Source organism: Rhinopithecus roxellana, chromosome 13 (assembly GCF_007565055.1).
Source record: "Rhinopithecus roxellana isolate Shanxi Qingling chromosome 13, ASM756505v1, whole genome shotgun sequence".
Lineage (NCBI taxonomy): Eukaryota > Metazoa > Chordata > Mammalia > Primates > Cercopithecidae > Rhinopithecus > Rhinopithecus roxellana.
In genome coordinates, this window is record NC_044561.1 from 118,903,227 (window position 1) to 119,047,405 (window position 144,179).

The following is a 144,179-nucleotide window of genomic DNA, read 5'->3' on the forward strand; positions in this document are numbered from 1 at the left end:
ATGATAGACAGTGTATTAAACAAGTACTGAAATGCATGCCCATTTTCTTCAGCATCTGCTGTTGTTATACGGCATCTGAGATATCTTAGGACAGCCCAGGTAGCAGTACTTGTTGATTTTGAAATGTAAAGCTCACTGAATGGGGGGTAGAAACTTCCCTCCAAACACAAAACCCAGGTCTCAATGACAATTAGGTGGTCTCGGTTCTCCCTTCCCCATGTTTCAGCTGTGGAGTGCAGCTGGTCTGACAAGAGGCAGATGCTGGCAAGGAATTGGATCCTGAAAGGGGTGTGGTCTACAGTGTTTTGCTGCATCTTCTGTTCCTCTGGGTAAGACAACTTCCTCCAACCCTCACTGCTACCACCACTGATATCTTTATGAAAGTCCCTGGGGTTGGAGGAATGAGAGCCACGGAAGTGACACAGGCAAGTCTGTGGTGGGGGAAGCAGTTACCCCTCCAGGCTCTGGATGCTTCTGGTTCTTCCAACCAGCTGCACGGTACCTCCTCAGAGATGCAGCTGGCCATGCCTCCCCACCTAGTGGACCACCTAGTGGACCAAGCACTGTTTGATCCCTCAGAGGTCTCAACACTGGCTGCAGAAATTTTAGAAGACAGAGTGCCAGTCACAGCTCCCACCTCTCTGTTCCCCCAGAGGTGTGAGCGCTATGTGTGCCTGGGCCCCTTGTCTTAACCCCTGGGTTGTGGTAATGTCAAATCTTTTATACTCCCAAATCTAGGAGTGAGGGATTCTAATACTCATGTAACCAGTTCTCCATATTAAATCCTCTCTGAGTGAAAGCTTGGCTCTTTCATTTCTTGTACTGGGAGTACTGGTTTTTAACTCCCACCAAGACTCTTCCCTAGTAGGAAGTCCTAGTAGGAATTAGATTTAGATACTGAACATTAAAAATCAAAATCACAAATAGTCACTATATCCATCCTGACTTCCAACTAGTTCATGGGATCTGGCAACACTTTGCCACCCTTCGGACCTGGTTAGCTCCAGTTTTGCTACTTATTTGCTGTGTGATTTTAAACAAGTCCATTTCCCCTGCTAGAAGCTTCCATTTGTGCATGTGTTTTTAAAAGAGAGGGATTGGGGCTACTGGAGTTTTTCTAGGCCCCTTGGCTTAGACATTCCCTGTGTTTCCGAATGATTTAAGCTTCCTCTGGGCATTTCTGGCTCTGGAGACAGCTCCAAAGAGAGAATAAGAAGGAGAGGAAGATGAGAGGTCCTGGATATGCATGGTATCATGGGAAACACCTGAAGATTCCACTTGAGATGTCTTCTGGGATCTAATGGGCAGAGTCATGAGCAAATAGTCAGTGATAAAGAGACCCAACATACCCAGCCCCACTGAGGTCTTGCAAAGCAGGGGTTCTCAGAGCTCAGCCCTGAGGGCTCTGAGTTCATTCTTGAACAGAGCGGCAAGCAGATACTGTCCACCACACGGCACATTCTGAACATTTCCAAGGGCCTCTTTGGTCCATGGGCGTTGGGGACAGAATGATTCTGTTCCATTCATTCATGTATGTCAACCCCAATCAAGGATTGAAGAGTGCCGGTGAGAAGGACAAGCACCAGGTTCTTATCAGATTTGGCAGAGTCCTTGAGCTGCCATATTTTCTCAAATTTAGAACTACACTGTGACATCGTTAGTCCATCGTCTTCATCTTAGAAATGCAAAACTGAGACCCTGAGAGGAGCATCCCTCCACCCTATCCTGTTCCAACCACAGTGTACATTCAACCAGGGGTAAAGTTGGGATTCAGATTTGGATCTCTTTATTCCCAGACACGTGCTTTTCCCATAGGATGCGGACCAAAGATGACTGGTTAGTAATTTGGTCTGGATCTTAAGGATGCACAGGACTGGGATAGGTGTCCCAGGAGAAGAGACCAATTCTCACAGAGGTATGGAGGCAAGAGCAAATGTCAACATGGGGAGATACCACACATGGGGACAATGTGACTGGACAGACACTTTGCAAAACTGCCAAATGAGCAGCGTTTTCAGGGTCTTCATCATGAACCTGACCTGATCCTCCCACTTCCAAGGATTCTAACACCTTCACCTACTCTCCTTCTACACCAGAAGCAGGCACCATAGACTTCTTTTGTTAATGGCAAGACATTTGGCACAATTTTATTGTAATCACTCAGAATATTAATTCCAGAATACTATTGATCTTCTTTCATACTGTGTCAAACACTTTAAAAACATTATGTCTTATCTATTTGGGGAGTTACTTTCTAACAATTGCATTAAACCTCATTTTCAGCCGAGCGCGGTGGCTCACATCTGTAATCCTAACACTTTGGGAGGCTGAGGCGGGCGGATCATGAGGTCAGGAGTTTGAGACCAGCCTGAGCAACATGGTGAAACCGTGTCTCTACTAAAAACACAAAAATTAGCCGGGCATGGTGGCACATGCCTGTTATCCTAGCTACTCAGGAGGCTGAGGCAGGAGAATCGCTTGAACCCAGGAGGCGGAGGTTGCAGTGAGCCAAGATCGCACCACTGCACTCCAGCCTTAGCGACAGAGTGAGACTCCATCTCAAAAAAAAAAAAAAAAGAAAAAAAGAAAAAACCTCATTTTATCAGTAATTATTTGGACCTAGTTGTAAAATGTTTAACATATTTATTAAAATATTGACATATAAAAAATGTATACATTTAAGGTGTACCACTTGGTGTTTTGATATACGTATACATTACAAAATGATCACATTTCAGCGAATTAGCATATCTATAATCTCTACATAGCTAACTATGTATGTATGTGTGGTATGTGTGTGTGTTGAGAAGATTTAAGATCTCTTAGTAAATTTAAGTATACAATACAGTATTGTTAGCAATCCTTACCATGCTACACATTATATCTCTAGAATTTATTCATGTCGTATGACTGAAACTTTATCCCCTTTGACCAACATTACCCCATTTCCCCCTCCCTCCAGCCCCTGGCAACCATCACCCTACTCTCTGCATCTAGGAGCTGTATATTATTAACAAATGTTAAGAGAGTAGATTTTAAATGTTCTCGCCACAGAAATAACTTAGTGAAGTAATGCATATGTTAATTAGCTAGATTTAGCCATTCCACAATGTGTGCGTGTGTGTGTGTGTATCAAAACATGTTATTTCAAAAAGCAGTATGGAGGGGAAAAAATCGTGTTGTACACAATAAATACATGCAATTTTATCTGTCAATTTAATGTAAAAATGTTTAAATTCTACATATAAGTGAGATCATGTAGTATTTCTCCTTCTTTGTCTTGCTTATTTCACATACCATAACATTCTGCAGTTCCATTCATGCTGTCCCAAATGGCAACATTTCCTTTTTAGTTTTTAAGGCTGATAATATCCCACTGAATATGTATATGTGTATTTTATTTTATTTATTTTGAGACAGAATTTTGTTCTGTCACCCAGGCTGGAGTACAGTGGCGCGGTCATGGTTCACTGTGGCCTAGGGGCTCCTGGGCTCAAACAATGGTCCTGCCTCAGCCTATCAAGTAACTGGGACTACAGACACATGCCACTATGCCCGGCTAATTTTTTAAATTTTTTATAGGGATGGGGGTCTTTCTATGTTGCCCAGGCTGGTCTCAAGCTCCTGGGCTCAGGCAATCCTCCCACCTCGGCCTCTCAAGTTGCTGGGATTGCAGGTGAGAGCCACCATGCCCAGCCTTTTTCTTTACCTATTCATCTCTCAACAGACATTCAGGTTGTTTCTGTACTTGCCATGAATAATGGCAAGTCAAGGGAGCACAGCTTTCTCTTCTCAGTCCTGACTTCAGTTCCTTTGGATATATCCCCAGAAGGGGATTGCTGGATCATATGGTAGTTTTAGTTTTAATTTTTTTGGGATCTTCCATATTGTTTTCCATAAATAGCTGTACCAATGTACATTCTCACTACCAACAGTATCCAAGGGTGCCCTTTTTCTATACATTCTTGCCGATATTTATCTTTTGTCTTTTTTACAATAGCCATCTTAACAGGGGTGTGGTGACATTTCACTGTAGTTTTAATTTGCATTTTCCTGATTATTAGAGATCTTGAGCACATTTTTATATACCTATTGGCCATTAAAATTTTTTCTTTTGAGAAATGGCTATTTAGGTTCCTTGCCCTTTTTTTTCAGCTTCCCAAGAATTGTTGGATGCCCATTTGTTAATCAGGTTACTTGTATTCTTGATATGTATTCTTGAATAGTAGTCGTGTGAGTTATTTATATATTTCGGATATAATCCTTTACAGCATATATGGTTGCAAATATTTTTTCCTACTCAGTAGCTTGCCTTTTCATTTTGTTGATTGTTTCCTTTGCTGTGCAGAAGATTTTAGTTTGATATAATCCCACTTGTCTATTTTTGCTTTTGTTGCTTGTAATTTTGATGTCATGTCCAAAAAAAAAAGCCAAAATCAATGTAAAGATGATTTTTGCTTACACTTTTTCTAAGAGTTTTTATTTTTCTCCTCCTATCTTTATTGAGGTATAATTGACAAATAGGAATTATATATATTTAAAGTGTGCAACTTCCTATATTGATATCAAATGATCACCACACTCAAGCAAATTAACATATACTCCATCTTACATAGTTAACCTTTTCTTGTGTGATGAGAACACTTAAGATCCACCCTCTTAGCAAATTTCAGGTATGAAATACAATATTGTTAGTTGCAGTCACCATACTGTACATTAGGTTCCAGAATTAATTTATCTTGCATAACTGAAATGGAAACTTTGTACTCTTTGACCAATATTTTCTCATTCTTCTCCTTCCCCCCCATCACCCCAACCTCCTTGTAATTACCATTCTACTCACTGCTTCTATGAGTTTGACTATTTTATTTATTTATTTATTTACTTACTTACTTACTTGACAGGATCTCATTCTGTCACACAGGGTGCAACCTCAAACTTCTGGCGTCAAGCAATCCTCCTGTCCCAGCCTCCCAAAGTGCTGGGATTACAGGCGTGAGTCATCACTCCTAGCCCAAGTTTGGCTATCTTAGATTCCACATGTAAGTAAGATCAGACAATATTTGTCTTTTTGTGTCCAGCTTAATTCACTTAGCATGATGTCCTTTGGATTCATCTGTGTTGTGGCAAATGACGGGATTTCCTACTTTTTAAAGGATGAATACTATTCTATTGTGTGTGTACACACATAATGTATATGTATATTGTATAATGTATATATACGTTGTATATATGTGTATAACATGTATGTGTGTGTGCATACACACACCACAGTTTTTAATTCATTACCTGCTGATGTACATTTAGGTTTTTTTCATATCTTTGCTATTATGAATAATGCTTCAATGAACTTGGAAATGCAGATGTCTCTTCAAGACTTTTTAAAGAATTTTAGTTTCCGGTCTTATGTTTAAGACTTTGATCTATTTTAAGTTGATTTTTGTATATGGTATTGGATAGGGATCCAATTTCATTCTTTTGCATGTGGATATCTAGTTTTCCCAACACCATTTGTTAAAGAGATCTTCTGTTGCCTATTGTGTGTTTTCGACACCCTCGTCAAAGATCAATTGACCATAAAAGGATGGGCTTAGTTCTGGGTTCTTTATTCTGTTCCATTGGCCTGTATGTCTGCTTTTCTGTTTTTGTGCCAGTACCACACTGTTTTGATTACTCTAGCTTTGTAGTGTAATTTGATATCAGGAAATGTGATGCTTACAGCTCTGTTCTTTTTCAAAATTCCTTTGGCAATTTGGGGTTTTTTGTGGTTCCATATGAATTTTAGCATTGCTTTTTATGTTTTTGTAAAAAATGCCATTGGCATTTTGGCAGAAATTGCGTGTGCTCTGTAGGTTGCTTTGGGTAGTGTGGACATCTTGACAATATTAATTCTTCTAATCTATGAGCCTGAGATTTCTTTCCATTTATTTGTGTCTTTTAAATTTTCTTCATCGATGTTTTATAATTGTCATTGCATAAGTTTTTCACTTCTTTGGTTGAGTTAATTACTAAGTGTTTTGTTGTTGCTGCTGCTAATGGAAATGAGATTGTTCTTGGTGTATAAAATTGCCATTGATTTTCATATATTGATTTTGTATCCTATAACTTTAATAAATTTGTTTAGTAATTCTAACCTTTTTTTTGCAGCGCCCTTAGAGTTTTCTACAATCAGTTCAACCAGCCCTTTCAAAAGAGAGGGAAGTAGAGATGGCAACAGCATCAATGACAAGTGAATTCCAGCCTCTTCAGAGCCCCTTGATCCAAGTTATATTAAACAAGAAACTTATTTGACAAGAGATAGCAAGTCTTGGTGTGCTATGATGACAAGTTGCCTGCTGTGAGATTCCCTTCTTAAGCCTGGCATCCTCTTATCTTGCCCAGTCCTCTGGGCATCTCTTTCTTCTTTCTCTCTCCCTATCCTTCCTTCTACTCCCTTTTCATCTTTTTTTTTTTTTTTTTTTTTTTTTGAGACCAAGTCTCGCTCTGGAGTACAGTGGCACAATCTCAGCTCACTGCAACCTCTGCCTCCTGGGCTGAAGACATTCTCCTGCCCCAGCCTCCCGAGTAGGTGGTATTACAGGTGCCCGCCACTATGCCCGGCTAATTTTTGTATTTTTAGTAGAGATGGAGTTTTGCCATTTTGGCCAGGCTGGTCTTGAACTTCTGACTTCAAGTGATCTGCCTGCCTTGGACTCCCAAAGTGCTTGGAATTACAGCTGTGAGCCACTGCAGCTAGCCCCTTTCCATCTTCGATCACCTATTTTGTGAATACATTTTCTTAAAACTTAGCACTTTAAAGCAACCATTTCATATTGCTTTATGAAATGCAATTGTGGGTCAGCCATCTGGGAAGCAATCTGCTTGGTGATTCTTTTATAGGGTCTCTCCCATGGTTGCAGTCACACGTCTGCTGGAGCTGCAGCCATCTGAAGGCTCTATTGGGTTGAGCAGCTCATTTGCATGGCTGGAATTGATGCTGGCTATAAGTCAGAGCTTATCTGGGCCTGCTGATCACAGCACCCACATAGGTCTCTCTAGCATGGGCTTCTCTCAGAGTAGTTGGACATCTTACATGGCAGTTTCCCACTGCCCCCAAACAAGCTACCTAAGAGGATCAAGTGGGACTTGCACTTTTTCTAGCCTAGCCTTGGAGGTCACATAGCATCATGTTTGCTTTATTCTCTTGGTCAAAGAGTAACAGAGTTTTCTCAGATTCAAAAGGAGGGGACATAGATCCCACTTCTAGGTGGAAGGCGAGTGAAAGAATTTTAGGACCTTGCTTTAAAACAGTCACACCATCACACCATTTTCCTCCTTCACCCCTTTCTTCTCCCTTCTTCTTTAACTCTACTCTGCTTTCCTTCATCTTCCCCTTTCATGCCTCTCTCCAGCTATTTTCAATTTTGGAGAATTTCTGCACCATGCTATGGAACTGTCTCCTTTACTGCAACTCCAGAAAACAAGTCCATGGGCCCTTTCAGAGATGGACTTACCATGAGGCTGATGGAGCCAAGCCTCAGGGTCCTTGCTTGAGCAATTCTGGGAGTGCTTCTAGCTATATGTTACATGGTCAGATGACCTGTAATATCTGCAAAAGTAAGCTATTCTAACCATAATCAGCCAATCCACCTTCCCTTTCCACTCTGACCTTTCCCTCTGTCACACTTCTCCTGGGTTAGGTGGTGTTGGGGCCATTGCCAGCATTTTAGGCATGCAAATTAAAAGGAAGTTGAGTTGGGGATATATTTATTTTGGAGTAAGTAGAATATATTTAGGTTGTTTGCTGTCATTTCTACGTGTAGGAAGTTGCTGCTAACTGTCCTGGTGGAGGAGCAGCTGCAAATAATACTCCCGTTGTCTACTGGGCCGATTCCCTTGACGTTATGACACCAAATTATGGGACTAGAGGTTGCACTGTAAAATGAACCTTCTTAGCCCAAGAAGGTTGTGGCTAGTAGAGGAGAAATAAGTTTTGAAATGTATGGAGCCAGGAAAATAAGCCTGTGGAGCATTCTTTCAAATAACAGATACATAATTTTTTTTTTTTTTTTTTTTTTTTTTTGAGATGGAGCCTCACTCTGCTGCCCAGGATGGAGTGCAATGGCGCCATCTCGGCTTACTGCAATCTCCACCTCCCAGGTTCAAACAATTCTCCTGCCACAGCCTCCTCAGTAACTGGGACTACAAGTGCGCACCACCACACCTGGCTAATTTCTTGTATTTTTAGTAGAGATGGGGTTTCACCACGTTGGCCAGTCTTGTCTTGAACTCCTGACATCAGGTGATCTGCCCACCTTGGCCTCCCAAAGTGCTGGGATTACAGGCATGAACCACTGAGCCCAGCCAGATACATCACATTTTTAGTGGAAAAAAAAATCAGCTCTTATGGAAGCCTGTTCAGAAGTTCTTTTCTAGTAAGCATATACTTGATAATTCAGTATGTGTAATTTTAAATGTACCATGCATTTTTTCTTTTTTTAATGGAATTGTACAAAAGATAATTTATTAAAATTCCTGTGTTTCTAGCACACAAACCTGTAACAGAACTACAGACATCAAGCACAGCTTCAAGCATTCGGGTATATGTTTTATCCAATTCACCTATAATAAAAATTAAAACATCATATTTTGATCACCATGTTAAATAAAAGAGTTAGTTATCTTTCCATTCTCTCCACAGAAACAGTGCTTTACAGAATTGATGTCATAAATGTAAACAATGAATTATTAATTTATATGGGTTTTGTGCAATTTTTAGTGTTTGTCAACCTTTAAAAATTTGCAGTTGGTTGCAGTTTCCCTCCTCATTTGAAATAATATTCTCTTTTGTACTCATTTGCACTTGGTTTCTTTCTTTCTTTTACTTTTTCTTTCTTTTTTTTTTTTTTTTTTTTTTTTTTGAGATGGAGTTTCGTTCTTATTGCCCAGGCTGGAGTGCAATGGTGCAATCTCAGCTCACTGCAACTTTTGCCTCCTGGGTTCAAACGATTCTTCTGCCTCAGCCTCCCGAGTAGCTGAGATTACAGGCATGCACCACCACGCCTGGCTAATTTTGTATTTTTGGTAGAGATGGGGTTTCTCCAGGTTGGTCAGGCTGGTCTTGAACTCCCGACCTCAGGTGATCTGCCCGCCTCGGCCTCCCAAAGTGCTGGGATTACAGGCGTGAGCCACCGTGCCTGGCCTGTGCTCGGTCTCTAAAGGAGCTCCTGATTTATCAGGTTTAGACCATACAAAATCCAGATCTGCACTGGCTCCATTCTTCAGCATCTTAACAATGATTTTACTAAAGTAACAATGTCACTAGTGTTCTCAATTTGCAGGATTTTCATACTCTCTCCCTTTTCTGGTGTCACCAGAAGATGCAATGACTTCTTGTTCTCTGAAAATTACATATAGAGAGATGTGAGTATATGTCAATATCAGCATATTGCAGATGTGAATTATTCAGCCTCAGAGAAATCAGACCCCACAGAGGGCTTTATTAAGGCAACTGAAGCCTTCACACGAATAAATGGGGATTCTGAAAGTTGAAGACATAGAGTTTCATACTGAGAAGTGGTCAAGGGGAAGAGCATTGTGTTTGAAGATATGCTACACTGGAAGAAAGGGTGTAAGCAATTCCTGGAGTTCAGTTTCTGCAACAGCCAAGGTTTGGCCTGTGGAAGCCAATTTGGAGCATCAATCAGGCACACGTGGAGAGAGGCCTGGATTATCATCCAAATCCTGGAGGTTATTCAAGCTCCTCCTTATGCTATAAAGTAAGGCTAACCTGTGAGGTAGAAGAATAAAGGGTGAGATGCTTGGACCCTGACCACATTAGGAACCAAATCTTGCACCTAATGGGAAAAAGGAGGTGGGATCATTTTTACATCTTTGGGCAGGAACGGAATGAAGGTGAGTTTGGGGGATCCTAGAATGATCATGGGTTCTGACTTGTCCAGTAGAGTCCCAGTTTATGCCTGTTGTCCCAGTGTAATAATTAATGGCACCTCACCTTGAGACACTTTCAAAAGTGATTTGGTTTGGCCAATAAAATATGTGGTTGCCGTGGTTAGAAATAACCTTCAAAAGGAAGAGAGGTAACAACAAGGTTTAGTGAGAAGTAAAGGCCTATAATGATTGACTGATGAATGGTGCCCAGGGCTGGGCTGGGTTTACTGGGCTTCCGTCTGACCTGGTCTGGGATACTTCACCACTTCTGTTTTCTCTCTACACCCACTACTCACCTCATACTTGCCAATATCCCTTTGACTAATCCCTCCCTTCCCACCCTCTTTCCCAAAATATCCTTCTACTTACACTTCTGCATTAGAGCTGGTTTTGTCATCCCCAGGCCCACCTAGGTCTTGGAATAGACCAGCCAACACCTAGACCTCCCAGTGTGGCCTTGGTGAGCACAGGAGACTGGGACCTCCGGGACTTATGGTATTTTTTGCAGGTGACCAGGCAGATAGCTTCAGTTTGGAAGTTGTTATTGTTCCCCTGGCAACGGCCATAGATGAATTCGGAGCAGATCTTACGGTTTTTTTTTTTTTTTTTTTTTTTTTTTTGTACCACCAACGTGGTATGGAGGCCAGGCAGGGGCCAGCCTCCTGTGGCATACTGCATATACCTGCGGGGAGATCACAGAACAGAGCTGTTTGGGTACCTGTCTCCCTGGAGAATGTCCATCTCTCCCTTTCTCTGACTACCGCTCTCTTTGTCTCCGCTGAGAAGCAAATTTGGCTCAGGGCTCTGCTCCCAATTCAGTGTGAACCTTGACCACTCATTTTACCTCTCTGGTCCTTGGCTTCCTCATCTGTAAGGTGAGAATGCAAAATCCCAACGTGCTCGCCTAACAGGGCTGTTGGAAGGAACAGCTGTGACATCACATGGCTTCTTTTTCCTTGCCTTCCCAACATCTGAACACTAAATCTGACTGATTTTGCCTCCTAAATAGCTCTCCTTTATTTCCTTTCTGCCGCTTTCTTAATTCGAGCATCATTATCTTTTGCAAGGACTTCCATGAAAGGCCACCAGCTGATCTCCAAGACTTCTGCAGTCTGCTTGACATTGGTTTCCAGAATGGCAGATCTGCTGGGCACAGGATAAAGTTCTACCAAACCCAGAGGGACTTCAGAATCCATTTTCTCCTCCTCCTCTCCAACTTTATTTCTTATGCTGCCCCAACACCCAACTTCCCAAACTTATGCTCTAAAAATAGCATGTTCTTACACACCCTGTGCCTTTGCACATGCCTGACATATCCAAACCTCTCTTGCTAAGTGCACTCTTGTTCATTCTTTAAAACCCTTGTTCATTCTTTTAAAACCCCAGACATCGACTCTTTTATGCCGTCTTTCCTTTATTCATTCTTTACTCCTTGCTTTTCTTTGTTGCCTCTCAATCTTGCATACACATTTATCATTTCCATGTACTTTCTTGTTCGCATTTTCTGATTCCTCCATGAGAATGTGAGGTTTTTGAGAGGGAGTTGCATCTTATGCCATCTTGATACAGCAGTTTCTAGCAGGTAATTTGGCATAGAGAGGATGCTTCAGGAGTAGTCACAGAGAAAAAAAAACCCAAAACTCAAATCTACCCTGATCTTAAGCATTTATTGAGCAATTATTTTGCCCATAGTGCTATGAGGTACAAATAGAGTTCTTTAGAACCTCATAATCTGAAGCATGACAAAACAACAATTATAGCACTGATTAGTGTCAGACACTATTCTTAGTAGTTGACATCTACTAACATTTAATCTTGTAAAGTAGGTCCTCTTATTGTTCTCATTACGCAGATGAGGAAACTAAGGTTTAGAGAGGCTAAATAACTTTCCTATGACCACACAGATGGTAAGGGATTTGAACATAGGTTAATCCATTGCTGTTGGGATCAAGACCAGATCCCTATCAAGCTTTCCTTCCCCCGTCTAGCCCAGCTTCATCTTTCTCTCTTTTTAAAATTTGTTACTTGTTTATTTATCAAGAGAAACTATTTGTCAGTCCACATATTCATGCTTCATGTTTCAGGAACACAAGTCAGTGGCAAACTTTAACCCAAAGAAATCATTGCAATTCCAAAATCACTTTGCACTCTAAAAGATACCAGCCTTCCCCATCTCCTGAAAATCTCTTATAGAATTACAATTTCTGTAGAAATCTGTGTATGCCTTATTTCTTGGTCCAGCAACAGCGAACTTACAGACAGCTGCAATCCATAGGGATGCAACAAATGCTTGAACAATATGAAACCACAGACGCCTGGCTGGAAGGCCACACATTTGAGGTTTTGTCAAAGCACTGAAAACCTAGTTATTGTCTTGAAAGGTATGCCAACCTAAAGTAACAAGATTCAGAAAATATGATTAAGTAGGGCGTTTATTTGAGCCCAAAACTTGAGGACGGCCACTTGGGAGTACAGATTCAAGTTGCCCTGAATATACACTACCAGCTTCCTCTTTCTTGTCTCTTGCTCACTCTCTGCCTTCCAGCCTTTCTAGGCCTGAACATGCTGCCTCCTGCCACAGAGCCTTTGTACATGCTAATACCTGTGCCTGAAAGGCTATTTCTTCCCATTTTTGGTCTAAGTACTCATCTTTCAGATCTTAAGTCATGGATATCTTTCCCAGAAAAACCTTTTCTGACCTTCCTGGTCACAATGAGCAAGTGGAACCCATCATGGCTGTCAGGGGCACCAATCAATATTTGTTGAATGAATAGAATGAATCAATAGTCCTTGATGGTCTTCTTTAGAGCTCAATAATATGAACAGAGAGGAAAGAGTGTAGGTGGTCTAAGGTGGTCAGGGAAGGCATCCTGGATTTACACAGACAGAGAGGCCTGGAGAAAAAAGCCAGGAAATACAGATTATATACCTGTCTCTTATAGCTATCACATAACCTGACACAATGTTGGCATTTGATGAGACTTCGGTGACTACTTGACATCTCAAGAATCACTGAAGAGTAGCCAAGAGACCATGTGGTCGAATATCAACACCTGTCTTATGGAAAGGGAAGCTGAGATCCAGACATTGTTCATATCACATACCAAAATAGAGGAAGAAATGAAATAAAATCCGTGTCTCCCAAGTCCAGGACTGACAGATTTGTGTCAAGTAGAAGATGTACCTAAACTCTAGGTCAGAGAGCAGCCATCAGTGAACCAGGAGACAGAGTTAGTGCAGTGCAGGTGGAGATAGGAGGTGAGGGCACTGGGAAATTTAGGAAGCGTCTGAGTTACCTTGTCTGAGGTCTAAACATTTCTTTCCACAGCTGAACAGGCAACGCTTCATGTTTTCTGGGCAATCTCTGTGTTTGGTACAGTGGTCTATTTCTTCCACTTCACATTCTACTTTGACTTTGGGACACGGCTCTAAGGGAAGGGAAGATATATTCCCTCGAGGCCTTAAAGGAGCCAGTGCTCCCCCTCTCCAAGCCCAGGGCACCCATGCAGAGTTAAAGAACCTTGTTTCCACTTCACCTGTCCCCAAAAGGTAGTAGCCCTCAGGTAGCTCAGGAATTTCCCAACACTGCCCACATCCCCAACCCCGTAACAACTCACCATCGAATCCCTAAACCAGCCCCTACCCTCTATCCGCACCATCTATGAGGTTCCTGGGAGAAAGATGCACTCCTCTAAGACTATTCTGGTCACTCAGCCTTGCTGTGCTTGGTTGCTCCCCCAGGAGGCACTGTGGCTCTCGATGATTGAGATCAACATTTCTGGCATCAGATAGCTTGGCTTTTGAATTCTGTGCCACCCTTGGTGTGCCGAGCACTTCTGAGCCTTGATTTCCTCATTTGCCCATAGGGTTGCTTTGAAGACTAACACAACACAGTTTGACAAGACATTGTCAAACTTCCTGGGGCAACATGATGTAACAATGAGTAATACGGATGAAGCACTGACTGTGAGCTGCCTTTTCTCCTTAATCCTCATTACATATCCATGGGTAAGCACTCTTAATATTCACATTTTATAAACAGAAGAATTGGAAGCATAAGGAGGTTATGTGAATTTGCCCAAGGTCACACAGCTACTCAGGGATGGAGCCAGGATTTGAACCTACAAAGTGTGGTTCCTGAGTGCTCACTTTCAACCACTAATTTTCAGTGCTCAGTACAGTTAGCTGCTAATTGTGAGTCTTCACATTTCAGCATTCCAAGGGACTTCCGGAGACCATTATTTACCCCAAAGGCTAGGGTCCTCAGTGGGTATGGGTGTGGGGGCTGCAGTGAGAACATTTGGAAGCTAACACAGTTGGTGTTGTAGGGAGCAGCCTGTTTTTCTTATGGGAGACTTCCTTGAGCTTACTACTCTTTCTCAGTTCATTTCATGAGCTCTAGGTCCAGGCACCTCCAGGAAGAATCTTTTAGAACGTCAGCAAGGAGTCAGTTGCCACAGATTCGGATGCCTATATTCACCAAGGGAGTCTCCTACCAAGAGACTCCGAATAGCTTCCCTCTTTCCCACCCGGAATTCCAGGCACAGCTGGAGAAAATAATTGCTCAACTGCAAAATAGTTCTTTGTTCCTTCCTCCCCACCGAGTTTCCTTTCTCCATTTCAAGGACTGAGTCCCCAATATTTACTGCCAAAGATCCCTTCAGCGTGCCCACGTTTCTGGACATCCCCCAGAAGGAAGAATGGTACCAGGATTGGCAGAAGTCCTCAGAGTCCCATTTTAGGAAGTACTAGCCTGGTTGATGGCACCAAAAGTAAGAAACGCTGCTCAGCAGCTCCTACCTCTGCACTTTGCCTGCCCTGGTGTGCCCCAGCACTCCAAGAGACAGTTATGGAGACAAGCCAGCCAGACTCCCCTGTCAGAAACACCAGATCCCTGAGGCCATCAGTGGGACTACCTGGTACCTACCCTGGGGGAAGGGGGCCTTGATAGGCGGCTCCTAATCCTCAGCAATCTGAGGCTTTCTGGTCTACCAGGGAAAGAGGGCACATCTTGTCTTGCGCTTTCCAGGCTCCCTTAGCAGAAAGGGAGGTTTAACTCCAGAGTCTTCCATTTCCCAGGGGGAGTTTGGAGGTTAAGAGTATGCTAGTTATCTTCCTTCTTTCTAATTTCACTCTTCTCCTGACATGTCTATTCTTATGCTTTATTTTTCTTACTTTGTTTCTTCTCTTTTCTTTGCCTCTTTATGTCTTTTAGTCTGTGCCTGTCTTTTTCTCCTTTTCAGGGAGTCTCTGTCTATCTGAGTCTCTTTCTTCCCACCCTTCACTTCCCTCTCTCTTCTTTTGTATGTAAAGATCAGTTATATTTATCCTTTAAGTCAATTGATTTTGCAACAATCAATAATTTCTTTTGTTACTTTGGGACTTCTCCAACTCTATTCTCTGTTTGTCCCTGCTGTGACAGCTACAGCATTGGATTAAAAGTCACACTCTGAAGCATTATGACTTGAGCATCTGTACCAACCAAGTTTTATATCCTTGGTAGAAGCCTGAATGAGGTGAGGAGCCAGTTACCTGGGCATCAATCCCATCTGACAAAGGACTGTGGGTGATGGAAGCATTTCTGCAGTGTGGCAGCAGAGAGTGTGTGCAGCAAGGCATGTCATCAGTGGTGAGTGAGAAGTTCATTATTTTTTACGGCTGAATAATAGACAATGCACATTGACAGCCTCCTACCTCCAGCATCAGTCCCTATTTTTCTGCTGTGGGTTTTCTCTGGCCCCCTGGGAGCTTGTATAGCTTGCATGCATTACGATCTGAAACAGCAAGGGGTTTAGAATCCCTGACATCCAGTGGGCATTGGGAATCAGTGGACAAATAGCTTAGCTTCCTCATCACTGGAGACAGATTAAGAACATCTGTGGCCTGATATCCAGAATGTACAAGGAACTTAAACAAATTTACAAGAAAAAACAAACGACCACATTGAAAAGTGGGCAAAGGACAGGAACAGACACTTCTCAAAAGAAGACATATATGGGGCCAACAAACATGAAAAAATGCTCAACATTACTGATCATCAGAGAAATCCAAATCAAAACCACAATGAGATACCATCTCATGCCAGTCAGAATGGTGATTATTAAAAAGTCAAGAAACAACAGATGCTGGTAAAACTGTGGAGAAACACGAATGTTTTTACACTGTTGGTGAGAACAGAAATTCGTTCAACCATTTGGAAGATAGTGTGCCGATTCCTGAAAGATCTAGAACCAGAAATACCATTTGACCCAGCAATCCCATTACTGGGTATACATTCAAAGGAATATAAATCATTCTCTTATAAAGATACATGCATGAGTTTGTTCACTGCAACAGTATTTACAACAGCGAAAACATGGAATCAACCCAAATGTCCATCACCAATAGGCTACATAAAGAAAATGTGGTACATATATACCATGGAATACTATGCAGCCATAAAAAGAAGTGAGATCACATCCTTTGCAGGGCCATGGATGAAGCGGGAAGCCATTATCCTCAGCAAAGTAACGCAGGAACAAAACTAAATACCGTACGTTCTCCCTTGTAAGTGGGAGCTGAACAATGAGAACACATGGACATCGGGAGGGGAACAACACATACTATGGCCTGTGGAGGGGGCAGAGGGAGGGAAAGCATCAGGATAAAGAGCTAATGCATGTGTGGTTAATACCCAGGTGATGGGTTGATAGGTGCAGCAAACCACCGTGGCACAGGCTTACCTATGTAACAAACCTGCAGGTCCTGCACATGTATCCCAGAACTTAAAATAAAATAAAATAAAATATTTTAAAGAAGAAAATTTGTAAGCCTGTTTTATACGATTCTTAAAAAGGTCACCAGTAGGATTCAGTCACAGTGGTGCCCAGCTCCTAATAGATTCTTCTCTCTTCCCTTCTCTTCCCTGAATTACTCATCCCACTCCCCATCTTGTATGTCTTGGGAGGTCTCTCAAACAAACTACCTGCACCCATGCCCTTTTCCCAGGGTTAGTTTCTAGAGGATCCAAACTAAGGCATTGTCCTTGGGTCCTTGCCTAAAAAGGTTTTACAATCTTTTGTGGAAACAGAAGAAGATAACAATAACAATATCCCTGGAACTCTCAACTCTCAAAGTTCGGATTGTCTTCACTCCCTTGAATGATGTCACCAGAAGCCTCAATGATCCCTTACTCTGCAAAGTGTAATGTGCCAAAAAGATGTCAATTACTCAGCCTCAGAGGCACAGGATTACATCAAGTTCTTTATTGGAAACAATTGAGGTGACACAGGTATAAACTGGGAGCTCTAGAAGTTGGAGATAAAGGGGACATAAAGATGAAATCAAAATGGAAGGATATTGTGCATTGAAAGAGCCAAAGATGGAGGAAAAGGAGGGAGATGCAAGGGTTCTGTTTTGCGAAGGGCTAAGATCTTGGAATGCTGCGAGTGAAACTGGAAGTTAATCTGGAGCATCAGTCAGGTGCACAAACGGTCCTCAGAGCATGAGCCACACTCTGGTGGTTCTTCCTGCGCATCCTTATCCAATCAGGGAAAGCCTGTAGAGAACGTAGGACAGAAACAGGTGAGTATCTTGGGTTCAGCTTATCTTTGGAGTTTGAAGTTATGTTTATACATCTTTGCACAGAAAAACACTAAAAAGAAGTGGGTTTGCTTTGGGGAGCTCTCCATCTCCTTCAAGGAAAAACAAATAGGAGTGACTTGCTGGCAAAGAACTGTGTTGAGACATTGATGGCTTGGAAGGGTTGGTTGGTCAACATGTCTAGGTTTAACATCCTGTGCCTCTTCTGCAATTCATCTCTGAGATTTCACCACTTCTACACCCTTCCTCCAGCCCTCCTAACTCCCCTCATACTTGCCAACATTGATTACTTCTACATCCCTTCTCATCCTCAGTTCCCAGAAAGTAGCTTTGTCTACCGCTTTGCCAGGTGCATTCTCACCTCCTGATCAGAGCTGGTTCTGTCAGCAGCAGGTCTGCCAAAGATGTAGCTGTCCTGGAAAGGACCAGCCAACACGCAGACCTCACAGCATGGGACTGGAAAGGATGAAAGACCGGGGCCCCTAGGACTCACGTTTATTCTTGCAGGTGTTCAGGCAGTTGGCTTCGGATTGGAAGTTGTTATTGTTTCCCTGGCAGCCACCATAGACAAATGTGGAGCAACTATTATTTTTCTTGTCATACCACCACCGAATAAAAAAAGCCAGGCAGGGGCCAGTTTCATTTGGCATTTCACATACATCTGCAGAAAGACTCCAGAGTTGAAAACTCAGCATGCCCACTCCAGAAATAAACAGTTGTTATTATTCTCCCTGGCAACCACTATAGATGGAACCGGAATAGGCTCCTTTTCCCTTATCACACAACAAGAGCACAGCTCCACTGACATATTGCACACATGTGCAAGGAGACCCCAGAGTGGGCATCTGCATCCCTGGAGATAGGGTTATTGCAGGTGAAATTAGCTAAAAAGAGGTCAGACCAAAATAGGGTGGGCCCCTATACCAACATGACTGGTGTCCTTATAGAAACAGGTTAATTTAGACAGAGGCAAACACACTGGGAGAACACCGTATGAATGTGAAGGCAGAGATTGGGGTGCTGTGTCTACAAGCCAAAGAACACCAAAGATTGCCAGCAAACCACCAGAAGCTAGGGGAGAGGAATGGAACATGCTTCTTCCCCATAACCCTGTCAAGGATCCAACCGTGCTGACACCATGTTCTCGGACTTCTAGCCTGAGGAATTGTGAGACAATACATTTCTGTTGTTTAAGATTCCCAGTCAGTGGTACTTTGTTATAGCAACTCTACCAAACAAATGCAGGTCCCTAGTAAATTGTGCTTACACAGTTCCATTTGGGTAAATCTCCACTGCTAAACAATTAGGTCCTGTTGATTTTTACCTCCTAATAGCTCACCTCTCTGCCAGTCTCTCTAATATAAGCTTCAGTGACTGTCTCATGCCTGGGCTGTTGAGATAACCTCAGATTGATCCCCTGCCTCCAGTCCTGGCCCCTCCAATCAATCATTCATGCTTCCCACCAGAGGGAAGGATTTGAGAACCAGGCTTATCATGTCATTCCACAGATAAGACCTACCTTCACTTCATGACAATACCCTCCCATGACCCACAGGGCCCTCCATTGTCTAGCTCCTACTGTGACACTGGCCTCCTCCCCTTCCACAGAACCCCTTCCAGCCACATGCTCCAGCAATATTCAACACCCCGTGCCACCCCCATACCTCCATCCCTTTGCACTGCTCACAGTGACACTCCTCTTCTTCCCTCAAAACCTTTCTCACACATCAACTGTTGTGATGTCTCCCTTGACTCCATTCTACATTCCTCACTGCCACACCTTGCTTCAGAATCTGTGCACTCATTTTTCATTTGTTTACATCTTCAGTGTCATCCCTGAGGATGTGAGTTTCTGGCGAGCAAGGAGTGAGTTTCTAGTGTGTCTGCTTCCATCTTGGCATCCCAATTCCTAACAGGTAGTTTGGCATAGTACAGAACCTTATAGAATGTTGAGGGTAAAAGAAATTGTATCCTGATCTGAACCGAATAAATTATTCATTGAGCACCTATTATGTGCCTAATGCTTCAAGGAACAGAGAAAAGGCATGACCTCTGCTATTTAAGAGCCCATAGCCAAATTACAAATAAGTGAATAGATATCAGGTGGCTACTATGTGCCAGGCATTGCTCTAAGCACATCATGCAGATCAATTGGATCCTCAAAATAACCTTCTACACTGATCCTTTTATTATCTGAGGAAACTGAGGCACAGTGAAGGAATGTTTTTAATTTATCCTAGACAAAAAGGCTGCTAAAAACTGGAGGTAAGAATTGAACTCATTATGTCTGAATTCAGAATCCTTATCTGCTGGCATATGAGTGACTTAGCCCCCTAACCTGCCCACTCTACTTGTCCGTCAAGTCCTGTTTACCTTACCTCCTACATACCTTTCGAGCACGTCCTACTCTTCTTCATCCCCTCAGCTACCTCTAGTTCCAGCCACCATTTCTTTTTTTTTTTTTTTTTTTTTTTTTTTTGTGAGACGGAGTCTGGCTCTGTCGCCCAGGCTGGAGTGCGGTGGCCGGATCTCAGCTCACTGCAAGCTCCGCCTCCCAGGTTCAGGCCATTCTCCTGCCTCCGCCTCCCAAGTAGCTGGGACTACAGGCGCCCGCCTCGTCGCCCGGCTAGTTTTTTGTATTCTTTAGTAGAGACGGGGTTTCACCGTATTAGCCAGGATGGTCTCGATCTCCTGACCTTGTGATCCGCCCGTCTCGGCCTCCCAAAGTGCTGGGATTACAGGCTTGAGCCACCGCGCCCGGCCCCAGCCACCATTTCTATCATCTTGAAGTCCTTTAAGATACTCTGTTCCTCCTATTTTAAACTCTATAGATGTAGTGTGAACCCGGTTATGTGATGCCCTGCCTCGGTGGATTGCCATGGCCCTTCGATCCAAGCAAGACTCTTTAACCTGGCCCACCATACCCGAATCGTTTGATCACTGCCCACCCAGAATCTGTTTTCCTTGTCCCATGCTCATGCTCACTCTGCATTCTGTCCTCCCCAGGCCCCACCATTGAGCCTTTGTGCATGCTACTCCCCGTTCCTGGAAAACCCTTCCACCCACTTTTTGCCTAAAACATTACCCATCTTTCTCAACTCAACTCCAGATTTGCTTTCTCAGAGAAGGCAATCCCGACCTCCCTGACCACACTGAGCAGATCAAATCCTATTGTGGGTCTCAGAGGCACTCAATACATATTTGTTGAATGAATTTAAAAAATCTTCGATAGTCTTTTTGCATCCCAGGGAGATGGGCATGAAATTAAGGTGCAGCAGAAAGGAAAAGCCCTCTGTTGTGCAGCAGTCAGGAGAGGTGTTCTGGTGCAAAGTTGGATTTGTGTAGGCAGAGAGGTGGTCACTCCATAGCAAAAAAGTTAGAAAATATAAATTGCTTCATTTATCACTTGCAGCAACAATGTTGTATATGTTAGGGCAACAATGGCCACCTGGGGCTCAAAAAATTGTAAGAGTGACAGGTATCCAAATAGCCAAAAGAATCTGATTCAATGCCACTCCTTCACCAGTCATTTGTTTTGGGAAACAGAGTCTCGGGCATTACCTGATAGGAAAAGGTCGTTACTAATGGCACACACCATATTTGGCACAGTAATGAATCTAAATTGCAGGTCTCCCAAGTCCAGCAGTTTTGCCAGAGACCAGCCCTCAGCGATCAGGGCACAAAGCCAGTCCAGGAAGGCAGAAGGTGAGGACAGGGGGAGGAAGAGTTGGTTATTCTGCGGCTCTGAATATTACCTTGTTTGAGATCTAAACATTTTTTTCCACAGCTGAAGACACAGCACTTCTTGTTGTCCGGGCATTGTCTGTGCCTTGTACACACATCCCTTTCTCTGAATTCACATTCTTCTCTGATGGTGGGACATCTCCCTAGGGAAGGAGCAGTTTCACACCTGTGTGCCTTACAGAGCATAGTGTCTCCCTGCTTTGCCAGACACAAGGCAATTCTAGAGAGTCAGGGAAGTTTGCTTCGACTTTGTTTGCCCCCAGGAGTTCTTTTCCTCAGGGTGGCCTCACTCACTTCCCTACTGCATACACCCTCCCTTCCCCCTGACCACTCCTCCCTCTCTTCCCACCCTCCCAGCTCCATCCCATCTAAGGCAGAATTTCTCAACCACCGGTAATATTTGGGCTGGATAATTCTTTGTTTGGGAGGCTGAACTGGGGATTGTAGGATGTTCAGCAGCATCCCAGGCCTCTTCCCATCAGACACCAGTAGCACCACCTGCTTGTAATAATGGAAAATGTCTCCAGGCACTGCAAAGGTCCCCTGGAAGGCAAAAATCTCCCAATTGTGGGCCACTGAATAAAGCTGATGTGGTATTTTTGGCTTTGTTTAGGAATTGGTGTTTGGAAGTTCCTCTAGGTGGTGGTATTAAACAACAATTAGTATCACTTACCCCGGAGCCAGTTAAGATTTTGAATTCTGACTCTTGGTCTGAATTCGGACCCTCTCTGAACCTTGGTTTCATCATCTGTAAAATCATTTTGACCTTACGGAGTTGTGAGAAAAAAATGAGACAAAGTATATAAAGCCCTCATCAGAGTAACAGATGCGCAGTCATATTATCTAGCATTTGCTAAGTATTTACCATAAGCCGAGCACTCTTCTAAGCATTTTAAGTGTATGATCTCATTTAATATTACATGTTACAGATGTGGAAACTGAGGCCCATGAAATTTAAGTAGCTTGCCCAAGATTACAGGACTACCAAGATTTGAACCCACTAAGTCTGATTCCAGATCCCTCTGTAGTTTTAAAATCCCTTTTCAGAAATCCTTTCTTCCTGAGTGTTCAGCAAATGATAACAATGATCATTGTTACATTATAGTCATGGAATATTAGTGTCTGAAGTTTAAAGGAACTTCTGGATGCTGTCCTTTATCTCAAAGTAGGGCGCCCCTACGGATACAGTGACACTTCATGGGACTACATTTGAAAGAAGCAGGAGTGGATACAAATGACACCTCAAGGAAGGGGCCTGTTTTGCTCGCGAGGTAAGGAGAAGGTCCTTGGTTTCCCGGATTCCTGTAGCGACTCCCCTGAATGCTAGATCCCGTGACTCTCCTCCACCTCCTTGATAAAGGCCCTCCACTTCAAAGGGGCTGAAAGTGGGGATTGCCTAAGTCGGGGTTACTGCATTCCCAGAAGAGCGCTTCCACAGAAGGGATCTCACAAAGATCTCTCTCCTCTCCCAACCCGGGACCTGGGCTAACATGGTGGAAAGCAACCCAGATCTGAAGAGTTGTTCCCTGTTCCTTCCTCCCAGCAGACTCCCCTCTCTCTAGGGCAAGGGCTGAGGCCAGTACTTACTGGGAAATAACCAGTCAGTCAGACCAGGTCCCTGGACATTCGCTAAGAGGATGAATAGCACCAGGAGGCTCAAAAGTCCAGAAGATCCCATGCTGAAGAGAGGCCAGCCTTTCTGGTGGTTCCAGAATTTGGAATGCTCAGCTGCTGCACCTTGGATATAAGAACTGGACACAAACCGGCCACCCCCTTTCTTCTGAGAACACTAAGTTCCCAAGGTCACAAATGGGACTAACTGACACCCACAGCTCACAGCTTGGGAGGAAGGGTCTCTCATCGAATGGATCTTGATCCTTACACCCCTAGGCTGCACTGGGCTGGGGCTCTAGTCAACCCCAGGGAGTGGGCAAAGCTTGTCTCCCACTTTCCAGGCTGCCTTCAGGTGAATGCCATCATCTTGGGTCTTCATCTTGATAACCTGGAGAGCAGTGGAGTCTCCTCATTCTTCATTCATTTTCCATCGTACATGCGCACTTACGGGCGCACTCCTTCTGCTTGTCTCTGACAATGTGTCCCTGTCGGTCTCTTGTTATCTCATTGTTTATCTGTGCCTCTCTGTGCCTAAGTCTGTTTCTCTTTCCCCATGGTCTCTGTGTTCCTTTCTCCCTCTCCCACAGTTTCTTCCCATCCTTCTGTCTTTTATTTTATCTTTGGTTCACTCATATTCTTTGACTAAAGCCAAAGATTTAAGATTTGCCACTGAGCAGGGTGTAGGGGAGGAATCTGGTTGATAGCTGGGTCTTCAAAGCTTTGTTGCTCTAAGAGCAAGAGAGGATATCAGAGCTTAGAGGGAGCCTTTATCATCAATGCAAGCTCCTTGATAGCTGAGGAACTATGTCATGAAGGGACTTGCCTGAGAGACTACAGTGGAATAAAGTTCAGTAACACAGCAGACTTTGGGGGTTCTAACTGGGCTAGCAGAGGAGCTGTGGGAAAGAGGTGCTGGGGAACTTGGACAGCTTTCCATTCCTACAGCCATGGAATCTACACCGGCCACTCAGCCAGTCCTGGGAAGGAGAATGACACTCTTTACAGAGTGAATGTTATCCCTAGGGCTCCCGTTTTCTTCTCTAACTAGGTGTTACCCTTTTGGGCCAAGTTTGTTCTCCAAATATTCCTACATGACAGACAGAGGCCAGAGAAAGACAACCTTATCATCAGAGAGTGACTATAAGGTCACAAAATTTAGTATCAGAGGCAGAGCCCCCATAAGAATCCCAAGCCACCAACTTGACAATCTCACCTAAAGAGACTACTGAATCGAATCGAATTTTTCTTTGCTTTTCTCTTCTCTTTTTTTGTCTTTTTCTTTTCTTTTCTTTTCTTTCTTTTCTTTCCCTTTCCTTTCCTTTTTTTTTTTTTTTTGTATTTTCTTCTTTTCTTTTTTTTAACAAATCTATAGATAAGTACTCTTAATATTCACATTTTATAAACAGAAGAATTGGAAGCATAAGGAGGTTATGTGAATTTGCCCAAGGTCACACAGCTACTCAGGGATGGAGCCAGGATTTGAATCTACAATGTGTGGTTCCTGAGTGCTCACTTTCAACCACTAATTTTCAGTGCTCAGTACAGTTAGCTGCTAATTGTGAGTCTTCACATTTCAGCATTCCAAGGGACTTCTGGAGTCCATTCTTTACCCCAAGGGCTAGGATCCTCTGTAGGTGTGGGTGTGGGGGCGGCAATGAGAACATTTGGAAGCTGACACAGGTAGTGTTGTGGGGAGCAGCCTGTTTTTCTTATGGGAGACTTCCTTGGGCTTACTACTCTTTCTCAGTTCATTTCATGAGCTCTAGGTCCAGGCACCTCCAGGAAGAACTTTTTGGAATGGCAACAAGGAGTCAGTTGCCACAGATTCGGATGCCTATATTCACGAAGGGAGTCTCTTACCAAGAGACTCCAAATAGCTCCCGTCTTTCTCACCCGGAATTCCAGGCACAGGTGGAGAAAATAATTGCTCAACTGCAAAATTGTTGCTTGTTCCTTCTTCCCCACCGAGTTTCCTTCCTCCATTGCAAGGACTGAGTCCCCAGTACTTACTGCCAAAGATCCCTTCAGCGTGCCCAGGTTCCTGGATATCCCCCAACAGGATGAATGGTACCAGGATTGGCAGAAGTTCTGAGAGTCCCATTTTAGGAAGTACTAGCCTGTTTGATGGCACCAAAACTAAGAACTGCTGCTCAGCAGCTCCTATCTCTGCACTTTGCCTGCCCTGGTGTGGCCCAGCACTCCAAGAGACAGTCCTGGAAACAAGCCAGCCAGACTCCCCCGTCAGGAACACCAGATCCCTGAGGCCATCAGTGGGACTACCTGGTACCTACCCTGGGGGAAAGGGGCCTTGATAGGCGGCTTCCAGTGTGCCAATTCCTGAAATATCTAGGACCAGAAATACCATTTGACCCAGCAATCCCATTACTGGGTATACATTCAAAGGAATATAAATCATTCTTTTATAAAGATACGTGCATGAGTTTGTTCACTGCAACAGTATTTACAATAGCGAGAACATGGAATCAACCCAAATGTCCATCACCAATAGGCTGCATAAAGAAAATGTGGTACATATATACCATGGAATACTATGCAGCCATAAAAAGAAGTGAGATCACGTCCTTTGCAGGGGCATGGATGAAGCAGGAAGCCATTATCCTCAGCAAAGTAATGCAGGAACAAAACTAAATACCGTACGTTCTCCCTTGTAAGTGGGAGCTGAACAATGAGAACACATGGACATCGGGAGGGGAACAATACATACTGTGGCCTGTGGAGGGGGCAGAGGGAGGGAAAGCATCAGGATAAAGAGCTAATGCATGTGTGGTTAATACCCAGGTGATGGGTTGATAGGTGCAGCAAACCACCGTGGCACAGGCTTACCTATGTAACAAACCTGCAGGTCCTGCACATGCATCCCAGAACTTAAAATAAAATAAAATAAAATATTTTAAAGAAGAAAATTTGTAAGCCTGTTTTATACGATTCTTAAAAAGGTCACCAGTAGGATTCAGTCACAGTGGTACCCAGCTCCTAATAGATTCTTCTCTCTTCCCTTCTCTTCCCTGAATTACTCATCCCACTCCCCATCTTGTATGTCTTGGGAGGTCTCTCAAACAAACTACCTGCACCCATGCCCTTTTCCCAGGGTTAGTTTCTAGAGGACCCAAACTAAGGCATTGTCCTTGGGTCCTTGCCTAAAAAGGTTTTACAATCTTTTGTGGAAACAGAAGAAGATAACAATAACAATATCCCTGGAGCTCTCAACTCAAAGTTCTGATTGTCTTCACTCCCTTGAATGATGTCACCAGAAACCTCAATGATCCCTTACTCTGCAAAGTGTAATGTGCCAAAAAGATGTCAATTACGCAGCCTCGGAGGCACAGGATTACATCAAGTTCTTTATTGGAAACAATTGAGAATGACACAGGTATAAACTGGGAGCTCTAGAAGTTGGAGATAAAGGGGACATAAAGATGAAATCCCTAGGGGCTCACGTTTATTCTTGCAGGTGTTCAGGCAGTTGGCTTCGGATTGGAAGTTGTTATTGTTTCCCTGGCAGCCACCATAGACAAATGTGGAGCAACTATTATTTTTCTTGTCATACCACCACCGAATAAAAAAAGCCAGGCAGGGGCCAGTTTCATTTGGCATTTCACATACATCTGCAGAAAGACTCCAGAGTTGAAAACTCAGCGTGCCCACTCCAGAAATAAACAGTTGTTATTATTCTCCCTGGCAACCACTATAGATGGAACCGGAATAGGCTCCTTTTCCCTTATCACACAACAAGAGCACAGCTCCACTGACATATTGCACACATGTGCAAGGAGACCCCAGAGTGGGCATCTGCATCCCTGGAGATAGGGTTATTGCAGGTGAAATTAGCTAAAAAGAGGTCAGACCAAAATAGGGTGGGCCCCTATACCAACATGACTGGTGTCCTTATAAAAGCAGGTTAATTTGGACAGAGGCAAACACACTGGGAGAACACCGTATGAATGTGAAGGCAGAGATTGGGGTGATGTGCCTACAAGCCAAAGAACACCAAAGATTGCCAGCAAACCACCAGAAGCTAGGGGAGAGGAATGGAACATGCTTCTTCCCCATAACCGTGTCAAGGAACCAACGGTACTGACACCATGATTTCAGATCTAGCCTGAGGAACTATGAGACAATACATTCTGTTATTTAAGATTCCGAGTCAGTGGTACTTTGTTATAGCAATTCTACCAAACAAATGCAGGTCCCTACTAAATTATGCTTACACAGTTCCATTTGGGTAAATCTCCACTGCTAAACAATTAGGTCCTGTTGATTTTTACCTCCTATAGCTCACCTCTCTGCCAGTCTCTCTAATATAAGCCTCAGTGACTGTCTCATGCATGGGCTGTTGAGATAACCTCAGATTGATCCCCTGCCTCCAGTCCTGGCCCCTCCAACCAATCATTCATGCTTCCCACCAGAGGGAAGGATCTGATGGATCTGAGAACCAGGCTCATCATGTCATTCCACAGATAAGACCTACCTTCACTTCATGACAATATCTTCCCATGACCCACAGGGCCCTTCGCTGTCTGGCTCCTACTGTGATGCTGGCCTCCTCCCCTGCCGCAGAACCCCTTCCAGCCACATGCTCCAGCAATATTCAACAACCCGTGCCACCCCCATACCTCCATCCCTTTGCACTGCTCACAGTGACACTCCTCTTCTATCTTCAAAACCTTTCTCACACATCAACTGTTGTGATGTCTCCCTTGACTCCATTCTACATTCCTCACTGCCACACCTTGCTTCAGAATCTGTGCACTCATTTTCCATTTGTTTACATCTTCAGTGTCATCCCTGAGGCTGTGAGTTTCTGGCGAGCAAGGAGTGAGTTTCTAGTGTGTCTGCTTCCATCTTGGCATCCCAATTCCTAACAGGTAGTTTGGCACAGTACAGAACCTTATAGAATGTTGAGGGTAAAAGAAATTGTATCCTGATCTGAACCGAATAAAGTATTCATTGAGCACCTATTATGTGCCTAATGCTTCAAGGAACAGAGAAAAGGCATGACCTCTGCTATTTAAGAGCCCTTAGCCAAGAATTACAAATAAGCAAATAGGTATCAGGTGGCTACTATGTGCCAGGCATTGCTCTAAGCACATCATGCAGATCAATTGGATCCTCAAAATAACCTTCTACACTGATCCTTTTATTATCTGAGGAAACTGAGGCACAGTGAAGGAATGTTTTTAATTTATCCTAGACAAAAAGGCTGCTAAAAACTGGAGGTAAGAGTTGAACTCACTATGTCTGAATTCAGAATCTTTACCTGCTGGCATATGAGTGACTTAGCCCCCTAACCTCCCCACTCTACTTCTCTGTCAAGTCCTGTTTACTTTACCTCCTACGTCCTACTCTTTTTCATCCCCTCAGCTACCTCTAGTTCCAGCCACCATTTCTATCACCTTGAAGTCCTTTAAGATACTCTGTTCCTCCTATTTTAAACTCTATAGATGTAGTATGAACCCGGTTATGTGATGCCCTGCCTCGGTGGATTGCCATGGTCCTTCGATCCAAGCAAGACTCTTTAACCTGGTCCACCATACCTGAATCATTTGATCTCTGCCCACCCAGAATCTGTTTTCCTTGTCCCATGCTCATGCTCACTCTGCATTCTGTCCTCCCCAGGCCCCACCATTGAGCCTTTGTGCATGCTACTCCCCGTTCCTGGAAAACCCTTCCACCCACTTTTTGCCTAAAACATTACCCATCTTTCTCAACTCAACTCCAGATTTGCTTTCTCAGAGAAGGCAATCCCGACCTCCCTGACCACACTGAGCAGATCAAATCCTATTGTGGGTCTCAGAGGCACTCAATACATATTTGTTGAATGAATTTAAAAAATCTTCGATAGTCTTTTTGCATCCCAGGGAGATGGGCATGAAATTAAGGTGCAGCAGAAAGGAAAAGCCCTCTGTTGTGCAGCAGTCAGGAGAGGTGTTCTGGTGCAAAGTTGGATTTGTGTAGGCAGAGAGGTGGTCACTCCATAGCAAAAAAGTTAGAAAATATAAATTGCTTCATTTATCACTTGCAGCAACAATGTTGTATATGTTAGGGCAACAATGGCCACCTGGGGCTCAAAAAATTGTAAGAGTGACAGGTATCCAAATAGCCAAAAGAATCTGATTCAATGCCACTCCTTCACCAGTCATTTGTTTTGGGAAACTGAGTCTCGGGCATTACCTGATAGGAAAAGGTCATTACTAATGGCACACACCATATTTGGCACAGTAATGAATCTAAATTGCAGGTCTCCCAAGTCCAGCAGTTTTGCCAGAGACCAGCCCTCAGCGATCAGGGCACAAAGCCAGTCCAGGAAGGCAGAAGGCGAGGACGGGGGGAGAAAGAGTTGGTTATTCTGCGGCTCTGAATATTACCTTGTTTGAGATCTAAACATTTTTTTCCGCAGCTGAAGACACAGCACTTCTTGTTGTCCTGGCATTGTCTGTGCCTTGTACACACATCCCTTTCTCTGAATTCACATTCTTCTCTGATGGTGGGACATCTATCTCCCTAGGGAAGGAGCAGTTTCACACCCATGTGCTTTAGAAACTGAGGCCCACAAAATGTAAGTAACTTGCCCAAGATTACAGGGCTACCAAGATTTGAACCCACTAAGTCTGATTCCAGATCCCTCTGTAGTTTTAAAATCCCTTTTCAGAAATCCTTACTTCCTGAGTGTTCAGCAAATGATAACAATGATCATTGTTACATTATAGTCATGGAATATTAGTGTCTGAAGTTTAAAGGAACTTCTGGATGCTGTCCTTTATCTCAAAGCAGTGAGCCCCTAGGGATACAGGGACACTTTATGGGACTACATTTGAAAGAACCAGGAGTGAATAGAGATGATGCCTCAAGAAAGGGGCCTGTTTTGCTCGCGGGATAAGTAGAAGGTCCCTTGGTTTCCCGGATTCCTGTAGCGACTCCCCTGAAAGCTAGATCCGGTGACTCTCCTCCACCTCCTTGATAAAGGCCCTCGACTTCAAAGGGGGTGAAAGTGGGGATTGCCTAAGTCGGGGTTACTGCATTCCCAGAAGGGATCTTCCACAGGAGGGATCTTACAAAGATCTCTCTCCTCTCCCAACCCGGGACCTGGGCTAACATGGTGGAAAGCAACCCAGATCTGAAGAGTTGTTCCCTGTTCCTTCCTCCCAGCAGACTCCCCTCTCTCTAGGGTAAGGGCTGAGGCCAGTACTTACTGGGAAATAACCAATCAGTCAGACCAGGTCCCTGGACATTCGCTAAGAGGATGAATAGCACCAGGAGGCTCAAAAGTCCAGAAGATCCCATGCTGAAGAGAGGCCAGCCTTTCTGGTGGTTCCAGAATTTGGAATGCTCAGCTGCTGCACCTTGGATATAAGAACTGGACACGAACCGGCCACCCCCTTTCTTCTGAGAACACTAAGTCCCCAAGGTCACAAATGGGACTAACTGACACCCACAGCTCACAGCTTGGGAGGAAGGGTCTCTCATTGAATGGATCTTGATCCTTACACCCCTAGGCTGCACTGGGCTGGGGCTCTAGTCAACCCCAGGGAGTGGGCAAAGCTTGTCTCCCACTTTCCAGGCTGCCTTCACGTGAATGCTATCATCTTGGGTCTTCATCTTGATAACCTGGAGAGCGGTGGAGTGTCCTCATTCTTCATTCATTTTCCATCGTACGTGCGCACTTACAAGCGAACTCCTTCTGCTTGTCTCTGACAATGTGTCCCTGTCAGTCTCTTGGTATCTCATTGTTTATCTGTGCCTCTCTGTGCCTAAGTCTGTTTCTCTTTCCCCATGGTCTCTGTGTTCCTTTCTCCCTCTCCCACAGTTTCCTCCCATCCTTCTGTCTTTTATTTTATCTTTGGTTCACTCATATTCATTGACTAAGGCCAAAGAATATAGATTTGCCACAGAACAGGGTGTAGGGGAGGAATCAGGCTGATAGGAGAGTCTTCAGAGACTGTTTCTCAAAGTTTTGTGGCTCTGAGAGCAAGAGAGAATATCAGATCTTAGAGGGAGCCTTTATCATCAATGCAAGCTCCTTGATAGCTGAGGAACTATGTCATGAAGGGATTTGCCTGAGAGACTACAGTGGAATAAAGTTCAGTAACACAGCAGACTTTGGGGGTTCTAACTGGGCTAGCAGAGGAGCTGTGGGAAAGAGGTGCTGGGGAACTTGGACAGCTTTCCATTCCTACAGCCATGGAATCTACACCGACCACTCAGCCAGTCCTGGGAAGGAGAGAGACACTCTTTACAGAGTGAATGTTATCCCTAGGGCTCCCGTTTAATTCTCTAACTAGGTGTTACCCTTTTGGGCCAAGTTTGTTCTCCAAATATTCCTGTATGACAGACAGAGGCCAGAGAAAGACAACCTTATCATCAGAGAGTGACTATATGGTCACAAAATTTAGTATCAGAGACAAAGCCCCCATAAGAGTCCCATGCCACCAACTTGACAATCTCACTTAAAGAGACTACCAAATTTGAATTGTTCTTTGTTTTGCTCTTCTTTTTCCTTTCCTTTCCTTTCCTTTCTTTTCTTTTCTTTTCTTTTTTTTTTTTTTTTTTCTTTTCTTTTCTTTTCTATTCTTTTTTTTAAAGACAGTCTCGTTGTGTCATCCAGGCTGGAGTGCAGTGGCACAATCTCAGCTGACTGCAACCTCCACCTCGCCAGTTCAGGCAATTCGTGCCTCAGCCTCCTGAGTAGCTGGGATTACAGGCATGCACCACCATGCACTGCTAATTTTTGTATTTTTAGTAGAGATGAGGTATCGCCCTTGGCCAGGCTGGTCTCCACTTCCTGGCCTCAAGCAATTTGCCCGCTAAGCCTCCCAAAGAGTTGGGATTACAGGCATGAGCCACCAGGCCTGGCTAGAATTTCTAATGAACAAGTAAGATGTCCTAAGCAGTGCTGTTTCACTCATTTCATTTCCCATATTCTCACAAACTCAGCCCAGGAGAGAGTGAAAACTGGAATATCTAAGTGGAAGCGCTCTGAGGGACCATCAAGCCCTATTTCTCATTTTATAGATGGGAATCATAAGGCCCAGAGAAGTGAGGATGCTGACTAAATGTCACCCAGCATGTGAGTGTGAGAAATAAGATTAAGAGGGAACTGAGCATGCAAGTTCTTGCCAGAGGACACTAGGGCACGTTTTGATGTTGGTGTGGATATAATATTTTCCTGTAGAGTTGAAGGTAGAGAGGAAGGGTGAGTCTAAAGGAATGAAGTAATGTCTTTAGTGGAGACAGAGGCTGAACACCCACAAAGTCAGTAAATTTCTAAATGGTACCCAGGGTCCCCAATTAGGGCTGCATTTTTTCATAAATTTTATTGAAAATAAATTAACTATCTTTCTGGTTGTTTCATTCCATTCTGTCTTGCCTAATTTTCAGGCCCATCCATGCATCTCACTTTCCAAGCAAATGAAATAAAATTTATGTCTTTGGGACTTGGGATGAATCATGGTTTTGGCTCCTTCTCTCCAATAATTTCTTGGAGAAGGCTGGGTAAGGACCCATCTGGGGTTTTGCCTCTCCTTTCTTCATCCTTTCTCATTGAGGGGCATGGTGTCCTACCTCTGCCTCCAGGCCAATTCTCTCCCAGGAACAATCCTGTGCTCAGAACAGGGGACCCCAACGAGAACCAACCAGACCAGCCTGTACCTGGCACCTCCTGCTTTTTCATTAGCCCAAGACCTGTCACATGGACGGATTCTCTGTCACTGCCTTCCTGTGTTGTTCCCTCTGCCTCTAACTGTATTACTAAGTTACATATTTGCTCCCCCAGGTAAGCTCCAAACTGTATTAAACAGGTCTGTGTCTAGAACGCAGTGCTTAAAACATGAATAGACCCCAAATAAACACTCAGTACATCTTGCTGGATGAGCAAGGTAGGTGGGGGGATTGGTAGGTGTTGAATAGGTAGGTAGCTATGTGGATGGATGAGTGGCTGGTAGAGTGATAAGTGGGAAGATGGTTGAGCAGGGAGAAAGATTAGCGAGGAAAGCATGGATATTTGGATACATGAATGCATGGGTTATGGATGGGTGGATGATTGGGTGAATAAGTGGATTGAATTGAATATAAAGATGGATAGGGTAGTGATGGGGTAGGTGGACCTATTGATGGAGGCTGTTTGAATGAAAGGTGGATGAGTGCATTGGTATGTAGATGGAGGGAGTTAGGTATAGAAATGATGAATATGTATTTTGATGGGTATGAAAGAGAGAGAGAGTGTCTGTGTGTGTGTGTGCAGAGAAAGGGAGAGGAGAGAGGTCAGTAATAGGAAGATTAACTAAAGGCTAGATGGACAAGTGGGTCTGTAGAAGAAAGATGAGTAAGAAAGGTAAGTGGATAGACATATGGAGTGGGCAAAGAGCTAAGTTGAAAAGTGTGTCAGTGGAAGAATAGGAGGGATAGGTGAGTGGGGATTGGGTATTTGCATATGTGTTGAGTGAATGGATAGGTAAGTAAAGGGATTGAATAATTAGTGAGTAAATAGGTGGGTGGAAACATGAATGTACAAGTAAAAGCATTAACCAAGATTAAAAAGAATTATATAGAGAACAATGTATACTACTCTAAAGTAATACATGTGAAAATATAGGGAAAATGGATCAATTTTACCAAAATACAAAAGACCAAAATTTGCAGAAGAGAAGGCAGAAAACCTGCAGACTGTAAGACGAAATATTTTAAAATTACTAAAATATACCACTAGAAAGAACCTGATCTAGATGCTTTTGGAGCTGAATTTCGGTAGCCTTCAAAAAACAGTGAATTGCTATATTATGTAAAATATTTCAGAGCATAGAAAAAGTAGATAGGTTGCCCAATTAGTTCCCATACTCATTTTTTGAAAGTGATATGACCCAAATAGAAAAAACAAATTTAAAAAGACCTATTTTTCTTTTGACTATAGATGTGAAAATTCAAACTATACTGTTAGCTAAAAAGAACCAATAATGTATTGATACAACACACTGCAATTAAGTTTATTAAGAATGCAAGGATGACTCAAGAAAATTTAATAATTTATTATGCCAACAAATTAGAAGAGAAAAATAATTATGTGACTGTATGTTTAAAAGGTATTTAGGCCGGGCGCGGTGGCTCAAGCCTGTAATCCCAGCACTTTGGGAGGCCGAGACGGGCGGATCACGAGGTCAGGATATCAAGACCATCCTGGCTAACACAGTGAAACCCCGTCTCTACTAAAAATACAAAAAACTAGCTGGGCGAGGTGGCGGGCGCCTGTAGTCCCAGCTACTCGGGAGGCTGAGGCAGGAGAATGGCGTAAACCCGGGAGGCGGAGCTTGCAGTGAGCTGAGATCCGGCCACTGCACTCCAGCCTGGGAGACATGGCGAGACTCCGTCTCAACAAAAAAAAAAAAAAAGGTATTTGATAAAATCCAGCAGTCATTTTCAGTAGTAGCTATAAATGGACAGGAAATAAGCTTAAAAAGAAAATAACTGGCCAGGCACGGTGGCTCCCACCTGTGATCCCGGCACCTTGGGAGGCCGAGGCGGGTGGATCACCCGAGGTCAGGAGTTAGCGACCAGCCTGGCCAACATGGTGAAACCCCATCTCTACTAAAAATACAAAAAATTAACCAGGCATGGTGGTAGCGCCTGTAATCCCAGCTACTTGGGAGGCCGAGGCAGGAGAATCACTTGAACCCGGGAAGGAGAGGTTGCAGTGAGCCGAGATCACACCTGGGCAACAAGAGCAAAACTCCATCTCAAAAAAAAAAGAAAAGAAAAAAGAAAGTAATTTAAGTGCAATAAAACTTATGCATTCCAAATTCAACAACAAATATCTTTTTATATTGCAGGAGACATTGACTTTAAAATAAGGAACTAGACAAGGATGGATGCCATTGTCTTTATTTTCATTATTATTTTGGAGCTTCTACACAATACAAGAAGACAAGAAAATAAAGTCATGAAGTTGAAAAAAGTCAAATATATCATCACTTTCAGATAATGGGATTATATATAAAATCAAAGTAACATCATTCAATATTGTGATACTTAAGATAATTTGGCAAGTTGGATACAAGACAAAACTGACAGGTCTTTATTATGCTACTCATAATTAATGATTTTGATGATAATATTTTCTACTTACTATTCAAAGCTTGGGATCCGTGCATTTCAGTCCACAACGTGAGCAGCACTTTTCCACCAATGGGCACTCATCATCCTGCAGGCACTTGGGTTTATCGATCTGGGCACATAGCAAGGGCTTGCGTGGGCAGAAACCTTGTTTGACTTTATGGGGTAAAAGAAAACACTTGACCTTGAAATACTTGGTCATAATTTGAGACAAATTTGGGGAATCTTGGGAAACTCAAACAAGGTTTTATTCTGATTAAGATTCTTGCCTTTCCCCCTATAGTAACAATAGACTGGAGAAGGCAGGGTATCAACTTTCTATGACTAATAACTTGAGGAGCATCAAGAAAAGTCTTGCCATCTCTAACTTGTACCATCTGATAGGATTCCTGTCTGCTGCTACAGAATTAATGGATCTGGGTTATATAACCCCAGAAAACCACAGGTAGCAGGAGTATTAGATAGCACACAGAACCTTCTTGTTTTATAAATTGTAGGCATTGAGGAGTATTTAGAGGGAAATGAGTTGCCCAATGCTACATAGAAAGCCAGTAGAAAAGTTGAAGTAGGTTGAAAAGGCTTTGACTCCTGCCACCACACTATCTGAACCTTAGAACCTTAAAGCCATACCTGGACAATCCCTGGGACTACATGGGGGAGTAAACACCTGCCTTATAGGAGGCAGGAAAGTTGGCTACTATCCAACATCATTTGCTACTGATGTTTTCCCCAGCCTGTCTTACACAATATGAATATGATGTGCATGCTCTGAAGTTCTGTGCAGACATGAAGGCTTATTAGGAATACACCTAATGGTTATGAGTCTTTTATGAATTGGTGAATATTGTCACCTTGCAAGTCATTGAGGAATGAGACTCAGAAAAAATAAGTTTTCCTGGGGAAGAATAGAGAGCAATACTATGAATTATTGGCTTTGAAGAACAGCACAATAGTCTTCAGAGGTCGATATAACTTGTTGGGCATTAAAAGGGGTTCCCAAGGATCCTCAAAGATGAGTCCAAGGGGCATCCGAGGTTCAAGACACCCCCCCCCCACTCCATGAGACAGCATGGCATCCTTGGCACATGCCCAATAGATTTGGGAGGTATATCCCCAGTCCTTACCTGTCCAGGCCCTGGCACAAACAAAGCCACACCTGGATTCACAACATTTGTCTGTCGGGGGACAATCGATGTCACTGTGACATGAAGGTGGACACTCCTTACGTCCAGTGACAGGGAAGAGTGGGCATTGTCCATCCTTAACTAAAATAAGAGCAGATGTGAGCTTCTTAAAACCTCACCCTCGTCCCACCACCCTTCAAAGAGCCTTTCCTTCTCTTCAAAGCTAGTATCCCTTTCTGCAACTTGGTTCACCCTACCCTATCCATCTCCAATAGGCTGTGGAAGAATGAAATGTCTCATCACATCATGGGATATGGTAGAGAGCGTGCTGGGCTTGGTGCCTTAAGCCCCATGGTAAAGTCCCAGTCCTGCTACTTTGTTTCCTTCTCTATAAAATGGGGATAATTATGTGAAATCTACACAAATCAGTGTAAGCCATTTTAGGGTATTTGGTTTTATTAGAATGAAATGGGGATCCATCGCAGTGTTCTCAGTAGACAAGTGATATGGCCTGACTCATGTTTTGAAAGGGTCATTGTAACTACTGTTTTGATAATAGATTGTAAGGAGGATAGAAGCAAGGAGACATTTTGGGAGGCTTTTGGGGTAATCCAAGTAAGAAGATGGCTCCTCAGATCAGGGTGGCAGCTGCGGAGATGGTAAGGTTTTAACAGATTTGGGATCTACTTTCAAGGTAGAACTAAAATTATTTCCTAACTTAATGGATGTTAATTGATAAAGAGAGGCATCAAGTGTGATTGTGAAGTTTTTCAACCAAGATGAGAAGCATGGATAGAACAGGTTTGCGTTAGGGGAGTGATGGTAAGAGGTACTGGTTTATGTTTATGTTTAGCTTATTTTTCTTTTTTTGAGACAGGGTTTCCCACTGTCACCCAACTAAGCCTCAACTTCCCCAGCTCAAGTGATCTTCCTACCTTCTCAGGTGATCTTCCCAGCCTCCTGAGTAGCTGGGACCACAGGCGCGTGACACTATGCCTGTTTTTTTGTTGTTGTGTTTTTGGTTGTTTTTTTGTTTTTGTTTTTTTGTTGTTGTTTGTAGAAATTGGGTATCACTATGCTGCCTGGGCTGGTCTCAAACTCCTGAGCTCAAGTGATCCTCTTGCCTCAGCCTCCCAAAGTGCTGGGATTACAAGTGTAAGCTACTGTCCCTGGCCTGAGGTTCTGTTTAAGCAAGTTCAACATGAGATGTTTGCAAGGTCCAGGTGGAGATGTACAGCAGATAGTGGAGTTTGGGAGTCAGATTAGGGCTGGAGACACAACTTTGTGAGTCATTAGGACATAGGTGGTATTTAAATCAGTTCTTTGGGGTTTTGTGCCCGTATGCTCTTTTCCTCATCTGACTGCAAATTCTACAAGGGCTTCCCAGGTCAGGCTCAGGCTATGATGTGTTGAACTCCCAGAGGTATTATCAGGTTGCCTCTGAGTCTTAATCTAAATTTTCCACAAACCGACCTAAGCCCATTTCCCTGGCCTCCTCTTCCTGATGGCTCCTGGGAGAGGAGACAAGGGTCTTGTCTACAGCATCATGATTCCTTAGAGCTTCCCATGAAGGGAAGCTTGTGGTCTTAGTTTCAAGTCAGGTCCCAGGATTGCCTTGGCCGTTCAGGCCCATGGGTCCATGGAATTAAAATTCCACCCCTACTCCTGACCAACTGTGGGTCCTCAGGCAACTAACTTTACCTCTCTGCCTCTGTTCTCTCATCTGTAAAGTGGTAGTGATGGTACATTTTTCAGCTTGCCTCACAATCTGTGGTTGAAATTGCAATGCTGCCTCATAAATCACACAGTGTTGCATTGTGAAGATCACTGGTCATCATCTCAATTGTTACCATTTAGTGAACCCACACCACGGGACCCCCACTACATCAAGTCTTTGTGTTTCAAATCATGTATAATCCTACCAACAACTCAATGAGCTGTTTGCTGTGACTCCAGAATTACAGAAGAGGGAACTGAAACTCAAAGAAGTGAAGAAAGCAGCAAGTGGGAAAAGTCAGATTTGAATTCAGGTCATTTTACTTCTAAGTTTGGTAGGACACTGTCTCCCAACATTGCTGGTGATGACCATTATACTAAGGAATAAATCCACAGCCTTCACCTTCACCCCACCCTACTCTCCACCTCCAGTGTGGACACTTACTCCATGGGATTCCATTCTTACACAAATCCTCAGTATGATGCTCAACAGGTTACTATCATGAGGAAACACCTTCTTCCAAGGGGGCACACTTGGCTTTCGGGTTGCATTGGCCAAGATGTATTAACATTTTCTATACACTATCTCATTTTTGGCAGAGCCACTCCATTAGGTAAATACTGTTATTAACCTCATTCTATAGACAAGGAAACTGAAGCTTATAAAGGCAGGCAACTGGCCCAAGACCTCCCAGCCAGTGAATGACAGAGTTAAGTCTTGAACCAAGGAACTTTAACCTCAAATCCTGAGCCTATAACCTCACTGGTATACTATTTCTAGTTAAACTAGACCCTCAGATTTCCAGGACACGGGTCTCACCAACTAACATGCAGGCCGTTCTGCAGTCATTCTCATTCAAGAAGTTGTTGGCATTCCCTTTGCAGCCCCTGTATGTGAAGGGTGTGCAGTGATAATTTTTAAAGTCAAAATACCAGCGCTGTGCATCATGATTACAGTTTCCTTGTCTCACAGGTAGCATGCAGGGTTCTGAAGTCAGGAAGCAAGGAAGGAAGGACATGAAGAGTAGAGATAAAAGAACAGGGTCAGTTTCCTAGCATTTGTCATAACTCCTGGTGTTATCACCCACATCATAAAAGGAGCCATGGCAGGGGAAAACAAAGGCATAGGTTCTGGTCCCAGTTCTACTACTAATAGTCTATGTTGTATGGCACCTCTGAGCATCACTCCTTCCTTGCAAAGAATATTACAAGGTGCATATGAGAATCTTGTACTTTGGAGCTGATCTTTCTTCTCCATTGTACTGAGCTTTGGTAGGGCAAGACTTGTTCAGCAACTATTAGGTTGGTGCAAAAGTAATTGTGGTTTTTGCATTGTTGAAATTTGCTGTTTGATGTTAGAATACATTCTTAAATAAATGTGGCTATATTATACATCATTTTAATGCACATTTCTTGCTTCATGTACTTTTGCTAATGACTTATTATTTGCTCTTTATATTTATTTTAGACTATGGAAATTATGTTAGACAAAAAACAAATTCGAGTGATTTTCTTATTTGAGTTGAAAATGGGTCGTAAAGCAGCAGAGACAACTTGCAACATCAACAACACATTTAGCCTGGGAACTGCTAAGAAATGTACAGTGCAGTGATGGTTCAAGAAGTTTTGCAAAGGAGACGAGGGCCTTGAAGATGAGGAGCATAGTGGCTGGCCATTGGAAGTTGACAATGACCAGTTGAGAGCAGTCATCAAGGTTGATCCTCTTAAAACTACACAAGAAGTTACCGAAGAACTCAACGTCGACCATTCTATGGTCATTCAGCATTTGAAGTAAATTGGAAAGGTGAAAAAGCTCAATATGTGGATGCCTCATGAGCTCAGCAAAAATTTAAAAAATATATTGGTTTGAAGGGTCATCTCTTATTCTATGCAACAACAACAAAATATTTCTCAATCCAATTGTGACATGCAATGAAAAGTGGATTTTACAGGACAACCAGTGACGACCAGCTCAGTGGTTGGACCGAGAAGAAGCTCTAAAACACTTCCCAAAGTCAAATTTGCACCAAAAAAAGGTCATGGTCATTGTTTGGTGGTCTGCTGCTGGTCTGATCCACTATAGCTTTCTGAATCCTGGCAAAACCACTACATCTGAGAAGTATGCTCAGCAAATCAATGAGATGCACTGAAAACTGCAGTGCCTGCAACCAGCATTGGTCCACATTGGACCAACTGGCAGCCAGAAAGGGCCAACTGGTCCACAGAAAGGGCCAATTCTTCTCCACAACAACACCCAACCACACATCACACAACCAACACAAAAGTTGAATGAATTGGGCTACAAAGTTTTGCTTCATCCACCATATTCATCTGACCTCTCGTCAACCAAATACCACTTCTTCAAGCATCTCAACAACTTTTTGCAGGGAAAACACATCCGCAAACAGCAGGATGCAGAAAATGCTTTCCAAGAGTTCGTCAAATCCTGAAGCACGGATTTTTACGCTACACAAACTTATTTCTCTTTGGCAAAAATGTGTTGATTGTAATCGTTCCTATTTTGATTAATAAAGATGTGTTTTGTTTTGTTTTTTGAGAAGGAGTCTCGCTGTGTCACCCAGGCCGCAGTGCAATGGTGTGATCTCAGCTCACTGCAACCTCTGCCTCCCAAGTTCAAGCAATTCTCCTGCCTCAGCCTCCTGAGTAGCTGGGATTACAGGCACCCCCCACCATGCCCAGCTAATTTTTGTATTTTTAGTAGAGACAGGGTTTCACCATGTTGGTCAGACTGGTCTTGAACTCCTGACATCAGATGATCGCCCGCCTTGGCCTCCCAAAGTGCTGGGATTACAGGTGTAAGCCACCATGCCCCGCCAATAAAGATTTGTTTGAACCTAGTTATAATGATTTAAAATTCATGGTCCAAAACTGCAATTACTTTTGCATCCAAAGTGCCTAACAAAGTGCCTAGTACCAGAAAGAATGAAATACCAAGGAAGAGACAGCCCCTGATGCCTGAAAACTGATCTGACACTCCCAGCTAAGCCACACGGATTCTCTGTTGGAGATCTAAAAAATCTCCTAGAACATCTTTATCAAACAAGGTCACTCTGAGATCATGATGAAGTGAGACAAAAACAAGATCACCATGAAACCTGCAAAATACCAAACACCCATCCCCTTCTAAGCTAACATGAGTGACTTACGCTTCTCTACCATCAATCACAGCTTTATCCTCAGTCTAGTCTGCATTCTGTATAGTCTTATATATATATAAGAATTGGGGGCAATTCTATGACTGGGATAGCCAGTCATAGAATTGCCCCCACTTTCTGACAGCACTCAATCTAGAGCAAACTCTCACTTCTTTAGACCCTCCCCTGAATTACCCAATCAAAGCCCAAATCCTATAATAGATTCTTTCTAACAGCTTCTTACTGAAATGCCTCAAACTTGTCTAGGGTGAATATTTTCCCTCACTTCAATGAGTACTAAACCCAACTTGTTCAACTACAGGTGTATTCTGGTGGTCTTTTCAAAGGGCATTAACAGATATTTGATGAATGGATAAATGTATGAGTGAATGAATAAATGAATCTTTTTAAAAAGTACACAGTTCCCCACACATACTGAATAGATGCCCAATACATTGAGTTACCAGAAAACCTCCTTGAAGATCAAAGAGTCTGAAAAACGATGCCAGCATCTAAGCTGACTGAGGTTTCATTTTGTCACAGTGCCATAATAGTCTCTTGAACAGAGTGAGCATGCAACAAGTATTAGTTATTTGTGAATGATTGAATGTGGGACCCAAGAAGACCAGCATCAATATTATGGTGGTTGATGGTCACCATGCCTAGACTTATGATTTGTACTTGAGGGTTAGGCATTGAATAAGAGAATGAGAAGAGCACAGGCCCTGGGTCCTTGTCCTGCCATCCAAGGGAATCTCTCAGCCAGTTTTGGACAGAGCAAGAAGTGGGGAACCTCTGTCCTCAGCCTGGACACCACTACCTTGAAAGGGATCCATGCACTTCTTCTGACAGGCAAAACGGCAGCACTTTAGGTATTCCTGGCAGTCAAAATCTGTGTTACATGAATTCGGAAGTTCAGCGGTACAGGCAAGCCTCTCTTTGGGACACAACCCTGGTTTCTCTGCAAGAAAGAAATGTCCAAACTCACATTCATTCAGAATTTCAGCTTTTTTTCTCCTATGGCAAAGGTGTGTAGTGAAATTCTCTTGGCCCTATCCTCTACCTTCAATTCTTAGCTCTTGCTCTGCTTCTATTCAGGGGCTAGTTCTGTTTCTCAGCACTCAGATTCATTCAAATGGATCTGAATCAGGAATTTGTGTCCAAGAAGAACTGAAGGAGAAGCATGTTGGATTCCAGGGCAAGGGGTTAGGAAGGGACCAAGGCCCTTTCCCTAAATTCAAAAGATTTTCTCTCTTCTTGAAACCTAATATTTTAATTCTTAATTCCTTTGTCTCTAGTTGATAAAAGAAACTAGTAAAGACTGGTGGAAACATCATGGAAGTAGAGGTCAGGAGGCCTGATTTGACCCTTGACTCCTGGTAAACTCAAGACCGATCTGAATTCAATTGTATGATTTTTAATTTACTTCTAAGGAGTAAGAAATGGTGGAGTGGAAGAAGCATTATAGTCAGGCAGATCTGGCTCGGGAGCCTGGCTCCAACACTAACCAACTAAATAATCTTGGGACAGTATTTCCCTTCATCTGAGTTATATTTTCCGTCTTTAAAATGAGAATGACAATTCTTGCCTTACAGGTTGATTATAAGAGTTCAATGGGGTGGGGGGCGGAGCAAGATGGCCGAATAGGAACAACTCCAGTCTCCAACTCCCAGCGCGAGCGACACAGAAGACCGGTGATTTCTGCATTTTCAACTGAGGTACTGGGGTCATCTCACTAGGGAGTGCCGGACAATCGGTGCTGGTCAGCTGCTGCAGCCTGACCAGCGAGAGCTGAAGCAGGGCGAGGCATCGCCTCACCTGGAAGCGCAAGGGGGAAGGGGATCCGTTTTCCTAGCCAGGGGAACTGAGACACACAACACCTGGAAAATCGGGTAACTCCCACCCCAATACTGCGCTGTAAGCATACAGGCATTCCAGGAGAATATATCCCACACCTGGCCGGGAGGGTCCCACGCCCACGAAGCCTCCCTCACTGCTAACACAGCAGTCTGCCGCGATCTATCCGCAAGGCAGCAGCGAGGCTGGGGGAGGGGCGCCCGCCATTGCTGAGGCTTAAGTAGGTAAACAAAGCCGCTGGGAAGCTCGAACTGGGTGGAGCTCACAGCAGCTCAAGGAAGCCTGCCTGTCTCTGTAGTCTCCACCTCTGGGGACAGCGCACAGCTGAAGACCAACAGGGGAAGTAGCGGGAGCCGGTGCAGACGCGAACGACTCTGTCTGACAGCTTTGGGGAGAGCCGCGGATCTCCCAACGCGGAGGTTGAGATCTGAGAACGGACAGACTGCCTGCTCAGGTGTGTCCCTGACCCCTGAGTAGCCTAGCTGGGAGAAATCCCCCACTAGGGGCAGTCTGACACCCCACACCTCACAGGGTGGAGTACACCCCTGAGAGGACACTTCCAAAGGAAGAATCAGACAGGTACACTCGCTGTTCAGCAATATTCTATCTTCGGCAACCTCTGCTGCTGATACCCAGGCAAACAGGGTCTGGAGTGGACCTCAAGCAATCTCCAACAGACCAACAGAGAGTCCTTCTGACTGTCAGAAGGAAAACTATCAAACAGGAAGGACACCTATACCAAAACCCCATCAGTTCGTCACCACCATCAAAGACCAGAGACAGATAAAACCACAAAGATGGGGAAGAAGCAGGGCAGAAAAGCTGGAAATTCAAAAAATAAGAGCGCATCTCCCCCTGCAAAGGAGCGCAGCCCATCACCAGCAACGGATCAAAGCTGGTCAGAGAATGACTTGGACGAGAGGAGAGAAGAAGGCTTCAGTCCATCAAACTTATCAGAGCTAAAGGAGGAATTACGTACCCAGCGCAAAGAAACTAAAAATCTTGAAAAAAGAGTGGAAGAATTGACAGCTAGACTCATTAATGCAGAGAAGATCATAAACGAAATGACAGAGATGAAAACCATGACACGAGAAATACGTGACAAATGCACAAGCTTCAGTAACCGACTCGATCAACTGGAAGAAAGAGTATCAGCGATTGAAGATCAAATGAATGAAATGAAGCGAGAAGAGAAACCAAAAGAAAAAAGAAGAAAAAGAAATGAGCAAAGCCTGCAAGAAGTATGGGATGACGTAAAAAGACCAAATCTACGTCTGATTGGGGTGCCTGAAAGTGAGGGGGAAAATGGAACCAAGTTGGAAAACACTCTTCAGGATATCATCCAGGAGAACTTCCCCAACCTAGTAGGGCAGGCCAACATTCAAATTCAGGAAATACAGAGAACGCCACAAAGATACTCCTCCAGAAGAGCAACTCCAAGACACATAATTGCCAGATTCACCAAAGTTGAAATGAAGGAAAAAATCTTAAGGGCAGCCAGAGAGAAAGGTCGGGTCACCCACAAAGGGAAGCCCATCAGACTAACAGCAGATCTCTCGGCAGAAACTCTACAAGCCAGAAGAGAGTGGGGGCCAATATTCAACGTTCTTAAAGAAAAGAATTTTAAACCCAGAATTTCATATCCAGCCAAACTAAGTTTCATAAGTGAAGGAGAAATAAAATCCTTTACAGATAAGCAAATGCTTAGAGATTTTGTCACCACCAGGCCTGCCTTACAAGAGACCCTGAAGGAAGCCCTAAACATGGAAAGGAACAACCGGTACCAGCCATCGCAAAAACTTGGCAAAATGTAAAGACCATCGAGGCTAGGAAGAAACTGCATCAACTAACGAGCAAAATAACCAGTTAATATCATAATGGCAGGATCAAGTTCACACATAACAATATTAACCTTAAATGTTAATGGACTAAATGCTCCAATTAAAAGACACAGACTGGCAAACTGGATAAAGAGTCAAGACCCATCAGTCTGCTGTATTCAGGAGACCCATCTCACATGCAGAGACACACATAGGCTCAAAATAAAGGGATGGAGGAAGATCTACCAAGCAAATGGAGAACAAAAAAAAGCAGGGGTTGCAATCCTAGTCTCTGATAAAACAGACTTTAAACCATCAAAGATCAAAAGAGACAAAGAAGGCCATTACATAATGGTAAAGGGATCAATTCAACAGGAAGAGCTAACTCTCCTAAATATATATGCACCCAATACAGGAGCACCCAGATTCATAAAGCAAGTCCTTAGAGACTTACAAAGAGACTTAGACTCCCATACAATAATAATGGGAGACTTCAACACTCCGCTGTCAACATTAGACAGATCAACGAGACAGAAAGTTAACAAGGATATCCAGGAATTGAACTCATCTCTGCACCAAGCGGACCTAATAGACATCTATAGAACTCTCCACCCCAAATCAACAGAATATACATTCTTCTCAGCACCACATCGCACTTATTCCAAAATTGACCACATAATTGGAAGTAAAGTACTCCTCAGCAAATGTAAAAGAACAGAAATTATAACAAACTGTCTCTCAGACCACAGTGCAATCAAACTAGAACTCAGGACTAAGAAACTCAATCAAAACCGCTCGACTACATGGAAACTGAACAACCTGCTCCTGAATGACTACTGGGTACATAACGAAATGAAAGCGGAAATAAAGATGTTCTTTGAAACCAATGAGAACAAAGATACAACATACCAGAATCTCTGGGACACATTTAAAGCAGTGTGTAGAGGGAAATTTATAGCACTAAATGCCCACAAGAGAAAGCAGGAAAGATCTAAAATTGACACTCTAACATCACAATTAAAAGAACTAGAGAGGCAAGAGCAATCACATTCAAAAGCTAGCAGAAGGCAAGAAATAACAAAGATCAGAGCCGAACTGAAGGAGATAGAGACACAAAAAACCCTCCAAAAAATCAATGAATCCAGGAGTTGGTTTTTTGAAAAGATCAACAAAATTGACAGACCGCTAGCAAGGCTAATAAAGAAAAAAAGAGAGAGGAATCAAATAGATGCAATAAAAAATGATAAAGGGGATATCACCACTGACCCCACAGAAATACAAACTACCATCAGAGAATACTATAAACGCCTCTACGCAAATCAACTAGAAAATCTAGAAGAAATGGATAATTTCCTGGACACTTACACTCTCCCAAGGCTAAACCAGGAAGAAGTTGAATCCCTGAATAGACCAATAGCAGGCTCTGAAATTGAGGCAACAATTAATAGCCTACCCACCAAAAAAAGTCCAGGACCAGATGGATTCACAGCTGAATTCTACCAGAGGTACAAGGAGGAGCTGGTACCATTCCTTCTGAAACTATTCCAATCAATAGAAAAAGAGGGAATCCTCCCTAACTCATTTTATGAGGCCAACATCATCCTGATACCAAAGCCTGGCAGAGACACAACAAAAAAAGAGAATTTTAGACCAATATCCCTGATGAACATTGATGCAAAAATCCTCAATAAAATACTGGCAAACCGGATTCAGCAGCACATCAAAAAGCTTATCCACCATGATCAAGTGGGCTTCATCCCTGGGATGCAAGGCTGGTTCAACATTCGCAAATCAATAAACGTAATCCAGCATATAAACAGAACCAAAGACAAGAACCACATGATTGTCTCAATAGATGCAGAAAAGGCTTTTGACAAAATTCAACAGCCCTTCATGCTAAAAACGCTCAATAAATTCGGTATTGATGGAACATACCTCAAAATAATAAGAGCTATTTATGACAAACCCACAGCTAATATCATACTGAATGGGCAAAAACTGGAAAAATTCCCTTTGAAAACTGGCACAAGACAGGGATGCCCTCTCTCACCACTCCTATTCAACATAGTGTTGGAAGTTCTGGCTAGAGCAGTCAGGCAAGAGAAAGAAATCAAGGGTATCCAGTTAGGAAAAGAAGAAGTCAAATTGTCCCTGTTTGCAGATGACATGATTGTATATTTAGAAAACCCCATCGTCTCAGCCCAAAATCTCCTTAAGCTGATAAGCAACTTCAGCAAAGTCTCAGGATACAAAATCAATGTGCAAAAATCACAAGCATTCTTATACACCAGTAACAGACAAGCAGAGAGCCAAATCAGGAATGAACTTCCATTCACAATTGCTTCAAAGAGAATAAAATACCTAGGAATCCAGCTTACAAGGGATGTAAAGGACCTCTTCAAGGAGAACTACAAACCACTGCTCAGTGAAATCAAAGAGGACACAAACAAATGGAAGAACATACCATGCTCATGGATAGGAAGAATCAATATCGTGAAAATGGCCATACTCCCCAAGGTTATTTATAGATTCAATGCCATCCCCATCAAGCTACCAATGACTTTCTTCACAGAATTGGAAAAAACTGCTTTAAAGTTCATATGGAACCAAAAAAGAGCCCGCATTGCCAAGACAATCCTAAGTCAAAAGGACAAAGCTGGAGGCGTCACGCTACCTGACTTCAAACTATACTACAAGGCTACAGTAACCAAAACAGCATGGTACTGGTACCAAAACAGAGATATAGACCAATGGAACAGAACAGAGTCCTCAGAAATAATACCGCACATCTACAGCCATCTGATCTTTGACAAACCTGAGAGAAACAAGAAATGGGGAAAGGATTCCCTATTTAATAAATGGTGCTGGGAAAATTGGCTAGCCATAAGTAGAAAGCTGAAACTGGATCCTTTCCTTACCCCTTATACGAAGATTAATTCAAGATGGATTAGAGACTTAAATGTTAGACCTAATACCATAAAAACCCTAGAAGAAAATCTAGGTAGTACCATTCAGGACATAGGCATGGGCAAGGACTTCATGTCTAAAACACCAAAAGCAACGGCAGCAAAAGCCAAAATTGACAAATGGGATCTAATTAAACTAAAGAGCTTTTGCACAGCAAAAGAAACTACCATCAGAGTGAACAGGCAACCTACAGAATGGGAGAAAATTTTTGCAACCTACTCATCTGACAAAGGGCTAATATCCAGAATCTACAAAGAACTCAAACAAATATACGAGAAAAAAACAAACAACCCCATCAAAAAGTGGGGAAAGGATATGAACAGACATTTCTCAAAAGAAGATATTCATACAGCCAACAGACACATGAAAAAATGCTCATCATCACTGGCCATCAGAGAAATGCAAATCAAAACCACAATGAGATACCATCTCACACCAGTTAGAATGGCAATCATTAAGAAGTCAGGAAACAACAGGTGTTGGAGAGGATGTGGAGAAATAGGAACACTTTTACACTGTTGGTGGGATTGTAAACTAGTTCAACCATTATGGAAAACAGTATGGCAATTCCTCAAGGATCTAGAACTAGATGTACCATATGACCCAGCCATCCCACTACTGGGTATATACCCAAAGGATTATAAATTAGTCTACTACAAAGACACATGTACACGTATGTTTATTGCGGCACTATTCACAATAGCAAAGACTTGGAATCAACCCAAATGTCCATCTGTGACAGACTGGATTAAGAAAATGTGGCACATATACACCATGGAATACTATGCAGCCATAAAAAAGGATGAGTTTGCGTCCTTTGTAGGGACATGGATGCAGCTGGAAACCATCATTCTTAGCAAACTATCACAAGAAGAGAAAACCAAACACCGCATGTTCTCACTCATAGGTGGGAACTGAACAATGAGATCACTTGGACTCGGGAAGGGGAACATCACACACTGGGGTCTATCATGGGGAGGGGGGAGGGGGGGAGGAGGGAGGGATTGCGTTGGGGAGTTATACATGATATAAATGATGAATTGATGGGTGCTGACGAGTTGATGGGTGCAGCACACCAACATGGCATAAGTATACATATGTAACAAACCTGCACGTTATGCACATGTACCCTAGAACTTAAAGTATAATAAAAAAAAAAAAAAAAAAAAAAAAAAAAAAAAAAAAAAAAAAAGAGTTCAATGGGGTGATGTCTATAATGCCTGGGGTAAGACCTTGGCAGATATGGAGTTGCTTTCTACCTTTTATTTTTATTTTTATTTTTTTTTACTAAAAACTAGAAGAGGCAAGGGGAAAAAAATGACAGCACCTAGTGTTTCCAGTCAGCCTCCCATCCAAGTATTAACCAGGTCTGACCCTGCTTACCTTTTCAGATCAGACAAGATCAGGCATTTTCAGGATGGTATGGCCATGCTTCCCTCCTTTTTGAGGCTAGACATGGCTTCCTGATTTCAGTGCTTGTGGCAGGTAGAATCTAAAGTTGCACCCTCAAGATTCCCAACTTCTGATTATTGAATCAAACACTAATCTAGGCAATGCTGTGAAGGGATTTTGCAGAAAAATTAAAGACCCAAGTTAGTTGATCTTAAGATTAGAGATAATCTCTAATCTTAAGGTCTCATCTCTGGCCCAGACCTAGTCAATTAGGTCCTTGATTGGTAGAGAAGAATTGATCAGAGAGATTCAAATGATGAGAAGCATCCAACAAGCTATTCGTAGCTTTGAAGATAGTTGAGGTCGAGTGCCAAGGCATGAGGGTGGCATCTGGAAGTGACAGCCAGTAAAGTAGCCTCAGTCCTACAACTCCGAGGAAATGATTCTGCTACAACCAGGGAGCTTGGGAGAGGACCTTGCATCCCAAATGAGAACTACAGCCCTGGCTGACAATTCAATCTCAGCCTGGAAAGAACCGAAGCAAAGAACCCAGATGCACAATGCCAGACTTCTGACCCACAGATAATTTGTTAGGTAGCAAAGGATGGCTGATATAGCATTTAATGTGTCTCCATGATTCTAAACTGAGTATCCCTCCAATGGAATCTGGCCAGAGAGGCATGATCCTTTCAGATACTACTGAGTTTTGGAACTGTAGAACTTTGGAATGGAAAGAACTCCATTATCATTGGTACCAAACTTCTGATTTCACAGATTAAAAGAAATGAGGTCCGACAGGATAAAACAATGCATTAGGGGCAAGTCTGGGATTTACAGTCCAGGACTCACTTCAGGAGCCCCACATCTTCCCTGAGGACTGGCCACTGAGACTCTGAGTACTTTCCAACAATACTTCTTGTCATTAATGATCCCTCCAGGAATGGGCTGAAGCTAAGAAGAGTATGTGGTTCCTAATTTGGAGTGTACATCGAAATCATCTATGCATGTTTCAGACAATATAAACTCTAGGCTGAATCAGAATCTCTAGAAAGTGCATCTTTGGGACCCCACTTTTTAAAAAGAACCCCAGGTGATCCTAAAGCAGGCAGTGGGCACCAGGAGGTAGGCTGTTACTTGGGAACCATTGTTCTAGGTTTAGCAGACAGAGAGTTTGGCAAATCAAACTGGGTTTGTGTCGTTGAAGCTCCTTTCCCCATTGTCAGCTTGAACTCTCACTTATTAATAAAAACCCGCCTCTGTTTCTTGTCAGCTCTTCTTAACCACTTGCTTGTGTGTATAAGCACACCTCACAGGTTTCTTTGCATCTACTGGGGATGCTTCCCAGAGATCTGGTCTCAACTGTCTTCTGACATTACTTGACACATACTTCCTGGGTGATCCCACTCATTCCCACTATCCCAACTATGATTCTCATCTCTTCCTCCAGACTCATCCTCTATTCCAAACTAAAGACTCTTATTTCGACCTGCCTGGGGAAAACACCATCTAAGCATCTCAGAAGCACTTCTGTTCTAACATATTTAAAACAGAACTATTACCTCCTTACGCCCAAGGACTACCTTACTTTCTATTCCGCATCTTGACATTTGGCATCAACAGGTCCAGTCTGTTATTAGAATCCAGAGATGTACTCCTTCCTCTCTGCCACCCCAGTATCCTGTCAGTCATGGACTTGGGTCAACTCTGTCTCCTAAACCTCTCTCCAAACCCTGTCTCCTGCCTCTCTTTACTACCACTCCCTCAGATCAGCACCTGATCTCATCCCTTATCTCTTCTCAACTACTGCAGCAGCCTCCTCACTGGTCCTCTCCTCTCAGGCTCATGCCTAGTGACTTATTAATTCAAAAAAAATTAAACTTGTGTGTGTGTGTGTTTGTGTATGTGTGTGCAGTGGGAATGAATGTGATCACCCAAGAAGTATGTGTTGAGTGATATCATAAGACAGATGAGACCATATCTCTGGGGGGCATCCCCAGTAGATGCAAACTATATACATAGTCTCCTTCCATGTATACATATGGAAAAGTTAGGGAAATAATTTGGGGGGAACAAGTAAGGAAGGTATGTGGAGGGCCAGGGTGGTGAGCAGGGGTAGTTTTCTGTGGCCCCAAATCCATGGCAGAGGGGGCCTCATCTGACACTGGCGCTGGCCTCATGTCTAACCCTCATCCTCAAGAATGCTTTCTAAGGAAGAATGGCTGCAGCTTTTTTGAACTCACGTTTGTTCTTCTTGTCCAGCAATGCAGAAGTCCACTCCAAAGCAAGGGAGAGAAGCAGCAGGAAAGCTACATTCCTCCAGGAGAAGGTGGGGCTGTGGAGAGGAAGATGCCTGTGTGGATGAGAAGAGAGGTGGGAGTTAAGCACAATCCAGAGAGAGACACAAATTGTGTGCAGAGGAACCTTAGAGATGATCCACCAGGTCCCTTTAGTTCACAGGTAAGAAGACTGACACCAGCGTGGGGAAGGGGTCTGTCTGAGGTCAGATGGTGAGTTAGGGTGCATCTAAGACATTTTGTTTCAGGAGCCTGACCAATCCCCATACCTTGCCATGGTACTGTACTTTGTGCTACACAGACACTTGCCTATTGTTTTGATCCTGGGTAAGAGGCCACACTTAAATGATCACAAGAATTTGTTTGGCACAGTTGCAGAGCTGGTTTGCCCACAGTCACTCCAGGGGCAACCCCAGACACTAGTGAGCATCTTTTCTTTGCTCCACTGATGACAGAAATGGATGGTATGAGATTTTCCAGAGGGCCTGGGCACACTCTACTGGATCTTGGTGCACCAGAAGCAAGAACGATCTCAGATGACCTTGGGTTAACAAAGAAACTCCTTTTATTCCTTCTGTTACTATCCAAGCCTAGGATCTTATGATACTCCCAGACAACCAGATGAACAGATGAGCTTCCCCCACCTACTCAAGCCCCCATTTCCCACATGTGTTTTCGTGATCTTTATGTATTTTTTATTTTAAGGCATGAAAAACTAATAATCCCTTACTGTATTAACTCTTAGAGTGCATTCATTTCAAAAATGTAAGAGGTGGGTAGAGGGAGAAAGAGGAAGCAAGAGACAGAGAAACATCTTTATGCCAAAATATACGTCTGTAATGGTGGAACTTCAGATACTGAGAAAGCTATGACGGTATCTTGGAATAGAGTCTCTTCCAGAGTTCCTGAAGCCATACCATGCAGCTGCCTAAAAGTAAAGACTGTGACAATTTATCTCCCAGATCTTTCTTGTTGGGGGAGTTCTAATCATGTATCCTCTTCAAATTTTACAATAGTGCCTGTACTCTTTGGTCATGGAAATTATGACCCCAAACATAGTGATCTTGATTTTGGGCGTGGCTCAATCCATTATAGCAGCATATCTTGGATCCTCTGTTTCCTCATCTAGAAAATGGGAACAATGCAGTTAACCTGGAAGCTTTGTTGTCATTGTGAGGATTAAGATGAGATAGCACGAAGATTTAATGAAGTGGTATGGAGTGGTAGGAAACGTAGCATTCAGAGTTAGACCTGAGTTCACATCCTTAATCCACCACTTACTGGTTGTGTGGCCTGGGCTCAGTCACTTCACCTCACTGAGCCTCAGTTTGTCATAAAAGAAACAATAATAACACCTACCTCATAGACATGAGAATTACTTGAACTATTTTTGTAAAGCTGGCTTGTAAATCAGTGTTCATTGTATTTTAGTCAATTAACAAATAATGAATGGCAACAGTGAATGCCAACAAATGTTCCTATTACCATTTTAGCTTTTGAGTTCCCTAGTCAGAGACTGTGTAAATCATTCCTTTCGTTCCCCTAAAAGATCAGCCAAAAGGCCCTCTGGTGCTTTACATTTTTATTATCAAGTCACTCTATGGGTTTGAAATTTTACCCTTTAACCTGAAAACGTCTGTTAACCCAGGCTTGAGAATCAGTTGATCAGATTAGCCTGCACTCAGTTAGAAGAAAGCAGATCTCATGGGATGGAGGCGGGAGAGAAACACAAATTAATAGAATTGCCAAACGTAACAGAGGATGTCCATTTATAATTTTAGCATAAGTATATCCCATACAATATAAGGAACATAGTTCTACTAAAAAATTATTTGATGTTTATCTGACATTCAGATTTAACTGGTCATCCTCTATTTTTATTTTCTGAATCTGGCAACTTTGCCACAGAATGAATCCATTTTGGTTGGACTGGGGTTTGTTTAGGCAAGAGACTACAAAACACAAGTCTTACAGGTAACAAATGAGCATGATTTTGAGAGTTGCTAAGTGGGGGCTCTGAAAAACTAGGACAGACCTGGAATACATGGACACAAATGTGCTATATAAATAATGTATCAGGTTCTGGGCACAGTGGCTCATGTTTGTAATCTCAGCACTTTGGGAGGCCAAGACAGGAGGATCACTTGAGCCCAGGAGTTCAAGACCCACCTGGGCAACATAACAAGACCCTGTTATGTTCCTATTACCATTTTAGCTTTTGAGTTCCCTAGGCAGAGACTGTGTAAATCATTCCTTTCGTTCCCCTAAAGATCAGCCAAAAGGCCCTCTGGTGCTTTACATTTTTATTATCAAGTCACTCTATGGGTGACTACAAAAAAAAAAATTAAACGAAAAACCTTAGCCCAGCGTGGGCCGGGCGAGTTGGCTCACGCATGTAAACCCAGCACTTTGGGAGGCCGAGGCGGCCAGATCACAAAGTCAGGAGATCCAGACCATCCTGGCTAACACGGTGAAACCCCGTCTCTACTAAACAAAATACAAAAAATTAGCCGGGTGTGGAGGCAGGCGCCTGTAGTCCCAGCTATTCGAGAGGCTGAGGCAGGAGAATGTCGTGAACCCGGGAGACAGAGCTTGCACTGAGCCGAGATTGCACCACTGCACTCCAGCCTGGGTGATAGAGCGAGACTCTGTCTCAAAAAAAAAAAAAAAAACTTAGCCCAGCATGGTGGCGCACACCTGTGGTTTCAGCTACTCAGGAGACTGAGATGGGAGAATCACTTGAGCCCAGGAGGTCAATGTTGCAATAAGCCATGATCATGCCCCTGCACTTCAGCCTGGGTGACAGAGTGAAACCCTGTGGAAGAAGGGAAGGGGAGGGGAGGGGAGGGGAGGGGAGGGGAGGGGAGGGGAGGGGAGGGGAGGGAGGGGAGCGGGGAAAGAGGAGAGAAAGAGAAGAAAGAAGAGAAAGAAAGAAAAAGAAAGAGAGAGAGAGAGAGAAGAAGAAAGAGAAAAAGAAAGAAGAAAGAAAGAAAGAAAGAAAGAAAGAAAGAAAGAGAGAGAGAGAGAGAGAGAAAGAAAGAAAGAAGAAAGAAAGAAAAGAAAAAAAGAAAGAAAGAAAGAAAGAAGAAAGAAAAGCGAAAAGAAAAGAAAGAAAGAAAGAAAGAAAAGAAAGAAGAAAGAAAAGAAAGAAAGAGAAGGAAGGAAGGAAAGGAGAAAGGAAGAAGAGACAGTGGGAGGGAAGGAGGAAAGGAGGCGAAAGGGAAGGGAAGGAAGGGAAGGAAAGAAGGAAGGAAGGAAGGAACTTCCTTCCTCCTCCTTCCCCTTCCCTTCCTTCCTTCCTTCCTTCCTCCTCCTTCCTTCCGTTCGTCCCCTTCCTTCCCCTTCCCCTTCCTTGAGGGAAGGAAGGACACACACCAGGAATGAAGAGATGTGGACTGAAATCCATGCTTCACCATCTACTCACTGTGTCAACTTGGGCTAGTTTTACTTCCATCTACCCATTTGAAATTTTACCTCTGTCTACCCATTTGAAAAATGAGTAGATTTGACTAGATTAGGCTTGTTCAGGCTGGGGTACCCATATCCCTCAGGATACAGGAAGATTTTCCAGGAGGTACACAGGTACAGAGGGATCTGAGGATGTTACTGATTCTTAAACTACATATTTACTTTATCCTGAAGTTGATCTACTTGAGAATGAGCCACCCTGAAGTCTCCTTTTCTTCCTCTCTTTCATTAAGTCCTTCGTTTTTTAAAAAAAAAAAAAAAAAAAAGAGCATACTTCTTACCTATGTCTCACATGTCTTCAAAGTGTAAAAACTTCTGAATTCCAAACAAAGGAACAATTCAATAATGCATTTTTCTGAGGATGCTTTCCATGGAAGCAAAGCAAAGAAAGTGTAAGAAATACCAAGGGGTCGGCACCGGTTTCATTCAGGTGACAAACTCACACTAAGCCATTGTGCCTTTTGCTGTCTACCCTAGAAATACGATTCAGAAGTGTGATGGTTGCCACAGGGATATATATTAAGACATTGATTTGAATTGAAAAATGAAGTCATTCTTCTGTGGGAGAAATGAGTTTGACTGATTTGGCTAATGGAGGACTGACTTTGCCAATTAGTTAAATCTGTGCCATCAAGTTTTCTTAAAAAAAAAATATTTAAAGTATGCAGTAAGATAAAAGCATTTTATAAAAGTAATCACAAAATTTTTTTTAAATATATTTTTTATAAAATGCTTGCAAACTTTCCTATATTTTGAAACAATAGTATTCAAACTTTCCAACACTTACAGAGCATTTCAGATGAGATAAGGTGACTAAATGAAAGAGTAACATGTATAATTAATCACATTCTTAATCATTTGGTAGATGCTGGTAAAGCCTTTTTGGTAAACTTTCCAGAAACTAAGAAAATCACTTGTGATTTGTGATTAATATTCTACCTGCTAAAAAACAAATCATTTTGCAAGATACCAGGTGTCCAGTTGTATGCCTTTATAAAAATTGAAGGAGAGTTTAATCAAGCTATTGATTAATAATTAAATTAGATCATTAAAATAATTTTTAAATGCTTACAATTATTTTAATATAATCTCTTGAGATCAACAACACATTGCTAGCCAGGAGCAGTGGCTCATGCCTGTAATCCCAGGATTTTGGGAGGCTGAGGCAGGTGGATCACTTGAGGTCAGGAGTTCAAGACCAGCCTGCCCAACGTGGTGAAACCCCATCTCTACTAAAAAATACAAAAATTACCCAGGCATGGTGGTGCATGACTGTAATCTCAGCTACTCAGGAGACTGAGGCAGGAGAATTACTTGAACCTGGGAGGTGGAGGTTGCAGTGAGCCGGGATCGTGCCACTGCACTACAGCCTGGGCAACAGAGCAAGACTCTGTCTCAAAAACAAAAAACGAAAAATAATAAAATAAAGTAAATAACATTGCGAAATATTCTGCAGTAGAAGTGCATTCCTAAATAAGTAAACCCAAGGCAATAGTTGAAAAAAAGGCAAATAAATAAGTAACTTTAGTTTAAAATACAGTCACTCTTTGGTATCTTTGAGGGATTGGTTCCAGGAATCCTCACAGATACCAAAATCCTTAGATGCTCATGTGGTCTTTATAAAATGGCACAGTATTTGCATATAACCTACACTCATTCTTCCAAATACTTTAAAACCACCTCTAGATTGGTAGGTATTTAATACTTACCATTATAAATGCTATGCAAGTAGTTGTTATACTGTATTGGTTTTTATTTGTATTATTTTTATTACCTAGGTTGTCTTTCAGGATTTTTATAGTTTGGGGTTTAAAATTTAAGTCTTTAATCCATCTTGAGTTAATTTTTGTAAATTGTGCAAGGAAGGGTCCAGTTTCAGTCTTCTGCATATGGATAGCCAGTTATCCCAGCACCATTTATTGAATAGGGAGTCCTTTCCCCTTCACAATAGCAAAGACATGGAATTGACCTAAATGTCCATCAATGGGAGACTGGATAAAGAAAATGTGATACAGATACACAGTGGAATACTATGCAGCCATAAAAAAGAATGAGATCATGTCCTTTTGCAGAAACATAGTGGAGCTGGAGGCCATCATCCTTAACAAACTAATGCAGGAACAGAAAACCAAATACCACATGTTCTCACTTAAAAGGGGGAGCTAAATGATGAAAACACATGAAGACATAGAAGGGAACAGCAGACACTGGGGCCTATGGGAGGGTGGAAGGTAGGAGGAAGGGGAGGATCAGGAAAAATAACTAATGAGTACTAGGCTCAATACATGGGTGTCAAAATAATCTGTACGACAAACCCCCATGGCACAAGTTTACATGTACCCATGAACTTAAAAGTTAAATTAAAAAAAGAAAATGAATAAAAGACTTTTGTGCATAAGATTATATTCCATTATACTGAAAGTCTGTGGGGTAAGAGGAACGAACATATGAGTTCAAGGAAAAAAATTAATGTTTTAAATTTTCCAACTGTTAAAGAATTGCTTTCCATATATTTTTAAGTAGATGCTTGCGGGTATCAAATTAGTATGATATTTCTACCCCAGTGATTATATATATTATAAAAAGCTATGTAGCAGTTTAAAAAATTAATATTTACATGTTCACATGATGCATTGAGATTCATTTATGTTGTGTATTGTTTGTTCTTTTTTATTGCTGAGTTTTGTCCATTCTATGGATATACAACGGGTTCATCCTTTCTCTAGTTGATGGAAATTTGGGTTATTTCCAGTTTGGGGCAATTATGAATAAAGCCCATAAAAACATTTGCATAGAGGTTTTTTTATGAACGCAAGTTTTCATTTCTCTTAAATAAATACCAGGAAGTGGTATTCCTGGGTTATGTGAGCAGCGTATGTTTGTAAGAAACTGCCAAACTCTTTTCCCAAGTCACAGCACCATTTTGCATTTTCGTTAGTAGTGCGTGCACTACTGTCCTAAGAGTTTCACTTGCTCCACATACCTGTTAGCATTTGGTATTGTAAATGCTTCTATTTTAGTCATTCTAATAGATGTGCAGTGGTAAGACTGTATGCTATTTGAAGAAATGAAAGTAATTAGCCTACATTTGTGGAACTCTAAGAATCTAAGCCACTTCAAATGTTGGTGGGAAGATTTTTTTTTTATTTTCCAACTTCTCCTAGGACAGCTTTCAAACCCAGTTGGTTCCTTGGTTTCTGAGCCTGCTTGGATAGGAGTTTCTCCAGAGCCCCTTCATTGAACCTACTTTTTAAAAACGTCTTCATAATTTCCATAATTTATTGTCCTTAAATCATTAATTTTAAGCTTAATATTATTCCTTTTTTATTTTCCATGTCTGATTCTCTACCCACAATCTTTGTGTTTTCATTAGATTTTATTTGCCTTTCTTTTTCCAACTTGGATTGGGTTATTGGTCAATTTCATTCATTTCTCATTTCCTATAATTTACTTTCATTTTTTTTTTAATTTGAGAAATACCTATTTCTTTCATCACTGCTTTCATTGCACTTTAAGAAATTTATTTTAATTAACTAATAATAATTATTTATATTTATGTGCTACAATTTAATGTTTTGATGTATGTACACATTGCGGAATGGGTATGTCAGGGTAATTAACACATCCATCACCTGAGATACTTATCATTTTTTAAGTTAGAACATTTCTGTAGCAATTGTGAAATGTGCAATACATTGTTAACTATGGTCACCATGCTATGCAATAGATCTCAGAGACTTCTTTCCCTTGTCTAACTGAAACTTTATTCCCTTAACCAACATCTTCCCTTTCCCCATACACTCCACCCTGCCCCCTGGCAACAACCTCTGATAACCATCATCTACTCTCTACTTCTACAAGTTCAACTTTTTAGATTTCATATATAAGTGAGACATGCAAGATTGGTCTTTCTCTGCCTGGCTTGTTTCACTTAGCATAATGTTCTTCATCTTCATCCATGTTGTTGCAAATGACAGAATTTCCTTCTTTTTAAAGGCTGAATAGTAGTTCATTATGTATATATACCACTTTTTTACCCATTTATCCACACTTAGGTTGATTCCGTATCTTGGCTATTGTGAATAATGCTGCAATGAACATAGCAGTGCCGATAACTCTTCAACATACTGATTTCATTTCTTTTGGATATATACCCAAATATGGGATTGCTGGATTATGCAGTAATTCTACTTTTAGTATTTTTGAGGAAGCTCTACACTATTCTTCATAATGGCTGTACTAATTTATACTCCCACCAACAGTGTGCAAGAATTCTCTTTTCGGCCAGGCGCGGTGGTTCACCCCTGTAATCCTAGCACTTTGGGAGGCCGAGGCAGGTGGATCACGAAGTCAGGAGATTGAGACCATCCTGGCTAACACGGTGAAACACTGTCTCTACTAAAAATACAAAAAATTAGCCAGGCATGGTGGCGGGCACCTGTAGTTCCAGCTACTCAGGAGGCTGAAGCAGGAGAATGGCATGAACCTGGGAGGTGGAGCTTGCAGTGAGCCGAGATTGGGGCACTGCACTCCAGCCTAGGCAACAGAGCAAGACTCCATCTCAAAAAAAAAAAAAAAAAAAAAAAGATTCCCTTCTCTCCACATCCTCATCAACACTTGCTATGTTTAATCTTTTTGATAATAGACATTCTAACAGGCATGAGGTGATATCTCACTGTGATTTTAATTTGCATTTCTTTGTTGATTAATGATGTTGAGCATTTCCTCATAAACCTATTGGCTATTTGAATGCCTTATTTATTTATTTACTTATTTATTTATTTTCAAGACAGAATCATGCTCTGTCACCCAGGCTGGAGTGCAGTGGTGTGATCTTGGCATACTGCAACCTTAGCCTCCCAGATTCAAGTGATTCTCGTGCCCCAGCCTCCTGAGTAGCTGGGACTACAGGCATGCGTCATTATGCCTAGCTAATTTTTGTGCTTTTAGTAGAGACAGGGTTTCGCCATGTTGGCCAGGCTGGTCTTGAACTCCTGACCTCAAGTGATCTTCCCGCCTTGGCCTCCCAAAGTGCTGGGATTGCAGGTGTGAGCCACCATGCCCAGCCTTTGTATGCCTTCTTTTAAGAAATGTCTATTCAAGTCCTTTGCCCATTTTTAAATTGAGTTGTTTTCTTACTATCGAGTTGACGGAGTTCCTTATATGTTTTGAGTATTAACCGCTCATCATAGTATGGTTTGCAAATATTTTCTCTCACTCTATGAATTGTCTCCTGACTGTTGATTATTTTCTTTGCTGTGCAAATGCTTTGTAATTTAATGTAATCTCACTTGTATATTTTTACTTCTGTTCCTTGTGCTTTTAGGGTCATATCTAAGAAATCATTGCCCATAGCAATATAATGGAGCTTCCCCCCTATGTTTTCTTCCAGAGTTTTATAGTTTCAGCCATTGTGGTTAGATCTTTTGTCCATTTTGAGTTGATTTTTTAAAAATATATGCATATTTTGTGTTTCAGTAGCTTTTGGGGCACAAGTGGTTTTTGGTTACATGAATGGATTGTATAGTGGTGAAGTCTGAGATTTTAGTGCACCAGTCCCCAAGTAGTGTACGTTGTACCTAATATGTAGTTCTTTTTTTATCCTTCTCTGCCCTCCTACATTCCTCCCTTCTGAGTCTCCAAAGTCCATCATATCACTCTATATAACTTTGCATACCCATAGGTTAACTCAACTTATAAGTGAAAACATATGGCATTTGGTTTTCCATTCCTGAGTTTCTTCACTTAGAATAATGGCCTCCAACTCCATCCAGGTTGCTGCAAAATACATTATTTCATGATTTTTTGTGGCTGAGTAGTATTCCATGGTGTATATATACCACATTTTCTTTACCCATTGCGTTGATTTTTTTGCATGATGTGCAATAAGGGTTCAATTTTATTTTTCTACATGTGAATTTCCAGTTTTCCCAAGACCATTTATCAGAGACAATCTCCATTGTGTGTTCATGGCACCTTTACCAAAAATCAATTAACCATAAGTGTATAGATTTATTTCTAGGTTTCCTATTCTGTTCCATTGGTTAATGTATTTGTTTCTATGACAGTACCATGCAGTTTTGATTGCTATAACTTTGTAGTATATTTAAAATCAAGTAGTGTGATGCCTCCAGCTCTGTTATTTTTGCTCAAGATTGCTTGAGATTCTTGGGGTCTTTTGTGACTCCATACAAATTTTAGGATTTTAAAAATTTCTGTAAGAGATGCATTTGGAATTTTGGTAGGGATTGTGAAGTTACACACTAGGAAGTTGAATAACCTGGAAGAAATTGAGAAATTCCTAGAAACATATAATCTACCAAAACTGAATCATGAAGAAACAGAAAAACTAAATACATCAACAAGTAAGGAGATTTACTTGGTAATTAAAAATCTCCCATCAAAGAAAAGTCCAAGATCTAATGGCTTCATGACTTCATTCTACCAAACATTTAAAGAACTAATGCTAATCCTCCTTAAATGTTTCCAAAAAATTGAAGTGGAGGGAATTCTTTCAAGTTCATTTTATGAGGCCAGCATTATTCTAATACCAAGCCATGCAAAGACACTACAAGAAAAGAAAATTACAGGCCAATATCCATGATGTACATAGAGGCAAAAATTCTCAAAAAAAAAAATAAGCAAATTGTATTCGACAGTATATTAAAAGTATCATTCACAGCCAGGCATGGTGGGTCACACCTATAATCCCAGCAATTTGGGAGGCCAAGGTGGGCAGATCACTTGAGGCTAGGCGTTCGAGACCAGCCTGGCCAATAGGGCATAACCCTGTCTCTACTAAAAATACAAAAAAAAAGTAGCCAGGCATGATGACACATCCCCATAATCCCAGCTACTTGAGAGGCTGAGGCACAAGAATTACTTGAACCTGGGTGGTTGCAGTGAGGTTGCACTGCAGAGGTTGCAGTGAGCCAAGATTGTGCGACTGCACTCTAGCCTGGGTGACAAAGCGAGACCCTGTCTCCAAATAAAAGAAAAACAAAGTATCATTCACCATGATCAAGTAGGATTTATCATTTGAATGCAAGAATGGTTCAACATATTCAAAGCAATCGATGTGGTACACCATCTTAAAAGAACTAGCGATATAAATAATATGATCATCTCAGTAGATGCAGAAAATGCATTTGACAAAATTCAACATTTTTATGATAAAAATTTTCGACAAGTTAGGTATAGAAGGAATATACATCAACATAGGAAAGTCCAGGTATGACAAGCCCACCGCTCTTATACTCAACAGTGAAAAGTTGAAAGTTTTTTCTCCGAGATCAGGAACAAGACAAGAATGCCAATTTTTACCACTTTTAATCAACATGGTACTGAAAGCCCTGGCCAGTGCAATTAGCAAGAAAAATAAATAAAAGTCATCCAAATTGGGAAGAAAGCGGTGAAATTGCCTCTGTTTACTTATGACAGGATCCTATATATAGGATAAGACTTCACACCGAAAAACTGTTAGAACTGATTAAGTAATTTATTAAACTTTCAGGATACAAAATCAACATACAAAAGTCAGTGGCATTTCTATACACTAGCAACAAACTACCTGAAAACCAAATTAAAACAATCTCATCTACAATAGCATAAAAAATACTTAGGAGTAAATTTAACAAAGGATATGTAAGATCTGTACACTGAAAACTAGTGAAAGAAATTGGAGAAGACATAAACAAATGAAAAGATATTTCATGTTCATATTTCGTATGGATTAGAAGAATCAATATTGTGAAAATCCCGTACCACCCAGAACCTACCTTTTTGCCCAGCTTCCCCAAATAGCAGAGGTTGCACTTTGCAGAAAACTGAGCAGCATTTTGCAATTGAAAGATCTACAGATGGCCAGGAGCTGGGGGAACAGTGTGAATTCCCAGGTTACAGTATTTAGGAACTACAGGTAAGGGCCCACTATAACTCCATTACATCTCACTACCCCCTAGTTCTCCCCCATTAGGCATTTGCCCAGCCCCAGGCCTCTCCGTCTCCATGACTGAGAGCTCCTAGCTTACACCCCTCCTCATCCCCATAGCATAGCATGTTCTGTTGCGAGGCTACTCAACCAGATATGTGCCTCTAGTCTCAGTTACTAAGAAATAGACCTTGAGGAGGACAACTAGATCCATAAGTCTCTTTAATACACCTTGCCCTAAGTTCAGGCAGAGTCAATAAGTACATTGGTAAGCCTCGTCCAAAGATATTATCTTCTAAATGCTGCCTAGTCAGATATCTACATTCTGACACTGGGGAAAGATAGTCTCTAAATATCGAGTACAAAACTCCATATATATATCCATATTGTGTTGTTAAAATATTTTAAATCTTTTACATTTTTTGTCCTTTTGATCTGTCAATGATTGAGAAAGGTGTGTCAAGGGCCCTCAATACAGTTATAGATTTCTCAACTTATGCCCATAATGATATTAATGTTTGCTTTAATATATCCTGATTTGATTGGTTTAGGTAAATACAAATGCATTCCTGATGAACTGCGTCTTTTACCCTTATCTAGCAAGCCATCCTTTATCCTTAAAGATAAAACTTCATCTTAGAGTTTTCTTTTATTTTTTTAGACAGAATCTCCCTCTCTCTTTCTCCCAGGCTGGAGTGCAGTGGCACAATCTTGGCTCACTCCAACCTCCCCCTCCTGGGTTCAAACGATTCTTGTGCCTCAGCCTCCCAAGTAGCTAGGATTACAGGCATGTGCCCCCATGCCTGTAATTTTTGTAATTTTAGTAGACACGGGGTCTTGCCACATTGCCCAGGCTGGTCTTGAACTCCTGGCCTCAAGCATCTGCCTGCTTCGGCCTCCCAAAGTGTTGGATTACAGGTGTGAGCCTGGACTTAGAGTATTCTATTGCCTAATATTAATCAAACTATACTTTCTCTTCTTTGTTTGCATTTACCTAGTCTTTTTTCCATTCTTTTGCATTCAACCATTCTACTTACATTTTAAGTTTATCCTTCAAATAGTGTAAATCTACACTGTAAAAATCCAGTCCAGCAATTATTACCTATTAATTGACATTTGCGGGCACTAATGACATATTTGGATTCATTTCTACAATCTTATTACGAGTTATCTACTCTCAGTCCTCATTATTCAGATTCTGTACTTGCAAATTTGCCTACCTGTTGAAATGCATTTATCACCCAAAAATCAATACTTATGATGCTTTTGTGGTCATTCAGGGATATGTGCAGAGTGGCAAAAAATTTGAGTCACGTAACATACACATTCCCAGCTGAAGTCAAGCAAGACAATGCTCTGCTTGTTTAAGCTCTTCTACTACTATAAACAAACTTCCTTTTTGCAGTCGATTTAGTGTCACATTTTTCACATTTGTGTGCTTTTTGTTGGTGAGTTTGCTGTTTAAAATGGCCGCCAAGAGTTACTAAAGTGCTGTCAAGTGTCCTAAGAGCAAGAGGCCTGCGATGTGCCTTATGAAGAAATTACCTGTGTTAGATAAGCTTGGTTCAGGCATGAGTCACAGGGCTTTCAGCCACAATTCAATGTTAATGAAACAATAATATATATTATATAAGGTGTGTGGGATTTTTTTGGGGTTTTTTTTTTTTTGTTTTTTGTTTTTTTTTTTTTGAGATAGAGTCTCACTCTGTCACTAGGCTGGAGTGCAGTGGTGCGATCTCGGCTCACTGCAACCTCCACCTTCCAGGTTCAAGCCATTCTCCTGCCTCAGCCTCCTGAGTAACTGGGATTACAGGCATCTGCCACCATGCCCTGCTAATTTTTTGTATTTTTAGTAGAGACGAGGTTTTACCGAGTTGGCCAGGATGGTCTCGATCTCTTGACCTAGTGATCCGCCTGCCTCAGCCTCCCACAGTGCTGGGATTACAGACGTGAGCCACCGCGCCTATACACACGTTTAAAAAACAAAGACAGGAACAGCGCGGTGGCTCACGCCTGTAATCCCAGCACTTTGAGAGGCTGAGGCAGGCAGATCACCTGTGTTCAGGAGTTCAAGACCAGCCTGGCCAACACGGTGAAACCCCGTCTCTACTAAAAATATAAAAATTAGCCGGGCATGGTGGTGCACACCTGTAGTCCCAACTACTCGGGAGGCTAAGGCAGGAGAATCCCTTGAACCCGGAAGGTGGAGGTTGCAGAGAGCCGAGATCACACCACTATGCTCCAGCCCGGGGGACAGAGAGATTCTCTCTCAAAAAAAATGTATGTAGAGTTTTTTTAAATAATTAACCACACAGGTTAAAAAATAGAAAGTAGCCAGCCTCCCAGAAGCCTTCTGTGTGCACCTTCTAATTACCAACTATATCATGTGTCTTCAGACAGAAGCACACATAAAACAGGGTTATGTATTGATCAAATGATGAAAATGTGTGGTCAGAGGCTTGCATTTTCCCTAGGAGCAGTGGCTCAGTATTTGCTGATCCGGTGTTCACAGTGACTTTACAGAACATAACTACCCCCAAGTAATGGGAATCAACTGTATTTTTATTACTTTGGGGACAAATAACTTTGACCTCTCCATGACTTGCCACAACAAAAGACTTCCTAGGCAAATTGTCTATTGCCTTGTTCCAGGCGGGGGCTCTACTCAAGGCTGCGGGACCAACACTAAAGAAGCAGCCTCTATGTGGATTAGGCCCCTTCTCCTGGCAGAGGGGAAGCACAAAGGAGCTGGCAGAAACTCACAATGCAAAACTCACAATGCATATGCTACATCCGCTCATATTCCAACAGGTAAAGCACAGCCGACAGCAAACCCACAGTCAATGAGACAGAAATATGTCTTCCTTCCACAGGCGGTTCTGAAATTGCAAGGTAATGGGCAGGAGTGTCCTCTTAAAGGAAAGATGGAATGAATAGTTGTGAATAATAATATAACCTATCACTATTACTCCTGTTTTAATTTTTTGAAAATGTGTAGATACATATTACATGTTTGTTTGTTTTTTTAAAAATATCAAACTTTACCCTACTCAGGCTCTCACCCTCCACACTGGGCCACTCAAAGATGCCCAACTTATCCTACTTGGGCTCCAACAGCCATATCAGGATGCATTCGAGACCAGCCTGGCCAACATGCTGAAACCCCGTCTCTAATAAAAATGCAAAAATTAGCCGGGCGTGGTGGCGCATGCCTGTAGTCCCAGCTACTGGGGAGGCTAAGGCAGGAGAATCGCTTGATCCATTGATGCCTTCTTCACCCTGCTTAGGCTCTGATTCCTGACACAAAACAGCCCTGTTCTGTGGAACCCCTCCTCACTATGCTTGGCCCAACTCCCCACAGCCAACCACCCTAACTTCTACATATCCTCCTCATCTCCTTGGGCTCTGACCCTCCATGTCTGGCTGCCCACCCCCATAGATACCCTCCTCACCCTCCTTCAGTTCGAACAGTCCACATCAGGCCTTCTCCCTATGGAGACAGCTCCTCACTTTGCTCCAGCTCTGAGGCTCCTCCTTCATCTGCTCCCCCGCCTGGACACTCTCCTCACCCCACTCAGGTTCTCATTCTGTGCCAGTCTGTCCCTATAGCCTCAGGGGGATGCCTTTCTCAACATGGGCAGACTGGTCTCCATGCTATGCTGCTTCTTGCCTCCTCACTGGACATTCTCATCTACCCCTGGCTCCAGCACACCATGCCAGCAGCCCTCCTACAGAGACACCCTCCTTGACCTGTTCCAGCTCTGATGCCCACACGGAGCCAGTCATGGCTCCCTTCCCCTTGGGGCAAACGCCTACCTTGCTCTGCCTATCTAATGGCTTTAGGACTGACTAGTTCAGTTAGTAAAGAAAAGGAGACAAAACAAGGAAGAGCTACTTTTCCTTTTTGTAAAAATATGCATTGTGAAAAAAAATACAAAGATAAAAATATGCATGAAACATTAACGTTTGGTCTAAAGAACTATTATGAAGTGACCACTCATTAAACTATCACTGAGATCAAGTAAAAGATTTCCAACACTTTCTGCTCCTTGCTTATTCTTTTTCAATATAGCCCCTTCCTATGCTCTCGAAGGCAGCTAATGGTAGTGACTTTCTTTTTCACATTTTCAAGCTGGTATGTATGTATTCCCTTAAATATGTTTTTGTTCTTGTCTGCTTCTGTTCTATATCAATGGAGTCAGTTGGAATGTATTCTTTTGTGCCTGGCTTTGTGTGTTCAACATTATATTCATGAATTTCATCCACATTGTTGTGTGTAGCTGTATTTTGTCAATTTTCATTGCTGTGCCATCTATTGCATGACTACACACATCTCTACCGAGTTGCTTATAGTTTGCAACTGTTAAGAATAAAGCTGCTATGTGTATACCTAGCATGTATGTAACACGTTCTGCACGTATATCCCAGAACTTAAAGTATAATTTTAAAAACTAGGATTTTCTAAATTAAAATGTGATTTATTTCAATATGTAACAAGTTTATTATGTTAAATGAATTCATAAATGTTTTTAAATGTCAAAAAAATTAAAAATTGTATTCATGCAAAAAAAAAAGAATAATGCTGCTATGAACACTTTGTGTGCATTTGCTGGAGCACGTGGGCAGGTGTTCTTGTAGGTTATACATCCAGGATAGGGAATGACGGGTTGCAGGGTATGCATATCTTCAGCTTCTCAAGCTGATACCAAGGTATTTCCCAAAGATTTGGGACCAATTCACAGCCTTGCCATTGGTAGTTTAGAGTTCCTATTGTTCCATATCTATGCTGTATGTAGAATTGTCAGAATCTTTTCGTTTTCACCATCCTGCTATGAGTATAGAAATACATCCTTGTGGACTTAATTTAAATTTCTTGAGTATTAATGAGGTTGAGCACCTTTTTAGGTCTTTATTAACCACTTGCATATCCTCTCTTTGATTTTCCTTGCAACTGTTTTGCTCATTGTTCTCTGGGGTTATCTGACTTTTTCTTGCTGATTTCTACTGGAGTCGCGTCTTTCCTCGGCTATATGTATTATAAACATCTTCCAGGATCCAGGGTAATCTTCTAAAACCCTTATTGGTTTGTCTTTTACCTTTTGAATGAATGTCTTTATCACGTGCCCTTCCTGCCCCAAAGACAGAATCAGGAATCCTTTTTTTATGTTCCTTTCTTACAATACAATAACTCGCTACTATACAATACAGTAACTCCAATATCTGAAGTCTTTGTGGACCTCTGCTGTTGGTTGTTTTTCTTGATTTTTTTCATCTTGTTTTCTTAAGATCTGAGTGATTTTTTTATTGTGAGAGTGTATATTTAAGGGAAATTTATGTATGTAACGATACTTTGTGGAATTTCTTGGATTCCTGTGTTTAAAAGAGCATTCTTCTGAATCAATTTGTCCTCAATTTTTCCCTAACAGCTCACGCTATTTTGAATTAAATTCATAGCTTTAGATTTCTCAGACTATGCACATGTGCCGGTTTTCCTACTCTGCTCTCATGGAAGGAAATGAGGCTGCGGTTACAAATTCTCAGGATAGTCATTTTTTTCCTTTTTTTTTTTTTTTTTTTTTTTTTCTGAGATGGAGTCTTGCTCTGTCCCCCAGGCTGGAGTGCAGTGGCGCTATCTCAGCTCACTGCAACCTCTGTCTCCCAGGTTCAAGTGATTCTCCTGCCTCAACCTCCTGAACAGCTGGTATTACAGGCATGCACCACCACGCCTGGCTAATTTTTTTGTATTTTTAGTAGAGACAGGGTTTCACCATGTTGGTCAGGCCGGTCTCGAACTCCTGGCCTCGTGATCCACCCACATCTGCCTCCCAAAGTGCTGGGATTACAGGCATGAGCCACCGCACCCAGCCCAGAATAGTCTTTTTTCCCACTTTGTTGAGAGCCAAAGCCAAGACAGGCAAGTTCCTTTACCACAGTCGTGCATGTGTGTATTTCTGTTTCATCCATTTATTAATGTGTCTGCATTTGGGGGTCCTTGTGAGTGAGATTTCTGATCTGACTTTTCACATTGCTTAGGGCTTAGCTCTTTTTTCTTGCCCTTGCCAGGGGCCCACTAAAATTCAAACTACAGATTACCAGGCATTGGCAGATATCCCCAGGGAAGCCTCTAACTAAAGCATTTCCTTATCTTTCTGGAGTGAGACCTTCATGTCATTTTTGGCTTTTAAGAATTCCTCTTTCTTGCCAATGACTCATTGATTTAAAGAGTCATGCATTTTCAGTATTTTGGACAATATTTTGGGGGGGTGTTTTATTGGGAATAGTTTCTAAGAGTCCTAGTTATGAATTAATTTTTAATTATAAAATTATACACATTGAATACCCAATAAGTGAAACAGTACAAAGAACATACAAAGAAAAGCTAATAATTTCTAAGCCACATCTTTCCATATCTAACCCCCTCAATGATAATAGCTGTGGTTGATAGTTAATAACCAATTTTAATAGTCTGTTTTGTACCCTTACCATCTTTCTCTGTGTACAAACATATACAATCATATATGTACATGGGTTTTGATACTTGGAAAACATAAAATGAAATTATGATGTATACATTCACTACTACTGTACTTTCTTCTTTTCACTTGACTCTTCCTCATGCATATCCATCCATAGAAAAACGTAGATCTACAATTATCTTAAATAGATACCCATACTCTGTTCAACATCTCTACTCTTTTAAATTTCTGCTAGTCTTAAGGAAATTGCAGAGTTGCTTAATTTGCATATCCCTAACTACTACTGATATTAATCTTCTTTGCTTTTTAAAGTTTTTTAGTTAAAAACATTTATGTGCTCGCTTCAGCAGCACATCTACTAAAACTGGAACGATACAGAGAAGATTAGCATGGTCCCTGTGCAAGGATGGCACGCAAATTCATGAAGCATTCCATATTTTTTTACAAGAAAAAATCAAACAACCCCACCAAAAAGTGGGCAAAGGATATGAACAGACGCTACTCAAAAGAAGACATTTATGCAGTCAACAGACACATGAAAAAATGCTCATCATCACTCACCATCAGAGAAATGCAAATCAAAACCACAATGAGATACCATCTCACACCAAATAGAATGGCGATCATTAAAAAGTTAGGAAACAACAGGTGCTGGAGAGGATGTGGAGAAACAGGAACACTTTTACACTGTTGTGGGGACTGTAAACTAGTTCAACCATTGTGGAAGACAGTGTGGCAATTCCTCAAGGATCTAGAACTAGAAATACCATTTGACCCAGCCATCCCATTACTGGGCATATACCCAAAGGATTATAAATCATGCTGCTAAAAAGACACATGGACACGTATATTTATAGCGGCACTATTCACAATAGCAAAGACTTGGAACCAACCCAAATGTCCATCAATGATAGACCGAATTAAGAAAATGTGGCACATATACACCATGGAATACTATGCAGCCATAAAAAACGATGAGTTCATGTCCTTTGTAGTGTAGGAACACGGATGAAGCTAGAAACCATCATTCTGAGCAAACTATCACAAGGATAGAAAACCAAACACCACATGTTCTCACTCATAGGTGGGAATTGAACCATGAGAACACTTGGACACAGGGTGGGGAACATCACACACTGGGGCCCGTCGTGGGGTGGGGGGAGAGTGGAGGGATACCATTAGGAGATATGCCTAATGTAAATGACAAGTTAACAGGTACAGCACATCAACATGGCACATGTATACATATGTAACAAATCTGCACATGGTGCACATGTACCCTAGAACTTAAAGTATAAAAAAAAATTTATGAGGCCGGGCATGGTGGCTCATGCCTGTAATCCCAGCACTTTGGGAGGCTGAGGCGGGTGGATCATGAGGTCAGGAGATCAAGACCATCCTGGCTAACATGGTGAAACCCCATCTCTACTAAAAAAATACAAAAAAATTAGCCAGGTGTGGTGGCAGGTGCCTGTAGTCCCAACCACTTGGGAGGCTGAGGCAGGAGAATGGTGTGAACCCAGGAGACGGAGCTTGCAGTGAGCTGAGATGGCGCCACTGCACTCCAGCCTGGGTAACAGATCGAGACTCTGCCTCAAAAAAAAAATTATAATTAACAAATAAACATTTTATGTATATTAGTGTGATATTTTCATTTATATATACTCATATTGTGAAATGATTAAATCAAGCTAATTAACATCTCCATCACCTCACATACTTATCTTTTGTTTGTGATAAAAACATTTAAAACCTACTTTCAGCAATCTTCAAATGCTTTTAATTATCGGCCATTTGAATTTCCTCTTTCATGAATTGCTTGTGCAAATCTTTTTCTATTGAGATGTTTGTCATTTTCTCATCAATTTGTTTATTAGAAAAAATAACTTTTGGCTTGTCATATGTATTGCAAATATTTCCCTCAGCGTGTAGTTTGATTTTTATTTATTATGTGTTTTGTTCTATAAAAATTTAGAGTTAAGTAATCAATAATGCCTACTAATTTTTCTTTATATCTTTTACGTTTCTTGCTTAAGAAGTTCTCTCCAATGCTAAGATTATGAGATTATTCTCCTAATTTTTCTCCTAAGTTACTTATTTTAAAAAATCTAACATATAGGACAGAGATTTCTACTCTTCTGGGAAAATGAACTAGATGGACTTTTCCCTATTCCTCTGATGAAGTTCAGCTAAAAATCCTGGACATTAAATACAAAACAAACACAAGAAGACTCTGAAAGGTGGTAAGGGCAAGGCAGACGAGCCAGAAATCTTAGGACCTGAAGAACAGCGCGGCAGCGGGATTACTGAGTTTTCTTTTTGCCTCACATATTCAAGACTGGGTGCTAGAGAAGCTGGAAACCCAGAAACACAGAAATAGAGACAATAACAGCCTCAAAAACAAAACACACACAGCACAACAAAAAACCAGCCTGCTCACTCTTGCCAAAGGACCGGGAAAGAGGCAGCCTAACAAGACAGAAAATATTCAACAATAACCACTAGTACAGCCAAACACATGGTTCCACCCCCATCAGAGCGCAGAGAGGAGCCTCAACTTCTGCCTTTACCAAGCTGAAATGAGGAGCCCCAGTCTTCCTGCAAAGATCCCAGACTTTGGTCACCACCAGACAGTAATGATGCTGCCTTCCCCCAATGCATGTACTGTCAGTGGAGCCCATGTGGGGAGCAGAAAGATACTTCTATCCCTCTCTGCTGAAGAGGTATCAGTGGAACTTATTGGGGAGCTAGACCTCCCACCTCAGCCCAGAAGTAATGAGAAGAAACCACTCCCCCAACTCAGTTGTCAACAAAGACTGAATGGGGAACGTGATTTCTACCCCTATCCGGCAGTAATGAGGTGGTGCTCCACTCTTCCCTGCTGGAAGGGTGACAGAAGAAATCAAGGTTTAAATGAGATCTAGAATCTCATAACATAAAACCCAAAGTTTCCAACTTTCAATAAAAAATTATTTAAAAACCAGAAAGGTCTCAAACAAAATGACAGAAGACAATTAATAGGTGCCAACACTGAGATGACAATGATGTTATAATTATATGACAAAAATTGTAGAGGTCATCATGAAGAAGCTTGAAGGAGCAATTATAAACAAACATAAAGATGTTAAAACAGAACGTCTCAGCAAAGAAATAGAAGATATAAAGAAGAAACAAATGGACATTTTAGAAAATGTTAAGAGTGTAACAGAAATCCAAACTCAATGGATGAGCTTAACAGCCAAATAGAGAGTACAGAGGAATAATCTGAATTTGGAGACAGAACAATGGAAAGTGTTCCATGTGAACAACAGAGAGAAAACAGACTGCAAAAAAACCTTAACAGAACTATACTGACCTGTGGGATTTATAACATCTGGAATGAATAAGTCTAGAGATATAATGTACAGCAGAATAACTATAGTTTGTACTGTATTGTATCCTAGAAATTTGCTAAAAGAGTAGATCAGGCCGGGCACGGTGGCTCATGCCTGTAATCTCAACACTTTGGGAGGCTGAGGCAGGTAGATCACCTGAGGTCAGGAGTTCGAGACCAGCCTGGTCAACGTGGTGAAACCCTGTCTCTACTAAAAATACAAAAATTACCCGGGCGTGATGGCAGGTGCCTATAATCTCAGCTACTCAGAAAGCTGAGGCAGGAGAATCGCTTGAACCTGAGAAGCAGAGGTTGCAGTGAGTCAAGATAGTACCACTGCATTCCAGCCTCGGTGACAGAGCAAGACTCTGTCTCAAAAAAAAAAAAAAAAAAAAAAAAATACATCAGACTAGGCTTGTCCCAGGGACAAGACTGCCCTGCTCTGTCCAGGTCTAACAGTCAACAAAACTAAAGCCACCTCAAGGAGCGTGATAAGCCTTGTAGAATGGGCATCCCTGGCCATGCTCCACTGCAGCCATCCTCATTCCAAACTCTCTGTGCTCCACACAGGTTGAGTCCTGTCCCTGCCACCTCTCCAAACAGCTGTCTGTGTCAGCTCAAATGTCCACGGGGTTCATGGGGCCTCCTGCAGCTAGAATTCCAGGGGTCTGTAGCAAGAGTGGGCCACTCCTTGCCTGTTCAACACACCCCTTCTCCAGGAGCTGCTGGAGTCTAGGAACAAGTCCTGGTGCTTGGCAGCCCGATGCATGGTTTCCAGCTTCCTCTCCCTTCGGTCCAGGATCTGCATCCTCCCTCGGTCCACTTTCAATGACTTCCCTCGGAAGATCTGCTCAGAGTGTGCCCATCTTCCCAATGGCCTGAACATCGGCATGAGATGTTCTTCCTGGATGTGTTTAGTTGGCCATCTTGCCTTGCTAATCTGGAAACATTTTCTAGCTATCTTATTTTATGATTTCTAGCTTAATTCTTAATTGCCCTGTGGTCAGTCTGTTTGATTTTTAATCTACTGACATTTGTTGAGACTTTTTTTAAAAAAATGTTCCCTGTACTCTTGAAAAGAATGTGTATTCTACAGTAATTCTGAGTTATTTTCTGTAAATGTTGATAGTTACTTTTTTATTTGTGTTGTTCAAATCTTTTATATTCTTACTGATTTTTTTTTCTTCTTGTTTTATCAGTTACCAGAAGAAATAAGTTAAAATTGCCTGCTGGTCAATCCTGCTTCAGGAAATGGTAAACCAGTTTACTCTGAGCCAATTATTCCACTAAAGCCAAAATAGATTCTCTGGGGAACTCTCAGCCAACACATTTTAAATTAATTTTTATTTTAAATTTTTATGGATACATACTAGCTGTACAAAATCTAGTGTTTAGTAGCACAACTATAGTTACAATAATTTGTTGAATATTTCAAAACAACTAGAGAAGTGGATTTAGAATGCTCCTAGCACAAAGAAATGATAAATGCTTGACATAATGGATATTCCTATTACCCTAAATCGATCATTACATATTGTATGCTTGTATCAAAGTATCACATGTACCCATCCCACACCTTTCAATACCAATCTCCTCCCACTTCTGAAGCTTTTCAGAGCCAATTAACTACAAGCTCTGAAGCCAGACAACCAAGTACAAGGGCTCATTGTGTCCCTTAGTACACTTGAGGGTGAACGAGAATGTCCCATCTGCCAGATAGACCCAGAGGTTTTCCCCAACTGTTTCTTTCTTCTAATTGCTTAGCAGGAAATGATTCACTGGGTTTGACCTAAGGTAGCCACTCCCTGTCCTGACACTAAGAACCTATCCTCCATGGCCCATCTCACTTAGGGCTATTTCTGCCCAGTGTTCCTTTTCCACTCTATTCCCCACTGCACTGTCTACTGTAAGCACATCTCTAGCCCTTGAAATAGACATATTTCAAGAAATTCAAGTACAGAGAGGTTCAAAAAAGGGGGTCTCTATACCCATTCATCACCAGTTTGCTAGGTGAACTTGGGTAGATTCAACTACCTGCCTTTGCCTATTTGTTCTCCTTGTGCAATACTTGTGCTCTTCAGGTTTCATGGGTGTAACAATAGAGGCCAAAAAAGAAAAGCTGGCAAGTCAGAATGAGCTAGAATCAGACAGCTTACTACCAAGTTCGTGATCCAAACTTGTCTGTAGCTTCATCTGTTTTTGTTAAGTTGGGGGATATTAGCCTTTCATTTCAACCAAATTCCCTTGCTTCTCCCCCCATTCTATATTTAATCCTGTCAGGGAGGAAAACATACCTTTCACTCTGAAGCATATCAATTTCTCTCCATCCCTCAAGGTAAAAGGAAGCACTTCTTCTTCCAGGAAGCCTGCCCTGATACTACAACCCATAGCAACCCCTCTCGCCATACTTCAAGGAACTGATTATATGTCCCATTGCTCCTTTCTTGTCATGCCCCTCTCTGGCTTCCTGGAAGAAGGAATGCTGGCTTTGTTTGGATCATATGACGTACCCTTTCCTTGGGCTCTAAGCCAAGAGATATAGTTAATGATACCTCCACTCACGCAAAGTGGCCCTTGCCGCAATCTGAACACATGACAGGCTCTCTTTAACCCTCTGAAGGTTGCTTATTCTTTCTAGCAGTATTTGCCATTGAAAAGATCCCTGTAGATCCCAAATGGTTAAATGAACAATAGTGACAAATGATGCATTGTCTAGGAAGAGAATTTGGGTGGAGAGGCCAACAGCATCTCCTTTCAACTCCAGACCATTAGTGCTGTCATTTTAATGTAAGATTGTATCTCCGTGGATTTGTTAGAAGGGGAGATAGCTTGTGGGGACCTACCAGAATCATAGGCCTGAAATAATGTGAGAAAGACTGCACCCAGGTTTGAGGAACTCAGAGGGATAGTGTTTTGTGTAGCCATAAGAACATCCCACCTATAAACTGTTTTCCCCAGGGATGTTAGTCAATGAAATGAAAAATGGTAAGTAGAGTCCAGAAGTCTTAGCTAAGGAGGCCAAGCTTCTAAAGAGTAAGAAGGCAGGGAGATCCAAACTAGGAGGTGGGACCTGGGGACTTGGGGAAAAAGTGCAGTGAGAGCAAATAGTTGGGGTAGCAAATTTGTTGTGGGACTACAGAAGGAGAAACAGAGATCATGGATTAATGTCACAGCTTATTTGGCAAGAACTTGAGGCTGTTCATGTAATAGCTCAGGGAAGTGAGTTGGCAGGCAGAAGAGACATTGCTCTGAGCCCACTCCCCCATCCGCAACTGGGCAAGACAATGATGGTACAGGAGATCATGCAGGGTTCTTCCAAGATCTCCAAGGTATCCTCCAACTCTAACTGGTGGTTTTGGGGCTCAACACAGGAAATCATATTGCTGATTTTCTAGTCCAACTTTCTGCTCTCTAGAAGAGAGAAGGGGTAGGAATTCAGTAGCTACACAATCTGGTGAAAACATATCCATTTAAGCATAACTAATCCTCCCAAACCCTGTGGGCAGGGATATTTTTCTGGGGCTTAAGAGATGCCCACACAAGGATTCTCCCAGGATGTTTTAAGTTCAATGAGCAGAGACATAAATGCCAGACCTCCTAGGGTTTGGCTAAATCAAGCAGACCTACAAGAGGAATGTGGGGAGTCTGGGGATAGGATGAAGAAGCAGAGGCCCCAGATTGGATTGGGTGCTGGGACTGAGGAGGCATAGCATTCTGCTGTCTCTCTCCCCACAACCTAAGCGTCCATAATTTTTGAGAACCGAATGAAGAGGGAAAGGTGCTTCTTAGATCTTACCAGTCTTCAAGAAGCATGCAGACATTTCTGCAGAAGGCTTTGCTGCATTAATGACGAATTTGAGATTCTGAGTGTAACTTGCAGAAGGTTCTGCCTATCAGTGAGAATCTTGGTGCAGCATTTCAGTTTTGGCTTTGATAAAACTGAGAAGGAGTACATGAGCAGTAACACCCAGGAGGGTGTTTCTCACTATTATCAGCCCCTCCAATGCTACAGGACCCACTCCATTGATTTCCCTTCTTCCTCTCCCCAGCTCAAGGATCTGGGTGGTTTTCTTTGATTTGCTTCGCTTTTTTTTTTTTTTTTTTTTTTTTTTTTTTTTTTTTTTTTTAATGTGTGTGTGTTGTTGTTGTTGTTGTTGGCTTCTGGAGTAAAGCTCCAGTCCCCAGTCATCCTTCCTCCAACAACCCAGCCGCTATGAGGTCATCCCCATGGAATTTAAACTCACAGAACCTGAGTTCAATTCTTAGAGCAACTAGTTCTGAGGCACTTTCTAGTCCCCCATTTTACAGGGTGGGAGGAATTGAATCTCAAAGTAGGAAAAAACTTGCCTTCCACCTTCACCTCTCCACTTCTGACTAAAATGGCCCCAAAAGGCTCAGCTCTTCCCTACCCATATTTATCACTCGATATCTACTCACCACCTTACCCTCAATTCTTCTGAAGATTTCACTTTTGTTATCCCAGTGGCTCCAACCTTCTCTCCATCGGGCATGCATTTTATTTCTCCTTTTTACGCCCAAAGTTTTGAAATATTCAATCCTAATAAAAGGGCAGGTTTCAAGAAATAATTAGTAGTCCTTTTCCAATTTGTTGTTCATCTTTGGAACTCTTAACTGAGGACATAAACTCCTCAGTTTATATCCTCCTCAGTTTATGAGCTAGGAACCCGCCATGCAGGCTCTGAACCTGGTGGTGCTCTTCCTTGGTAAGTGTCCTCCTACACAAAAACTCAGTAAGGGCACCAAAGTCCCCCAAACACACATAAAAACATCGCATTACTTGCAGCATCAGGAGATCTTCAAGCTTGAAAACTAAACATTTAGTTTTCTTCAGAGATTCTGACTTTCTAAAAAGCCATGTTTTTGTATGTTGCCAGCCCCTGGCACCTCTCTGCAATAGGACTGGGAAAAGTCTTTTTGTTTTCCACCCACTCTTCATTTTGAAGCCCAGCCAGAATACATACAGTAATCTGAAAATTCCATTACGGGAAAAAACTGTTTCTTTCCATTCTCCTGACACTGGCAGAACCATGATGCAGAGGAGTATCAGCAATTGGACATCTGAGTAAAGCTGGCAGGAGACTTGGGATTTTGCCAGGCTCTGCTGGGAGTAGAAAAGGGTTCCAGATGAGGAGTTTCGAGAACGTGTGACTTGACTCTCACTATCTTATCTGGTTCTGCCTCCTCCCCTCCTCTGGCCATCACTCCCTGGGTGGGCACTGGCTTCTCACAAAGTACTTCCCTTCTCTTATAGCTCATACTCCTCTCATTGCGGAAATAAATTCTCCACAACTTTTTTTAATTTTAGAAATATGAAAAAACTACATTTGAAAAACAGAAAAGAACAAAGAGAAGTAATGAGATAGTAGTTCTTCCTTACCTAGAGATAATAACTGTTGATAATTTAGTACATGTGTCCAGTTTTTTTTACTGTATCAATACACATATCATCTGAATTTATATCTAATCTTTACCTCTACTCATATATAATCTATATCTATATATGTGTTTTTCATCAAATTTGCCTCAGATTATGCATGCATTTTTTAACTTTTTTCATTTAATCAAATATTGCAGAAATAATTTATTTTCTATAAAATGATTTTGGGAGCAAGTACTGTTTTCTTTATGTATACTGCACATAAGTACATAAATCATTAGTGGATTTTTACTACATAAACATATCCATCTAGACACCACCCAGATCAAGAAAGAGATCATCACATAATATTCCTCTTCTCTCATCCAAGAAAAGGTCATCACTATTTTAAATTTTATCACCATAATTAGACTTGCCTATTTTAAACTTTATGTAAATGGAATAATACAGTGTGTATTATTTTGTGTCTGGCTTCTTTTGCTCAACATCATGTTTCGAAAGTCCATCTATATTGTGGATATTGTTCATTCAATTTCATTGTTATATAATACTCCATCAAATGAATATAATATTTAATCCATTCCACTTTTGATAGATATTTGGATTGTCTCCAAGTTAGAGTCTTATGAAAGTTTCTTTGACCACTTTTATATATGGCAGTGGGCATACATAAAGATATTCCTGTTGGATATATACCTAGAAGTGGAATTGTTGGGTCGTAGGATACGCATATGTTCAACTTTAGAAGATCTGCCAAACAATTTTCCAAATTGGTTATATCAGTATACATTCTCATCAGCAGAATATGAGACTACCAGTGATGCTGATTTTTCTGCAACATTTAGGTTTCTTAAAAAATCTTTTTCATTTTAGCCCTTCTGTTATGTGTGTGTCTTGTGATTTGTATTTGCATTTTCCTGATAACTAATCAAGTTGGGCACCTTTTTATTACCTTTTATTGAACATTTGGATATTGTCTTTTATAAATTGCCTGGTTGAATCTTTTTGCTCATTTTTCAATTTTATGCCCTTTTCTTATTTATTATGCATTCTTTACATACACTGGATATGAGTTCCTTGATAGATATGCATATTGCAAATATCTTCTCTCACTCTGTAGTTTGCTTTTTCACTCTCTTTTATTTATCTTCCAATAAACAGAAATTCTTATTTTAATGTAGTTCAGTGTATCCATCTTTTCCCCTATGGTTAGTATTTTTGTTTCCCATTTAAGAAGTATTTCCTGCCCCAAAGTTACGAAGATATACTTCTGTGTTATCTTCTAGCATCTTACGTTATATTTTTGACATTTAAATCTATAGTGTAACTTACAAATTTAAATATATACTTTAAGTGTGTGTTTTTGCTTCATTCACTTTTTCCTTTTTATTTTCTTCCTTCTAACTTCCACTGTGATTTTGATTTTTATTTTTTGTTCTGCCAATTTTTGCTTAATATATTTGATGCCATATTGCTAGATAAATCACATTTTAAACTACTATATGTTCGTAGTGGATTGACAATATCATCATCATGAAATGTCCGGTTTTATCTCTAACAATGCTTCTTGCTTTAAAGGCTGCTTTGTCTGATATTAACATATTCATACTCGCAGTATTTGGTTAGCATTTGCATGGTATACTTGCTTACATCCTTCAACTTTCAAACTTTAGGTTAGATCTTTCAAACCTTATATTTAAGATAGATGTCTTAAACTGCATTCGTTTTTGTTCATTCACTCTGACAGTCTTTGTCTCTTATTTGGAATATTAGGTCTGTTTGTGTTTAATGCAATAAATGATATATTTGGGTTTGTATCAACCAATTACTATGCAATTTCTGTTGTCTGCCAGCTGTTCTATTTTTCTTTTTATCCTTCTTTCACTTTGGATTAATCAAGTTTTTTTCCTATAATTTCATTAACACTTCCCCCCTCATTGACTTGTAAGTTATTTATTCTTTTACGTTACAAAATTCATCTTGGACTTACTAGGGTATAAAATAAAATTTGCATCCCAAGCAATGCAAAAATTTTCAAACACTTTACCTCCAAGTACTCACATCTTTTGTGCTTTTCTTAATGTACCATAATTCTACATAAATCTAAATTCCATGGAAATTACTATTATTGGGCTGTATAATCAATAGTAACTTAAGTAAAGATATCTCAGTTTTGGCCCTGTTGATGTTTTGGGCCATATACTTATTTGCTGTAAAAGGCGGTTCCATGTATTACGGATGTTTAGCAACATCCTTGGTCTCTATCCACTAGATGTCAGTAGCACCAACCCCCAAGATGTGACAATTAAAAATGTCTTCAAACATTGCCAGATGTCCCCTAGTGGGCACAATTGCCCTGACTTGGGAACCACTGATTAGATTTACGTACATATTTTCCCTTTTTGTTTTTCTTCATTCCTTCTTTCATTATCTTGTTTATATCTAGGATAATCTTTCATTTGCCTACATAAATCTCTGATATTTCATCTCTTTTTTTTTTTTTTTTTTTTTTTTTTTTTTGAGACAGAGTCTCACTCTGTCACCCAGGCTGGAGTGCAGTGGCGTGATCTTGGCTCACTGCAACCTCCACCTCCTGGGTTCAAGCAATTCTCCTGCCTCATCCTCCCATGTAGCTGGGACTACAAGCATGTGTCACCACACCCAGCTAATTTTTGTATTTTTAGTAGAGATGAGGTTTCACCATGTTAGCCAGGCTTGACTTGAACTCCTGACCTCAAGTGATACACCCACCTCGGCCTCCCAAAGTGCTGGGATTGCAGGTTTGAGCCACTGTGCCTGGCCTGATATTTCTTTCCATGTGAAAGTGCTTGTGATGAATTTTCTGTCTTTGTCTAAAAATACCTTAGTTCTGGTCTTGTTTTTGGAAGATTTTTTTCTTAGGTATAGAATTCTAGGTTAGCATTATTTTCTGTCAGCATGTTAAAGATTATCATTCCATTGTCTTCTCCCTTTCATTGTTTCCGTTGGGAAGACAGCTATCAGTCTTACTGTTATTCTTTAAAAGCATGTCTTTCTTTCTGCTAGATTTTAAGATTTATCTCTTTGCTTTGGCTTCAAGTAAAATTAAAACAGATATACCTAAATATGGTTTTACTGTGATGTGCCTAGGTGTTCACTGGTCCCAGAGGGCTACTTTAATATGTAGCTTGATGTCTTATATCAGTTTACCAAATTCTCAGCCATTTTCCATTTCTTTGCTCTATTCTGTCTTTCTTCTCCTTCTGGATCTCCAATTACACATATGTTAGTTCTCTCACTATATGCTATCTGTCACATTCACTCTTTTCTATATTTTTTAGTATTATTTTCCTCTCCCTGTTTTAGTCTGGATATGTTCTGCTAACTTATCTTTCAGTTCGATCAACCTCTCTTCAGCTGGGTCCAGTCTTCTCTAAATACCATACACTGATTATTTTATTTTTGTCACTGTATTTTTATTTTTAGAATTTTGATTATTTTCTTTTTTATTATAATGCATCTCTTGAATACAGCACACAGGTGGATTTTGACTCTTTATCCAGCTTGCCACTCTGTGTCTTTTAACTGGGGGCATTTAGCCCATTTACATTTAAAGTTAATATTGTTATGTGTGAATTTGATCCTGACATCATGATGCCTGTTGGTTATTTTGCAAACTTGTTTATGCATTTGCTTCATAGTGTCACTCCACTGTGTATTTCAGTGTGTTTTTTGTAGTGGCTGATACTGGTTTTTCCTTCCATATCTAGTGCTTCCTTCAGAAGCTCTTGCAAGGCAGACCTGGTGGTGACAAATTCCCTCAGCATTTGCTTGTCTGAAAAAGATTTTACTTCTCCTTCACTTAGGAAGTTCAGCTTGGCTGGATATTAAATTCTAGGTTGGAAATTCTTTGCTTTAAGGGTGCTTAAAATTGGCCCCTGATCTCTTCTGGCTTGTAGGGCTTCTGCTGAGATGTCTGCTGTTAGTCTGATGGGCTTCCCTTTACAGGTAACCTGGCCCTTCTCTCTGGGTGCCCTTACCGTTTTTGTTTTCATTTTAACGTTGGAGAATCTGATGATTATGTGTTGGGGCTGATCTTCTCGTGGAGTATTTTACTGGGGTTCTGCGGATTTCCTGATTTTGAATGTTGGCTTGTCTTGCTAGGTTGGGGAAGTTTTCCTGGATGATATCCTGATGTGTATTTTCCTACTTGGTTTCATTCTCCCAGTCCCTTTCAGGTACCCCTATCATTCGTGGGTTCAGTTTTTTAATATAGTCCCATAGTTCTTGGAGGTTTTGTTCATTCCTTTTCATTCTTTTTTCTCTAATCTTGTCTGCCTGCCTTATTTCAGCAAGATAGTCTTCAAGCTCTGATATCCTTTCTTCCACTTGGTCTACTCAGCTATTGATACTTGTGTTTGCATTATGAAATTCTCACGTTGTGTTTTTCAGCTCCATCAGATCACTTATGTTCCTCTCTAAAGCTTTTATTCTGATTCACAGCACCCGTGATGTTTTATTATGGTTCTTAACTTCTTTGCTGTGAGTTAGAACATAATCCTTTAGCTCAGTGAAGTTTGTTATTACCCATCTTCCTAAGCCTACTTCTGTCAATTCATCCATCTCAGTCTCAGCCCAGTTCTGTGCCCTTGCTAGAGACATGTTGCAACTCTCTGAAGGAGAAGAGGCACTCTGGCTTTTTGAGGTTTCAGTATTTTTGCATTGATTCTTTCTCATCTTCATGGATTTATCTACCTTTGATCTTTGAGGCTGCTGACATTTGAATGGAGGTTTTTGTGGTGCCTTTTTCTTGATGCTGTTGTATTCTGTTTGCTTTTCTTTTAGCAGTCAGGCTCCTCTTCTGTAGGACTGCTGCAGTTTGCTTGTGATCCACGCCAGTCCCTATTTGCCTGGGTCCCTCCCATCCCTGGAGTTATCACCAGTGGAGGCTGCAGACCAGCAAAGATGCCAAGCTGCTCCTTCCTCTGAGAGCTCTGTCTTAGAGGGGCACTGGCCTGATGCCAGCTGAAACACTCCTGCATGAGGTGTGTGGAGACTCCTGTTAAGAGGTCTCACTTAGGAGGAGTAGGGTCAGAAACCCACTTAAATAAGCAGTGTTTCTCCCTTGAAGGGGTGGGTGTGCCACACTGGGGGGAATCGCCCTCATCTGGGCTGCCCTGACTCTCCTGAGCCAGTAGGCAGAAAAGACTAAGATCATTGATCCGCAATACCACCGCTGTCCCGCCTCCTAGGAGCTCCTCTCAAGGTTATCAGTGTCCTATCCATAAACCCCTGGCTGGGGATACTGAGATTCCCACTGGGAGGCCCCACCTGGCACTTTGGGAGGCCGAGGCGGGCAGATCACTTGAGGTCAGGAGTTGAAGACTAACCTGGCTAACATGGCAAAACACAATCTCTACTAAATATACCAAAATTAGCCAGACGCAGTGGCATGTACCTGTAATCCCAGCTACTTGGGAGGCTGAGGCATGAGAATTGCTTGAACTTGGGAGGTGGAGGTTGCAGTAAGCTGAGAAGATCACACCACTGTGCTCCAGACTGGACAACAGAGTGAGATTCTGTCTCAAAAAAAAAAAAAAGAAAGAAAGAAAAGAAAATTAACCCTAATGAATAAACCTTTAATTGTGGGGCATTCAGATAATGGAAAATTGTCCTTAGTTAGGGGGGACTTCTGAAAGTCCTTCTCATTTTGTTCCTGTTGACACAAGCAACCTTGCCTTTGCTTGGCATAAAGCCCAGCAGCAGGGCCTAGGCACAGAGATCAGCTCCCTAACTATTCTGTTGATGCAACAGCATCACTAGATGTCTCATATCTGAGATACTGCTGATCTGTTCTCATCTTGGTTTGGGCACAAACCATGCAGATGGGACATTAGTGACGTTCCGATGATGCAGTGTCCCAGGTAGCAAAAGCAATAAGTTAGGCAGAGGTTGATCCGAGTGAGGGTAGGAATAGGGCATGGAGTGATGCCCTGGATTCTTGGCCTCTGCATGTAACACAAAGGAAGAGTGTCTGGAGCAGACTGACAAGGAGCAAAATAGTTCCAGGAGACAGGTCCCATGCTGCTGCTTATCTGGGTTGAAACACACCAGCCTAGATTAATGTTTCTTTGAACAACTATTAATAGTGGCTGTTACTTGGAAGAACTATTAGTTTTTCGTTGTAACTAATAAATCTGTTACTTGCCCCTACTATACCCATGGGATACACCCCACCTCACCTTCATCTGTCCATTACAAAAAAAACTCCTGTGTTCCCACAGAAGTCAAAACAGATTTTTGCCCTGCTAGGGAATGCTCTTGATAAAATCCACAGAACTGCAAATGGAGGGCTCCTTGATTTTAAAAGACTCTTCAGGGCACTATGTGAAAATAGAAGAGACCCTCTGACTTGAGACAGAGCAAGAACCTATGGGGAAATTATAGACTCCAGAAAAGAATCCAGACCTTTTATATCCATTATAAGAGGGAGCAAAAGGAAAAAAGAAAGTACAGGGGTTCTGAGTTGAACACCAAGTTCACAGCCCAGTGCTGATGTCAGAACTGGGGGCCAGGGAAGGTACATGATATCAAAGTAGGAAAACAGGATTTCATTCCTTCTCTTCTTCCCTCTCTGTCAGTGTCCAGAGAGAGCCTGGGCTGAGTCTATTTTCTCCAGAATAAAAATATAGATACACTCAAAAGTGTCCCGATTCCTTCTTCTTCTTTTTTTTTTTTTTTTTTTTTTTTTTTTTTTTTTTTTTTTTTTTTGAGATGGAGTCTCGTTCTGTTACCCAGGCTAGAATACAGTGTTGCAATCTTGTCTCACTGCAACCTCCGCCTCCCAGGTTCAAGTGATTACCCTGACTCAGCCTCCCAAGTAGCTGGGATTACAGGCATGCACCACCACACCTGTCTACTTTTTATATTTTAGTAAAGATGAGGTTTCACCATGTTGGTCAGGCTGGTCTCGAACTCCTGGCCTCAGGTGGTCTGCCCGCCTCAGCCTCCCACGGTGCTGGGATTACAGATGTGAGCCACCGCATCAGGCCCCAATCCTTTCCTATTTCTCGAGGCCATGTTTACGTCTAGCATGCCCCAGGGACCCTACTCTGAACTTCTCCCCATCAACTTCCTCTCTACTCCCTCCCCTTAACTCAAAGGTACTGACTGTGAGTCCCCTTATGCTTTGTTATCATGCTCTGCTCTGGACTCGACTTATCTATATTACAAAACTTAGCTTATAATGCTGAAAGGCATGTAGCTACCTTATCCATCTGTGCATGAATACCTAGTCCCTTTTCCTATAGAGAGGTATCAACCCTGGCACACAGTAGCAATTTTATAACCTCCTGTTGATTACTTACTGGAAGTTATTGAATTTTAAAATGAGTCTATTAGAGGTTATGTGGATCCTGAAAGAGTAAATGACCACTGGTGGAAATGAAATCAACTAGGCAAAAAGGACAAATCTAATCCTTCTCAAACTGAGGAATAGGTAATAATACCTTTGTGTACTGCTACTTTGAAGGCTATCCTTCCATGAAGGAAATTAAAGACAACTAGAAGAAACAGAAGAAGAGTCTTAAGAAAGGAAAAAAGAAGGAAAGGATAAATGGAGAAGCAAGTTGAGGGCACCCGTGAATAAGTTATGGGGATATGCCCATATACGGGTGGTTGCTTTCTACAGATATTGGGTACGTTTAGAAGAGAGAGATCTGTGGGGACCTGGTTGAGAAAAAGTGGCTATGTGATGAGTGGCAGGGATGGGAAGTCAGTGAAGAAGTCAGACCTCTTGGACAGAAAGAAGAGTCAGGTACATGGCTTTAATGAGGGAAGCTAAGGGTACTGGAGATGGAGTAGTAGAAGTAGAAATCCTAGGTCTGCTTGATTGGAAGTCAAGGCTGGGAAATTCTCTCCCATGGAAATGGGTCCAGGTGAAGCAAGGAGGTAACCCTCCGTCTCCCTCTCTTCCTTTCCCATCTCCCACTGATGGATCAGAAGGTCAGGTAACCTTGGCCATTTGCTTGTCGGTCCAGGCACATCTCTCTCTGGTCAATGTAGAAATCCATATATGAATCCATTTGGAAGTGCCTGAATAAATAATCCACCTATTGGGATTGTGTCAGGGCAGGTAGGTATGTACAACGGGCTTAGGAAACCTGAGAATCTACCCTTTTCAAACTTAACAACCCTTCTAGACTCCAGACTCCATGGATTTAACTGCTTCTTAAGAAAGCATCCTCTTTGTACTCTCCAAGTCCTGTGTTTGCTTAAACTCATTCCCTTTGCCCGATCTGCTCCTGCAGTCTCCCACAGGCTCCACAGCGTGCTGGCCTCTGGAGCTTCCCTATTTCCCCTTGGCCAAAATGAAGTCTACTTTTATCACCCCAAACTCTAATGAAGTCATCCAGTGAAATCCATACTCATAGAACTCGAGATCCCAAAAGAACCTGAGTGTTCCTCTAGACTCTCGCCCATATCTTATCTATCCCTGACTCTTATTCTCTCCCCGCTGTCAATCACTCACTCCAGTAGTCTTTCTAGAGTCCTTCTTTAACCTTCTTTCCAACTTCTTGACCGTTCCACTATTACTAGTATTATAGCTCATAAGTATCCAGACTTCACTCCACCTTCTTCTCCCTTTTCTTCAGCACAAAGTGAATGCATTAGGAAATAAGTAAAATTTTTTTCTCCCTTGGAATTGATCAAAGTTACATACAACTGGTTTTCAAATTCTTTTTTTTTTTTTTTTAGACAGAGTCTTGCTCTGTCACCCAGGCTGGAGTGCAATGACTCGATCTTGACTCACTGCAACCTCCACCTCCCGGGCTCAAGCAATTATCCTGTCTCAGCCTCCCAAGTAGCTGGGATTACAGGCGTGCACCACCATGCCTGGCTAATTTTTGTATTTTTAGTAGAGATGGCATTTCACCATGTTAGCCAGGCTGGTCTTGAACTCCTGATCTCAAGTGATCTGCCCGCTCATGGTTCTCAGACTCTTGACACATCAGTTGAGTGGCAGTGCCCACCATGCCAAAGGCTTCCCAACTCCAGATGACCAGATGTTTTCTTTTGTTTTTGGGGGGAAATGTAAGCAAAAGTTCCTGGAACTTTCTCAGTTAATTCTTACAGGTCTGGAAGGTAGTCTGTAAGGAAGTCTTTGGATGAAGCTTGAAAAGGGTGCAATACTCATCAAAGCAGTGAGTTCAGCACCAGGCAGATTGAATGTACCAGCTTCTCTCCCCTCTTCAGTCCTATCCTTACCACCCATGTGGTCTCAGGACTTGGGTCATCTAGTATGAATCACAGAAAACCAGGGGTCATAGAAGTTAGAGGTTTATGATGTTAAGTATGTATGCATCTCTTAGTGATGGGTGCCTCTTGGAATAGTGAGGAAGAAGGGAGGAAAATGGAGAAGGCTGTGCCACACATAGACCAAAACAAGAAGGTCCTCTCTTTGAGGGGACCCTCCTCTAGCTCTGTCTTTTCCCCATAGAGCAAAAAGCTTATGGAGCCAAGAGGAGATGCTCACCTGGAGACTGTACTGCCACTTCTAGATTACTATGAGTAGCAAGTACCCAAGAACACCCTTTCCAAATAGCTCTAAGCCCATCTCCAGACCTGTGCGGGCTTTTCCTAAGATATAGCTTCCTAAAAATGGACCTTGTCATTGGCGTGCATATCCCTGAACCCACGCATTGGCCAAGGGGCAACAGTTTGCAGGTACATGTGGAGAAAGCTTAGAATTGTGGGTTTTTGTGTCTACTAAACTGAGCTTTCTACCCATTCCTCCATATACTCCTCATTATTTTCTTTTTATGATTACAAAAGCAATCCATATTTATTGTAGAAATTTTTTCAAAAACTGAAAAACAATAAGAAGCAAATAGAAAATTACCAGCAATTTAATGACCCTGAAATTATCATGTTATCATTTTAATGTATATGCTCCATGTAGGTACATCTGCATGGGGGTGTGTGTGTGTGCGCATGAGTGTGTGCCTGTGTGTGTATGTGTTTGTGTATCTGTGTGTGTGTCTGTGTGTGTATGTGTGTGTGATCTACATACAACTAGACATTCCCCAGTGGTGCCGAACAATCAATATCTTTTATGGGCCCGCCGTTAAACATCACTGTACTCACAAAGAAACATAAATCCAATTCTATAAATATTGGGAATTTTACTGATGGTAAAATGAAAACATGAGGAGGAAGTTACATCACTATCATATGGTAACATTCCCTTAAAAATCATCTCTTTATCTCTCCTAAATATTCCACTGTTCTTTGACTGCTATACCTCTCTCTCTCTCTCTTCTTTCACCAAGCCTCTCTCTTTGCTTTCCTTCTGGTAAAAGCAGTCTCAGTTTCTCTCTCTCTCTCTCTCTCTCTCTCTCTCTCTCTCTCTCTCTGTCTGTCTTTCTCTCTCTTTCTCTTTCTCCCCTTGAACCTGGCCCTTCTAAACACCCTCAACTTGTATACTTATATACTATACTCAGCTACACTAAAGTTTCCATATTTAGCCAAATCCAGCCCATCATACCAGCTGTTCCCCTGGTATATTCCTGGGAGTGCAGCTCGGTTCACGCTGTTTCACACTTTCCTTGGGAAACACTCTGTGTTCTTCTGCAAAGAGGAGTAGGCAATATGTTTTCAGATTTACAGACAAGCTCCTCCTTCCACCGTCTTGCTCCCATCCTATGCTAACTTATTCACAAAGGTTAAGCAAGCAGTTGGAATTATGGAATCTCCCATCTGGTTTCCTAATGATATTTTTACCATCAGTATCAGGCCCATACTCATGTTTCATCCCTACACTGCTCCTAACCAGGTTCAGAACCTCTCTCTAGGGTCTCCTCCTCTGGTAACAGGAGAAAAGAATGGGTTTACCATGTTTGTTTCTCACTAGAATAAGCGGTTATGAGATGCACCTCATTTGCTATAACTGAAGAAAAGACAAGAGTATTTCCACTCTCAGAGTCCAAGGCTGTCCCAGGTGCGACTTTTAATATGTCTTACACTTTCTGGGCTCTGAGAAGGGCAGGATGCTAGTGCTCAAATGACCAAAACAATGACAATTATAAACATCTCTGACATGAGACATTATGTATACAACTGATTGTACCTGTGTCCTGGGTTTATGTGCAATGTCCTGCAAATGAATTCACCCTGTAGGAAGATTATTAAAACTACCATGAATATGTTTGAACTGTTATGAGAATTACCAAAATGTGACACAGAGACATGAGGTGAGTACATGCTATTGGCAAAATGGCACAGGTAGACTTGTTCAATGCATGTTGCCACAAACCTTCAATTTGTAAAAATGCAATATCTGTGAAGCATAATAAAACAAGGTGCAATAAATGAGGTATGCCTGTATATCCGACTGATTTATGATGCTGTTGAGTTCAACCGTGTCCTTACTAATTTTCTGCCTGCTGGATCCCATTCATAAGAGACAGATGTTGAAGTCTCCAACTACAGTAATGGATTCATCTATTTCTCCTTGCAGTTCCATCAGTTTCTGCCTCACATATATTTTTTAAATGTATTGAGGCACATTTGACTTTTTAAAACATATATATTTAAATGTATATATTTTAAATATATATATTTAAGGTACACAATTTGATGATTTAATACACATATACACTGTGGAATAATCAGCACAATCAAGATAATTTTTCTATCACCTCAAATAGTTACCATTTTCTTTCTCCCCTTTTTTCCTTTCTTGGTTTTTTTCTTGTTTTTTTATTTTTTTTTTTTTTTATTTTTTTTTTTTTATTTTTTTTTTTTTTGGTGAGAATGCTTAAGATACATTATCTTACCAAATTTCAACTATACAATAAAGTATTGTTAATTATAGTCACATTGCTATTCATTAGATCTCAAAAAAATATTGATTATGCACAACTAAAACTTCGTACCCCTTTGACAACATCTCCCTACTTCTTCCTCCCTCCAGCTCTTAGTTATCACCACTCTACTCTCTATGTCTATGAGTTTGACTGTATTAAATTCCACAAATAAGTGAGATCATGCAGCATTTGTCTTTCTGCATCTGGTTTATTTTACTTAGCACAATGTCCTCCAGGTTCATTCTTGTTGTGTCAGCTGATGGAGCTGTTATTTCTATCTTGGTGAAAGCTGAATAATAGTCTAGTGTGTATGTACGTGGGTGTGTGTTTGCCACATTTTTTTAAATCCATTCATCCATCAATGGACATTTAGTTTGCTTCCACATCTTAGCGTTTCTGCATAATGCTTAAATGAACATGGGCATGCAACTATCTCTTCAAGATCCTGTTTTCAATTCTCATCGATATATATGAAGAGGTAGGACTGCTGAACCACATGGTAGTTCTATGTTTAATTTTGTTTGGAATGTCCATGCTGTTCCAGAGCCACTACACCATTTTCATTCCCACCAGCAGTGCACAGGGTTCCCGTTTCCCCATGTCCTTACCAACTTGCTATCTTCTGTTTTGTTTTTGTTTTATGGGAGGTGTGTGTGTATCTTCATTTTGAGTTCATTTTTGTATATGGTATAAGATAAGGGTCCATACTAACAACATTTATTGAATAAACTACCCTTTCCCCAATGTGTAGTTTTAAAACTCTTATTAAAGATCATTAGACCTTGTATATGAGGGCTTATTTCTGGACTCTATATTTTGTTCTATCAGTCTACATGTCTGTTTTTATGTCAGTGTTATACTGTTTTGATTACTATAACTTTGGAAACATGCTTTGAAATCAAGAAGTGTGATGCCTCTAGCTTTATTCTTCTTTCTCAAGATTGTTTTGGCTATTTGGAGTCTTTTAAGACTTCATATGAACTTTAGAATTTTTTTTGTATGTCTACAATAAATGCCATTTGGATTTTGATAGGGTTTGTATTGAGTTCATATATTATTTTGGGTAGTGTAAATATTTTTAACAATATTAAGTCTACCAATCCTTGAACACAAGATATCTTTCTGATTGTTTTTGTCTTAATTTCGTTCAGCAATTTTTTGTAGTTTTCAGTGTACAAGTCATTAAGTTTATTCCAAACTATTGTAAATGCGATTTAAAACAGATTTATTTGTATTGTTCATTGTTACTATATAAATGCAACTGACTTTTGAGTGTTGATTTTGTTCTATCCTGCAACTTTACTGAATTTACTAGTCTAATAGTTTCCTGATGGAGTCTTTTTACATACAGTTTTCTACATATAAGACCATGTCATCTGCAGAGATAATTTTACTTCTTCTTCTTTTCCAATTCAGATGCATTCTATTTCTTTTCCTTGTCTAATTACTCTGGATAAGACTTCCAGTACTATGTAGAATAAAAGTGCTGAGTTTGGACATCCTTGCCTTATCCCTGATCTTAGAAAAAAAAACTTTCAGTTTTTCACTATGGTATATGATATTAGTTAAGGCTTTTTATGTATGAAATTTATTATGTTGAGGAAATTTCTTTCTATTCTTATTAATATATTGTTGAATGTTTTTATCATGGAAAGGTTATTTAATTTTGTCAAATACTTTTCCTATGTCTATTATGATAGTCATATGATTTTTTTCTTCGTTCTATTAATACGGTGTATTACATTTATTGACTTGTGTGTATTGAACTGTCTTTGCAACCCAGTGATAAATCCCACTTGATCGTGGCATATAATCCTTTTAACGTGCTGTTAAAATCGGTTTACTAGTATTTTGGTAAGGACGTTTACATCAGTACTCACCAGGGATATGGGTTGTAGTCTTCTTTTCTTGTAGTATCTTTGTCTGGTATTGGTATTGGGGTAATGCTGGCCTCATATAATGAATTTGGAAGTTTTCTCTGATTCCATTTTTTTGGAAGAAATTGAGAAGGATTCATATTCATTATTCTTGAAATGTTTGGTAAGATTATTCAGTAAAGCCATCTGGTCCTGAGTTTTTCTTTGTTGAGAATTTTTCTTGTTTGTTGAGAGATTGTATGTTTCTAGGAATGTATTCATTTCTTCTAGGTTAGCCAATTTAAATAAAAATTTCTGTGGCACCAGTTGTAATGTCTCCTCTTTCATTTCTCACCTATTTGAATGTTCTCTACTTTTTTCTTTTTCAGTCTGGACAAGGATTTGTCCATTTTGTTTATCTGTTCAAAAATCCAATTCTTAGTTTTATTGACTTTATGTTTACTATTTTTCTATTCTCTATTTTGTTTATGCCTGTTCTGATTTTATCATTTTTGCTAACTGTGGGCTTAATTTTTCTTCTTTTTCTAGTTCCTTGTGGTATAAAGTTAGGTTATTGATTTGAGCTCTTTGTACTTTTTTAAATGTAGATGTTTATTACTATGAATTTCCCTCTTGGTACTGCTTTTGCTGCATTCCGTAAGTTTTGGTATGCTGTGTTTTCCTTTTCATTTGTCTTAAGGTATTTTCTAATTATATTTATTATTCCTCCTTGAAGCAATGGTTGTTCAAGAGAATGTTATTTGATTTTCACATCTTTAAATGTGTTCTGGTTTTGTTTCTGCTGTTGGTTTCTAGTTTCATTCTACTGTGGTCTGAAAAGACACTTGGCATAATTTAAATCTTCTTAAATTTGTCAAAATTTGTTTTCTAATCTAACACATAATCAATCTTGGAGAAAAAAATCTGTATGCTCTTGAGAAGAATATGTATTCTGCTGCTGTTGGGTAGAATGTTCTGTATATGTCTGTTAGGTCCATCTGGTAAACAGTGTTGCCCCAGTTAGCTCTTTCTTTATTGATGATCTGCCTGGAAATCCTATCCATTATTGAAAGTGGGCATTGAAGTCTCCTATTACAGGATTGCTATCAATTTCTCCTTTGAAATCTGTCAATATCTGCTTTATATATTTACATATTTATATTTAAGCTAATGTTGAGTGCACATGACTTAACAATTGTTTGCTCCTATTGAATTGACCCTTTCATCATTGTAGTTATAACCACCCATTTTAAGTTGGTAACTTCAACTGCAAACAAAAACTTTATTTTGACTCCTCTCATAACCACCCACTTTGAGTACCTGTAGTCAGAGTTTGCTTCTTTTTATATTGTGTGTTTATTAACAAGTTTTTATCTTTTACTTTCATATTAAGGTTCAAAGTAATTCATGCGTCACTTTTACAGTTTTACATTATTCTGTATTTATATATTTACCTTTCTCAGTGAGGTTTATGCTTCCTTATGCTTTTGCATTGCTATTCAGTGCTTTTCCATTTAATTTGTTTTTGTTTGTTTGTTTGTTTGTTTGTTTTCTGAGACATAGTCTTTCTCTGTTGCCCAGCCTGGAGTGCAGCGGTGCGATCTCAGCTCACTGCAAGCTCCGCTTCCTGGGTTCAAGCAATTCTCCTGCCTCAGCCTCCAGAGTAGCTGAGATTACAGGCACACACCATCATATCCAGCTAATTTTTGCATTATTTTTTAGTACAGATGAGGTTTCACCATGTTAGCCAGGCTGGTCTCAAACTCCTGACCTAAAATAATCCTCCCACCTCAGCCTCCCAAAGTGCTGGGATTATAGGTGTGAGCCACTGTGCCCAACCTTTCATTTCAATTTGAAGAACCCCCTAAAGATTTCTTATAAGGCAGGCTAGTGGTGACAAACTCCCTCAGTTTTTATCTAGGAAATGTTTTATCAGTAGTTTATTTTTAAAAGATAATTTTGCTAGGTATAGTAATCTTAGTTGGCAAGTTTTTTCTCACACTACTTTGATTATGTCATCTCACTCCCTCATGGCTTGCAAGTTATCTGCTGAGAAATCTGCTGTTAATTGTATGGGGGTTCCCTTATACGTGATGAGTTGCTTTTCTCTTGCTGCTTTCAGAATTCCTTCCTTAACCCAGGCTTTTAACAATTTGATTAAATGCATTTCAGTGTAGCCTTCTTTGGATTGATCATATTTGGGAATTTTTGAGCTTCATAAATTCAGATGTTGACTTATGAACATCTGGGAAGTTTTCAGACATTGTTGTTGTTGTTGTTGTTGTTGTTGTTGTTGTTGTTGTTGTTGTTGTTTTGAGGCGGAGTCTCACTCTGTCACCAGACTGGAGTGCAGTGTCATGATCTTGGCTCACTGCAACATCCGCCTCCTGGGTTCAAGTGATTCTCCTGCCTCAGCCTCCCAGGTAGCTGGGACTGCAGGCACGCACCACCACACCCAGCTAATTTTTGTATTTTTAGTAGAGATAGGGTGTCACCATGTTGGTGAGGTTGGTCTCGATCTCTTGACCTTGTGATCCACCCACCTTGGCCTCCCAAAGTGCTTGGATTACAGGCATGAGACACCATGCCCAGCCTCAGACATTGCCACTGTGCCCGGCCTCAGACATTATTTTTTGAAGTAAGCTTTATACTATTTTCTCTCTCTCTCCTTATTCTGGTATTCCCATAATACATATATTGATCTATTTGATTGTGCCCCATAAAGCCCTTAGTCTTTCTTCACTCTTTTTCATTCTTTTTTCTGTATTCACCTTTGACTAGCTAAAGAACAAGTCATGATGTGTTCTTTGAATTTGCTGATTCTTCTATCAGTGCTTTCAGCCTGGTGAGACGAAAACCAGTCCATTAGGCAGCCCTGAAAAAAGTCAGAATATTGGACAAGGTGCCAGTTTCTGTTTCTCTGTATTAGGCATACACTGCCCCCAGAGGCAGGCATTTCTGGTTGAGGTAACTCCCATCAACCAAAGACTATTCTCTGGAGAAGGTTCCCGATGTACATTATTAACCACAACATTTGCAGGAGCTCTGAGATAAGTGCACACACCAGTAAAGGGAATTTGGGTGGGTTACTAAGAGGTGTCTTCTATAATGACTCATTGGCATATATACTTTATGCCACTAGACAGAAGTGATGGGTTATAGTCACAGGTGACAGTTTCAGGATTTATAACCACTTCAGTTTTAATAACAAGGATTCTGATATTCTTTCCCCAAAAATTCTATCTGACATTTACTAACATTAGCCACCCTGACAAAGAAAAGCAATTTGGGCTTCATATCTTCTTCAGTAGCATGGCTGAAAGCTTAGTTGGCTCTCAGTGTATATAATCCACAGCCATTGTGTATATGTCTATGTGGTTGTGCTCTTCGTATGGCTGCATTTTACTGATCCCTTTGATCTCCTTCCACTTATCTGTGACAATTACTCTTTTGCTAATGTTGGTCAAGCAACTTCTCTCCCTTCCTCCTCTCATGACCCAGGCTTGGCAGATGAATGTATGAAAGAGACATAAGGTCTAAGTAGGTTATCCAAGAGGATAACTGGTTCTTTTCCTAGCCCTTCATTTAGGGATTCCCTAACCTTTTATTTGTCTCTACTTTTTGTCAGGAAGGAATAAACTTCTTTACTCTAAAGAGCTCTAAGTCCAATCTCTTTCTCAATATCAGGACAAAGCTCCACTTGTGAAAGATGTTCACCTGAGCCCCTGAGATCCTGAACTATTGTCCCTTTTCATTCCACAGAGCTCTAAGGTCCTAACTAACAATCTGTTAGGCCCTAGTCCCTTGCCTGGCCTTAGTCGTTGCTGTATCATATTCTCTAAAGCTGTATAGCCTTTCCTTGGGCTACAAAGTTGACAGATGTGACATTCTGACCCATCTGTCTAGGTAAGCATATTTGATCCTCTGCCCCAGGGAGAAACACATGACTGGAAGTATAGTGGGAGCACTGTGATCTCCTCATTCAGGGGAAGTTACATTTTAAAAATGATCAAGAGACTAATGAAAAATGGTGAAAATTTTCACATAATCTGGGGAAACAGTATGGGCAAGAAAGTCTTCCCTGCATTACCTGAAATCACAGGATATGAGTAATATTACTCAGGTAAAATTTCCAGGTAGACAGAACTGACCTGGCAGGAATAAAAGGGGATTAGGTATGACAGAAGGCAGAAGGCAGAGTCCATTCTGGAAGCTCATGGTACCAACCTGGAAGGCATAAATGCTTTCTCTAATGACAGGATACATTATCTTCTTACTGGAGTGATAGTTGTTTCATTGGACAGGGTGATATGGAGGCCAGGGTCTTGGGTCTGTGTTGAGGAGTCTGGCTTTGCATGAGTAGACAGGTCACAGATTGCCAAGTACTTGCCAAATCCCATTTTCTGTTCTTCTTGAGAAAATAGCTAGATTACATTTCCCAATCTCCTTTGCAAATATGTGGGACCATGTGACTATATTATGGTCAATGGAATATGGATTAAAACAATAAACTTTGCTTCTAGGCCTAGCCCTTTAAAAGCTTCTGTGTCAGCCCGCATGATGCCTTTCTTTCCCTACTGCTGGTTGGATATAGAGGAACCAGTAGAGAAGCCCCTGGGAGATGACAAAGCTACAGATTTAAGGAGCTACATTCCTTGAATTACGGCAGGGATAACTGCCCACTGACCACCCTAGTGAAATGCATTGTGAATGAGAATAACCTCTCATGGGTTAACTGTATTAACCCCATGAGATTTGTATAAATCTACTTGAATATTTGCTCTAGCAATTAACCAAACTGGTTCATTCATGGGTCTAACTGGGAAGGCAGAATTGGGCACCTCTGCTCATGATTGAATGGGAACAACTGTTGGGACTGCTGAGGATTACAATGAGAGAAATTAAGTCATAGGGAGGAATTTTTTAAAAAATACGCAGAGCCCACCGGGGCCTATCACGGGGAGGGGGGAGGGGGGAAGGGGGAGGGATTGCATTGCGAGTTATACCTGATGTAAATGACGAGTTGATGGGCGCTGCACACCAACATGGCACAAGTATACATATGTAACAAACCTGCACGTTATGCACATGTACCCTAGAACTTAAAGTATAATAATAATAATAATAAATTAAAACACTAAAAAAAGAAAAAGAAAAAGAAAAAAATACGCAGAGCCCTGAGGTTGCTGTAGCAATTTATTTGACAAAAGCTTCAGGGTAAAGAGGTCAAGGAAATAGCAGAAAGGTTACTAGCTAGAACCAGTGGGTGTCCCAAGAAGGAATTAGGCAGCACTCTTCTTAGACCAGATGTTCATCCTTCAGCCCACAGTAGTGATCAACCAATAGAATCTAGGGGTTTAGCATTGATTTAAGGGGCTCTCTAGAAGAGAAAAGTTAATCAAAAGTCAGGAATCCTGGGAGAAATCCATTTCTAAAATTAATAGCACCCTGGGCCCCAGATAAAAAGGACAGCAATTTTTCTGTTAAATCAGAAGTTACCCACTTTTAAGCAATTTCCCCCAGGAAGTTTGCCAACTGAACAGACAGATAAATACGAGGTCTTCTTGGGCCTGGCTGAGAGTAGAGAGCCCGTGGAGAGGCCCAACTAAGTGGTCAATAATTGGAACTTTGGATAAAGGAGGGATGTATGAACTTATGGGTGATGTTTTGAGGGAAGCAAAGGGAACTGAATAAGAGTGAAGAAAAAAGTAGAGGACCTCATGTCGGTGTCTTGGTTTATTTTGCAGTGAGGAGCAGCCTAGGTTTGGAGATAGGAGGACATTGTCTTTTGCTGCCTGTTTCTTTAATCAGGATTTGGGTGGCTGTAGTCTTTGGAATAGTGGGTAAGGAGCAGTGATGAAGCATGCCCAGGCCCTAGCCTTCCCACCACAACCAACTCACTCATTGTCTAAGCAGATGTTTCCACAGTAGGTCCAGCAGCATGTATGATTTGGACGTATACAGGTCCTTATTTTAGTACACCTTTTCTCACAGTACTTATATGGAGGCTGTACCCAGCACTGCTCAGTTTCTCTTATCATGTCTAGAACTGAGATGGAAGAAGTTAGCAGGGTCCATCTATTCACAACTCAGACAAGAAACCCTTTTTAAGCTTAACAATCCCTTCTGAAACTTGAGCTCCAAGTCACAAAGTATTTCTCTGGCTACCAAGAAAATCCCTTCCTCAAAGTATATAACCAGTGTCTTGTCACAACACCATCCTTGCACAGCCTGTGTTCCTCCATCTACATGTCCCTACAGCATTTCAGACTCTAAAGATAGGACCTGGGACACCCTGACCATATATGACACCAACCACCAAATTTATTCTCATGTAACCTTAGATTTCAGGGCCTGCAATATCCTCTAACTCCAACTTCCATAGCCAATTTGCAGAATGGGAAACTGAACCAAGGGAGAATAGAAACTTGTTTTTCTCCCCCTTTTTTTTTTTTTTTTTTTCTTTTTTTGAGACAGTCTTCCCTGTTGCCCAGGCTGGGGTGCAATGGCACAATCTCGGCTCACTGCAACCTCCACTTCCCAAGATCAAGCAATTCTCCTGCCTCAGCCTCCCAAGTAGCTGGGATTACAGGAGCATGCCATCATGCCTGGCTAATTTTTTGTATCTTAATAGAGACGGGGTTTCACCATGTTGGCTGGGCAGTCTCGAACCCCTGACCTTGTGATCTGCCCACCTCGGCCTCCCAAAGTGCTGGGATTACAGGTCTGAGCCACCGTGCCCGGCCATTTTTCTCCCCTTCTATTGTTTCCCTGATGATGCCACCTAAGCCGTCAGTCTCTCCATAAATTTCATTTATTTCTCTGGCCCACAACCCTCCTGCTCAGTGCCTTTGTTGTCCACATTTTCTTATCGTATGAACCCAAACTTTGACCCACTAAGGATCCTTTATTTGTCTTTTCCATTTTTCATGTTCTAAAAGACTCTTCCCCTCCAACTAAATTAACGTGTTAAATATTACCCTTTTGTCATTCATCAAAGGCTCACCCAACTGAGGCACAAAGGTTCTGAAAATATGGGCTTGGAGGGAAGCTCTGTGTTGGTTTTTCCTCTACTGGTCTGACATTGGAAAATATTATTTCCTGCTAACTGATGTAATAGAGACAAAAGATATGTTCCCTTTTCACATACCTAGGGTTGCTTTCAGAGCTGAGAGAGAAAACTTAAAGGCATTGGGAATATCTAACCTAATCTTGCTTGAATATCTCTACTTAGGGAGAGATCCTTTAAAGGCTGATTCTTGAAATGCAGACCCTGAATCAGCTACGATAGACATCCCAGAACTGGGCAGAGCACCCCCTCCCTTTTCACACCACCCACGGGGATCTCTGGTCCAGAGGCTTCCCAACACAGGCAAAAGCATCACAACTCCAGAGATGAACATGATGAGTAGAAGAATCCAGGGCTTCATGGTGGTCTCTGTGTGTGTTTGGGTTACGTTCTGGCAGAAGACAAGTCTTTTCCCAGTGCTGCTAGAGGTAGAAAATGGATTGAGGAGAATAGGATAAGCAACAGGGGGAAAGTGCTTATGACTATCATGTTGTTCTTTCCCTTTCTAGTACCCAGTAGCATACCAACTAATTCCCAGGCTAGCCAGTGACTTCCCCAGGTTTCTTCTCATCTCATATTACATACCCCTTCCTTTGCAAACTTACTTCTTTTTAAAATGAATTGCTCCTTTCTGATTAAAAACAATAAATCTTCAGATTATACAATTTGTAAAACAAAAAATACAAAGAGGAAATAAATAAGCATTAATAATTCCACCATCTAGAGATAATCAATATATGTCTACACTTTTATGTTGTAGTCATTATTTTTATGAAATTGGACACATCAGTGTCCTGATATTTTATTTCAAAGCATATGTAACATGATGATATAAAGAAGTTTTAGTGAAGATCCTAAGACAAAAGGCACTAAAGCAACTTAAGAGGGAATTACACTTTGGGAGGCCGAGACGGGCGGATCACGAGGTCAGGAGATCGAGACCATCCTGGCTAACACGGTGAAACCCCGTCTCTACTAAAAATACAAAAAAAAACTAGCCGGGCGAGGTGGCGGGCGCCTGTAGTCCCAGCTACTCGGGAGGCTGAGGCAGGAGAATGGCGTAAACCCGGGAGGCGGAGCTTGCAGTGAGCTGAGATCTGGCCACTGCACTCCAGTCCGGGCGACAGAGCGAGACTCCGCCTCAAAAAAAAAAAAAAAAAAAAAAAAAAAAAAAAAAAAAAAAAACACAAAACAAGAGGGAATTACAGACAGCTAACAGGACTTGAGAAAAGATGATAGCTGAGAACCGTTAGGGGACTCAAAACTTTAATGCACTAAGATGGTCCAAAGTTGGAGGAATTGTAGAGAAGATTTCAAAGATTTTATTGGTAAAAAGCTTTGCTCATGAAACCCAGAATGCTGCCTTCTAATTCCAAGTTGAAAAAAAAGGTTTTATGATACTACTCATTGAGCTTGCTATGTGATCCCAGAAGTCTGTGGGAACACAGTAGACTTGTGTTTGAATCATGACTGAAGACTTTAAAGGGTGACTTTAAATCTGGCCAAAGTGGCCTGTAGTAGCAGAGAAAAGGGCTCTAATTTACGAACTATCTGAACTGTAAATGGCCAGACGACATTTGATGTCTCCAATGAACCCTTGAAATCTCCCATGAAAGAGTCAAGACCAGAAGCACAGAACCAGCTTATGATAATATATATTATACAAGAACTTTCCTACTCCTCTTATTGGTTCATCCTCCCTCTATCCCTAGGAGACAGAAACTTGCTTTAGTCCGGAGTGGGTGGAGGAAAGGAATAGAATTACAAAGAGCCAGAGCAGGGGGCGGGCGGCGGGGGAAAGAGATTCACCACATCCTGTTCCATAACTGGAGCTTCTGAAGGAGGGAGGAATCCATAGTTTTGAACAATTTATGGAGTTGTGACTAATTTCATGGACCTGGACATTTAACTTATTATATTGAGAAGATGTTTCATGACTGGAGAATCACATAAAATTTGTGGAGCCCTACCTAAATTTTCCTGAAGAAGCAAGGAAATAAACTAACAATTCTGAATAAAATATACAGGGAGGCAAAAATATGCTCACATCATATAAGTCGTGACAAGAATTCAGCCATAAATATTATCGTTTCCTCATATCATCAAGACCTGAATAGTGTCAATTTCTTCTTGTTATAAAAATGTTCTGATGAACCTCCTTATAGTTAAAGCTTTGGTACATATATTGTTATTTTTATAGCATGAGTTAATGAAGAAAGATTTCTAGGCAAAAGACATTGTCTTTCCCAGACTTTGGATAATTGCCGCCACATTTTTCTCACTAAGGGTTAGGTTACATTTCCACCTACTGGATATCAAATGCATGTCTCTCCACCCCCTTGTTCTACTCTAGGCTATACAAAGGTAATTTTCATCACCACACTATTTGCTGATGGATATTTTACAGAGGAAAGAACATGGGCTCCGGAGTCAGATAGGCTTGAACTAGAATCCTAACCCCACCAACTTCTAGCCGTGGAAACTGGGCCAGTCACATAATCCCCAGAGCCTGGTTTTCCCCATCCATATTACAGAAAAAATATCAATACTCATCTCATAGGGTCATTGGGAAGATTAAATAATATGTATGAAACACTAAGCATAGGACCTGGAATATAGTATACACTTCATAAATGTTAACTGTCGGCATTAAGCTCAGAATATCCTCCTCTAGATATTTGAAAACTATTTTCAATTACAATTGTTTTCTTTTTACTTTTTTTTACACTTAACATTTTAATCTGCTTAGAATCTATGCCTCTGTGTGTGGAGGGAGAAGGGGAGAGTTCATTCACTTAGTAAGTACTTATTAAGTGCCTAACTATATTCCAAGTTCTAGGTATTGGAGTATAGTGGTGAACAAAACGGACGAAGATTCCCCCATTCATACAGCTGGCATTCTAGTTAAACAATATAAGGAAATGCATAGATGGTAATCAGTGGTAAGGAGAAAAATAAAGAAATGGAAGAAAATAAAATAGCCTGCAGCTGAGTGACACCTGAGGGGTAAGGGGAACTGGAGTATGGGAACAGCAGAAAAATCTTAATAACATGGAATAGATAGACATTTTCTTAACACTGCAACAATGTAACTATTGCAATCCAAAAGCCAGCATTCCACATTATAAAACTGAAAGTACTCCCATTGAAATTAGAAATAGGAAAAAAAGATATGCACTGTTAGGCCTACTTTTTAACATTATTTTCAAGTGTTTAAGCCACTATAATTAGAAAAGAGAAAAATTTGAACTATAAGTAACAGAAGAGTGGAAAAGGAGCCTAATTACAACTGAAACTTCCCAGCCTTCTCCCATCTACCCCCCTCATTCTCTATCTGTTGCTCTACCTTTCTAGAACCAAATAGGAAGGGAAACAAGAGTCAAAGAAAAGGATAAAATTCTGACATGAATTGCATGTAACAAGGCAGTGATTTTCCCTCTGCCTGAAAGTCTTTATATTTGTTCAGAAGTTTTCATTGAAGCAAAAGAGATTTCTCTGTGCTGTCCAGTGTGGTAGCCACTGGCCACATATGACTATTTAAACTCATTAAATTAAATCAAAATTCAGTTTCCAGTCATTTCAAGTATTCAGTGGCCACATGTAGTTAGTGGCTATTGTCCCCAAAGTCTTTCTCTGATGCGTCTCAATCCATTCATACATGGGACGATGGGAACAGTTTATATCAACCTTTGACTTCTTGTGTGTCCTATTTAATATTCCTTATTTCTCAGGGACGGAGCACTTCCATCATCACAGAAAGTTCTACTGAACAATGCTGCTCTAGATGAATCCACCAAAATGACTCTGCTCAAAAACAGGGGTAATACTAGAAAAATTTTAAACGTGCTGAATTTTTCAAAGGAGGCTTTGAAAATGTATTCTCCTCTTAGCTTCTGTGAAATTTGGAAGGTGAAAAATACAAGTTTTAGGCACATGTCATTAGATGTATTGACTTTTAGGCAATCGTTTTTAAGAGATTTGAGCAGAGGCAAGAGCAACAACAACTTAACTTGGCAACTTCATTGAGTAATGCTTAGGTAAGCTGGTAGAGACACAGGTTCTTAATGGAGAAGCTTGAAGAGCAGGAATAAGCATTTAAGAGTAGAACCACCCCTCCCCCTGCCCACCCCAAATATCTGATCTTCTGCAATTTAAGGGATTCTGCTTCTCCTTTCCTTTCTCTCCCTAGTCTCCTGCTCTTCTAGCTAGCAATGGTAAGATACCCATTCCTTGAGCCTGAGTCCTTGAGAACCTCAGAGTGTTCTTCTGATTATGTGAATATACCAGCACATGGCAAGACAGGTGAACCATGGAGATACTCTGTTATCTGCTTATAGCTGGGGATGTGAGGGATGAGGTAACTGGGTGAAAGTGGGCATGGATTTCAGTAGGCCTCTGGATTCCTGGTACCAGCCCTTTGCATAAAGAAGGAGGAATACTGATATACAGTGACAGGAACACCATAAATCCAAAGCACTGGGTTCCATGAGGCTGTTTCTTTGTATTCCAAAATACCACCCCAGACCTAAGTTTTCCAGGGCTTTGAAATCTGTTCATTCACACGGCCTCATTCTTACTCTAGTTTTCTTAATTTCTTACTTGCCCCTTGCCCCTTAAAGGTATTCAGGAATCTGAGGATGCCTAGTCCCCTTTTTGCACACTCCCAAGTGTACTAAATGATCCCAGACAAGAGAAACATCATTATGCCCAGGCTGGGTACTTCTCAACTTCTCATATACAGAGTGCTGTGATTTCTTTGGTCATCCTGAGACAAACTGCAGGACAATTCAAAGACACCCAGGATCAGAAAGACACAGAACTACTGCTCTCCACCAAATGTGGGATCCTGGGCTTTCCAGATAATGTTAAAGAGGAGAGTGTGCTAGATTTAGTGTCAGGAATGCTGAAATCTTATTTTGTTTCTGTCCCTTTTACCTATGGAACCTCAGACAGCTCATGTCACCCCCTCTCAATTTTCTTATTTGAACAAAAGCGACAATAATCCCTACCTCACAGGAATAGTAACACCATCTGGGTTAGGAATTATTCCAAGCAAGCCACACATAGAAGCTCATGTATCAAGACCTTTATCCCCACCTACCTCTGAAGGTGTCTGAGTTGAGTGTCTGTAGTAACTGACTGACAGCTCTTTTGTCCAGCCTCTTATTATGAAGTTGTTTGAAGTGGGGCTCGAACTGGGGGCAGAAGAGCAGAAAAACAATGTTCAAAGGCCAGGAACTTAATGGCGATTTTGGTTGTGACCAATTTTTAATTTCTACCCAGAAACTACATGTTGGCTGTATCACAGATTCTTTCCCTTGATATTCACCCATCCAGACGTACTCAATTTTCTTAGATGCAGGTGGGATCTTCTGATAAGCTGGGAAGAACATTGTGTACCTGAATTGCAGCTCAGGCCACCCCCAGAAGACCCAAATTACATGTCCCCAAGGTCTTTCGCAAATACTTCTCAGTCCATTCATACGTAGGAAGTTGGAAACAGTCTACATTGACCTTTGACATCTTGTCTGTCCCATTTAACATTCCGTCTTTCTCAGTATTGATTTTCTTTTACCAATAAAATCATACCATGATCTCCCAGCAAATGCCCTCTGACTTTTATGTAGCTAAAAAGAGACTGAATAGGAAGAATTTTAGAAAAAGTAGATGACCACCTAGCAAATGAAGGAAGTGACGTGACCATATCCAGCACCAAGTTCTTGCCATGAGCTTGTTGGTTGAGGTGCAGAGGGATTTGCTCACCAAATGTCAGGGAAGGGCATTATATTGGGCACACAATACACATGATTTGGACATCACCAGCTCATTAGAAAAGAGAACAGTCAAGTGGGCATGAGGCAGGGACTTCCAAGGGGTAAACCTTCTCTCAAAGCCTGTCTGCAGTAATATTATACACAGTGACAGGAGATGTCAATATAAAATTCTTCTCAGGATACAGGCATACCTGGGAGATATTGCAGGTTCGGTTTCAGGCTGCCACAATAAAGATAATATTGCAATAAAGTGAGCCACGTACACTTTTTGGTTTCCCAGTGCATATGAAAAGTATGTTTGCCTGAAGTCTTTTATTTATAAATGTATTTAAACTAGAAAATGAAATATTTAATAGTTGAAAGTTGTTTCTCTGAAACAGCTAGTCAAATTTGCAAACTTCTGATACAATATCTGTGTATGTTTTAGTATACAACTGTACCTCTCACATTCTAAACAGTTTCTAATAGTTTTCTTATGATGAATTTCATTATTACTTATTAAAATATTAAAAAGGTATGCCCTAGTCTGTCAAGTGTTCAAAAACATTATGTATAAAAAATAATGTGCATACCATAATTTTAAAATACTTTATTACTCAATTGCGAGTGATTATCTGAGCCTTCAACAAGTCATCATCTTTTTGCTGGTGGAGGGTCTTCCCTCAATGTTGATGGTTGTTGACTGATCAGGGTGGTGGTTGCTGTGGGTTGGGGTGGCTGTGGCAATTTATTAAAATAAGACAACAATGATGTTTGCCACATCAACTGATTGATCCTCTCAAGGAAGATTTCTCCATAGCATGCAATGCTGTTTCATAGCATTTCACACACAATAGAACTTCTTTCAAAATTTCGGTCAGTCCTCTCAAACTGTGCTGCTGGTTTATCTAAGTTTGTGCAATATTCTGAATCCTTTGTCATCATTCCAACCATGTTCACAGCATCTTCACCAGGAGCAGATTCCATTCAAAGAAACCACTCTCTTTGCTCATCTATAAGAAGCAACTCCTCATCCACTCAAGTTTTCTCATGAGATTGCAGCAATTCAGTCACATCTTCAGGCTGCACTTCTAATTCTCATTCTGTTGCTATTTTCATCACATTTGCAGTGACTTCCTCCACTGAAGTCTTGAAATCCTCAAAGTCATTTATAAGGGTTGGAATCAACTTCTTCCAAACTCCTGTTAATACTGCCATGCTGACCTCCTTCCATGAATCATGGTATCTAGAATAGTGAATCCTTTCCAGGAATTTTTAAATTTATTTTGCCCAGATCCATCAGGGAAATTACTATCTATGGTAGCTATAGCCTTACAAAATGTATGTCTTAATAATTTTGACTTTCAAGTCCATGGGCTGAAGAATGAATGTTGTTAGCAGGCTTGAAAACATTAGTATCTTCATATAGCTCCATCACAGCTCTTGGGTGACCAAAATCTTTTTTTCTGAGCAGTAGGCCTCAACAGTGGGCTTAAAATATTCAGTATACCATGCTGTCACCCAGGCTTTGCTGTTTCATTTATAGAACAGAGCAAGAGCAGAGTTAGCATAGTTTGCAAGGGCTGTAAGATTTTTGAAATGATAAATGAGCTTTGGCCTCAACTTTAAGTCTCCAGCTGCATTGGCCCCTAGCAAGAAAGTCAGCCTGTCTTTTGAAGTTTTGAAGCCAGGCATTGACTTCCATCTATGAAAGTGCTAGATGGCATCTTCTTCCAATATAAAGCTATTGTATCTTCACTGAAAATCTGAGGTCTATTGTAGCCACCTTCATCAATTACAGTTGACCCTTGAACAAAATGGGAGTTAGGGGTACTGAACTCCTACACAGTTGAAAATCCATGTATAGGCCGAGTGCAGTGGCTCACGCCTATAATTACAGCACTTTGGGAGGCCAAAGCAGGCGGATCACAAGGTCAGAAGTTCGAGACTAGCCTGGCCAATACAGTGAAACCCCATCTCTACTAAAAATACAAAAATTAGTCGGGCATGGTGGTGGGCGCCTGTAGTCCCAGCTACTCAGGAGGCTGAGGCAGGAGAATCATTTGAACCCGGGAGGCGGAGGTTGCAGTGAGCAGAGATCGTGCCACTGTACTCTAGCCTAAGTGACAGAGTGAGACTCCATCTCAAAAAAAAAAAAAGAAAAAGAAAATTCATGTATAACTTTTGACTCCCCAAAAACCTAACTACTAATAGCTCACTGTTTTATTGTTAATTTTAGAGACACAGTCTTGCTATGTTCCCTAGGCTTATCTCAAACTCCTGGCTTCAAGCGATCCTCCTTCCTCATCCTTCAGAGTAGCTAGGACTACAGACACACACCACCATGCCTGAAATGTTCTTTTTATTGAGATGGGGTCTCACTATGTTGCCCAGGCTGGTCTCAAACTACTGGCTCAAGCAATCTCCCCCCACTCAACCTCCTGAGTAACTGAAATTATAGGTATGCACCATCACGCCTGACTAATAGCCTACTGTTGACCAGAAGCCTTACTAATAACATAAATATTTGATTAACACATATTTTGTATGCTATATGTATTTTGTATAATATTTACTCTTACAAGAAAGTAAGCTAGAGGAAAATGTTATTAAGAAAATCATAAGGAAGAAAAGACATATTTACGATTTATTAAATGGAAGTGGATCATCATAAAGGTCCTTGAGGATGTGCAAATGAACCCGCACAGTTCAAGCCTGTGTTGTTCAAGGGCCAACTGTATCTTAGCTAGATCTTCTGGATAACTTGCTGCATCTTCTCCATCAGCACTTACTGCTTCACATGGCCCCTTTGTGTTATAGAGAGGTCTTCTTTCCGTAACCCTCATGAACCAACCTCTGCTAGATTCAAACTTTTCTGCTGCAACTTCCTCATCTCTCTCAGCCTTCATAAAATTGAAGAGTTGGGGTCTTTCTCTGGATGAGGTTTTGGCTTAAGGGAATGTTGTGGCTGGTTTGATCTTCTGTCCAGATCATTAAAACCTTCTCCATATCAGCAGTAGGGCTGTTTTGCTTTTTTTATCATTCCTGTGTTCACGGAGTAGCCTTTTTAATTTCCTTCAATAACTTTTCCTTTGCATTCACAACTTGGCTGTTTGGTACAAGAGGCCTAGCTTTCAGCCTGTCTCAGCTGTTTAACATGCCTTCTTCACTAAGATTAATTGTTTTTCTAGTTTTTTATTTAAAGTGAGAAGTGTGGGACTCTTCCTTTCACTTGAACATTTAGAGTCCATTGTGGGGTTATTAATTGGCCTGATTTCAATATTGTTGTATCTCAGGGAATAAAGAGGCCTGAGAAGAGGGAGCAAGACTGGCAAATGACCAGTCAGCAGAGCAGTCAGAACACACATACATTTATTGTTCACCATGTTCTGTGGGCACAGCTGGTGGCATTCCAAAGCAATTACAATAGTAACAACAAAAATCATTGATCACAGATCACCTTACAGATATAATGATAAGAATAATAATAATAAAGTTTGAAACACTTTGAGAATTGCTAAAATGTGACACAAAGACATAAGTGAGCATGCTGTTGGAAAAATGTGCCAAAAGACTTGCTCAATGCAGGGTTGCTGCAAACCTTCAATTTGTAAAACATGCAACATCCGTAAAGCAAAAATAAATTAATAAAGCAAAGTGTAATAAAATGAGGTATGCCTGTATGTTGAGTGCACTGAGGGGCAGGAAGTATATGTCTGGACTCCAGGGACTTGGCTGAGGAAGGTGGACCAGTACAGAGGCAAAGAGCTTTGGAACCAAGGTAAAAAGGTATGGGAACAAACTGAAGGAAATTTTGACAGGGACTGAAAATGGTGCCAAACCTAAAGTGATTGAATTATGGATTTCTAAGACATTTATTTATATGGCAGGAAAATGATGTTCCATGCATGACGATCATAGTCTTTTGCTCTGTGTGGCCCAGATGCTGTAGATCCTTGATGGTCTGTCTGAGGAGCACGGTCACTAATGAGTAGCTGAGGAGTGCCAAGGGCTCCTGCCACTCATGATTCTGGATCAAGCTATGCAGAATTTAGGACAATCTGTACACTATTCTATTTTAGTTGAGAATTTCCCAGTGCAATATCTGAAATACTGTATCCAATAATTCTATATCCAGCAAAACTATCCTTTCCTGATGAAGGTAAAGTAAAGACATTCCCAGAAAAACAAAGACTGAGAGAATTTGTTGCTAGCAGGTCTGCCTTTCAAGAAATACTAGAGAAAATCCTAAAGCTAAAAAGAAAAGACATCAGGTAGTAATGAGATCTACATTAAGAAACAAAGAGAACAGATAAAAGTAATTATGTAGGTAAATATAAAATCTGATATTAATATTTTTTTAACAGATTGGAGTGACAACTGTATAAAAAATGATTATAATCATTCAATTGTATTGTTAGGCTTAAAACATAAAGATGTAATATACATGAAAAATAGCACAGCCAGGTGTGGTGCCTCATGCTTGTAATCCCAGCACTTTGGGAGGCTAAGGCGGTTGGATTACCTGAGGTCAGGAGTTCGAGAACAGCCTGACCAACATGGTAAAACCTCGTCTCTACTAAAAATACAGAAAATTAGCCTGGTGTGGTGGTAGGCACCTGTAATCCCAGCTACTCGGGAGGCTGAGGCAGGAGAATTACTCAAACCCAGGAGGTGGAGGTTGCGGTGAGTCAAGATCACACCATTGCACTCCAGCCTGGGCCACAGAGCGAGACTCTGTCTCAAAAAAAAAAAAAAGAAAAGAAAAGAAAAGAAAAACAGCACAAAAGAGGGAGGAAGGCAGGCATGTAAGTATAGTTATGATCATCCAGTTTAAAGACTTTGTATTTTTAAGTATGAGAGCCATGGATTATTAAGTAGCATTATTTATTTTTCAGACATATAGGATTTGCTTTTGGTGTTGATTTTCTATTTTCCTGCATTTTCAAAAGAAAATATTGTATGGCATTAATCATTTGGAATTTTTGAGACTTTCTTTGCAATCTAGGTCATTGTAACTAAGCACTCAAACCTGCTCAATTGGGCCAGGTGCGGTGGCTCACACCAGCACTTTTGGAGGCCGAGGTGGGTGGATCACTTGAGGCAAGGAGTTCGAGACCAGGCTGGCCAACATGGAGAAACCCCGTCTCCACTAAAATTACAAAAATTAGCTGGGTGTGGTGGCGTACACCTGTAATCCCAGCTATTCGGGAGGCTGAGGCATGAGAATCACTTGAAGCCAGGAGGCAGAGGTTGCAGTGAGCCAAGACAGCACCGCTACACTCCAACTTGGGTGACAGAGTGATACTCTGTCTCAAACAAAACAACCTGCTCAATCTACAACTTTGTATATATAATTTATTTTCATTTATTGAGGCTGTTTTGTGTGCATGTGTGTGTGTACATATATGTTAAGGTTTCTTGATCTGTTTTTTCTTTACCAATATAAAATATTCTTGTCTAAATTGTGTAGTGTCCTCTATGTTGAATGTTAATTATATTGTATATTTAAATTGTTATATCATCTTTCTTTTTAATTCCTATTTGGTGGAGCATCCTTTTTTATTCCTTTATTTTAAATTCCTTCCTTCCTTTTGGGAAACCACACATTGTTAAATCATTTAAAATTTTTAATCTGAGAGTCTCTGTCTTTTAATAAATGTCTCTAACCCATTTACCTTTAATAAATAGTCTTATAGAAAACAATCTTATGTTAGGGCCTATCTCTGGCATCTTATTTCATATTTTGTATTTATCATGCTTTTTAAATATTTGTTTTTATTTCTCTCTTCAGACATCTATTGGATGGATGAAATATCTTCTACTATTTTAAAAGCCATTATTGTATTTTGATTCCTCAGAGGATTTTTTATTTAAGCCCACATTACTTTTCCATATAGTCTTAAAGATTTCCAAAACTTGTAAGTTTTCCTAAAATAAGACAGCTCTTTCAGTATGCTAACTGTTCCCTTTAGTTTACCTTCTGACCTTGTTGATATTTTCTAGACAGTTTTTAGTTCATGATTATAATGGATATTGGTGTTTTATTCTCTTATTCTTTCTATCTCTTCCTTCCACTTTGTTCTTAATCCCTAAATTTTTAGACAACACCAAACTTTATGAATTGACGTCTCACTGTGCAAAATTGCTGACATGGCAGGCCTGCAGTTGCTATCTTTACAAATCCTGCTTACAAGGTTGGCTCTTGGTTGGCATCCATAAGCCTGAATTTTGAGAAAGTTCCCATTGTTCTCAGAACAAACAAGTATGGCTCTCTGTGCCTCAACCATTTGTACAAACAACGTGGTTTATGGTAGATATCTGCTTTTACTTTGGGAGTCTGGAATTTTGATATATGCTAGGCAGAAGCTGCTATATGACCAGCCCCCAATAGAAACCCTGGACACTATGTTTGTCTCTCATGAGCTCCCCTGGTAGACAACACTTCACACATGTTGTCACAACTGATGGATGGGGTAATTCAGCATGCCCTATGTGACTCCACTGGTCAATGGGAGAAGACACTTGAAAGCATGCACCTGATTTCCTCTGGACTTTGCCCCCTGCACCTTTTCCCTTTGTTGACTTTGCTTTGTAGCCTTTCACTGTAATAAATCATAGCTGCAAGAAAAACTATATGCTGAGTCCTGTGAGTCCTCCTAGCAAAGCACTGAACCTGGGGATAGCCTCAGGAACCCCCAGCGCATTCACTCATTTTGCCCATATACTTTTGTGCAGTCATTCTAGATTTATTTTCCTAGTGGAGCACATCCTTCAAGCAGGCTTTCAAAAAGGGTCTTTGTGTGGTAAGCATTCTGATGCTTTGTATGTCTTAGAACAATTTTATTGTGCCCTCATATTTTAAAAGTTCAGGATGTAAATTTTCACTCGAAAAGTTTTTACCTTAAACATCTTGAAAATGCTACTCTATTGATTTATTGTCCTATTGTCACTATTTGAAAGTGTAATCTCAGTCTGATTATTTTTTTTCTTTGGATGATCTATTCTTTCTCTATAGAATATTTTAAAAATTCTTTGTATTTGATGTTCCTACATTTTATAATGTGGCTAGATATGCTAGTTTTCTTACTCTATTCTTTTATGATCATTTCCAGTCTGAGCTCTTTAATAGTTCTTTAATTTGGGGCAACTTTAATGCATCGTTTCATTAAATATTTTTTAACCTGCTAAATCTTTTTCTTTTAGAACTATTATTTGGATGTTTACACTTACACCTCTCACTTCCACATACCTTAATCTTCTTTTTTATTTTGAAACAATCTTCAAGTAGGAGAAAAGCTGAAAGTACAGTAAAAATAACTTCTTTTCCCTGAAACATTTGAGAGTAAGTTGCTTACTGATGCCCAATCACCCCCAATGCTGTCATATACATTTTCTATAAAGAAAGACAAGTTCTTCTACATAAACACAACATAGCCATCAAAATCCAGAAATAAATGATGCCAATGTCTACACTAATCTATTTAAATATATTAATTATGTCTATTTTATGCATCATTTTAATTAATTCTGTATTATTTGCTATCAGTCATTCAGTGTGAGGGCAGAAACATTTCATGTAAATGTGATGTTCACTGCTAGGTTTGATTTGAAGGCCAAAAGGAAGCATAAGTTTGTTACTCTCATTCCATTAACCAGCTCAACTTGATGGGGGAGGTGATACAAACCTACACAGGTTTGGCTTGTCAAACCTAAAACAGTTTAGGTTAAGTTAAGCTGAGTGTGCATGTTTGAGAAATAGCTCAGGAGTGAGGGGAAAACTAATGGACGGGACCAGCTGACAATCTAACTGTGAAGATCTGGGTAAAACACTCAGAGAGAAATTCAGAGGAGCCCGAGCTGACACATTTCATTTTAATGGTCATACAATTATTCGCCAAGAAAGACAAAATTAGACCAGGAAAATGGCAAACAGATAGAAGCTTCAAGGATTTGGGGATTGTTACAAAGATCCAAAAATTAATCTGGATTTTCTTGCATCTTTATTTCAGATGGCACATCAAGCAACTCCTCTTATTCTTTTCTGTTTAAGCAGAAAAATCAGATCTGTGGCATAGGTTTTGAATGTTTTTAGGCCAGGCGTGGTGGCTCATGCCTGTAATCCTAACACTTTGGGAGGCCGAGGAAGGTGGACCACCTGAGATCAGGAGTTCGGGACCAGCCTGGCCAACATGGTGAAAACCCATCTCTACTAAAAATACAAAAGTTAGCCAGGTGTGGTGGCGGGCACCTATAATCCCAGCTACTCAGGAGGTTGAGGCAGGAGAATCACTTTAACTCAGGGGGCAGAGGCTGCAGTGAGCCGAGATTGTGCCACTTCACTCCAGCCTGGGCAAGAAGAGTGAAACTCCCTCTCAAAAAAAAAAAAAAAGTTTTTAAATTGACAAGTAGTAATTTTACTTATTTATGTGATACATAGTGATGTTTCAATATGTATAATGTATAGTGATCAGATCAAGGTAATTAGCATACCCGTCATCTCAAACATTTATCATTTCTTTGTGTTAGGAACATTCAATATCTTCGTTCTAGCTATTTGAAATTATATAATATATTATTCTTATATATGCTCATCCTACAGTGCTATAGAACACTAGAACTTATTCCTCCTGTCCAGCTATGACATTGTATCCTTTAACAAATCTCTCCCACTGGGCGCGGTGGCTCACACCTGTAATCCCAGCACGTTGGAAGGCTGAGGCAGGCGGATCACAAGGTCAGGAGTTCGAGACCAGCCTGACCAGCATGGTGACACACCCGTCTCTACTAAAAATACAAAAATTAGCCAGGCGTGGTGGTGCGTGCCTGTAGTCCCAGCTACTCGGGAGGCTGAGTCAGGAGAATCGCTTGAACCTGGGAGGTAGAAGTTGCAGTGAGCCAAGATCGCCCCACTGCACTCCAGCCTGAGCAACAGAGCGAGACTCTATCTCAAAAAAAAAAAAAAAAAAAAAAATCTCTCCCGATCTTCCCCTTCCCACTATGCTTCCCAGCTTCCAGTACCTGCTGTTCTACTTTTTACTTCCATGAGATCGACATTTTTCCAGATATGAGTGAGAATATGTGTTGTTTAATTTTCTGTTCCTGGCTATTTCACAGAACATAAAGTCCTCCAGTTTCAGCCATGGTGCCATGAACAACAGGATTTTATTCCTTTTTATGGTTGAATAGGATTATATTGTGTATATATATCATATTTTCTTTCTCCATTCCTCTGTTATTAGACACCTAAGTTGAGTCTGTATCTTGGCTATTGTGAATAGTGCTGCAATAAACATGGGGGTACATATGTTGATATGCTGATTTCCTTTCCTTTGGATAAATGCCTAGTAGTGGGATTGCTGAGTCATAAGGTAGTGGAGTTCTATGTGTAGGCTTTTGAGAAATTGAGATACCATTCTCCATAGTGACTGTACTAATTTGTATTTCCACCAACAGTGTATAACAGTTCCCCTTTCTCCACATGGTCAACAGCACTTGTTATTTTTTGTAATTTTCTTATTGTTGGAGCAATCCTGACTGGTGTGAGACAATACCTCATTATAGTTTTCACTTGCGTTTCCCTGATGATTAGTGATGTTGAGAGAACAATGAAAAGTCATTTTTTTCATATATTTGTTGGTCATTTGTATGTCTTCTTTTGTGAATTCTGTTCAGATCATTTGCCCATTTTTTAAATTGGATTGTTTGTGTTTTTGCTGTTGAGATGTTTGAGTTTCTTGTATATTCTGGATGTTAATCCCCTGTCAAATGAATAGTGTATTAGTTTGTTCTCACATTGCTATAAAGATATTACCTGAGACTGGGTAATTTATAAACAAAAGAGGTTTAATTTACTCACAGTTCCACATGGCTGGGGAGGCCTAAGGAAACTTAGAATCATGTCAGAAGGCGAAGGGGAAGTAAGGCATGTCTTACATGGTGGCAGGAGAGAGAGCGCTGGCAGGGGAAACTGCACCTCTTAAACAATCAGATCTCATGACAACTCCCTCACTATCACAAGAACAGCATGGGGAAAACTGCCCTTATGATCCAATCACCTCCTATCAGATCCTTCCCTCCACACATGGGGATTAGAGTTTGAGATGAGATTTGGGTGGAGACACAGAGCCAAACCATATCAAATACTTTGAAAATATTTTCTCTCGTTCTGTAGATTGTCTTTGCAATCTGTTGATTGTTTTCTTTGCTGTGCAGCAGCTTTTTAGTTTGATATAATCCAATTTACCTATTTTTGCTTTTGTTGCCCATGGTTTTGAGATCTTACATTAAAAATCTTTTTGTAAGATCATGAAATGTCTTGCAGTGTTTCCCCTATGTTTTCTTCTAGTAGTTTTACAGTTTCAGGTTTTACCTTTAGACCTTTGATCCATTTTTAGCTGATTTTTGTATAGAGTGAGAGGTGAAGGTCTAATTTCATTAGTCTGCATATGGATAGCCAGTTTTCCTGGTACCATTTACTGAAGAGACTACCCCTTCCCCAGTGAGTGTTCTTGGCATCTTTGTCAAAAATCAGTTGGCTGGCCAGGCGCAGTGGCTCAAGCCTGTAATCCCAGCACTTTGGGAGGCCGAGACGGGCGGATCACGAGGTCAGGAGATCGAGACCCTCCTGGCGAACACGGTGAAACCCCGTCTCTACTAAAAAATACAAAAAACTAGCCGGGCGAGATGGCGGGCGCCTGTAGTCCCAGCTACTCAGGAGGCTGAGGCAGGAGAATGGTGTAAACCAGGGAGGCGGAGCTTGCAGTGAGCTGAGATCCGGCCACTGCACTCCAGCCTGGGTGACAGAGCGAGACTCCATCTCAAAAAAAAAAAAAAAAAATCAGGTGGCTATAGACACATGGAGTTATTTCTAGGATCTCTATTCTCTTTTTTTTTTTTTGAGACAGGGTCTTGCTCTTGTTGCCCAGGCTGGAGTACAGAGGCACAATCTCAGCTCACTGCAACCTCTGCCTCCCATATTTAAGTGATTCTCCTGCCTCAGCCTCCGGAGTAGAGTAGCTGGGACTACAGGCATGCACCACCATGTTCGTCTAATTTTTGTACTTTTAGTAGAGACAGGGTTTTGCTATGTTGGCCAGGCTGATCTCGAACACCTGACCTCACGTGATCCACCTGCCTCGGTCTCCCAAAGTGCTGGGATTACAGGCTTGAGCCACCGCCCCTGGCCCTAAGTTATCTATTCTATTCCATTAGTCTATGTGTCTGTTTTTATGCCAGTGCCATGCTATTTTGGTTACTACAGCTTGGTAGTATATTTAGAAGTCTTGGAGCCTGTTCCCTCCAGCTTTGTTCTTTTTGTTAAGGATTGCTTTGGCTATTCTGGGATGTTCGTGGTTCCATACATATTTTAGGATTTATTTTATATTACTGTGAAGAATGTCACTGATATTTTAATAGGGATTGCATTGACTCTGTAGATGGTTTGGGGTAGTGCGGTAATTTTAACCATATTAATTCTTTCCATCCATGAGCATGGAAAGTTTTTCCATTTGTTTGTATCCTCTTCAATTTCTTTTATCAGTGTTTTGTAGTTTTTAATGTAGAAGTCTTTTATCTCCTTGGTTAAATTTATTCCTAAGTATTTGTTTGTAGCTGTTATAAATGGGATTGCCCTCTTTGTGTCTTTTTTTAGCTGGCTTATTGTGCACAGAAACACCACTGACTTGTATGTTTATTTTGTATCCTGTAACTTTACTGAATTTGTTTATGAGTTCTTCAAGTTTCTTGGTAGAGTCTTTAAATTTTTCTCTACATAAGAGCTCGTCTGCAAATAGGGTAAATGTGACTTCCTCTTTTCCAAATGTAATGTCCTTCATTGTTTTCTCTTTCGTGATTGATCTAACTAGGACTTCCAGTACTATGTTGAATAAGAGTGGGTAAAGTAAGCAGCATGCTCATGGAGGCGGATGGAAGCTCTCTAGCCTTTCCCCCATATCTTCTTTCAGTTCTTAGAGGAAAAGTTTTCAGCTTTTCCCCATTAAGTACCTTGTTAGCTGTGGGTTTGTCATATATGATCTTTATTATGTGGAGGTGCTTTCCTTTCATATATAGTTTATTGAAAGTTTTTATCATAAAGTGGTGTTGAATTTTATCAAATGCTTTTTCTGTATCTACTGAGATTACCCTATGGTTTTGTCTCTGATTCTGTTGATGTGAAGTATCACATTTATTGATTTGTCTACATTGAGCCATTCTTGCATTCTTATGATAAATCCCACTTGATCATGCTACATTATCTTTTTGTTGTGTTGTTGAATTGGGTTTGTTAGTATTTTGTTGAGGATTTTTGCACCTATTTTCATCAGGAATATTGGCCTGTGGGTTTCTTTATGTTGTCTTGTTGTTGTCTGGTTTTGGTATTAAGGTTATGTGGGCCTCATAAAAGTGAGCTAAGAAGAATTCCCTCTGCATCAATTTTTTGGAATAGTTTGAGAAGAATTGGTATTAATTTATATTTAAAGGGTCATAGAATTTGGTGGTAAAGCCATATGGTTCTGGACTTTGTTTTAGGGGAGACTTTTTATCATGAATTCAATCTCCTTACTTGTTATTTGTCTGTTCAGGTTCTTCTATTTCTTTTTGGTTCAGTGTTGGTAGGTTGTATGTGTCCAAGAATTTATCCATTTCCTCTAGGTTTTTGAATTATAAAGAATATCATAAAGGATACAGAGGAAGAGGTGCATAAGGTGAGATATGGGGGAAAGGCTAGAGAGCTTCCATGCCCTCCATGAGCATGCTGCTCTCCAACAACCTCTAAGTGTTCAGTGGTAGCCATCTGGAAGCTCTGACTTATAAATTTTATTTTGAAATTTCTGTTCAGTTTCGAGTAATTGTCTTTTTTCAGACTAATTTCTAATTATTTCCATTATAGTCTGAAACTGTGTCCTTTGTGATATAATTATTTAAAATTTTGTTCAGACTTTTTTATAGCCTAATATGTAGTCACTTTTTGTACATGTTTTATTTGTGCTTGAGAAAAATGTATTCCTTTACTTTTTCTATGCAGACTTCTGTATATTTTAATTAAGTCAAGCTTGTTAATCATAATGTTCAAATTACCCATCTCTTTACTAAATTTACTACTCTATCAATAATTTGAAAGTATAAAGTAAAGATCTTCTATATACCCATAAATCCTTCCCCTTATAAATTTGTCAGTACTTGAGCCTGCCGCAATGTTGACTAGACTGCTTTAACAGAAAGCCTCCATCACATAATGGCTGAAATACAATATACTTTTTTGTTTCTTGCTCAAATAATAATTCAAGATGAGTATTCTAAAACAATGGGTATCCCTTTTTTCATGTGATAAAAGGAGTCAAGGACCCAGACTCCTTTCATCTTTTGGCTTCACTAGGCTCTAGAACCTTGTTTTCATCTATACTGAGCTGGTGGAAAAGAAAAAGAGTGTGAAAGAGACTTGCCATCTTCTTAGGGTCTTGATCTAGTAGTGACAAGTCTGTTAGCCGAAATATTTACATTGTGGCACTGGCTGCAAGGTGGTTGGGTAAGGAAAATGCAGCTTCTGTCTGAGATGATGATTCTCCTCTACATAACCCCTCTTTGCTAGGATAATTATGACGGCGTCCAATCTCTAAATTGTTCATTTATGAGTGGATAAAAAGTAAAACTAGGAAAGAGAGAGCCTTTGGGAAGGGTCAAACACCAGTCTCTAAACTACAGGTACAAATATCAGAATTTTTTAATTATAAAGGATATTGCAAAGGACACAGAGGAAGAGGTGCATAAGGTGAGCTATGGTGAAAGGCTATAGAGCTTCCTTTGAATGTAAATTACAACTGTGGACTGAAGGAGACTGCATTAGGAGTTCAGAATGTCAGAATGAGGTTCAAATCTTTAGAAGATTATCATCATCAGAGGAAGAGGGTGACTTTCTTCCCAGCTTCCATGCCTATTGGGAGTCCAGTGACCCCAGATTGTCCCCTCTCTCTCCTATTAGGGAAGAAGAAACATCTTCACTTCTGAGAGTTCATTTTCTTCATGATATTCAAGGTCAGTGACCACCTCCTCCTGGACAGCCTGCCAAGACTTTGACTGATAGGTCTCTCCTCCTGTCTGAGCTCTAAGATATTTACTATGTTTCCCCATTAGCCCTTCTGTCCCATGCCCTACAATAGTCTCTCTTTCTGTGTGCATATGTGTATTTAAATTTGTATATGTATATGTGTGTATGTGTTTATATACGTTTATCTATGAAACAGATACTTGCTCTTTCACTCAGGAATTCTAGCTCTCTTAGTCTAAAGAAATAAAAGATTTATAAAAAAGGTGTTCAATATGACATTTTTTAGATTATTAGTAATTAGTACAATACAAATTCTTGATTATTAGCATTTAAGTGAGAGCTGTGCAATTATGAAAATCCACATTTTGAGAAATACTTATATGATTAAATAAGGGTGGCAAAAATAGGTAACAAAAGATGTTTATATTAAAAGGATTGTTTATATTAAATATGGAGAGAAACTAAAATATAATGCAATGAAACATCAGTTAATTCTAAGCAACTCTTTCTAAAAATGTATTTTTTCTTTTCTTTTTTCCATAAAACATTTTGTAGTTAGGAAGCAGAAATAAATGATATCTTTCATTCTATCAGCAAGAACACAAGACTGGTAATGTGAGAGAAGGAGGCGTCTTTCCTGCGGAAGCCCTATCCCACGTGAAGGACAGGGCTGGGGCAAACAAAAGGAGGGAAGCCAAGACTCTCTTGCTCTGCCCCGACTTGGCCAGTGGAGGCAGTGAGGAGCTAAAGATCATTCCTTCCTTCTTGCCTTCACTCTCCACAGGCAGCTCTGCAGGGAAGTCTGTGACAACGTGGTCAGCCGTAGGGCCCACGCTCTGGTCAGAGTCATGCCATCCCAGACTCTGCTGCCTGTCCTGGTTTTCTGTGTGTTGCTGCTTCAGGCCCAGGGAGGATACCGTGACAAGAAGAGGATGCAGAGTAGGTGATGGGCTGCTGGATGGGTGAGGGGAAGTTGGGTAGGAGGAATGGAGGGCCTGTGTCCAGTCTGAGTAGGACCTAGGAGTTGAAAACTCTCTGCATATCCAGCTCTGACCACAATGTTGTGTAGACTCTGGACTGTCCCAAACCATGGCCCTCCAGCCCCTTAGCTGGCCCTGGGTATAGTAATGGGAATGAAGAAGAAACCTACATATTTTGCTGTTCCTTCTCAATACTTAGAGCTAAATGGCACATACCATAGTGAAAGGTACACCAGGGCTGAGAATCCAGTGGGAAAGCAAGACAATTAGTTGATTTATGCACGTTTGTGAAGAGTAAAGATTCAGAAGTGGTTATGACAGTAGGTGTAGGTGTAGAATGGATATAAGTGTAGGGAAGTAGGACATAAGACAAGCAAAAGTTGGGGTACACAGACCCAAGTTAAGGTTATCATCAAACGGACAAGGAGAGTGGTGGTGGAAAGGAAACTAAAGAAGGGGCAGGAAGACTAGAGACAGTGACAGTGAGCAGAAGAGAAGGAGAGAAAAGAGACAAGTTGATCCTCATCTCTGAATTCTACTACTCAGAGACTAGGAGAGGGTTTGAAAGACGTCTCATGCTTCTTTGAGCTCTCAGGATCAGACTGTAGATTCTATGGTGGTGACTTCACCAAGGCCATGGCTAGTAAGGGAGATGGAGTTCTGATTGCTGGTGTATGGAGAAGGTCCAGGAAGTCCAGGCATTGTGGTCTATTGGGGTAAGATGTACAGTGGAGAGACAGGATTTAAAATATGACCAATCACTAGGATTTGGTGATGGGCAGGAAGGTAGTTCTATGAAGAAGGAATCCAGGAGTGTCATGAGTGAGACCTGGGTTCAAGGGTCTTGGAGGAAGCTTTAGCTTGAGAAAAATGTTCTCTAGGAAGCTGCATTTATTTACCCTTCTATCCTCCTTTTCAGAAACACAGCTATCCCCAGAAATTAAAGTCTGCCAGCAACGGCCTAAACTATATCTATGCAAACGCTTCTGTGAATCTCACCGAGACTGTCAAGCAAATAACATATGCTGTTCTACCTACTGTGGGAATGTTTGCATGAGCATCTTGTGAGTGGCAGAGTGGGCTGGGATGTGCATCCTGCTTCCTGACTCCTCTATCCAAGACTGTGCCCACATCCGAAGCACAAGGACTTCAAGTCACCAGCATAAGAACATCAATAGGAATGCCGCCCTCCCTACTGTCTGAACTCCTTGTCCCTGTCAAATAAATCAGAACAAATGTTCAGGGATCCTGTCTCTTTCGCTGCTGCTACAGGTGATCATTGAGAGCCCACAGTAGCCCCCACAGGTGCCCCGCTCGTCTTGTGTCCTGGTGTTCGATTTCTCTCCCTGGCTATGCTTCTCTACCCTCCCTCTTCCTCTTTGGCCCATGTATCCCTGCCAGCCCTCAGGAGGCACAGCCCCTTGCTGTTTTGCTCACTGAACCAGTACTCCCAGGGGAAGGAACTGCTCATGTGCAGCATCTCCCAATGCTAAGGAGAACATTTCTCACCCTGGAGTCAGAAAGACCCATTAAGCGTGAGATGGGTGGCAGTTAGAACCCGAGGTAAAGAGTGGGAGACCCCCAAGCACTGCTTTGGTCTCCTTAGCCTTGGTGCACCCCCATCCCATGCTCCCCAATCTCTCTGTAAGGTTCACATTACTGTCTGTTTATCATTAGGATAATGAGTCCCAGAAGCCCAGTAAGCCCAAGGCCACAGGAGAGTGAGAGGATATGATGTGGCCAGAAGAGGGTGTTTCTTCTAGGCTGACTTTTTCCTCACTTCTCTCCATTACCTGAGACCAGAGGCATCCTAGTGAGAGTGAGTGCCTACACCAACCCCAAAGCTCCTCCTATCCAGCACCCACCAATATGGCTACTCCTCTGATGGGACCCATTGTAGGCCTCAGGATCTGACACTCCAGTACCTTCCATTAACTGAATAGTCCCTATCTTTCCCAAGCCCTCTTCCTTAGGGGCCAGTTCATTCTCTTTTCTTTAGATCAAGAGGAACACTAAGGGATGTGGAACAGGTGGTTCATGCTGCTGTTGCTAAGGAGTAATTGGCACAGAGTGGCTATGGGTCTTCCCTGTCATCCTGCTGTGAGTTAGTGGAAATTAATCAGTGTGGTACAGAATCTCCTACTCTGTGCAACTACAACTCCTCTGAAATGATCCTGGGATTAGATCCAGGGCTGGGTCACATGTAGCTAACTGGGACATGAAGCCAAATGTGAAGAGGTTTCAGGAGGACAGGCCATGCCCAGAGGCAGGTGTGCAGTGTTATGCTCCAGTCTAGTACTTCTTGCTGGGCCATTCAATGAAAGAGACATCAGAGAAGAAAACTTCCCCCATCAGACCAGAGGCTGTTAGTCACCTCTGAGGCATCACCAGGCTTTGGGTATCTCAGGTTTGTTTTCACCTTTCTCAAGAGCTTCCCTTGGACAAGGACGTCTCAGGAAAGAGATCATCATCAACCACCAACAGACATCAAATGTAGTCGGTGGGCTGTAAGAGCATGATCTCCAAGAGACCTTATTTGGTATTTCCTCAGATAGCCTCCCTTACCAAGCATCCTCTCAAGCCATCTCCAAACATGCCTCCTAGACACTACAGGCATGTCTGGTTTTACTGAGCCTTGTTCTGTTGCACTTCACAGCTATAGTGTTTCATACAAATTGAAGGTTTGTGGCAATTCTGCATCGAGCAAGTCGTCTGGCACTGTTTTTCCAACAGCATGTGCTTACTTCATGTCTCTGTGTCACATTTTGGTAATTCTCAAAATATTTCAAACTTGCTGGGTGCAGTGGCTCTCCCCTGCAATCCCAGCACTTTGGGAGGCCGAGGCAGGTGAATCACCTGAGATCAGGAATTCGAGACCAGCCTGACCAACATGGTGAAATTCTGTCTTTAATAAAAATACAAAATTAGCTGAGTGTGGTGGCGCATGCCTGTAATCCCAGTTACTTGGGAGGCTGAGGCAAGAGAATTGCTTGAACCTGGGAGGTGAAGGTTGTAGGGAGCTGAGACCTCGCCTTTGCACTGCAGCCTGGGCAACAAGAGCGAAACTCCATCTCAAAAAAAAAAAAATTTCAAACTTGTTTTATTATCATATCTGTTGTGATGATCTGTCATCCATAATCTTGGTTATAACTATTGTAATTGTTTTGGGGCACTATGAACTGCACCCCTAAAAAACAATGAATTTAATGGATAAATGTTGTTTGTACTCTGACTGCTCCAACAACTGGGCATTTCTCCATCTCTCTCCCTCTCCTTAGGCCTCTCTATTTCCTAAGACACAATAATATTAAAATTAGGCCAATTAATAACTCCACAATGGTCTCTAAGTGTTCAAGTGATAGGAAGGGTTCTATGTCTCTCACGTTAAATGAAAAGCTGGAAATGATTACAGTTAATGAGGAAGGCATGTCAGCAGCCAAGATATGCCAGAAGCTAGGCCTCTTGTGCCAATTAGCCAAGATATGAATGTGAAGGAAAAGTTGTTGAAGGATGATGATAAGAAAGCAAAACAACCTTATTGATGATATGGAGAAAATTTTAGTGGTCTGGGCAGAAGATCAAACTAGCCACCACATTCCCCTAAGCCAGAAACCTAACCAAAGAAAGGCCCTAGCTCTCTCCAATATTAGAAGGTGAAAGAGGTGAGAAAGTTGCAGAAGAAAAGTTGGAAGTTAGCAAAGATTATTTCATGAGGTTTAAAGAAGCCATCTACATAATATAAAAGTGCAAAGAGAAGCAGCAAGTGCTAAAGTAGAAGTTGCAGCAAGTTACCCAGAAGATCTTGCAAAGTGATGAAGATGTCTACACTAAACAACAGATGTTCAGTGTGGAAAAAGCAGCCTTCTGTAGGAAGATGTCATCTAAGACTTGTATAACTAGACAGCAAAAGTGAATGCCTGGCTTCAAAGCTTGAAAGGACAGGCTGACTCTCTTGTTAGGGGCTAATGCAGCTGGTGACTTTGAGTTAAAAGTAATGATGATCATTTACCAATCTGAAAATCCCAGGTCCCTTCAGAATTCTGCTAAATCTACTCTGTCTGCGCTCTATAAAGGAGACACCATCTTGATGATAGCACATCTATTTACAACATGATTCACTGAATATTTTGAGTCTACTTTTGACACCTAGACACCTACTGCTCAAATACAAAAAAAAGATTTGTTTCAAAATACTACTGCTCATTGATGACGTGCCTGGTCACCCAAGAGCTCCAATGGAGATGTACGAGGAGACTAATATTGTTTTCATGCCTGCTAACACAATATATAAATTCTGCAGCCCATGGATCAAGAAGCAATTTTGACTTTCAAGTCTTATTGTTTAAGAAATACATTTTATGGCCGGGCGCGGTGGCTCAAGCCTGTAATCCCAGCACTTTGGGAGGCCGAGATGGGCGGATCACGAGGTCAGGAGATCAAGACCATCCTGGCTAACATGGTGAAACCCCGTCTCTACTAAAAATACAAAAAAACTAGCCGGGCGAGGTGGCGGGCGCCTGTAGTCCCAGCTACTCGGGAGGCTGAGGCAGGAGAATGGCGTAAACCCGGGAGGCAGAGCTTGCAGTGAGCTGAGATCTGGCCACTGCACTCCAGCCCGGGTGACAGAGCGAGACTCCGCCTCAAAAAAAAAAAAAAAAAAAAAAAAAGAAATACATTTTATAAGGCTATAGATGACATAGATAGTGATTCTTCTGATGGATCTGGGCAAAATAAATTGAAAACCTTCTGAAAATGATTCACCATGATAGATGTCATTAAGAACATTCATGATCGGCAGCAAGAGGTGAAAATATCAACACTAACAGGAGTTTGGAAGAAACTGATTCCAACTCTCATGGCTGATTTTGAGAGTTTCAAGACTTCATGGAGGAGGCCACTACAGATGTGATAGAAATAGCAAGAGAACTAGAGTTAGAAGTTGAGCCTGAAAATGTGATTGAATGGCTGGAATCTCATGATAAAACTTGAATGGATGAAGGGTTACTTTTTTTTTTAAGTGATAGGATCTCACTCAGTTGCCCAGGCTGGAGTACAGTGGCATGATCAGAGCTCACTGCAGTCTTGAACTCCTTGGCTCGAGCTATGCTCCCACCTCAGCTTCCCTGGCAGCTAGAACTACAGGCATGCACTACTGACCTTGGCTTTTTTTTTTTTTTTTTTTTTTTTTTTTTTTGTAAAGACAAGGTCTCCCTAAGTTCCCCAGGCTGGTCTCAAGTTTCTGGCCTCAAGTGATCCTCCTACCTGGGCCTCCCGAATTGCTGAGATTATGGACATGAGCCATGGCACCCAGACAAGGAGTTGCTTCTAATGGATGAGCAATGAAAGTGGCTTCTTGAATTAGAAACTTCTCCTGGTAAGGATGCTGAAAACACTTTTGCTACTTGGGAGGCTGGGGCAGGAGGATCACTTGAACCCAGGAGTTTGAGGCTACAGTGAGCTATGATCCTTACCACTGCACTCTAGCCTGGGTAGTAGGGCAAGACCCTGTCTCTTAAAAAAACAATAGCAACTCCTCATCCATGAAAGTTGTATCATGATACTGTTGAAATGACAACAATGGATTTAAAATATTACATAAACTTATGATAAAGCAGTAGCGGGATTTGAGAATATTGACTCCAATTTTGAAAGAAATTCTTCCATGGAAAGAAATTCAAACAACATCACATGCTACACAGAAATCTTTCATGAAAGGAATAGTCAACTGATGCAGCAAACTTTATTGTTGTCTTATTTTAAGAAATTTCCATAGTCACTTTAGTAACCACCACCCTAGTCAGTCAGCAGCCATCAACATTGAGGCAAGACTCTCTACCAGCAAAACAATTATGACTCACTGAAGTTCAGATGATCACTAGCATTTTCAGCAGTAAAATACTTTTAATTATATACATTGTTTTTAACATATAATGCTATTGCACACTTAATAGATTATGGTATAGTGTAAACATAACTTTTATATGCAGCAGGAAACCAAAAATATGTGTGATTCTCTTTATTGTGGCAGTTGGATCTGAATTTGATCTCCAAGGTATGTCTGCATTAAGAGAGGCAAAGTTTTTTTTTTTAGTAGAGACGGGGTTTCACCATGTTAGCCTAAAAAATACAAAAAACTAGCCAGGTGAGGTGGCGGGCGCCTGTAGTCCCAGCTACTCGGGAGGCTGAGGCAGGAGAATGGCGTAAACCCGGCAGGCGGAGCTTGCAGTGAGCTGAAATCCGGCCACTGCACTCCAGCCCGGGCGACAGAGCAAGACTCCGTCTCAGAAAAGAGAGGTAAAGTTAGCCAGGCACGGTGGCTCATGCCTGTAATTCCAGCATTTTGGGAGGCCGAGGCAGGTGGATCACCTGAGGTCAGGAGTTCGAGACCTGGCCAATGTGGTGAAACCTCGTCTTTACCAAAAATACAAAAATTAGCCAGGCGTGGTGGCGCACACCTGTAGTCCCAGCTACTCAGGAGGCTGAGGCAGGAGAATCGCTTGAACCTGGAATTCAGAGGTTGCAGTGAGCCAAGATTGCACCATTGCACTCTAGCCTGGGTGACAGTGTGAGATTCCATCTCAAAATAAACAAGTAAACAAACAGAGAAACAATGAGAGGCAAAGTTACCTGCCAGGGGCCACATGGAGAGTAACCTTCCATGTCCAAATCCAGTGCACTTTGCCATGTAAACACACTATAGGTGCCAAACTGCTCTATTCCCTGTCACTGGTGCCAGTGCCATGAACCATGAATTTTACTAGAAGCGGTTGCTCCAGTCACTGGTGTCCTGACCTATGTTCCAGAGAGCTCTCTGGACAGCCTACCCTGCCCCAGGGAACTCAAAGGCTATACCTAGAATATTGCAGATGGAAAAGGTCCCCATTTGGTTATGACGGTGTGCTCCGTCTTATATGGAAGCATCTGCATACCTCCATATTATTTACAGTAGGATGGTGAGGACTCCTGAAAGACCTTGAACTTCATGGAGATATGGGAGGAATCAAATGCATATTCTGCCAAGATCTGGGTCTCCAAAATGTTAAGTCCTAGTCATCAGAGAATCACAGATGAGGTCTGGCCTGTTGGTGACCAAATGCATAGCATTATGGTTTCCACTGCTTTTGCATTATTTGTTCTCTTCCTATGCTCCAGACATGCTCCTTCGAGATGTGAATGCAGATGGGAGGATCCTAAAAGGATACTCCCCACCTCAAATATCATGGTGTTGGGCAGCTCCTGCCTCATTTCCATACTTTGGCCACAGTGATGCTCACAGTGAGTCCATACTGATGCTGTCATCAGCAATATGTGCCCCATCCCAATCTCTAGTTCATCCTAACAAACCTAGGATGCCTATATCATGCAGTACAGAAAGTTATCTGAAACGCAAGGGTTGGGTTTAGGTGCTGAGTGCAATATCTATCACCAAGAAAAGTCCATTAGCCAAAAATATAGTTAAAATAACTATGACATGAAGCATTCAAGGATAGTCTTCTATCCAGGGGAAGTCTCTTATAACTCTGCCATTAAATATACATTCTTTAGGATTATACCCATGTGTCCAGTGTCTTAACTTGGGAAGAGTTCACTTCCTGAAAATTTTTAGTGACAGATGGTAAAAGGTAGAAAACTAAGTATCTGAGTGAAAAGGCACTAAACTTCAGATTTCTGAGGCTATTCTGGATCATTGTGGCTGGTACATGGTGACCCCTTGCCATGTTGATTCAAGTATTCTATTATTTAAAGACTTATTGGACTATAGTTTTTTTAATTAATTTATTTATGTTTTAATTGACAAAAAATCATATATGTTTATCATGTACAATATGATGTTTTGAAACCTGGATACATTGTGGCATGGCTAAATCTAACTAATTAATATATGCATTACCTCACTTATTTTTTATGGTGAGAACACTCAAAATCCACTCTCTTAGTAATCTTCAGGAATACAATACATTAACTGTAGTCCCCCTGTTGTACAGCAAATCTCTTGGGCTTACTTCTCCTATCTAACTGAAATGTTGTATCTCCAACAACTCCCCAACGTCTACCCCTCAGACCCCAGTAGACCACATTCTACCCTTTTCTGTGAATTGAATTTCTTTAGATTTCATATTAAAGTGAGATTGTGATATTTATCTTTCTGTGCCTACTTATTTTACTTAACATAAAGCTCTCTGGGTTCGTCATGTTGTTGGAAATGACAGGATTTCCTTCTTTTTAAAAGCTGAATAATATTTTATTGTTTATATATACACCACGTTTTATTTATCTATTCATCTGTTGATGGACACTTAGGCTGCTTCCATGTCTTGGCTGTTATGAATAACACTGCAATGAACATGGAGTGCAGATATCTCTTTGGCATACTGATTTTATGTTCTTTAGATGTATACCCAGTAGTCTAATTGCTGGATAATATGGTAATTCTATTTTTAGGGTTTTTTTAGGAACTTTCATACTATTTTCCATATGGATATACTAATTTGCATTCACACCAACAGTATGCAAGAATTCCCTTTTCTTCATATCCTTGCCAGCCCCTAGGATATTTTGTTTAATTGATAACAACCATTCTAACAGGTAGATGTGAGGTGATAACTCATCATGGTTTTAATCTGCATGTCTCTGATGATTAGTGATGTTGAGCATTTTTTTTCATCTACCTATTGGCTATCCATATGTCTTCTTTTGGTCCTTTGCCAATTTTTTAATCAGGTTGTTTGCTTTCTGTTGAGTTGTTTGAGTTCTTTACATATTTTGGATATTAGCCCTTATCAGATGCATGGTTTCTAAGTCTTTTCTCCCATTCCATAGGTTGTCTCTTAACTCTGTTAGTTGTTTTCTTTGTGGTTTGATATTATCCCACTTGTCTATTTTTGGTTCTCATTGCCCAGACCAATGTAATGGAGCTTTTCTTCTATGTTTTATTCTAGTACTTTTACAGTTTTAGGTTTTACATTTAATTATTTAATCCATTTAGAGTTGATTTTTGTATATGATGTGAAATAAGGGTCCAAATTCATTCTTCTGCATGTGAGCATCCGGTTTTGCCAACCCCTTTTATTGAAGAGGCTGTCCTTTGCCAATTGAGTTTTCTTGGTATCTTTGTCAAAATCAATTGACCATAAATGATTGTGTTTGTTTCTAGGTTCTCTGTCATATTCCTTTAATCTATGTTTCTGCTTTAAATGCCAGCATTATACTGTTTTGATTATTATAACTTTGTAATATACTTTAAAACCAGGTAGTGTGATATGTTCAGCTTTCTTGCTTTTGCCCAGGATAGTTCTAGCAATTTGGGGTCTTTGTGATTTCATATAAATTTTAAGGTTTATCTTCCTATTTCTGTGAAAAATGTCATTGGAATTTTGACATGATTGCATTGCATCTGTAGATCACTTTGGGTAGTATGGACATTTTAACAACATTATTAATTTTTCCAATCTGTGAAAACAGAATATCTCCACTTATTTGTGTCTTCTTCCATTTCTTTCATCAATGTTTCAGTGTCCAGTGTATAAGTTTTTAATCTCCTTGTTTAAATTTATTTCTAAGTATCTTTTTTTTTGGTAACTATTGTAAATGGATTGTTTCCTAGACTTCCCTTTTGATAGTTCATTTTTACCATATAGAAATACTACTGATTTTTCATATGCTGGTTTTATGCCCTGCAACTTTATCAAATTTGTCCATTATTTCTAAACAGTTGTTTTAGGGTTTTCTGTATATCAGAGCATGTCATCTGAAAACAAGGACAAATTAACCTCTTTCTTTTCAGTCTGGATGCCTTTTATTTCTTTCTCTGCCTAATTGCTCCAGTTAGCACTTTCAGTAATATGTTGAATAGAAGCTCCAGCTAGCACTTTCAGTACTATGTTGAATAGAAGTGACAAGAAAGAGTGGGCATCCTCCTGACATTAGAGGAAAAGTTTTCAACTTTCCACCATTGAGTCTGATATAAGTTGCAGACTTTTCATATATGACTTCATTGAATTGCAGTACATTCCTTCTCTACCTAATTTATTGAAAGTTCTTATCGTGACAGCATGTTGAATTTTGTCAAATGATTTTTCTGCATCTGAGGAGATGATCATATGGTTTTTGTCCGTCATTATATTAATGCAATGTATCACATTTATAGATTTGTATATGTTGTATCATCATTGGATCCTAGAGATAAATCCCGCTTGATTTTGGTACATAATATGTTTAATGTGTTATTGAATTAGGTTGGCTAGGACTTTGTTAAAGATTCTTATATTGTTCTATTAGGCTGTTCTTGCATTGCAAAAAGGAATACTCAAGATTGGGTAATTTATAAAGAAAAGAGGCTTACTTGGCTCACGGTTCTGCAGGCTGTGCAAGCATAGTGCCAGAATGTGTTTGGATTCTGGGGAGGCCTCAGGGAGCTTTTACTCATAGCAGAAGGCAAAGCAGGGGCAGGCACCTCACATGGCCAGAGCTGGGGCAAGAGAGAGAGACTGGGCAGGGAGGTACCACACACTTTTAAACAACCAGATCTCATGAGAACTCACCATCATGAGGACAGCACCAAGCCATGAGGGATCTGCCCCCATGACCCAAACACTTCCCATCAGGCCCCACCTCCAACACTGGGGATAACATTTCAACATGAGAATTGGTTGGAACAAATATTCAAGCCATATTATATATGTTTGCTATGGGTATTGGCCTGTAAATTTCTTTTCTTGTAGTGTCCTTGTCTGGATTTAGCATCAAGGTAGTGCTAACCTTGTAAAATGAGTTTGGATGTATTTCCTCTTCTTCCATTTTTCGGAAGATTTTAGAAGGATCAATATTAATTTTTTATAAATGTTTGGTAGAATTCAGCAGTAAAGTCTTCAGATCCTGGGCTCTTTTTTTTTATAGGAGGTTTTTATTATTGATTCAGTCTCCTTACTCTTTATTGGTCTTTTCAGATTTCCAGTTTCTTCATGATTCAGTTTTGATAGGTTTATGTGTCTAGGAATTTATCCATTTCTTCTTGCTTATATAATTTTTTGGTATATAATTGTTTATAGTAGTCTCTTACAGTACATTGTTGTTTATCTGGTATCAGTATCTGGTATCAGTATCTGGTATCTGGTATCTTTTTTCTTTCTGATTTCATTTATTTTAGTCTTTTCCCTTTATTTTTCATAGTCTACCTAAAGTTCTGTCAATTTTATTTAGCTTTTCAAACACCTGATTCTTAGTTTCACTGATCTTTTCTATTATTTTTCTATTTTATTTATCTATTACATCTATTTTTGCTCTGATCTTTATTATTTTTTTCCTTCTGCTAAAGTTGGACTTGTTTGTTCTTGTTTTTCTACTTCCTTGATGTATAATATTAGATTGTTTATTTGAGATCTTTCTTCTTTCTTAATGTGGACATTTATTGCTTATCTAAACTTTCCTCTTAGAATTACTTTTGCTGCATCCCCTAAGTTTTAGTATGCTGTGTTTCCAGTTTTGTTTGTCTCAAGATATTTTGTAATTTCTCTTTTAATTTCTTCATTGACCCACTGGTTATTCAGGAGCATGTTGTTCAATTTCCATGTGTTTGTGAATTTTCAGAAATTCCTCCTCTTATTGATTTCTAGTTTTATACCATTGCGGTCAGAAAATATAGTTGATATGACTTCAGTCTTTGTAAATTTGTTGAAACTTATTTTATGGCCAAATATATTATCTATCCTGGAAATTGTTCCACGTGCACTTGAGAAGAAAATATATTCAGCTGCTGTTGGGTGGAATGTTCTGTATATGTTTGTTAGCCCATTTGGTCTAAAATCTAGTTCAAATATGTTGTTTTCTTGTTGATTTTCTGTCTACATGATCTGCTCATTGCTGAAACTGGGGTACTAAAGTCCCCTATTATTATACATTATAGTGTAACTCTCCCTTCAGATCTTTTAATATTTCCTTTATATTTAGATGCTTCAATCTTGGATGAATATTTATCATTGATATATTTTTGATAAACTGACCTCTTTATCATTGTACAATCATTTTCTTTGTCCTGTATTACAGTTTTTGACTTAAGGTCTATTTTGTCAATATAAACATAGCTACCCTTGAGCTCTTTTGGTGTCTCTTGGAAAAAGGGAAAGGAATACCTTTTTCTACCTCTTTACCTTCAGTCTATGTGTGTCCTTAAAGGTGAAGTGAGTCTCTTTCATATAATTGGGCCTTGTTTTTGATCTATTCAGTCACTCCATGCCGTTTGATTGGAGAATTTAATCTATTACATTCAAAGCAATTGTTGAGAAGGAAGGGCTTACTACTGCCATTTTGTTAGTTGTTTTCTGGTTATTTTGCAGATCTTTGTTCTTCCTTTCTTATTGTCTTCCATTGTGGTTTGATGGTTTTCTGTAGTGGTGTGATTTGAATCTGTTCTTTTAATCTTATGTATGTCTGCTATTGGTTTTCACTTTGTGTTTACCATGAGGCTTTCAAAAAACATCTTAGAGTTGTAATAGACTATTTTAAGCTGATAACAATTTAACTTTGATAACATAAAAAACTATAAGCTCTTTTTTGGAGGCAGTAGGGGGCACTGGGTGCAGTGGCTCATGCCTGTCATCCCAGCACTTTGGAGGCCAAAGCGTGTGGATCATTTGAGTCCAGCCTGGCCAACATAGCAAAACCTCTACTAAAAATACAAAAAGTTAATTAGGCGTGGTTGCACATGCCTGTAATCACAGCTACTCAGGAAGTTGAGGCACACAAGAATCACTGGAACCCAGAAGGCAGAGATGGCAATGAGCCGAGATCATTCCACTGCGCTCCAGCCTGGGCAACAGAGAAAGACTCTGTCTCAAAAAAAAAACTATACACTTTTTCTCTATTATCATCATGCCCTGCATTTTAAATTTTTGATATCACAATTTATATCTTTTTATATTGTGTGTCCCTGAAAAATTATTATGGCTATTAATTTTAATAATAACTTTGTCTTTCAACCTTCATACTAAAGATACATGTGATTTGTACACCACCATTCAGTATTAGAGTATTCTGAATTTGACTGTGTGCTTACTTTGACCATTAAGTTTTATATGTTTTGTGTTGCTAATTAGCATATTTTACTTTAAGCTTGAATATTCCCTTTAGTATTTCTTGTAAAATCAGTCTGGTGATGGTGAACTCCCTCAGCTTTTGTTTGTCTGCGAAAGTCTTTATCTCTCCTTCATTTCTGAAGGACAGCTTTGCAGGGTATAGTATTTGGTCTTGATAGTTTTTTTCCTCCAGCATTTTAAGTATAATATATCATCTCTCTCGCTCTTGGCGTGTAAAGTATCTGCCAAGAAATCTGCTACTAACCTTATCGGAACTTTATTATATGAGATTTGTTTATTTTCTCTTGCTGCTTTCAGGATCTTCTCTTTGTCCATAATTTTTGACAGTTTGGTTATCATGTGTCCTGGTGTAGTCTTGTTTAGATTGAATTTCATCGGACAATTTTGACCTTCCTGTACCTGGATATTTATATTTTGTCTCCCAATTTGGAAATTTTTCTGCTGATATTTCTTTAACTAACTTTCTACACCTTTGTCTTTCTCTTCTCCTTCATGAACTCCCATAACTTGAATATTTGATCTTTTGATGCTGTCCCACAAACCCTGTAAGCTTTCTTTTTTGTTGTTGTTGAGTTTTGTGTTTGTTTGTTTGCTTGTTTGTTTGCTTGGGACTTGCTTGTTTTTGAGACAGGGCCTCAGCTCTGTCACCCAGCCTGGAGTGCGGTGGCACAATCATGGCTTACTGCACCCTTGACCTCCCAAGCTCAAGTGACACTCCCACCTCAGCCCCCCAAGTAGCTGAAGCTGGGACTACAGATGCATGCCACCATGCCCAGCTAATTTTTTTTGTAGAGGGTAGGGGTCTTAATTTGTTGCCCAGGCTAGTCACAAACTCCTGGGCTCAAGTGATATTCCCACCTCAGCCTCACAAAGTGCTGGGATTACAGGTACGGGCCACTACACCCAGCAGTCTTGTAAGTTTTCTTTATTCCTTTCATTCTCTTTTTCTTCTCTGACTGTATATTTTCAAATAACCTATCTTCAAGTTCACAAGTGTTTTCTTCTGCTCAATTTCTCATCTATTCCATTTTTCATTTCATTATATTTTTTAGCTCCAGTTTGATTGATATTTGATTTCTGTTTGATATGTTTTATAATTTCAATCTCTCATTAAATTTATCATTTTGGTCATTTTATTGTTTGCTTGATTTGATTGAATTGTTTCTCTGTATTTTCTTGAAGTTCACTAAGTTTCCTTAAAACAATTATTTTGAATTGTCTGTCAGATAGTTCATGTATCTCCATTCCTTTGGTATCAGCTACTAGGAGATCACTGTATTCTTTTGGTGTTCTCCTTGTGTGTGTGTGTGTGTGTTTTTTTTCTTATTGCCTTACATTAATGTGTGTGCATTTGAAGAAATAAGGACATTTCAGTCTTTGAAGACTAGTTTTTTCTGAGGAAGCCCTTCATCAGTCATCCAGAGGTTCAGGAGAGGCCATCTGGCATGATCCAAGGTCACACTTGCTGCTAGAGTCCTCAGGCAGGCTGGCCTGGTTCCTGGGTCAGGAGATGGGTGAGCCTGGTGCTTGAGTCCACAGGGTTGGGCCTGAAGCCTGGATCCACTGGGGTGGATTTGTTGATTGGGTCTGCAGGAATGGTGTTGGAGCCAGGGTTCATGAAGGCAGGCCTGGACCTTGTATCATTGAAGGCCAGCCTCACGCCTGGGTACACAGGAGCTAATCTGGCTCTGGAATGGGCCATAAGCCTGAATCTACAGAGTCTGGCCAAGTTCTGGGAGGGGAATGGCACCTGGGACTATTGAGATGGGTCTGGAGCCTGAGTACATCAGGGCTGTCCTGGAGCTTATGTCTGCAGGGGTATTCTTGGAGCCTAGTCTATGGGATCTGGCCTAGAACTGAATTCTACTGGGGTGGGCCTGGACCCTGGATCTGCTGTATCAGGTCTGGACTCTGGGTTCACTGGAGCGTGGGTGCACATGGACTGGCCTGGAGCCTACAGCCAGCCTGGTACTGGGGCTAGTGTGAAGTTTGGTCCACAAGGGCTGGTCTGGAGCCTCAGATCATGGGCACTGACCTGGTGCCTAGAGTCACTGGAGCTGTCCTGGAGCCTTGAGCCAGGAAGGCTGGTCCAGTTCTGAAGTCTACTGAGACTCTCGGACCTCCAGTCAAGTTGGGGGTGGTGCTATGGAGACTGGCCTGGCACTACGCAGGCCTGAGCTTGTGTCTGTGAGTATCTTCCTGGTGTTTAAGGCCAGGGATGCTGATCTGGCACTGGAATGGGTGGGAAGCCTGAGGCCACGGGGGTTGGCTTAGTACTGAGTGGTCCTGGATCTTGTATTTGTAGGGCCTGGCCTGGAGGCTCAGTCTGCACGTGCTGGTCTGAAGAGCAGGGCTATGGGAATCAACCTGGTGCTGAGGTAGACTTGAAGCCTGAAGCTATGAGGGCCAGCCCAGTGCTGGAGAAGGTCCAGAGCCTAGGGCCTTGGGGTCTGCCTGTCCCTGGGATGGGCTTGGAACATGATTCTGCTGGGGCTCGTCTGAGGCTAGGACTGCTGGGGCCTGTCTGCCACTGGGGCCGCTAGGGTTGACCTGGCACTAGAGCAGACCCAGAGATCAAGTCTGCTAGGCAGACCTGGAGCCTGCGGCTGCTGAGGTCAGCCTATTTGTAATTTCTTTTTTCTGACAATTACTCAAATTATCTTCCAGTTATTTACTTATTTGTTTAAACTTGTATATATGGAAAGCAGTTTTAGAATTGTTTATCCATATCTCTGTGAGAAACCATTTACCAAAGACCTGCTCTCTAAACAACTGAGTGAAAGTGCTGCTGAAAATTCCCCACATTAAAAATGGGACAGAAATAAAATTCTGTTCTGTGAAACCCATGAAATTAGCCTATCAGTTCTAAGCTTATCAGATGGGATGGCAAATTTGGAAGCTCATCTACAACGTAGGAGAGGAACAATACTGGAGATTTGTAATAAGGGTACTCATGGGTGGTGGGATGATCTGAAAAAAGGCAAGGCCGCTACTGGTAAATGAGTTTATTCGTCAAGTGTTTGCTCTTGTCCAGCTGTCAGTAAAAATAGACTGGTGTTCCTAAAAGTAGCCACACGGTACTACTATGAGACCTCTTAAACATTTCCTGCCCACACAGGTGGCAGCCTGGTGGGAAGCTAGGGTTTTAGTAATATTCATCGGTTTTCTGTAAAAGAAAAAGATTAGATTTTTAGAAGCTAGAGAACTCTGAGAAACAAGCATTCATTCCCCCTGCTTAATAGTATCCATGTTCACCAGACAATGGGACAAGAATACTTTAACGTAACAACAGGAGTTGCCCACTTCTGAGTAGGTGAGGTATTGGTCTATTGAACAAAAAAAGGTGGAGACTTTGGGCCTGGCTGAGCCAAATGGCCCATGGGAAAGTCTGACTATAGAAGCAGTGGTTAGAAATCTGGACAAATTTAGGAAAAAAATAGGAAACTATGGTGTAATACAAAGAAGACAACACAGACAGGTATTGATTATATAATGAAAGAAGTAATGGGGTCTAAGCTAGTGTCTTGATTTACTTGCCAGTGAATTGCTTTCCAAGTTAAAGGGACATTGTCTTCCATTATTTTTGTACCTAGAATTTGGGGTACCTCAGTCTTCTGTTTAGGAATAATAGCCTCTGCGAAGGGAATGAGAATCAGTGAAGATATACACCCAAGCAAACATCTCCCAACTCACGACGTTTATCCAGCAGATGTTTCCACAATAGGTCCAGCAGCATGTGTAATTTGTGTCTTTACATCTAAAGGCTTTAGAACACTTCTTGGTACATTCTTTGACCTTTGGGTTTCCCCAGCACTCTTCAAGTAACAATTCCTTCCCTGAAATTTAGATGAGATGGTCAAAGGTTGATAGTACGTTTCAGCCAAGCGTGGAAAGAAAAGCCCTTCATATGTTTAACCGTTCCTCCTGGAATCTGGGCCCCAAATCCCAACCAAGATATCTATTTGCCTTTTAAGGGAATTGCCTTCATGAGCCTCCTCAAATTCCTGTCATTATACCTTCACTGACCCCATCGCATCTTTACTGACCTCTTTTCCTTCTCAACCTCTGCAGGCTTTACCACTGTTGCAGGCCTCTGGGTCCTCTCTGAGCATCCCAGCGATACAGTTCAGTCAATCCCCAGCATTCACGTGCCCTCCTATGAAATCTACATTTACATAACAGGAGATCTCAGGGCCTGGCATATCTTGTAGCCTCATTGCAATGCCTATTTCACAGTGTGGGAAGCTAGGCCAGGTCAAGTAAGAAACAGATTCTCTCCCTTTTTCTTTCCCTACTTGCTGACTCTGTGTTTAATAACTCAGCCTCTCTTCAAATTCTTATCTCTCTCACTCAGTTTTCTTAGCTCCTCCATTCATCCCATTTTCTTATCATATGAGAGGTTGCCCCACTGAGAACCGATCTCAAGCCTCTTTCCTAACTTTTCACATTCTGAAAGCCTTGCCACTGAAACTAAGGATATGTATTAAGAAATGCCCATTTGGTACTCATATGACAAATTATATGCAGCTAGTGCACAGAGATACCAGTATAGAGCTGCAGAATTAGCTCTATACTGACATCTCACCCTCAAAGACAGTCTAACATTGGAAAATGCTTTTATGTTTATAGCTTATGGTATATATACACACACATGTGTGTGTGTAAATATATATATTTAAATATATATCTTATATATGAATATATATAAATATTCATATATATTTAAATATAGATAGATAGATACATAGATAGAGAGAGATGGAGAGAGAGAGAGATAGATATTGCTACTTTCAAGGTTAAAAGAGGAAGCATTAAAGGACCTCAGCTTAGGGATTTCTTGAATCTCTGTGCACACAAAGTTGTCTGATTCTCTGATGGGTGATCCTATGAAGGTGGGTCCTGAGTCAGATACAGCAGACATGAAACCCCCTTCCTTGTTCAGAAACAAGCTCATCCCCCTCCTGTGGCCCTTAATCCAGCTTCACCACCTACTGGAATATTTTTTCTTCTTCATTTCTCCCAGCACAGACAGTAGCACCATACAGAAGAATGTCATAAGCATGAGTATCCACAGCTTCATGAGGTTGACCATATGTGTCTGAATATATGTTGTTGGAAGGATTGTTTTTCTTCCCAGCTGCTGCTAGAGATCAAGACATATAAATAGGGAAAGAGAGGTGTGAAGCAAGAGAAAGTGCTTGTCGAATTTCTTCATTCTCTATCTTCTCACTATTCCCCCTTGCCCTCTGCCTACCCAACAACTGGCACACCTAAGCTGAGTGTTAGCTTTGCCAAAACGAATCTCTCCATCTCACACCTCATGTTTTCCTTTTGCTGGAAAAAAATGGAATGTGTTGCCTTATTTTGATTAAAACATAATTCAAATTCAGCTTACAAAAAAAATTTTTGATCTTTTATTTTAGGTTTAGGGTACATGTGAAGGTTTGTTACATAGGAAAACTCATGTTGTGAGAGTTTGTTGTACAGATTATTTCATCACCCAGGTATTAAGCCCAGTACCCAACAGCCATCTTTTCTGCTCCTCTCCCTCCTCCCACCCTTCACCCTCAAGTAGACCCCAGTGTCTATCGTTCCTTCTTCGTGTTCACGAGTTCTCATCATTTAGCTCCCACTTATAAGTGAGAATATGCAGTATTCGGTTTGAACAAATTCTTTTTGAAAATGTGTTGAACATTTATTGAACACCTACTATGTGACAGGCACTATTATACACCATATATAGAGAGAGGATCCTTAACTTATGATGGTTTGACATACAACTTTTCAACTTTATGATGGTGCAAAAGCAATACACATCCAGTAGAAATCGTACTTTAAGTACCCATCAACAATTCTGGAGGTTTTTTGCTTGGTTTTTTTGTTTTTGCTGTTACATAATATTCCATTCTGTGAATATGTCACACAATATGTATTCATCTTCATGAAAATGAGCATTCAGGTTGTCTGCAGTGGTTTCACTGTTGAAACCATAAAACTAAAGCAGCCATGAACAAATATACTATTCTCCTGCACACGAATGAGAATTTTTCCCCTTTCCATCCATGCTTAATTTTTCTCTTTAATGTTTTTTTATTTTCAGCAGAGTATTAAATACATTACATGAGCTATTCAACACTTTATTATAAAATAAGCTTTGTGTTAGATAATTTTGCCCAACAGTAAGCTAATGTTAAGTGTTCTGAGCACATTTAAAGTGTTAGCTTACAAAATTCTTAAAACATAAAAAAGTACATAGAAGAAAGTGAAAATATTTCTAGTTATTCCACTATATCGATGTACAATATTCTATCTTTCATATGTGCATAGATATAGATTTTTTATAAAACAAAAATTATATAAGCTTGCTGTTATATAATGACTTTTTAAAAACTACTTCATTAAGATATAACTGACATATAAAAAGCTATTTATAAGACATCTTGGCCGGGCACGGTGGCTCAAGCCTGTAATCCCAGCACTTTGGGAGGCCAAGATGGGCAGATCACGAGGTCAGGAGATCAAGACCATCCTGGCTAACACGGTGAAATCCTGTCTCTACTAAAAAATACAAAAAAAAAAAAAAAACTAGCCGGGCGAAGTGGCAGGCGCCTGTAGTCCCAGCTACTCGGGAGGCTGAGGCAAGAGAATGGTGTAAACCTGGGAGGTGGAGTTTGCAGTGAGCTGAGATCCGGCCACTGCACTCCAGCCTGGGTGACAGAGCAAGACTCCGTCTCAAAAAAAAAAAAAAAAGACATCTTCAGTGTATACAACTACAATGAATTTGAAGACAAGTATACACCCATGTAATCATCACCACAATCTAGGCCATAAACATATCCATCGCCTCCAAAAGTTTCCACTGGCCTCTTTACTTATTATTTGGTGTGTGTGTGCGGTAAAAATAAGATCTGTCATCTTAACAAATTTTTAACTTTGCAATACAGTATTGCTAACTATGGACACAATGCTATACAACAGGTCTCTGAGATGTATCCATCTTGTATAACTGAAACTTTGTGCCCTTTGACTAATATCTTCAATCTCTCTGCTTGTTATTTGGTCTGTCCAGGGTATCTAATTCTTCCTGATTTAAGTTAGGAGAGTTGTATTTTTCCAGGAATTTATCCATCACTTCTAGGTTTTCTAGTGTATGTGTATAAAGGTGTTCATAGTAGCCTTACATGATCATTTGTATTTCTGTGGTGTCAGTTATAATATCTCCCATTTCATTTCTTAATGAGCTTATTTGGATTTTCTCTCTTATTTTCTTGGTTAATCTTGCTAATGGTATATCAATTTTATTTATCTTTTCAAAGAACCAGCTTTTTGTTTCATTTATTTTTTGTATGTTTTTTTTTTGTTTCAATTTCATTTAATTCTGCTCTGCTCTGATCTTAGTTATTTTCTTTTTTTATTACACTTTAAGTTCTGGAGTACATGTGCAAAACATGCAGGTTTGTTACATAGGTATACATGTGCCATGGTGGTTTGCGGTACCCGTATTTCTCCTAATGTTATCCCTCCCCCAGCCCCCCACCCCCTCAACAGGTCCTGGTGTGTGATGCCTGCCCCCTGTGTCCATGTGTTCTCATTGTTCAACTTCCACTTATGAGAACATGCGGTGTCTGGTTTTCTGTTCTTGTGTTAGTTCGCTGAGAATGATGGTTTCCAGCTTCATCCGTGTTCCTACAAAGGACATGAACTCATCCTTTTTTATGGCTGCATAGTATTCCGTGGTGTATATGTGCCACATTTTCTTAATCCGGTCTATCATTGATGGACATTTGGGTCAGTTCCAAGTCTTTGCTATCGTTAATAAGGGTGCAATAAACATACGTGTGCATGCGTCTTTATAGCAGCATGAGTTATAATCCTTTGGGTATATACCCAGTAATGGGATCACTGGGTCAAATGGTATTTCTAGTTCTAGATCCTTGCGGAATCACCACACTGTCTTCCACAATAGTTGAACTAGTTTACAGTCCCACCAACAGTGTAAAAGTGTTCCTATTTCTCCACATCCTCTCTAGCACCTGTTGTTTCCTGACTTTTTAATGATTGCCATTCTAACTGGTGTGAGATGGTATCTCATTGTGGTTTTGATTTGCATTTCTCTAATGACCAGTGATGATGAGCTTTTTTTCATATGTTTGTCGGCTGCATAAATGTCTTCTTCTAAGAAGTGTTTGTTCATATCCTTCGCCCACTTTTTGATGGGGTTGTTGGGTGTTTTCTTGTAAATGTGTTTAAGTTCTTTGTAGATTCTGGATATTAGCCCTTTGCCAGATGGATAGATTGCAAACATTTTCTCTGATTCTGTAGGTTGCCTGTTCACTCTGATGACAGTTTCTTTTGCTGTGCAGAAGATCTTTAGTTTAATGAGATTCCATTTGTCAATTTTGGCTTTTGTTGCCATTGCTTTTGGTGTTTTAGTCATGAAATCTTTGCTCCTTCCTATTTCCTGAATGGTATTGCCTAGGTTTTCTTCTAGTGTTTTTATGGTTTTAGGTCTTGTGTTTAAGTCTTTAACCCATCTTGAGTTGACTTCTGTATAAGGTTAAGGAAGGGATCCAGTTTCAACTTTCTGCATATGGCCAGCCAGTTTTCCCAACACCATTTATTAAACAGGGAATCCTTTCCCCATTGCTTGCTTTTTTCAGGTTTATCAAAGATCAAATGGTTGTAGATGTGTGATGTTATTTCTGAGGTTCCTTCTGCTGGGTTTGGATTTGGTTTGTTCTTGTTTCTGTAGTCCCTTGAGGTGTGACATTAGCATGTCAATTTGGGCTCTTTCAGTCTTTTTGATGTAGGCATTTAGGCGTATGAGCTTTCCTCTTAACACTGCCTTTGCTTTATCCCAGAGGTTTTGATAGGTTGTGTCACTATTGTTGTTCAGTTCAAATAATTTTTTAATTTCCGTCTTGATTTCATTTTGACCCAATGATCATTCAGGAGCAAGTTATTTAATTTCCATATATTTGCATGGTTTTGTAGCTCTTTTTGGAATTGATTTCCAGTTTTATTCCACTGTGGTATAAGAGAGTGCTTGATATAATTTCAATTTTCTTAAATTTATCTTTTTTAATTTTTAAATTTTGGAAACAGAGTCTCGCTCTGTCACCCAGGCTGGAGTGCAGTGGTGCAATTTCAACTCACTACAACCTCTGCCTCCCGGGTTCAAGCAATTATCATGCCTCAGCCTCCTGAGTAGCTGGGACTACAGGCCTTTCCTGGCTAATTTTTATATTTTTAGTAGAGATGGAGTCCCACCATGTTGGCCAGGCTGGTCTTGAACTCCTGACCTCAGGTGATCCACCCCCCTCAGCCTCCCAAAGTGCTGGGATTACAGGCATGAGCCACCACGCCTGGACCAATCTTCTTAAATTTATTGAGGCTCATTTTATGCCCTATCATATGATCTATCTTGAAGAAAGTTCCATGCGCTGTTGAATAGAATGCGTATTATCCAGTTGTTGGATAGAATGTTCTGTATATATCTGTTAAGTCCATTTGTTCCAAGGTATAGTTTTAATCCATTGTTTATTTGCCGACTTTCTGTCTTGATGATCTGTCTAGTGCTTTCAGTGGAGTATTGAAGTCCCCCACTATTTTGTGTTGCTGTCTATCTCATTTCTTATGTCTATTAGTAATTGTTTTATAAATTTGGGAGCTCCAGTGTCAGGTGCATATTTGTTTAGGATTGTGATATTTTCCTGTTGGACAAGGTCTTTTACCATTATATAATGTCCCTCTTTGTCTTTTTTAACTGTCATTGCTTTAAAGTTTATTTTGCCTGATATAAGAATAGCTACCCCTGCTCACTTTTGGTGTTCATTTGTATGAAATGCCCTTTCCACCCCTTTAATTTGTTGTGAATCCTTATGTGTTAGGTGAGTCTCTTGAAGTCAGCAGATGGTTGGTGAATTATTTTTCCATTCTGCAGTCTGTATCTTTTCAGTAGAGCATTTAGGCCATTTACATGTGTTTCCAGAATTTGTTTCAAGATTTAGAGCTCCTTTTAGCAGTTCTTATAGTGGTGGTTTGATAGGGGTGAATTCTCTCAGCATTCGTTTGTCTGAAAAAGACTATCTTTCCTTCATATATGATGCTTAGTTTCACTGGATACAAAACTCTTGGCTGATAATTGTTTTATTTGAGGAGGCTGAAGATATGGCTCCAATCCCTTCTAGCTTGTAGGGTTTCTACTGAGAAATCTCCTATTAATCTGATAGGTTTTCCTATATATGCTACCTGGTGCTTTTGTTCACAGCTCTTAAGATTCTTTCCTTCATCTTAACTTTAGATAACCTGATGACAATGTGCCTAAGCAATGATCTTTCTGTGATTAATTTCCCAGGTGTTCTTTGTGCTTCTTGTATTTGGATGTCTAGGTCTCTAGCAAGGCTGGGAAAGTTTTCCTCAATCATTCCCCCACATATATTTTCCAAACTTAGATTTCTCTTCTTCCTCAGGAACACTCATTATTTTAGGTTTGGTTGTTTAACACAATCCCAGATTTCTTGGAGTCTTTGTTCATATTTTCTTATTCTTTTTTCTTTGTCTTTGTTGGATTGGGTTAATTAAACCTTGTCTTCAAGCTCTGAATTTCTTTCTTCTACTTGTTCAATTATATTGCTGAGACTTTCTAGAGCATTTTGCATTTCTGTGTGTCCAATGTTTTCTGAAGTTTGTATTGTTTTTTCTTTATGCTATTTCCTTGAATATTTCTCCTTTCACTTCTTGTTTCTTTTTTTTTTTTTTTTTTTTTTTTTTTTTTTTTTTTTTTCTTGCATTGGGTTTTACCTTTCTCTGGTGCCTTCCTGATTAGCTTGATAACTAACCTCCTGAATTCTTTTTCAGGTAAATCAGGGATTTCTTCTTGGTTTGGATCCATTGCTGGTGATCTAGTGTAATTTTGTGGGGGTGTTAAAGAGCCTTGTTTCATCATATTACCAGAGTTGGTTTTCTGGTTCCTTCTCATTTGGGTAGGCTCTGTCAGAAGGAAGGTCTAGGGCTGAAGGCTGTTGTTCAGATTCTTTTGTCCCACCGGGTGTTCCCTTGATGTAGTACTCTTCCCCTTTTCTTATGGATGTGGCTTCCTGAGAGCTGAGTTGTAGTGATTGTTATCTGTCCTCTAGGAATAGCCACCCAGCAAGTTTACCAGGCTCTGGGCTCCTATTCATCATAAGACAGCTGAATATTTGTAATTTCTTCTCTTTAGAAAAAAGTGTCATTGATAATATTCTTTCAATTGGAATTTTGTTAAATTCATTATTAACTTCAGATCACAAATTTATAGATCTAAAATTTGTAGATTCTAGGTAAAGTATACTGCCTATTTTATAACCTGGATAGTTGTTTCTGTCTTTTTCTCCACCAGGATTGGTTTATTTTACCAACAGAATACACATGTTGTCTTACTATAAGAGATAAATTATACCTCATTTGTCACCACACAAAATTGTTGGCATAGCATGGGACAGAGAACAAAACCTGAACACTAGAATCAGAGAGACCTGGGCCCAAATGAATCCCAATCCCAACACATTTAGTTTAGGGCCTCAGTTTCCAATATACA

General features: G+C 40.9%; 6 protein-coding genes and 1 non-coding gene across 10 annotated transcripts in view; 2 read left to right on the forward strand and 5 right to left on the reverse strand.

The window, feature by feature from the left end:
- Positions 1–9,459: 9,459 nt before the first annotated feature.
- Positions 9,460–22,994, reverse strand: LOC104678840 (eppin). Of its 3 annotated transcripts, XM_010384224.2 has the most exons (5): positions 22,843–22,971; positions 21,267–21,398; positions 18,005–18,172; positions 13,227–13,358; positions 9,460–9,769 (listed from the first exon to the last, which is right to left on the reverse strand). In XM_010384224.2, exons 1-5 carry the CDS (start codon positions 22,931–22,933, stop codon positions 9,765–9,767), a joined length of 528 nt encoding a protein of 175 aa, XP_010382526.1. In that variant the 5' UTR covers positions 22,934–22,971; the 3' UTR covers positions 9,460–9,764. The 3 variants fall into 3 exon arrangements, with proteins under 3 accessions (XP_010382526.1, XP_010382527.1, XP_030771096.1); XM_010384225.2 differs by lacking the exons at positions 9,460–9,769; positions 13,227–13,358 and adding an exon at positions 17,150–17,467 and having other exon boundaries at positions 22,843–22,994; XM_030915236.1 differs by lacking the exons at positions 9,460–9,769; positions 13,227–13,358 and adding an exon at positions 17,150–17,467 and having other exon boundaries at positions 18,005–18,183.
- A 3,351-nt stretch (positions 22,995–26,345) lies between these two features.
- Positions 26,346–30,171, reverse strand: LOC104678897 (eppin-like). Its single transcript, XM_030915747.1, has 3 exons — positions 30,081–30,171; positions 29,256–29,387; positions 26,346–26,506 (listed from the first exon to the last, which is right to left on the reverse strand). Exons 1-3 carry the CDS (start codon positions 30,169–30,171, stop codon positions 26,346–26,348), a joined length of 384 nt encoding a protein of 127 aa, XP_030771607.1.
- A 4,571-nt stretch (positions 30,172–34,742) lies between these two features.
- WFDC8 (WAP four-disulfide core domain 8) lies at positions 34,743–66,268 on the reverse strand. The gene is made up of 6 exons (XM_010384223.1): positions 66,165–66,268; positions 51,261–51,370; positions 41,805–41,945; positions 38,650–38,817; positions 36,114–36,254; positions 34,743–35,145 (listed from the first exon to the last, which is right to left on the reverse strand). Exons 1-6 carry the CDS (start codon positions 66,188–66,190, stop codon positions 35,006–35,008), a joined length of 726 nt encoding a protein of 241 aa, XP_010382525.1. The 5' UTR covers positions 66,191–66,268; the 3' UTR covers positions 34,743–35,005.
- Positions 66,269–69,522: 3,254 nt separating this feature from the next.
- On the forward strand, positions 69,523–69,629 carry LOC115892968. Its single transcript, XR_004052933.1, has one exon. It is a non-coding gene; the product is annotated as a U6 spliceosomal RNA (small nuclear RNA).
- Positions 69,630–96,841: 27,212 nt separating this feature from the next.
- On the reverse strand, positions 96,842–103,876 carry WFDC9 (WAP four-disulfide core domain 9). The gene is made up of 4 exons (XM_010384222.1): positions 103,832–103,876; positions 99,001–99,149; positions 97,563–97,710; positions 96,842–97,041 (listed from the first exon to the last, which is right to left on the reverse strand). The coding sequence occupies exons 2-4, from the start codon at positions 99,089–99,091 to the stop codon at positions 97,011–97,013; spliced, it is 270 nt and encodes an 89-aa protein (XP_010382524.1). The 5' UTR covers positions 99,092–99,149; positions 103,832–103,876; the 3' UTR covers positions 96,842–97,010.
- Positions 103,877–119,309: 15,433 nt separating this feature from the next.
- WFDC10A (WAP four-disulfide core domain 10A) lies at positions 119,310–120,756 on the forward strand. Its single transcript, XM_010384221.2, has 2 exons — positions 119,310–119,469; positions 120,430–120,756. The coding sequence occupies exons 1-2, from the start codon at positions 119,379–119,381 to the stop codon at positions 120,576–120,578; spliced, it is 240 nt and encodes a 79-aa protein (XP_010382523.2). The 5' UTR covers positions 119,310–119,378; the 3' UTR covers positions 120,579–120,756.
- A 14,835-nt stretch (positions 120,757–135,591) lies between these two features.
- WFDC11 (WAP four-disulfide core domain 11) overlaps positions 135,592–144,179 on the reverse strand; it is a 17,367-nt gene continuing 8,779 nt past the window's right edge. For both annotated transcript variants that reach the window (XM_010384220.1, XM_010384219.1), the window contains exons 3-5: positions 137,594–137,744; positions 136,295–136,437; positions 135,592–135,767 (exon numbers count right to left, since the gene is read on the reverse strand). In XM_010384220.1, the coding sequence (XP_010382522.1) occupies positions 135,747–135,767; positions 136,295–136,437; positions 137,594–137,693 (264 nt within the window). In that variant the 5' untranslated portion in view covers positions 137,694–137,744 and the 3' untranslated portion in view covers positions 135,592–135,746. The remainder of the gene's footprint in view (positions 135,768–136,294; positions 136,438–137,593; positions 137,745–144,179) is intronic.

Bases quoted from the DNA above. Each gene is read 5' to 3' on its own strand.
- LOC104678840 (XM_010384224.2), bottom strand. From the start codon at position 22,933: ATGGGATCTTCTGGACTTTTGAGCCTCCTGGTGCTATTCATCCTCTTA. The intron at 18,173-21,266 runs GTAATATTCAGA...GTCTTTCTGCAG, and splicing joins ATGTTTAGATCTCAAACAAG to ATGTATGTGAAATGCCAAAT. The intron at 13,359-18,004 runs GTGAGTCCTAGG...CCCTTCCCTTAG, and splicing joins GAACACCTGCAAGAATAAAC to AGCCGTGTCCCAAAGTCAAA.
- LOC104678897 (XM_030915747.1), bottom strand. From the start codon at position 30,171: ATGGGATCTTCTGGACTTTTGAGCCTCCTGGTGCTATTCATCCTCTTA. The intron at 29,388-30,080 runs GTAAGTACTGGC...TTCCCTAGGGAG, and splicing joins GACTGATTGGTTATTTCCCA to ATAGATGTCCCACCATCAGA. The intron at 26,507-29,255 runs GTAATATTCAGA...TCAACTCTGGAG, and splicing joins ATGTTTAGATCTCAAACAAG to TCTTTCTGCAGATGTATGTG.
- WFDC8 (XM_010384223.1), bottom strand. From the start codon at position 66,190: ATGTGGACTGTTCGAACTGAAGGAGG. The intron at 51,371-66,164 runs GTGAGGAGGGTA...TCATCCACACAG, and splicing joins ACTGTTCGAACTGAAGGAGG to GCATCTTCCTCTCCACAGCC. The intron at 36,255-38,649 runs GTGAGACCCGTG...CTCTTATTTTAG, and splicing joins AACGGCCTGCATGTTAGTTG to TTAAGGATGGACAATGCCCA.
- WFDC9 (XM_010384222.1), bottom strand. From the start codon at position 99,091: ATGAAGCCCTGGATTCTTCTACTCATCATGTTCATCTCTGGAGTTGTG. The intron at 97,711-99,000 runs GTGGGTGGTGTG...CTTCCATCTCAG, and splicing joins CCTCTGGACCAGAGATCCCC to TTCTAGACATGATAAGAGAA. The intron at 97,042-97,562 runs GTGAGTTGGTTG...TTTCTCTTCTAG, and splicing joins AACATCTGCTTAGACAATGA to AGAGCCCCTTAAATCAATGC.
- WFDC10A (XM_010384221.2), top strand. From the start codon at position 119,379: ATGCCATCCCAGACTCTGCTGCCTGTCCTGGTTTTCTGTGTGTTGCTG. The intron at 119,470-120,429 runs GTAGGTGATGGG...CCTCCTTTTCAG, and splicing joins TGACAAGAAGAGGATGCAGA to AAACACAGCTATCCCCAGAA.